At 38.2% G+C, this 144,179-nt stretch overlaps 1 protein-coding gene across 1 annotated transcript; it reads right to left on the reverse strand.

The window, feature by feature from the left end:
• Positions 1-42,967: 42,967 nt before the first annotated feature.
• SLC1A3 (solute carrier family 1 member 3) lies at positions 42,968-108,964 on the reverse strand. The gene is made up of 10 exons (XM_058823268.1): positions 108,867-108,964; positions 106,777-107,051; positions 89,910-90,047; positions 63,920-64,124; positions 61,133-61,175; positions 52,498-52,793; positions 50,218-50,451; positions 48,263-48,457; positions 46,738-46,872; positions 42,968-45,470 (listed from the first exon to the last, which is right to left on the reverse strand). The coding sequence occupies exons 2-10, from the start codon at positions 106,955-106,957 to the stop codon at positions 45,266-45,268; spliced, it is 1,632 nt and encodes a 543-aa protein (XP_058679251.1). The 5' UTR covers positions 106,958-107,051; positions 108,867-108,964; the 3' UTR covers positions 42,968-45,265.
• Between the last annotated feature and the right edge of the window lie 35,215 nt (positions 108,965-144,179).

Raw genomic sequence — 144,179 nt, forward strand, 5'->3', positions numbered from 1 at the left:
CTGTGAAAATAAGAGTGCTTTTTTGCCTTTGTCCACCTGAGAATTACAGAAACGATCTGATTATTGCACATGTTGAAATGACTTACAGCTATTATAGTGAATCATCCTTTCATGTGGGAGAAAGAAAATGAAAACTGAAATTATGCATGTGATGGGCACCTCTCATTTTTAAAATATTTACCATTTGTATTTGCTGTTTGCCAAATACAGCCACTTGGAACAGCAGTTGTTGCACAAAATTCAGGAGAGGCCTTTCATTTCATAGCTACTGGGAAGTTCCAAATAAGGCAAAATGTTTGAGCAGACCACAAAGTGCTGCTGAACACCTTCATGGCATGTGTAGTATCTTCTAACTTTTATATTGGTTGTCTGTTCACAATCCTCCTGGGAACATAATCCTGTTCCCAGACCTTACTTGGCATTACCTTTTCCTTTTCTCTGCCTTGTTTTTCCCTTCTCCTGCATCTACATGTTTGCCTACACTGGTGCATGATTTCTTACGACCCAGCTGAGCAGGGCTGAGGATTTATACACAACTGGTCAGGAATCAGGATGTGGTTTTTTAAAGTCATTATGTGTGTTTGTCTTTTCAGAGTGGTAAATCGGAGCTTGTGGTTTGCACTGGAAATCTGATAGGTGTATTCTGGTGTGATGAAATAGGGTTACATAGGAGAACAGTGTCTGCCAAACTTCTGTAGCTTGGGCTTTCACCATTTACTTTGCAGATTCAAGATCAATTTCTCTCACAAATGGTTGCCCACTGCTCTTCATTCTACAAATACATACATATAAGTTTCAATATGCATTGTACACATGCATTTAGTTTTCTGAGAGCTAAAGCTGGAGTTTTGCCAGGTCTCTTTACATCCACAAAAGATCTTGGAGACTGTCTTTAAGTCAGTTTGTAAGAAAGTTACTGACTTGCACAAGAATAAATGGATCCTTTAAAGGAGCCTCTCACAGACTCCCATATTGAGCTTCAAAAGAAATATTTTTGAAAAAAAAATGTTTATTAACTTTTTCAGTCATCACAGAACCACAGATACATCCAGGCTGGAGAAGATCTTCAAGAGCAAGTCCAACAGCACTACCATAATCACACCTAAACCACATCCCAAAGTTCCACATCCAGATGCCCTTTGAATGATTCCAAAACCAGTGCTGCCATCACTTCCCTGGGCAACTTATTTTAATGCCTAACTTCTCCTTCAGTTTTAAAAATATTTCTAAAATCTAATTATAACCTCCAAGTATTAACCTTGGAAAGTAGTATTTAACAACTTTCATAAAATGCACTTAAATCCAAAGATCAACAGAAATTGTGGCTAAATGCATACTTCACTTACCTGGGGTGATGAGGCATCCTGACCCACCGACCTGAATAAGAGAGTGCCTCTGCAATAAAATCTGTGGGAAACTCTGAGCAGAAGATGTAAATTGAAGCTGCAATATACATTAACATTGAATTCGAAATCAGACTTTTAAAAAGGGCATTGCTATTTCTTTGATGCTTGGCCCACAATACAGTTATTGTGGTGTCTATAAAGGTGTCACTTTCTGTAGGTGTCCCTGAGATGGACCCAGGCATATTCTGAGCTGAACCTTTACTCTTCTTGAACACTTACCGGGGTAAATTGGTAGAAATGAAAGGCTCCCACACACATATGAATCTCTGAGACTTGTACAAGTACAAAAGAAATTGCTTTCAAAGAATATATCACAATTGAAGACAAAAGCAGTTTAAAACTTGTTATATGAAAAATTTAAATAATTAATCAAACTATCCTTGAATTTCTGTGCAACAACTTAAAAAGATTCTGCCCTTGTCATGCATCCCAGGGAGAAACATTCTAGGGGTCCCCTGTTCTCCATTTGTCTGTCAAAATGAGAGTATCCTATTTTATTGATAATTACACTTTTTTGTTACATGGTAGTGAAGACATTTTTGCTTTTGTTTTAAGTGGTTTACTCTTCCTTATAATTAAGTGGTGATTAAAATACACTTTGTATTATGTCACTGTTTCTTTAAAGAGTGGCACTTACTTTAAGGGTAGGAGAAGCCCATAAAATAATGACAACCTGCTTTGATAGGATCATTTCTCTAGTCAATTCCTTTGGTATCAAAAGGTCATTAACTTTCCTTTGTTCAGAAGTCACACTGTAAAAAGGCAGTCCACATCTATATAGTGTACTGTAGGTTGAGAGCTTAAGGAAGACACACAAGAAGCAGACTTTGTTATTATTCTCTTAGAAAACACAGCTTACTGATACAATGTAGGAACCTTCTTGACATTCTCAGCTGGATAATGGGGATTTCCCATGAGTAACTAATTTTTCTTTAATAATTTTTTATAATTACTCAATAAGTGATAATTTACTCATTATCACTTTCTGTTACATTTATACATCTTCAACATTCTGCATGTGCTAGATACAAGATATTTAATTTCTCCGTCCCCTTCCCCTTTTGCTGTAAGGCACTGTTTTTAACTTCAGACAAGATACTATCCTATTGAAATCCTAATAAAGATACATGAATTTGGGTTGCAGACTAACCTTTCCAGACATTGATAAGCCTCTGATTCAGTTACACCATAGTGGAGACAATCTACAAAGATTTGTTGGCGCTGTACTAAAACTGCAGGAGCTGGCAGTGCAGAGGAAGGAGGTATGTCAGTTTTCCCACTCACCATTCTGACAGCTAGGCAGATCACAAAGAAAATGTGTATGGGTATTCAGGGAAAGAACTGATCCTGATGTGGTTGCTGTGCTTGTATCTGCCAATAATTTCCTACATGGGCTTGTCACTCAAGGATGACATTTGTAATACTTGTGAGAGTTTCTAATTAAGGTCCTAAATTCACCCTTCTGAGTGGGGTTAAATAAGTCCTTGGCTGCAGAAAGCTAAATGGAGACAAGAACCTAGTACGTGTTTGTCTTCTACAGCTCTTCTCATGATTCATATGGTCCTTAGCAAATTTGACTCCTTGCCTAATAAAGTCCTGTAAGAGTAATTCTGGGGCTCGTGTGGGCTGCTAGAGGTCCAATTCCTCGTGTTCTTACCACTTCTTCACACCCCTGGCCCATTTATGGGGCTGTGTAACAGCACATGCCTAGCTGTCCACAAAGCAGGTACTTGTAACCTGCGTCTCTGAGGAGCCGTAGTGCTGGCACAAAGTAGCACAGCCTCACCAGCCTGATGTGTGATTAATGCCTGTCTGGACTGTGCCTTGGTACAGGCCTCTCCTCTGTGGGAAAATTCCCAGGCTGTGGTATGGAGATACCAGCTTGAAGCTGGGCATCTTCACATCTGACAAATGTGAAGTTTCTTCATATCTGACAAATATCAAGTTCAGGAAACTCAAGGCCAGTAATATGTTTGCAAAGAATACAAGGATTCATCTTACCTCCCAATTATAAGCTGTGTGAGGTACTCATCAAGGAGCTGAACTTGAACTTCTGACTGTTTAAAACCATGTGAATATGGGAGCTGACACCAAGGAATCCAAGGATGTAGGTGGAGGGATCCTTATTGCCAAGCTACCACTATTCCCACTGTCATTGTTTTGGCTGTCAGAAAGATTGGAGGGGTTTAGAACTAGGCCCTGCTCTAACAAGAGTCTAGATTTCTTTAGTATCTATTATGGCATTCCAAGAGCAATCCTATTCAGGAAAGTAGATCCTGGCTAGAACATTTGCAGCAGGTAACTGCAGGCTAGACACGACAGCCTAAGGAACATTAGAGCATGCAACTCCAAGTCCCCAAGTCCAGTCCATGAATTTTTAGGAAATGTACGTCAGATTACCTGACATAATCTGCAGGATTCAAATATCAAATCTATTTCTCAGAATGAATCGAAAACTCCCTTTCTGAAATGCTGAAACCTGGCAAATACTTTTGAGTGAAGTTTCCCGTGAGACTTAGGTATTCATGTAAAATTATAATACAAAGGAAAGATGGACATGAATTTGTAAATAGGAACAACTTGCAAAGACAGTAAAAATTCTATTTCACAAAAAAAATTCTGAGAGTTTCAGTAAAGAAGGAATTTGCCTATTTAAAGCAGAACATGGAGTAAAAGTGGTTGGCTACAAGGACAAGTTCCTTTCATTAAAAGATCTCAACACATACAGAGGTGTTAGGCAAGAACATTGTTATGTCGTTTTTTAATAAAAAGAATGCATAAAACCACTAAATTTTCTTCAGAGTTTTCCAAGAACTGCAGAATTTTTACTAAGCAAAAGGACAAAATCCCACTAAGCAAGCAGCAACAAAGACTTGGCTGGTTTCTTGACAGACATAAGAAGTTTGACTGAAGAGAAGCTTGTGACTCCATAAATAAACTAAGTGAAACTGAGGTAGATGGTTTCAGTTGTCGTGATTTCAGTGGAGAGATTCTTCACTTTTGAGTGGAAAGGTTGGGGTAGGAAGATGAAGCGTAAAGTATTTACCATTCCAGTATTTACCATCACATTTAGAAGCTGCTTAATTACCTTGTACATGGTACAAAAAAAAACTTTAGTGACTGGGTGATTTATATAAATCAAGATCCATTACAGATGGTTTCTCCTACCCCCATGTATTGCAATAGAATATAAAAATAATTTTGAATATCTGGACTTTCACATAGCATCAAGAAGGTAATTATATTATATTAATAATAAATAATATATTATTTATTATTATATTCTAGGTGTCAGGAAGAAGTGGATATGCCTTTGTGTTTGCTGTAGTAGTCAGATTGTTATTAAAAATATGCTGCTGGATTGCTGCACAATAATTATGAGAAAGCCAGATGAGTTGAGGATTATTATAGACCTGAGTAAGGTCCTTAAATTTAAGCATTACACGATGAAAATTGTTCAGGGAGAGATTTTAAACTCTGTACGCCAACAAAAAGTTTTGATAGCATTGGTTATATGTTTAAAAAGGTTAAAATCACAGGAACACAACAGTTTTCTTTGCTGCTTTTCTATTTATGTCACTTTCCTTCAGTGTAGCCTTAGTAGTAAGGTGCACTGATATAGGTGTTTAAAAGAGAAAGTAATTATTAGTGTGTTCTTCATTCATTATGAACTTGGTGACAGTGGTGGCCCGTGTAATGCTGTGGTAGGTATGAAAGAAAAGAACTTGTCAATGAAGGGAAGCAAATGCCAGACAGAACTGAATGAGATTAATCTGAGACTCAGTTATTAAAAGAAGGCTCAAGAGAAAGGTGAGGGTGTACATGTGCCAACTGAGAGGAAGCTTGTGAAACCTTCCTGATACCTAATAGCATATTTCAGTTAATTAATCCTTTAATTGCTAAAGCTAAATGTTTCCCTTAAAATTTGCTAGAACTAAATGTTTCCCTCAAAATCCTTGGACTGACATTGCAAAACAAAGTGAAACAGATGAGGTAGAGAAAAGCTGGAAGAAATAATGTTTTAAAAATGGACAACAAGAATGTATTCTGAATTTACTTCTAAATGAATCCTACTATCTTAATCACATGCTATCTGGAACTCCTTTTTTAACATTGTCTACTTGTGTATGAAAAATGATGAATAAAATTTTAAAAAGGTTGAAACAGGAAAACTTTCAAGTGGCTGCTCGGGTCTGAGGTCATTGGGAGTTCCATATAGTCTTGTAAAGCAAAATCTACATTTTAGAGAATGATAACACAATTACAGAATTGATTGATAAATCTGAAAATCAAGCACAGACAGAAACTTGTGAGGCATATTTTTGACAAATGACAAATAATGAAAGCAAGGAACTGTTTTAACAGGATTGTGAAGGTAATACTACCCAAGACACCCAAGTTTTTAGAGCAAAATTTGAAAATCTCAGAAGAAAATCACATAATGATGCAATATGAAGGTCTTTAGAGAGAAATTGTAGATAGTTGCTTAACGGATGATTTTCCAAGCAGCTGGAGACAGGGAAGTATTCTGGGGTTAAAGAGATGGAATTGCTCACTAAAATGGCATTCTGTACAAAGTGACATTCACATTTCTTAATTCCCAGGAAATTGTTCTAAGCCTATGTTACACTCACAAACTACTTCAATTCCATCAGGTTTAGATAGTCAAGTCAGAAATTTTCTGTAGCGATGACTGATTCAGATTTTTTGGTCTGATTTCTCTAATGGATTCTTATCTCTTCTGACAATTAAACTGGGAAAACTGCTGGAGCACTGGAATAAAGGTGTGCTGAAAATTGTTCTTTAGAATTTATGTTTGCCCTCTTCTGAAAAGGATTCAGGAAATCAGTCAGACTTAAATGTTTCTGTGTTAGAAAGATGCTTTTAGTTTTACCACTAAGACACCTTTACATCAGTGAGCCACCTTCAAAATTGGAATAATTGTGATTTTCGGGGTCTTGTTTAGAAGACTTTCTGAACATCAGAGTCATCCTTTTAATGCCCAATTTTGCCTTTGTTTACAGTATCTACACTTATATCTGCACATAGCAGTATATCTGCACACGTCAATATAAATGTATATTATGGTATCTACAAATACATCTAGAGAGATATCTGATATTAGTGAGATAGGCAGTAGGCAGCGGGCAGCATGATCTATTGCCTCTTGCTTCTCTCTTTTTTTAAAAGTTGAAAATACCACTTTCCATTTATTTGAATGGAATCCACACAGTGGTAAGGAAAATTCAGGGGAAGAACAAAGATTTTATTCTGGGGTCTAAGGTACTCACTGCAAATACTCTAATCAGCTTTTCCCTCTACAGCAGTGTTTGGATGTGAAACCTCTTCCCTTTCTCAAGTTTGCACTTCAGAAGTGTCAATGTCATGTTCCTCCTTATTTTTTAGCTGTGTATTAGACAATGCAAGCGTTCTTGAGGAAGGTTGTTCTTTGCCTGATGCCCTCCCTCTCTGCACCACGATGTTATGGCAGCACGGTGGGGAAGCACTTCTGTGTTTGGATACATTAGGTGCATCCTAATGCAGATTTTCATGGTTAAACTGCTTAGGAAAATAGCACAATGCACAGGGAGCACCAACAGAAATAACATGTTTCTTCAACAGACAGGGTATCAGCTGCTGGTTTTTATTTTTCACAGCCATGTGCGCTATAGTACCACAGTATATGCGTGTCACACACTCTCCTGGCATTTTGTAAATTAAATGTTCATACATTTAAAACCAAAATTTAAAAGGTATGTCAACATTTATCTAAATGGTAAGCAGCCTACCACGTCCACACCAGTCCTCCACAAAGGCAGCACTTTAATATGCTGTATGCAGGAGAGTTTTACAGTGAAAATCCTGCTTTTGGATACTCCTGCCATCTCCAGACAATGGAATGCCATACCACTGACAAGCCTGGGTGTTTGCAAGTCATTTGTGCTGGGAGAGGAAGGCAGTTTTGTCACCTGAGTTAAATGAAAGAGTTAAAATATAGTCTTGATAGATAAACCTGTTACGAGAAAAATTGAAAAGTATTTCAAAACCCTGTTTTGTAATTATAAGCTATTCTATAGGATTATATCTAAGCTAAATACTCAGATTTTGTAGACAAAATTTCCTCTGTAGGTTCAAAAACTTCTCAGAGTCCTTTTGTTTTCAATTATATATATATATATTTTCCTTTCTATTATAAGAGCAAAATCTGATATGCTTTCAGGGAAAAAATAAGATTTTAAAGTGAAATACTGAAAAACATTTTATTATTTTTGCTATTTCATTTCAAATACATAGTTGATTTTCTTTCAAATTTTAAGCTTATTTATGACTTTCTTGAGAGTCAAAAAAATGACTGGAAGTTGTTTCTTTCTACCAATTGTAATGAAGGCAAAGCGCCTTTCTTAGGGAAGCAAATCTTCAGGTGCCTGCCTGAAGCTAGGTTGTTTTTTTACAAGGGACCAGAGGAAAGAAGGGCTCAGGAGCTTCCCCTGCCTCGGGCAGCTTGTGAAAATACCGAGAAGAATTGCAACCTTTTGAGGATGGGGCTGGAAGAGCCAGCTTTGCATTTCTGATCCTTTGGAATGATACAGAAACAATGTTTTAACAGATTAACTCTCAGTGTTACCTGAGAACCATATCAATACTTGATCTATGCTGATAAAGAATTAGTCAGTATGTAGAAATTACATTATTTTAAGTACAATTCTGCATTCCTTACTAGAATGATAAAGATTTCATTACTAAATTGAAATCTGAACAAGACAATATGGACTTTAAATACTTGAGGCAGATGTAGGGTGTGTAATAAAAGGTACATTTAAAAATAAATTCTTTTAAGATTAACAGGAAAAATCTGCTAGCTGTTTAAAACTCTTACTTTGTATGAGTCCTAATAAAAAAAATACTTTTGACATTTTAATGTGTCTCTTTTAAGTACCTTGGTGCAAAATTGAAAACTAGCAATTCATCAGAACAAAAATACCTGCAAGAAAGATACTAACAATAGAAGGTTTCATATTTTGTTGTGGAAATTTGATAATTGGAACTTTGAAATACGCACTTGAGATTGGGATCAGGTTTTCAGAAGAAGAGTCACATGCAATTTGGGCATTTGAAATTTGGAGAAGAAAAATTATCTATACCATAATGTGTTGAGTATTAACACAAAACTACAAGGTCTGGTTCAGTGGAAATTGATGTATGTGTTTGAGCCCATGCACTTTACATGGGCTCAAAAAAGCTTATTAATGATAAACTAGATTTATTTTACTTTGCTGGATTAAAGGCAGTACTAGAAACAGCAGTGAGAGTTTTTGCCAAGTCAGGTTCTTAGATAGGAAAGCAGGTGTTTCCTGCAGCACGATTGTGAAGAATAAAAGTGAGAGCTGGGGAAAAAAGAGGAAGGTTGTTCTGGGTTTAGGGACGCCATTCCTGTCATGTAAATATCCAGCATCCATAGGTATAAGCATTTGTAGTGGAAAATGTTAAGATACTGAAAATCAGAAAAAACTTTGGAACAAAAGATGACCACAATAAGTGAAACTACTTTGTAAGAGAAAAACCTGAATAGATGACAAATCAATAGAAAAATAATTTAATTATAGAACCTATAGTTTCTGTATTGCATTCATAAGAAGTATTTTCTCCTCCTCTTCCTCCTCTTTTCTTTTACATTTATGCTCCTTCCTGCTTTGCTTCTTTTTCTTCCTACCAAATAAATATTATGTTCTAATATGTGATTGTTTTGGCATAACATGCTCCATATATCATCTTTGTAATATATAAATGACTATACTTACTGAAGCTTTATAATTATTTTCTTTGTGAACAGGAGTAAAAAACATGTATTGAGAGATGGATAGGCATTTGGAAATTAATGTAAAATTTAGAAATTATTAAGCTCAGAAGAGACTAGATGGAAAGAATGCTGTCAGCCTGCTGGGGGATGGCTGGCTTCCCCCAGCAGGATAAAAGCTGTGGATCCTGAAACCAGAGAGCTGCTGCTATAGCCTTCCACTTCAAAATAAGAGAGACAATATAGAACGCTTTCATGAGGTTAAGTGCTATGTTTCCTGCAGACTTGAAGCACAGAGGTATACCTGGATACACCCAGGAACAGTGGCAAAAATTGCAGAGCTTCAAAGAGGCACCACAGCGTGTGCTTTTCTGTGATTGCAGCTACCCCATGCTTCCACAGCCCGTGCATAGAGGTTGACATGGAAATGGCAGTCCCTTCTCTCCTAAAAGCTAGCTGCAAATCAGAATAGAAAAGGCTCTATTCCTACCACTCTGCCTTCTCCATGACGAGTGAGATTTTTCCAAGCACTTCAGGCAATATGAGAGCAATCACAGAATTTCAAAGAGGACAAAGAAGGCATTGAAAAGGGGAGTGAGAAGAGCTTCAAGAACACTGAAAAATAAATGCAAATAAGCTACATTGACCTGTAGAATAAAATGAAGTGATTCAGCTGCTTCTACAATGTATTTTTCACTTCTGAATTGGGGTCTGAAGAGAGGGTCTTTTCAGAGATTTTTACTTCTATAATACAGAGCTTTGAGGACCAAAAGGAAGTGGCATGTGTAACATCACTGAAAACATTATGGTAAAAAAGATATGTAAACATTTTATTTCATTGTGAAATAACTCTTTCCAAGTACTTGACTTGGGATAACAACCTCCTCAGCAATGATTCCAGAAGCTGCTCTGCCTGCTAGATTTACAAGATTGTTTCAGTACTCAGAGTGGAGATTTTTGGTGCATAAGGGATCTGACTCTCAGGGGAAGCTGACACAGATGCAAAGGGTAGGAGTCAGCTCAAGTCCTGATAGTTTTTCACTGAAAGCCATGCTCTGAATTGTCCATGCTGAAGAGCTCATTCTGTATGAAGACAAAGTGGTGATTAGGAGCACCCACAAGGCTTTCATAGGTGGGAACTGTGAGCAGTTTCTAAAAATACAGACCTCTGGCACTCTACAGTGCAAACTAAACACTATCAAGCCTAGACTGGAAACAATATTTTATTGTTTGGTTTTCTGGCTGGAATTGTCTTTCATTGTAGCTAGAGTGAAATTATTTTTCCAAAATGCGAGGATTATGTCTCTGTTACAAACTTCTACAGATTGCTTGACAAAGCAGTTACAAAGAGAGCATGGAAAGAAATGTGTATTCCTTTCTTCCACAGGGAGCAGGGAAAATAATCTAGAACTGGTTGGAAAAGTAAAGTGGAAACTTTACTTTTTTTTTCTTTGATATCTTTATAAAAGTCATATAGACCAAAAGTCCAGTTAGAGCAGACTGCTTTAGTTCCACTGAAATCAAAGGCATAACACAAAAGCCTCTGCCTCTGTATATAGATATTGTCAAAGAGTCTGCTCTATTGCTTAGTTGTTTGATGCTGTTTGCCTTATATGAGTGATACACACAATTTACTCTCTTCCCCTGCCCCTTCGGGGGTGAACAATGAACCTACACAGCCCCTGAAGGCAAAGGCAGTGAGAGATCAGAACCTGACCAAGTGATTGTTTCAATCATTTGCAAATTGTTCCACAGTATTTATTGCTTTTTTTGGAGTTTCTTTGATCTTCTTTCACCAGTCTTAATTTGAGATAACTAACATTTAAGGAATAGATTATCAGATTTTGTTTATTTGTTTCAAAAGTTTTTCTTGTGGTTGGGTTTTTTTTTCTATTTAATAAGTTACTTTGTTTGTAATATTCTCTATAACAAATGTACATTGGTTTACTTAGGACAATCAGTGGTTAGCTGCTATTGTATTCTGCCTGAGTTCGCTATACCATTCTGTAACTTAGTATAGATCTACTAATTTTAAACAGCACAAGATAAAAAAGATAAAACTGTCACCTACAGTAGGGTATTAAAATATCCTAACAAAAAATTGAAAGCTTACCCTGATGCATTTCATCCTCTTGAACTGTTAGCTTGCCCATTATGTGTGGTGTGTCGTAGGAAGGGGACCAGACACCAGGTGGTTCATCACAGGTCCAGTTTATTGAAGAAAGTATCAAACACTTATACAGCAAGTAATAAGCTTATGAATATTCTGTAAGCCAAGCAATCTATTGGTTAAACTATACCATGAACTCTTCCTCATTCCTTAGGGGTTACATCTCTCTTTTCTCATGTCTCTTTCACTATTTGTTATTATACTACAGCTAGGCCCAAGGACACACTATCTTGCAGGTGCAGGACTTGGAATTAGCCACGGCTTTGTACTTTTCCATTCTCTAGTCACCTAAATTTCCCAACAGTGGTGCAAAAAACAGAGAGATACAAGACATACATAACTTTAAACTCAGTTTTTTCCCTCTTCCTTCTCTCCTGTCTCTGTCTTGCAGAAGACAAAAGATCAAAAAAACTTACTACAGAAATACAAGCATCTCAGTTAAAAACTTCTGAAGTTACAACACGAGCAGGAAAAGACTTTGAATGAACTTCCTGTTCTGCTAGTTTTCTCCCAAGCAGAGACAATTTTATTAGGATTTATCAAGATGAAGGATGGAAGAATCTGGGTCTTATCTAGTTTCAAACCAAAGACTTTACTGAATTAATTAACCTTGAAGATACTATAGTGAAAACCTAAACCATGTATTAAAACATGTCTACTCCAACATTTTATTCCAACATATCACGGTTTTTCAAGTGAGATAAATAAGGAGAAAATAAGCAGCAACTAACTTACTGAGATAATAGCTGGATGAAACATTTATTGCTGTGAAATGAGTCACACAGGAGAGTTTCAGAAGCAGAACATGGAAACAGGTCTGTCTCATACACAGGGTGAATCATTTGAACGTTCAACTGATCTTTAGACCTTCTGAAAGAAAAAGTGGACTGTTTTTTTCATTAAAGATATGACTGTATGAAGTTATAAAAAGAAACTTTTTTTAGTCATTTATACAAGATTGACAATATACGGAATATGTTCAAAAAGAAATTATTCAACTCAATTGGAAAACCTGATGGAATGGGATGGAAGTATTAAAAAATTACTATCTGCTGTTCAGTTTGTAATAGCTCTAATTATTATAAATTTTTAAAAAATATTTGTTGACCATAAACTTCATTCAGTATGCAATCCTGTATGCATCTATATTCAAAAAACCATTTAACTTTGGAGGAGTTCAAATTAAATCTTAGTGAGTTAAAAGAGATGACACAAGCAAGGCATTTCTATTCAGTTCTTCCTTTCTTAATTTAATAGTTTTTTCCTATAATTAAGATAGCTTTTACATATGTTTTTTCACCCATAGGTCTTAGAGGATGTAATAAAACAGTATTATTTATATACATATAAATATATTATGCAATTAATTACATGGAAGACATGCTTGGTCAATCACAAATGACTGGACTTAATATAATGGTCCCTTTGGCCTTAAAAATCTTGGTATATTTTTACTTAGTTTACAAATGAAGGTACAGAGGATGGAAATTAGTCACTGAGAGTGATGCAGAACAAAACAGAGCGGAGATGACACATCTCTTTTTTTGCATTGAACACCCTCAATCTCTTGCAGAATTTTGACAGAAATTGTGTGTTCTAGCAAAAGTTAACAGTGTGGCTAGGGTGCCTGGGTGTCATGGACAAAATCAGAGTAGGTGCTTCTGCTTACTGAATTAATAATTCTGGGGCAGGTTAGCGGCACTTGTTGCAGTGCCCAAGTCCCCCTTGGTGACATTTGGGTTGCAGATCAATAACTTGGAAGACCATGACTACTCAGCAGCCATTGCAGTGGATGAACAGAACATTATTTTCTGGCAGGAGAAATTTTCATCTGTTGTGCCAAAGGTGAATGCAGCAATGACTTTATAAAGTTACCTGAACTCTGTCAATCTATCCAGTCAGTGACACCCAGAGATGAATTTTGCTATTGTCCATATATATGTGCATATTATGGACTAAATATTGTGTATATTTAAAGATGAGTCCTGGTGCTACCCTGTGCTCCAGATAATCCTTTGCATGCAACTATTCTCCATTAGGGCTGTCCTTCCACTCTTTTGCACATTTTATCTACTCCTTCTACTACATTTCCCACTTTTTTAGGGAAAGCCATGCTGTTCCAAGGCAATTAGGCTTTTAGGATGCTTTGTGGCTAAAGAGGAGAGTTCAGGTTTCCTGGGTGCTCCTAGTATGAACATCAAGGTACAAAATTCAAATTGTCAGAAATGGTCTTTGTCAGAGGTGGGCTTATGCATGTAGATATTTTCCTTTTCCTCTTTGTCCTTCCGCTCAGTAGTAAAAATGCACAGAAATCCTTTTTATAGTTAATTATTATTGTTCTTTTAATTAAGCAGTAACTATTGTGAAGAGATACTAACAACATGGAAAAAATTGCCATGCAAAGTAACAAAAGCAACAAAAAGTCTGCTGGAATGCCGCACTCTGAAACTTAGTTGCTTAGTTTGTTGAGTAATTTCCTCTATAGTAAAACTCTAAATTGAAAACAACTTTCTTAATAATTTTATACAATTTTTTTACTTTTTTTAAAACTTTTTTTTTTTTGTTTTGGGAAAGGCCACAGAAATTTAAATAAATCACATATATTTTGCCCTTTTCTGAGGTAAAATTCTTGTCCAAGTATTTGCAAAACATAATCCCCTGAGGAGCAAAAGAGAAGTCTCTCACTGGGTTTAGAAATCAACAAAAGGTCTTAGTTAATTCAGAAGCTTATATAAATGGAAGTCTTTCGTGATGAATAAATGAATAAGAGTACCTTTTATGTCTGAATAGAAAATTAAGTACCTTAAAAAACTCTGGCTTCATTGTCATGTAGATTGGTAACTGAGAGATGATCCCTTTGGACTGTTTTTCAGGTTGTATAGACCAAACCTCCAGTGTGGAATCAAAAAGGAAATAATTGTAGAAGACAGCAATTGAAGAATCATTGTAGCTTCTACTCACTATAAAAACTCATCTGGTAAATATTCCATCATGTCTCTTGTGGACTTATTGGTTTAGTGTTTTAAATTGCATTTGATGCAGAATCACCCGAATGGAGTCAGTCCAGATACCAGAAGTAACTGAGGGAGGTCGGTAGTGGAAGGGGAAGCCTGCAAAAGATGACAAGACATGGAAATAATTTATGCCACTTGTTATTTGAGAAATAGCTTACATCTAAATTCATATTGCAGCTCAAAACAATCACGAATGGGAGCACAAAGCTGTGCCTGTCAAATGTAGAATGTTCTTCTGCAAACTTATGGCATTGCTATAGACCTGTTTGTCCTGTCCTTCATCCTTGTTGTGCCTTTTCATTCAGTCATCCTTAGCAAAAACTTTTTGACTGACTCATCACAGCCAGTCCCTATGCTTTCTCAGCAAAGCAAAAGGTCTGTGTTTTAGCTGGCTTGCAGCTTGGCTGCTGGGCTTTGTTCTGTTTGCAGAGTTCTTGCAGGCAGGGACAATCCAACCGTGAATTGGCTCTGTGGAGCTCCTGGCTGGCCCAAGAGCCATCCAGCTGACTCCGTGTGGAAGGCAGACTGTCCCAGAAGTGTCGTGGATGGACTGTCCCTAGGGTGATACTGATAGTATCTAAAATAAGCATTTTAGACACTCATACTCCCTAAAATATTTAAATGTTCATAAGGTCTTAGCTACTCTCCAGTGTACTAGAAATCAGGACTATGGAATTATTTCCATTAGTAACAGTTGAGCAGTGGCACAAACAAGTTCTGGTAAAACAGGGTGACATTGACAGGGAGGAATAATGTAAATATATATCTACTTGATATGTTTAACATCTAAAAATATTAATAAAATATTGCTGTTTGTAATGGATAGGTATGTCTGTTACCTGGGATCCATCTGTGCATTTCCATCGAGGAAAGACTGACCTCTCCTATACAACATCTCTCAGACTTATTTGTTGGCAAGAATAATGTAAAACTTGTGGAATATATCAACCTTTCCTTGCCTAGTAAGAATCTTTCCACATTCACAGCATGGCTACTTTCACCTTCAAGTGCAAATTAATGCTATTTGTTTTTTAGGTTGTTTCTGATCTCTGTTAACCTGTGTAATCCAGCACACACTTTTGTTGGTGCAGTGAATTTTGTCAAGATATCTGAGTGCTTTCAAGATGTATTCCACATCTAATTGTCAATTTTATTTTACTTAGCATCTCTAGAAATATTTAGATTCCTCTTCCATCATTTCCGCCTCACTGTGAGATTTAAGCAAGCCCAGGTGAAAATTAAGGCAGTCATTTACAAGTGAAAAAGGTGTGTGGCTCTTGTTGACACTAGAGAAGAGCACCCATTAAAATGTTCCTAAGTGCACAAAACAAAGCCTGTGAAAATACATGCTGGTTAGGCAGCTGGAACATTTGCAGCATCTTTGCAATAGCTTAAAAATTTCTTTACTCTGAATGAAAAACTACCTCTATGAAATCCAAACATTTAAATCAGCATATGCTGTAAGCAGGCTTGGCCATGTGGCTCAGCCTGTTTAAAGCTCAATATCTCTTTCTTCTGGGTTCTAAATCCAAAACCTGTTAAAAAAAGCTGTGGGCTACCAAACATCACACAAATATTTCAGCAGTACTGGTCTAAGATGTTCTGGGAGATCAGGCAAATCACTGCCATACTTTGTCCCTCATTCCCATCTATACTATATATATCCTTTTCCATTGCATTTTATAAAAATCTTTTTTTCCAGTAAGAGCTACATTTCCTATATGTTATAAAAAGGAAATACCTTGCAACCACAAAAAAATTGTCTTGTTACATGGAGAAAGGTCTTCATTCAGTGTTCCTGCAACATATTACCTTAGTGATAGGAGGTGTTGCTAGTTAGTTCTCCCAATGGTCCCTAGGATGTGGACCTGAATATTTAATCCTTAAAGGGAGGATTAGAGTCTGCATTTTCAGTGATAAAAAAAAAGAAATTAAATATTTCCTTGATTCTAACAGGCTCTTCCATGATACTCAACAGTAAAAGCAGTTTTGTAGCAATACCTCTTCAGTTTTCTAAGCGGTCATCCAGAGTTCTGCTCAGGTAGCCTGGAAGCTAATATAGCCCATGGACAGAATTCAGATATTCAGAATTCAATTGACAAATCAGAAATTTTTGCTGTAGCACTGAGGATTTTCTGTTACCCATCCATGACAGAAAGCTGGAAAGCCTTGTTCCCTCTGTAGAGAGGTAAACCAAAATGCTCATTACTGTGTTTACATCTGGGCCACAGCCTGAGGCCCTTATTCAAGGTGAGTTTGTCTAAGGACTAATTAAGGGCTAAGCTGAGAAAACACTAAAATAACAGGGAGAATGAAGCAAGTTTTCTTAGCCCCACATTTCCTTTCCATCTTATGCCAGACCAGCAAAAGGACTTGTTATGTTGGTCACATCTACTCTTGTAGCTTTCAGCTTTATTACCACTGACCAACTCTTTATGTTAGCCACAGAGGAAATTTTAAAACTGGCAGGTGCAAAACATTCCTTTAACTATGTTACTTAATAAACCCCAAACTGAAATGTTTTATGTCTAGTTGCTCTTGCTTTGGAAATAGCTTAACTGCTCAGAAACTCTGTACTTAAAAAATATCCAATGCATGGATTGCAAACAGTGCAGGGATTATTTTTCTTCTCTAGCACACTGTTATTCCATTTGAAATTAAAATATTTTTGAAACACACCGGTAGACCTTGTGTTATTGAGTTTTTTAAAACGCATAATCTGTAGTTCCATTTAGCCTAGCAGTTTCTCATTAAAAACATTATTTAATGAAATGTTTTCAAAATTCGGTTGGAGAGGGGAAATCTGATTGTTTGGACATTGTTATAGCCATGTAAATTTGCTGAAAACATATAAAAGAAAAGCTCCTGATCTTGCAGGCATTTAGAGAGAAATATTACTTGAGATAACAAATGTCAAGGCTTGCTGCTGTTGTATAAAAAGTAAGGAATAGATATGCTATTGCTCTGCAAATCTCAAAGCTAATTTGTAAGACAGATTCAGACAGAAAATGTGTAGTTTTGAAAGGAACAGAATGAGCTGGATCATTTTTTCACTCTTTCACTCTTTTGTTTATGTGAAGTTCTGACAGGAGAAGTCTACAGCACAGGCCTATGTGAGAGATTCCACAGGAAGATGTCTTAGCTTAGAGGTCACTGAGTATCATTGCTTTTCCCTTTTCAGTCACAAATGACAACACAACTCAGCAGCACTCTAAGGCTGGGACTAAAAGAGTGTTCTAAGAAGAAATAGGTAAAGTTGGGTTGTGGAAGTTTAATTAAGCTAGATTGATGCCATGGGAGAGCCTTAGAAGTGCATTTCTTAAGTGCTTACTCAAATATCCTTTAGGGTCTGTCCCTTGAGAGATGTGGTGATTCTGTCAAGACTGTGAGAATATATTGGGAGGGGTAAACAACATCAAGGGACTTAAACACCAGCTGGTACTTACAGCAAAGCAGTTAAAATCTGAGATAACTCATCATTTACAGCTGCAAGTAGAGGATTTTTGTAGATTTAAAAAATACTAGTTTTGAGCAGAAGAAGCTGGTAAGGTTTCCTAGTTCAAGACTGATTAATTTATTTGTTATAAAAACAGGATTTCAGAATGAAGGTAAGTCTTTCAAATAATTAAGTTCCTAAGTGAAAAAGCAGTTGAGATCCTGTGTATGCCTGGTCATACTATTTGTAGTCCTAGTGTATTTTTTGTAATTTTACACAATTGTCCTCTGAAGTGTAGTACAGAGAGTTACATAAACTCAAGCTTGAGCTACCAATTGTATTAGCTTTTGTGGGACATGTACATCTCCCCTCAAGTCAGCACAGTTTAGATGATGTTTGATTCACTGCCTGAGGGATTGCTAAACTAGGAGCTGTAAATACACGGTGTGTTTGTATGTGACTGTAAGTGTTGGCTAATTTTCCTTTCCTGCTAGCCCCACAATCTTTCTGTCACTGACACATAATCTGTCTTGGAGGCACTCTCCTCTCCTCATACTGTGCTGTGACTCGAGCTCTGACTGCTGCAAGGCTCACTTTGGGAAGAACTGTGCTTGAGTGTGACAGGATCACGGCCACATTCACAGATAGCTAGTCCTGGACCTTTCAAATTCTGGTGATGGGCTCTTTACAAGGAAAGAACAGGCAATGATGCAAGGTCTAGACCCCTTTCATGAATTAATGGTCTACAATGAGTGTCTTTATTTGGCCCTAGGTGACCAGGTTATGGGAGACCTAAGACATACTTCAGGAACATCAAGTGCTTCAAATTAGGAAACTGTAAACAGCGTTACAGATTATTCCTCCAAACAGACTTAAAATTAATAAAAAGCAGGTACTGTCAATCTAAATCTTACAAAATCAATAATGTGTGGAAGACGTAGCAGTTGTGCTCTGTTGAGTTGTGAGAGAATTCCCATTTACTTTAACTGTCCAATACTGCACCCCAGAGGTGAAAGAGCATTGCCGACATTCCAACATGAAAGAAACCAAAGCACAATGCTCCAGTGCACTTTTGGCCTTCAGTGCTTACTTTAAGCACCATTGAGGAAAATTCTGACCATTCAAAACCATTCTGTGTATTGCCATTAAATTCCTGATTTGCATTTGAGTATTGATAGTGTGCTTTGTTGGGGACAAAGGAATTTGCACCTGCAACTGCCACTGCATTGCTGGTGAAACCCTGACTGACTGGTGCTAGATGGTTAAAAGTGGGATGGATCAGTAGGTTCTCATCAAAGTGAGTCCTGAGGATGTATCTCAGCTCTGTTTTGACACCTGCCCCAGTACTCAAGCATCAATAAGCAGTGGAATTCCAGCTAGATCCGTGTTTGTAAATAACTTTCATCTTTATTCCCCTCCTCATCACATACTCTTTCAAGGCCTCTGAAGTTTGCTGAGTGGAACTGAAATGCAAGAGGAGTCTGGAGACCAGAATATAGGTCAGATTCACGTTTGAGTCTCAGCAAGTTTGTGATGTTTCCATTGTTTCTGATGCTGGACTTAGCTGCTCAGACACAGATGTGTTCTCCAGACATGGCACTTCAGACTGTTTGCAAGGCTTGTTGAACCTGGCAGTCTGTGAAAGCTCTGCCAAATCTGCTGGAGCTCAGACAGTGACCAATCTAGAAGCTAAATGTACCTGCACTACCCCCAGAATTAACTGGAACATATGTATCTTACTTATTAAACGTAATAATGAACGCACATTACAAATAAAGATGAAGCAGCAACTCCTGATGGATGTGATTATGGCTTGTGCAAAAGAGTTTCAGATTGCTCTTTGTGAAAGGACCCAGTGCCATGTGAAAACAATGCTTTTAGCAAGGTAAGTAGTAAACATTGTTTGGGGAGCAGACCAGGTGGTGGCAGAGGTAAAATTTTGTTCCTAGGTCTTTGATTCACAATGTGACCTTGGCAAAATTAGATAATGCCCCTTTATTTTCTCAGGCGTTTCCCCTCTTTTTGAGAAATAGTCTTCTTAAATGGAAGATATCTAAAAGAAAAGTATCAGCACTGCTGCAATTCTGTTGTCTTCTATTGTTCTTTTGATTCTCTCTGGTGAACGTACTTCCACTGCACAAAGCTTGCAGTAATTTTCATTGTCTGTCTTCCTTTTGACTGACAAGCCATTTTCTAGAAATGTCTGTCTCTACAAAATAATCACTTACTATATCTGATGTTCATAAAGTGTGGTCAATTTTACCAGGATTTGGGAGCCCTGCAAACCTTTGGGTGGGATGTGGCTTCCATCCTCACTGATAGCATCCTATTCCTGCACCTTGTGTTGCTCATTTTATACTGCATGCATGCAAGTAATCACTTCCTAAGTTTCAGGGAGGGATGCCAGCCAGGTCTTTCTGCCTTCTTAATTAGATAAGTATGAATGTTGCCATACTGAAACCAAGGAGAGTGTAATTTCTGTAATAGTTTTCATATGTGGGAAAGTAGTCGGTTCCTTTTGGAACTAAACAGTCTCAAATGTTGAAGAACTCCAAAGTGGGGCTTTTGTTCATAATCCTTGGTAACCCTATGGTTTCAATGTAAGAAGCTGAGAACTTGCTTCTGTCATGGATATTGGGGTAAATCTCTTCCATTCCTCATTTGGCCTAAATGATTTTAAGTGGATAGCAAGACTGTCTAGATATTGGTTGGATAGCAAGACTGTCTAGATATTGGTTTTGCATAAAATTCTATTTTCTGGATTAAGGAAATTCTGCCTTTGAAAGCATCCTCTTACAAATTAGCCTTCAAATGGTATTTCTTTATAACTCACCACTGAATTTTATTTAAAACCTAAAAAATAAGCAAATTACTTGGAAGGAAAATGACATGAAATGGAAAGTCCAGACATAATTTTTTAAGAATAAATATAATCTCTGAATTTGTCCACTCTTTTTTTTAGCTATTAAGTACCCTGTAGCTGTCTCTCCCTCCTTTTTGAACAGTTACACATCAGCCTTCTCCAGTTTAACTGAATTGTCAGCTCTTCAATACATACAGCTTCTGGTTTATTCTGTGAGGCAGTACTTATATACGCAATATAAAGAGATGCTGAATATAAAATTATTGCCAGCATAGTAAAGACGTTATGTGCTGTTATAGCTGATTGTAACATATCAACAGATGTTCAGAATCAACTGAGGTTTGCCCTTAGTTACAGTCAGTTAAACACTATCCCTTGCCTGAAAAGATACCAAAAGATCACAGTTCTTTCTCCTTCTAGATTCTCAACTTTACGCCTACCTTGGAGTAAAAATTCAGTGAGTTGGAACAACAAGAATGTTATTGATGCTCTGTGCTCTTTCTTGTAATTTGCTTCTGAAAAGAATGCCTTCTTTCACATGTTCTGGTTTTATCTTTGTATTTTTTCCTTTTGTGCACTGTTGCACAATACCGTTTCTTCCCTTTTTTGAAAATTCAAATGGTGAAAAAGTTGAATAAATGAGGTAAGGCATTTAAGTTTTGTTAAATGTATTAATACAGAAGACAGTTTTAGAGCTCAAAGTTTCTTCTTAATATAAATTGTAAAATCGAACGTATCATATTGCCCTCTGGTGGTGAAACTCCCACGAAATGGGAGTTTAAAATGCCTTTAATACCATGAGGGAAATACCATGTCAAGGAATTAAATTGACAAAACACAATTATTGCCACAATGATATTACAGTTCAATTTTAAACAGCATTTTCTGCTCTTGTTGAATACAACATCATTCAATTGATAGAGATTTGGTTGGAGCAATTGCAAATATAATTTTGAGATAAAGAGTAGTCATTTTACTATCTTAAAAACTCCCAGTATGATCATTTGTCCTTATAGCCTTGCAGTATAATCATTTACAAGAAAGAGTTTGATTTTAAAGAGAAGATAACAATATAGTCATCTTTCTGATGACACAAACAGCATGTTTGCAATAAAACACGAATAGATATAATGAGAATAGTTTTCTGCTGTATGTATAAAGGGCCATAAACTGTGGTAATCTGGTTTTTGCAGATAGTTTTCCATTCTCTAGCAGAACTCTCTACAGATTGCAACTAGAAAGTCAATATTTTAAATGTACTCATTTATACTTTCCTAGAATGCATAAACAGAAATAAATGATGAACAACCAACAATAAGGTGCCACATTTCACTACAACATGCATTTTTTACTCTGCTGTGAAGCTGCTGGAATGTGCTAGGCTCTGCACAATGTTAGGGAGCAGGCGCCTATCACTTAAGCAGATTACATACGTTGCTTTCAGTGAGAAAACAAAATAGAATTTCCTCCTTATTAGTCAATTTATAAATTTTTAATCTTGCAGTTGTGTATTTTGACTTATTTATTTGCTCCAGGCAGTGGAATTTTCTTTTTGTGAAAAGAAGAACCACAGACAATGGTTTAAACACATCTGAACATGGAAGAGTTTCAAAACATCTGGCTCCTAAAATCACTCCTGAATGTCCACCTCTGATTGAAAGTGAGACCATCGAGGCAGCCAAGCAAGGCTCTGATCAAAGAGATGCCGCCTCCATTTTGCACATAGTTGATAGGAAAAAAACTTCAGATAAACAGCAAGTTACTTTGGTATGCCTAAATATGAAAAGAAAACTAATGTGCCATCTAAATGAAATCTCATTTCATCTAAGTGAAGTCTTTAAAGTGGAAAATTGTGCTGGTTGTCAAAACAAAAAAAGTGTGCTGTGTGTCAAAATCTTTACTTTTGAGGTTTTTCTGGTGGGTTTTTTCATTTGTTTGCTTTTGGGGGTTTTTTGGTTGGTTGAGTTTTTCTTGGTTTTTTGGTTGGTTTTTGGGCTGGGTTTTTCTCCCCCTCTCCCACTGTTTTTTATAAACATGTATTTCCAATTTGACTTTAAAATTAGGAAAAATGAGATGAAACTCATGTGATGCTTGTGCCTGCAGTCAGGTTGGAGGTTTGGAGCGGAGTAGACTCCAGTGTATTTTTGGGTTTTGTCTCTTCTTGGGTCTCTCACCCATCCCGTCACCACAAACTCCGTGGTGGGGATACATCAGAGCAGCCCCACAGCAGGTGGAGGAATGGAATTCTTGCATGCCCTGGTGGAGGATGCGAGCACCAGCACACAGCTGCTGTTCCTCAGCTGTTCCTCAGCTCTCACACACAAAGTCAGCCTAGGATTTGTGCTTTCCAGGGTGCTTCCAGTTCAAAGGTTGAAAATCTAAAAGCAATGGAAATAATCTTGAAGTCGCCCGGCATTTTCGGGGGAAAGGAAGGTGTGTTGACATTCCTGGTAAAGCATCGGTGTTGCAATGCACCTTATTTCCATCTCCCAATGTTACACTTATTTGGGTAGTTACAGAGTACACCTGAGATGGGCTGAGGAACCCAGCAATGTTGCATCAGATGCAACTAGGAAAAAAAAAGTATCTGCCATAAAGACAAGCTTTTCAGAAACTGTGTTGAGATTGTTGCTTTAATCTGGAACATGTCAGAAGAGACATCTTTGCCAGTCCTACACCTTCCACACAGGAGGCACTTAGCTCCTAATGGAAAGAGCCCAGCAGCTGAGATGCACCATTACACAGAATGCTCAAGTAAAGTTGATTTAGTTGAAGTAGTGAGTGCAACAGTAGACCAAAATAAACAGCTAGCTCTAGCTCAGTGACAGTCATTCCTTTTTTTTAGCATTTGCGTCCTACTACCTCTGTTTTGTTTCCTCTCCTGAACACTAATCACCGTGGCTGCCATTGGGCTTAAAGCCAGCAGGAGATTTCCATTGTACAACAACTGGCTGTGTTCTCACCACTTGGCCTCTTGTCATTCCTCCCTCCTTCCTCACTCTTCCTTATTTCCAAAGAGCTTTTCTTGGCCTGCTGAATGCCCAAAGCTTTGCTGGCTGTAGAACAGGGGAGCCTGACCCAGCCCCAGCCTGAGACACAGCAGCTCCTGAAGGGCTGCAAATGCCAGCTGCCCTCCTTGTGGCCCCTGTAGCATGAACATACTGCCTTGTGTCTCATTTCAGCCCAAGTGGCCTAGGATTTACTGCAGCATGAGATTAATCTTGCCTCTGTGTAGAAAGGCTGGGGTCAGAGAGATCTGTGGTAACAGGACCCTTTGAAAAGACCAACAGAACAAGTAAAACCACGTTGTTGGTTTCCTGTTCTCCTGGGATTTTGTGTGGCACTTGCATTGGGTTTGGGTAAGGACAATCAGTCTGACTACCACGTTTTGACACTAGGAACTACATTTATTTTCTTCAGCAGCCATGTAAGGGAAGAACCTTGTGGGCTTTTCCACAAAAGATTTATTTGATGCAGTGAGCAGCATGCATTGGGAGTGATGCCTGCCCATTTCTCCTCTTTATGCTGTAAGAACCACACATGCTCAGTGCCCAAAGGTTCCTCACAGAAATTAAGTGGAGACCCAACCTCAGTGGACAACCTCCTGTACAGTGCTAGCAGCCACTACTCCGTGGGGCCAAAGATCCCAGAGCTGAGTTATAAGGGAATGATACAACAGCAGGAGGAATGAGACAAGACACATATGAATCCTTTCGTCTGGTCTGAAGCAGGCAAGCAGGCTCAGTCTAACTGCATTGTACAGAAGGTTATACAGCCAAGAATTTGGATTTTTGATTTTTCTGTGTGTGATACACACGTCTTTCCTCTAGGTGTCTTGCATGGGTCTTCTCCCTAGTGGAGAAGCTAAAACTTACAGTAGGAATCGGGAATGGATTGTGTTGGATTACACTCTGATCAAACTTTTCAAAAATAATTGTCCCTTCCCATTGGAAACCAGTCTCTCTGTAACATTCTTCTTACTTCCACGGACTTGTCTGTCGTGTATTTTTCCTGGGGAGGATATGAAGAGTTGGAAAGGAATCTGGAGAAAGCATGTATTGTACATCAAAGGGATTGCACCCTCTTTTTTTAGACTAGACTGGAATCATTCATTTGGAAGTGACATACAATGATCATCCAGTCCAGCTGCCAGACCACTTCAGGGATGACCAAAAGTTAAAGCCTGTTATTCAGGGCACTGGCCAATGCCTCTTGAACATTGACAGATTTGGGGCATTGACCACCTCTCAAGGATGCTGGTGTTTGACCACAGTCCCACTAGAGAAACACCTCCTGATGTCCAGTCTGAGCCTCCATAAGGCAGCTTTGAATCAGTATTGTCCTTGATTACCAGTATAGTCCTTGATGCCCTAAAAAGTCTTTGCTTTGAAAGAAACATTGTACAGTGACATATACACAGAAACTGGAAATTCTAAATTTTGCCAATTTATGTAAAATTTAACTTAATTTAAAATTTCTAGATGCTGCCTATCACCTTATTCTCTGATGTGTTGAGCAAGTTTGGCAGGAGGTGTCTTTTTCTCTCAGTCTCTTCAAAGAGCTGCAACTCTGTTGAGTAAAGTGATAAAACCAGATTTTAAAACTGCTCTTTGGCTCAATGAGTACATTTGTGTACTAGCATGGGCTTGTCAGGGCTCTTTTATGCTAATTTAGATTATTTGTGAATTTCATAAATCTTGTTTCCACAACATAAGAACTTTATAACTATGGTGACAGGTCAGCTACACTATGGTGTAGTGAAAAAAGGCAGATTCAGCTGTTTTACCTTACAAATGTTGTGCACTCAGAGCACTCAGACATGTTTCCTGTAGTTCACACAGTGTACAAAAGTCTGCTTGTCTTTGCCCACAAGAGTCATATAAATAAAATGTTGATATAGATGCAAAATGTGAATTATGTTTTCCTGCACAAAGCCTTGGTAAAGGCTTTCAGGGCAGTTAGACATGGAGTTGAAAAGCTAGGCATAGAGCTGCACTGCAAAAACTGCAGATTCACATTGGGTCCAGAATGAATTTTAGTTTCTCTGTTCAGGTTTTCTAATAAGGAAACCAAACCCCCAAGGTGATTTTCCGTGTAGCTTTCAATCCCACCATCTCTCTGATGTGAAGTAGCCACAAGATCAATCCTGTACAGAGGTTGACAAGTAGAGACAGAATAATGCTTAAACCATTATTTGAACAGAACAGCTGATTAAACACCTCTCAGGGCAGAATATATACTGTAATCCCAAGAAAATCAACAGAGGTTGAAACTGAGCTAGGCTCTAGGTAAACTTGGTGTTCTATGTTGGAACATTCTAATTTCTTAATTACATGAGAGGATCTTAGCTTTAAACTGGCACCTTTTTGTGATCTGCATGCCTCCATCTGTCTCTATATGGATAGATCACAAACCGAGTTCCTCTGATCCACCCTCCTTGCATACATTCATTTCTCTCCTTGCTCTCATGAAATTCATTGATCACATACTTCCACCCAAACCTCTTTATCTTTGTTTCCAAGACATTGCTGAACGTTTCCAGGCATTAGCATTGCCACTTCACTACTTTTTAACCTTTCACTGGGCCATAGAGGTAGGGGCTGGTATTGCTTTCAGGACTTGTTGTTTCTGGTTCTGAGCAAGGGATGTTCCACCCAGCTAATAACAACACTCAGAATTTGAATATCACCATGTTCTGTTCTGTGGTCATCCCTACTCTTTGCCACACCAGCCACTCCCTTGGCTCCAAATCCCCCAGCCCACTGTTATTTTCAATTTACATTTGTCCTAAAACCCCTCTTATGCTCTGCACCTTAGGTGATTTTAAAGGCACAGCAAAGTTTTATCAGGCTTTTTGCATAATGATGGGAGATTAATGGCATCTCCCATCATATGTGGGATGCAAAGTTGTTGGATGCTTGGGGTGAGGCTGATTAGCATGAGTTCATCATCTGTAGTTTCTTAACATTTAATTCTGAAGCCAGTAATAGGGTTTTTTATGCCCCTAGGCTGAGAGGAAATGCTGCTGGAAACACAGACCTGCTGACGTCTTCAGGGACATACAAAGCTGTATCTGCTCCCTTGGCTCCTGAGACCTATATATCCTGCCACCCTGAATGTATCAAGGTCAGAAATTGCCAGAGGGAATTTTTGTGGTGATGAGGAGGGTTGCACTGCAGCAACTCCCTGTCTCTGCTGTTTGTTTCAGTTTTCCTGCCTTGTTTGTATTTTGCTTCACACGTTTTCAGGAACAGAAGGGCTCAAATTAATCTCCAATGTTCAGAAAGCATTTCAAAGATGCCAGTAACATCTCTGTTGCTATTGTAAAAATGAGTTTTCCACCTCTGTCAAGCGCGGCATAATCAGCATTCCCAGGGCAGTCCCACCAGTGCTGGCCTCTCCCAGGTGTCAGAGCAGAGAGCTCTGCCCTGCTGGCCCTGCTCACTGAGCCACCCCGTGCTACATCTGACTCCTGCGTTTTTATGCTGGCTGAACAATTACTCTTTGAGATTAAAAGATTCCAACCTATGCATGGCACAGATTTCTTACTCCAAGCTGACAATAAATGTTTGATGCATGAATCCTGTATGGACTGGAAAGGGAGGGGTGGGGCTGCTTTGTGGCGCTCGGTTCCCACATCTGATGGTACAAAACTTATAAAGCAGTTGGTGCCAGAAGCTGGATTTTCACAGAACAGCCAAAGGTACCATGGAAGAACTTCTCTGTGGGGGAAATGTGGCTGTAAACATGATTTGGACACAGCAATCTATGAAGACAGAGGTATTTACTTGAGTGAGATTGAAAGGGTCAGATTTAGCCAGACTTGTTGTTTCTGGCAGAAATAGATTCCCCAGGTGAATCTAGTAATTTCAAGGCATCTGCTTGTAGATTTAGACAGCATAATTTAGCATATCCTTAGCCTAGAGAAATCTTCCCCATCTGATTTCTCCTGTTATAAATGCCACTTACTTCAGTCAGGAAAACAGAGGAGCTGTGAAATGTGCAAACAGCCTCTTCAAATAGCTAGTTACTTATTGCTCAAGAGGACAATAAAAGTTTCATGGAAAATGTCAGGATCCATGCAGAACAACAAGCTCACTGTGCTGGCTTAAGAAGGGATGCTGGCACATCTGGCGTGAGGGCTGTATCTGAGTTTGCTGATGTCTTTTATAGAGCAGTTGTGAGCAGTTGACTGGTTGCTGTGGCCTTTGGAAGCTCACAGGTAGATCCTGCACCTTTAGTCCTGTGCAGGTCACAGCACAATATCCTATTGTCTCCTCACCACTTTGCAGGAGTTACTCTGTGTCCGAACCAAGATGATTTATTTCCCTTATAAAATCACTCAGGTGTGAACTGAGAAGGTCATTGATCATGTGAGGGAAATTCAACATAGTCCACTTCTGGCACTGACTCTCTGACAGAAAATGAACATAATTACATTCCATATTCTTTCTTGTGTTGGAAGATGTCCTGCAAAATATTACTGCATTCTCTTTCTCACTTTCATATCCCCCCTCCCTTTTTTCCTCTTCCTCTGCCTGACACTAAAATGAGTTTTAATGAAGATATTGCTGCCAGTAAGATGGTGGGTATATTTGTTTCATGAGCCTGTTCCAATAAGTAATTTAACTGCTCTATTATTTCCTTTTTCAGCCTCTGGACAACAAAGTTATTGGTATTTGACTAATTTTTCATCCTTGGATTAAAATATAGCAGTAAATACAACGTCAGCTGCAAAGAGGAACTTTCCTAAGTACAGGGATTTAGAGACTTGGTTTGGTTTTTTTTTTCCCTTTCTCTGAGCAGTAATTACTGAGGTAAGTGAAACTTCTGGGAACTGTTATTTCAGATTGAATTTTAACTACTTGCTTTCTAAAAGGGAAGATATGAGGCATAAACAAGAATAAATATGGAATACTCAGTGGAGGACTGCCAGGGAAGGCAGAGAGTAAAGTGTTAATGCTAGGTTTTATGTCCCTTACATTTAGGTAACAAAACATTACATAACTCAAGTGATGGCTACTATTCTAATCTTTTTATCTGGGACAGGGCAATCTCCTTCCCTGAGGAGATATACTCAAAGGACATTTCAGGTCCAATTTTACTTTCCTTTTTGGAGAGAGAGAGGTGTTTACAGCCCTATCACTGGGAAAACAGAGCACAAGTCTTTAAGAGTAAAATATACTGCAATCCCTATGGTCATTGCTGTGAGACCATTGCCATTAGACCTGGCTCCTATGGTGTGACTGTGGGGGGCAGGAGGGGAGGAGAAAGGGAAGGGGAAGAGGAGGAAAATCTGATTGAATTCCACCCTGAGCTTTTCATTATACCTGAAATGACTACTTCTGTAAGCAGTTAAGTCCAGAGTGTGACCCACAGCAATCTCAAACTAAGCGTTGGACAGCGTTGGACTCAGAAACGAGTGGAAAAAAGCATATGAAAGGTCTCGTGGCTTTTTGCAAAAGATGCTTTCAAATAGGACAGATTCTGAATTCTCAAATGACAAAGAGAGAGAGTTTCTGTAGCCTTTTAAGCTGCAAAAAACAGAGGCTTTTCCTTCTGTGTTGCCAAGAGAGCGCAGGTTCCTAAAACCCTGTGGGACAACCTGTCACTGTTTAACGTGGAGCATCAGAAAGTGGGAAGCTTGAAAAGCTACCTGGGACTGGAACACACCCTCATTCTGACCTGTGATTGTTGCAGGACAACATCCTTTCTAGCTTGTTTCTTTTAAACACAGGGTAGCAGAAGGTGAGATGAGAGCAAGTTGCTGAAAGTCCTCCTGTCATTGAGCAGCACAGGAGAGTAGGGGTGGGGATTGCAGCATTTGCTGAGACAGATAAACAGAGGGGTTAATGTTAACAAGTGGCTAATAAGGTACAGCTGCCACATGGGCAGTGTCTCTTGCATCAGATTTTCATCGTGGCTGCTCAAACAAGACTGGAATTCAAGCCTGTAAACTGATGCAACAATGCTTCTGGAGCTGACAGCAAGGGATTAGTTACCTCTTTGATGGAAGGGAGTGAAAGAAAAACTCCAAAACATATAGTTTAGTATCTGAATTAGAATAGAAAGCAGAACCTCAAGAATAAATCAGTGCTGCAGAAAAATGTGTGAGATAGATGAAATTTGCTGTCAAAATGATAAACTGACCTTTTAAAAAAAAACCCTCCACAACTAGAAAGAGCTTGTATTTTACTAAGGATTCTGCTTGGGGAAAGGCTTAATGGGAAAAACATTAGGAATCCCTTCAGCACAGGGTGGGACATCTTGGAGCATGACAAGGCTTGGGTTTCTCAAGAAAAGTCCCTAAGTGTTTGTATTCTAATTTTTTTTTTATGTGAGCATTTTTTTATGCACAATCTCCTGAACATCTCTTTTGTATTGCAAATGGAACCCTGGGATCAAAGTATCTATCTTATCTTACATGGAATTATGAAAAATTTCTGGGCAGACACTGTTACACAACTGCTGAGCAGCAATTGACAGGGATCTCTCTCTTCCAGAAAAAACAGGGTACTCTGTGACCAAGCAGGCACTCATGGCTGGTTAGCCCTGTGATGGGCTCTTGAAGGAAGGCTGCAAGTGTGAAGTTGTGAATCAACTAAAATCTTATCTGAATATTCTTTGAATAGTTTTGACTGCCATAGAAACTGTTAGACATTTTGTGCTGTTCAGAAATGTAGCAAGTGTATTAGCTGCCTTATGAACGATTTACAAAATGCAAATTTTCCTGTGTTAATAATAATTCTTTTGAAGTAGTAACCATGAAGTAGTAATAATGAACTTTGTAGACTGATTGAATAGACTTACCTTTTCAAGTCTGTGGCATCAAGGCTTCAGATATGTAGAGGAGAGGAAAAAAATAAATACTTCACATGGACAGCAGGTCCATCTATTTGATCAGTACCCAGTTAAATATTTGCTTCATAATACAGCTCATTTTGTGTATATTTATTTGTATGAGCACATATGCCCCTGTGCACTTGTTGTACAACAAATATTCACTGTACAAGTTATCAAGTTTCATTCATGTTTGAAACAGGAACTACCTGATTTTAGGTAAAACATAATAAATAGATTGCTATTTAAAATTATTTTATTGAACAAATTAGAGAAAATCCCTGAAAGATATGAAATAAAATACACACATGTAAAACATGCTATTGAGATGGGCTGAGATAGTGGGGTTGTTTGAACATCAAGGAAGAAGACAGTGAAACAGCCACAGTCCATCCATGTAGAAAGACTATTATAAAATGTTGATCAATAATTTTCTCTCTTGTGAAAAAAAACAATATAAATCAGCACTTTTTGTTGCAGAGAGGGCTTGGAATGAACAGTAGGAGACACTTCTAACTGGAGTGTTACATTGGGTTAATTGTGAAGATTTTTACAGCCATGACAGTTTTTGAAAGCAGGTCAATCTGTCAAAGACAGTGTTGGTTGTGCTGATCTTGTCCAGACTGCACAGATCCCTCTGAAGCCCCATGGATGTGACACCAAGCCCAGGCTGTGCTTGGGAGAATGCAAGACTTGGCAAACCTCAGAAGGAAGTCGGAGGAGATGAGGTGAGATGAGGTGTGGGGGCTAAGTGAAGAAAGATAAAATGTAAACTCATGAGGTACAGATCAATCCAAACTTGAAAACTTGACACATCATTTTCTTCCTAAATACAAGTAATTTTCTTGGCAAGAATAATTTACTGGATCTCTCTTTTTTTTTTTTTTTTTTTTTTTTTTTAATATTCAACATAATATCTAGTCTTAAAGAAAACTGTTAACTGCATTGAAGAAGATTTGTTTGAACTGTGCACGAGTTTGAGACAGTTCTGAAGAGGAAAAGAGTGACATTGAAGGTGAGGGAGGTACTGGTAAAGTATCTCATTTGTAGCCAGTCTTAACAATTCTGTTACTGACTTTGAGATAAAAAGAATTCAAGTACTGATGCAATGCAATGAAATTCATTTAAGCAAAGTGCAAAGTCATTGCTCTTAGGGAGACATAACAAGGATTTCTGCTATATATTTGGAGATAATTAGTTGAAAATGTTTAAAGGATGACTTCATGTAGAGAGAATGAGATGCTAGTAAGACGGTAAATGAGATTTTGGGGTGTGTCAGTAAAGTATTTGGTAGCTATTAGAAAGAATAATGGTTAATTGTGCATCCCAAACTTCATCTGAAATACCATTTGCAGTTTTGGTCACCTATATGCAAGAAGGGTAAGGACTCAGAAGCACAATCAGGGGAGCAGAAATACATGGGAATAATCTGAAAAAGTTTGCTTAGTCCAGAAAAAGGCTGAAAGGAAAACCTGTAAGTCAACGAGGGAAATGAGAAGAGGTACTTATGTGCTAGAAAGCATACAGAACAGAAACAAATAATTATAAAAAATAGGATGTCAAAAAGGAAATTCCTAACCATTGGGTATTTTAATAAACAGCTTCCTGATTATAAAGGTGGAGGTAAAAAGTGAAATCCTAACTGCTTTTAAAACAGAGCTTGGCAAATTCATGACAGGAGATATATGGGTTGCTATCATGGTAGGAGGTCTGTCGCTTCCTTGACTTCCTGTCCTCCATTAATAAACAAAAATGTCTTTTGTTTTCCCATGCTGCTGTGGTAACTGGGATGAGGGCTGCCATCCCGGATCAGACCTCCAGGGTCCATCTCATTTGGTAATTTGATTTTCGCAAGATAAAGTTTCAGAGAAAGTACAAAACTTCTAAACACAACATGTAATCTAAAGTGCTCCTGGGGGATTTCTCTCCTACTCAGCAAAAGGAGAATGGTAGATGTCCTGAGAGAAAAGAATTTCTACCTCTTACAATAATTTACAAATGATTCTATCTGCTGTGAGTAAGAAAGTTCTTGATGTCTTTATACACTGGAATTTTATGAGCATGTATTCAGCAGAATCCATGGAAACTCCTGGATCCTGCTGAAATCTTCACCTCAATATAATCTGAAGTAACTAACTGCAATGTGTGAATTTTCAGCCTTTCATTCCATGGACTGCAACTTTGCTTCTTCATTAGAGGAGGACATAAATGACACACCTTTACACTTTATGGAGGTCTAGGCCTCTTCTTTAGCAGCACTCTAGTGAGGTCTACTTCTTCCTATCAGCTGGGAGACTTTCCATTCCTCCAGTACAATTTCTCTTCATAGAATCAAGGCATCACAGAATACCCTGAGTTAGAAGGGACCCATCAGGGTCACCAAGTCCAACTCCTGCCCCTGCACAGCACAGCCCAAGAGTCTCACCCTGTGCTGCGTGTCCTAGAACTCTGTCAGGCTGGTGCAGTGACCACTTCTCTGGGGAGCCTCTTCCAATGCCCAGGCACCCTCTGAAGAATGAACAGTAGGAGTTTCCTGATACCCAGCCTAAACCTCCCCTGACACAGCTTCAGGCCATTTCCTTGGGTTCTTCACTGGTCACCAAAAAGCAGAGATCAGTGCCTGCCCCTCCTCTTCCCTCGTGAGGGAGTTGTAGCTGCAGTGAGGTCTCCCCTCAGTCTCCTCCAGGCTGAACAGACCAAGAGACCTCAGCCACTCCTCACACCGCTTCTCCTCCAGACCCTTCACCACCCTCACTGCCCTCCTTTGGACACTCTCTAATGGTTTCACATCTTTCTTACTCTGTGGCACCCAAAGCTGCCCCAGCACCCGAGGTGAGGCCGCCCCAGCTCAGAGCAGAGCAGGACAATCCCCTCCCTTGCCCGGCTGGTGATGCTGTGCCTGATGGCCCCAGGGCAGGGCCGGCCCTCCTGGCTGCCAGGGCACTGCTGGCTCCTGTTCAGCTCCCCATTGACCAGGAGCCCCAGGTCCCTTTCCATGGCACTGCTCTCCAGCACCTCCTTCCCCAGTCTGTGTGTTCATGCAGGGCTGTCCTGGCCCAAGTGCAGAATCCAGAACTTGCTCTTGTTAAAATAAATGTGGTTGGTGATTGTCCATCTCTCTAATTTACCAGGTTTCTCTGCAGGGCCTCTCTGCCCTCAAGGGAGTTTTGTCTTTCTTGAAAGGCTTTTTTGCTCTTGCATAGTTTTTGAACTGATGTAGTGAAAGACAAACAGTGAGCAGTTTTTATTTAACCCTCTGGAGAAAACCTCCACAACTATTTTCTACTTTTATCCATCTTTTCAGAGTTTGGACTTTTTTGATGCTGCATTTCATACTGGTAGTTTTTTTTTTTTTTTTTGTTTTTTGTTTTTTTTTTTTTTAGAAAATTGTAGCTAAAAAAAGATATTAATTCCTTAAATCTGAATAATGAAAAGTGAAAATTAGGTTCATAAATTCTGAGCTGGATTTTCACACATCTCTTGTACTGAGTGCCATTTCCAAATGTAACACAATTAGTCAGGAAAATCTGTACTTTTACTACTTTTAAGAACAAGACAACTAGGTAGAAACCATTATTTTGCTGGTCATGTATCAGGGTTGTCCTTCCACAACACTCTTGTACACACGAGGAATGCCCATGTCAGGTAATTGTCTTAAAAATCAATTGACATCTCTACACTTCATTTAATTTTTTTGCTTCACTTGAAAAGTAAGCAGAATTCAGATTAAAAGACTGATACAATAATCTTCAGAGGAAAATGCTAGGAAAGGTCATAAGCCAGTAGATTTTTCTCATGACTGAGCACATACTATCCAAACAGGAAACTCGACGAAAAGCTGTCCGGAGCTGCTGACGATGTTTCAGTTTGGGACCACTAGGTGTCAGGCAGAAAGCAGGATTCACCCTGCCTGAACAGCGCTGATTTCATCCTGGCAAAGACTACAAATTCACCTAAGGAAGGGATGTGGAAACAAGCTCCCAGCTCTGGACTTGCTTTATCTGCAGGGCTCTGTGTCACATCTACTGCTCAAGCTTCCTTTGCACTTCTCAGTGTTGTGCAGCTTCTGGATAAAAGCACTCTGCTGAAAGCCGAGCCTCACTGGCTTAGTGAACTTAAAATCACAAAATCTCTAGCACGTGGGAGCCAACAAATTCTTGTTCTAGCTGCTTCTCACCTCGAATGATTTCATGACACAAGGATAGTTATCTACTGCCCAGTGTCTGAGAGGGACTTCCAGGAGCTCTCTTGCTTAACAGGCAATGTACCTGAATGTACAAAACCCATCAGTCTGAGCTCCAGAATAAGAGTCAGGAGAGAAAACTGAGTAAAGGAGGAGAGAGACAAAAAGGGAAAGAAATCAAATGAACTGAGCTTCTATCCTTTGTACTCTGCTATAAATCAGTGCTTTGTTCTGTGATATCAGCTGAAGGTATGTTTAATCTTGGCTTAAGTCAGGCCAAGGAATGATGTCTGCAAGACTGGATTATAACTATTTACAATCCCCACCTGCTCAGGGGAGGAAATCACAAGTCTCACATTCCCATACACTTGGCACATTGGTTATAACAGCAGCATCACATTATGTATGCCATTTCTACATATCTTAATGCTAGGTTTTCTAAGTAACCTGCTTTTAATCAAATGCTTTCAAAGACCTGCTAACCAAAGATGAAAATCCACAAAATGTTTGAACAAGAACATTAAAATTATAATTTCTGTTGGAAAGTAATAATAATAATTTAGTTTATTAAAAATAGTTTGTATTAATGACATTTTAAATAGAGCTTTTCAAGCAATTGGTTCTAACAGTACTTTCATTAAGAGATTAATTACTTCACCAGGTTTCTGTCTTTCTTTATCTATTTGCTTTCTCCAATCAAAGGAGTGGAATGAATCTGAAAAAACTCTGGCTTCTGGAGAGGTTTTTTTCCCATAGTCCCAGTAATTTCATGAGCTCTTTAAGAGAATTGCAAATTCTTTAAGAATATTGCATACAGTGGAGGAAGCATAAGAATAACAAAAGTAGTGCTTTGGGAAACTGCATGTAAATGAGCTGAAGTCCCCCTGCTCCAGACTTAGAACTCTGTCTGCATAAATGGACCACCTGGAAAACAGCAGAGTGTAAATTTACATCCTGCCTCACTGGATTTTCTGAAATTGATTAAGGAACTGCAAAGCAAGAGATGAGAAGATGTGACATTTTATTCAGCATCTCACCTGGTATTTCTTGCATAATGGTTCATACTGGCAGCTCTTGGGAATGGGTCTTGCTGCTCCAAGCCTAGAGGAGAGGTCTGTGCTTGGGGAAGTCATGTAAGTTCTGTAAAAGGTTTAACAAAGGAATTTTGGAACATGCTGCAAAGGAGGAGGATAGCAGATTTTACACACGAGCACACACAATATCACAAGTGGGAAGGCAGAAAATAGTTTTTCCTGAAACATATGAATCATCAATTTGCAGCTCCAGAATGACTACTTTATGCAAGATGCATAACTTTCAGGAATGTGTTGGTGAAGTGGAAAGTCACTGAAGGAATTACTGTGTCATAGAATACTTATTAGCAGATAACAGAATGAGCTGTGCTATGTTGCCCAAATTCTTGCTGTTGTTGGAGAGATGGAAAAAATGAACACATTAGAAATCTCCTGTAAGATCAGACCACTGTTGTGTTAAAACCAGAATTTTCTCACTGCATAGCAATGGAGACACTGTTTTGTGAAAGCATGTGAGCTGCCACTTCTCCGGGTGGCTTCACTACCTTTCAAAGTTGTTGTATTAAGGGTGCTGGGGCTTGTGTCCTTCCTTAGTACTACTCTTTTAGTACCTCTTTTAGGCCTGTTTCTGAGTGTATATAATCTCTTTTTGAACCTGTTGATGCTGTTGCCTCAGAGTTCCCTACCCACTTTGTAAAGCTGTACTCCTTAACCAGTTTAAATTCTACTTTAAAGTACTTGCCCAGTTCCCCCTATGACTGGTGTTGTTTGATATGGTGATTAACAGTTCTACCTTTACTTTATCTGTTTCCTTCTTGTTTTTGTTTTACTTCATCATACAGCTTCTGCAGTTAAAAACTTTTTTGTATCTCCCAGATTTTTGCATCATCTCTTGTGAATGTTTTACTTTGTATTCATGTCTGTGAAGCTCTCTTAATTTCTCTACATCCTCCTCAAAACATCCTAAGGGATTTGAGGTGTGTCTGCACCAAGGACCTTACCTAGAAGAAAAATTATGTCCTCTTTTCTCCTTGTTCTGAGTACCTTGGTTGGTGATTCCCAGCATTTTGCTGCTTTATTTTGGCTGTTCATTGATTCCAGCAAACAGCAGCAACTCTGAGATTCTAATTTTAATTTTGAGTTCAGCGTTGTGTAGTTGCCATTTAGAATTCTTTTTTTTCCCATAAGGGCACAATTTTGTATTTTTTCTTATGGGAAGATGACCTGAAAAACTTTCACCCATTCAGATTTGTGGGCCACTTCTGGAATTTGATGCCGTTTTCAAGGAACACAACTGCTTTAGGGAAGCAAGATGTTATTTTATCACTTACAGAGATTGGCACTGCAAATTTCTTGTCCAAGGAATTGACAAAACTGTTCAATAAAATTAGTCCCCAAACATTTTTTGTGTGGACTCACTTTAAATGCTTCTTACTGAGAAGTGTTAGTTAAATGCCACCACTTGTTTCTCATCTTATAACAGGGTTTAAATTAATAAAGGACCTATCTTTCAGTTCATGGCAACTTATTTTCTCTACTAGCCTTTGGTGTAGCACATTATCTGTAGCTTCCTGAAAATTGAGATACTTGCATCCACTGGTGCAGCTAGTTTCCCCCCTAGCGCACCCAAAGAAGTCCAGGAGGTCCCTGAGACAGATTTCCCTGACACAGATTTTCTCTCTGCTGGAATCCTATCAGTTGCTTAGCAATATTTTCCTGTTTGCTCATGTTCTGAGTGGGTTTGTGTTAATATCTTACCATGGCAGGGAGTCGGAGTTGGTGCTCTTGTTCCCAATATCTCCCCTGCACCCTTTTAACCTTTCAATTCTCCCTCTCTTGTGTTCACAGCTGAGCTTATATTTGGGGAATGCTTTACCCACCAGACTAAAGTACACTGTGGAAAGTAATGAATTGAAAGGAAAGAGGGAGCAAATGAAGCTTGACTGCAGTTTATTGGTGATGGCTCTGAAACAGAAGAGCTGCTTTGTGCTGGCAGTGAACAAAGTCCAGCCCATGTTCTTGGAATTATATTTGCAATTTTAAAATACTTATTTGTATTTTTAGCAGACAGTGCACTTTTTGATAATTGTTTCATAGTAGTTTGATAAATGCTGAACTGTGAAAGATCTGTTGCCTTTACTAAGATAGTAATTGCAAGGAAGATCAATATTTTATGGACTAACTTTGGAAGGATGTAACTTTAGTAGGATTCAGTATTACTGATACCTAATTTTCAAACTCATGACCTGAGTCCTTTTGAGTCTGTCTTAAAAATAGTGATTTTGAACTCTTTTTCTTTGTGCTCTGGTTCTTTGTGTCATGGGATGTTTTTAGATGGTGCTAAGTGCTGGAAATGAATCTGAAGACAGTGTAGGCTAAATTCTGCCAATTCTGTCTCCAGGAGTTTGCAATACACTGCTAGCACTGCAAGTATTGGCCATGCTGCTGGTTTGTAAGGGAACAGCTTAGGCCCCAGCCAGATGCCACATAGCATTTGCTTCACAGAATCACAGAAGGGTTGGAAACCTCTGTGGCCATCGAGTCTGACCCTTAAACCAGCACTGCCAAGTCCATGGCTAAACCATATCCCCAAGTGCCACATTCACACTGCTCTAAAATAACTCACGAATGGTGACTGCATCACTTTCCTGGAAGCCCATTCTAATGCTTTACCCTTTCCATGAATAAATTTTCCCTTATATCTGATCTAAACCTCCCCTAGTGCAACTCGAGGTCATTTAATCTCATTCTGTCCCTTGTTGCCCAGGAGAAGAGACCAACCCCTCCCCTTCCACAAGCTCCTTTCAGTTGTAGAGGATGATAAGAGCAGCCTGAGCCTCCTTTTCTCCAGGCTAAACACCCCCAGCTCCCTCAGCTGCTCCTCACCCTTTTGACATGAATTGTATCTAAGGACACTCAACACGCTTCAACAGGGACGTGATTTGGCAGGTACAGGTTCCAAGTGTGCAAATCTACCATTTTCATAAAACCTTGGAGTACATCAGATTACAAGAGAGAGCCCTTCAAAGAGAAACAGCTGAGACTGGAAGGCAGATTAGCACTCTGTGAAATCTGCTGTGCTGGCAGAATAGTCCATACACGCGAGGGAATGTTTTGGGAACTTCGGCACACATTTTCCCCAAGACACTTTCGTCTTGCCTGAGGGATGCTCAAAGAAAGCAGAGACAATGAACACAAAAACCAAAGAATCAGTGTGAGAATGACAGTGTTACACTAAACCTCTCAGAGGCTGTGTCAGAGGACAAGATGATCGAGTATATCCTTTATGTAAGTAAGCATAATAATAGTAGTAATAATAGCAACAATAACAAAATTCTGCAACTGAACAAATGTTGAATGCAGCACTCAATACATTAAGTGCTGCGCTCCAGTGTTCATCAGAGCATTTAGCTTAACTTTTTTACTTGGACGCAGAATGTGCCTGGTAAGAAACATTTGCCACACGATGGCAGCATAATCCAGCGAGACAGAAAATTTGGCTGTCCTTGCTGGGAAACTGCGGGTTTTGGGCTCTGATTGTTACAGAGCCACAGAACATCTCAAAATGAAGCGCTGGCAGGCGCTGAATAGCTCCTTTGCGCTGTGCAGCCTAAGTGGCACAGTGGGTTAGTACTGTCGGCTTTTTCTTCTGGAGACTCGGGCTTATATCCCGGCCGAGCCTGCGAATGAAGGCAAGCTGGGTGGTCCCATCCCAGTCCCCGTTTGTGCCTATCACAAAACCACCGAGCAATTTGGCATGGCCAGGGGCTGCTGCCTGGGAGAGGAGCGGGGTTGGAACAGGAGAGGGACTGCAGGTTACGAGCAAGGTGAACTGCAAGACCTGTGAGGGGAAGAATGACAGTCACCTTCTGCCAAAATTACTACTGTTATTCTGAATATATTTGCTTGAAATCCAACTCAGACCATTATTTTATCCTTCTCTCTTTGCTACTCATGGTCTTTTTGCCAGTGGAAGGAGCCAGGGAGCACTACATGATTTGGCCTGTTTTTAGGTATAATTATGAAGAACTAATTAATCTAATTTCTGTTTTGAAGAGAGGGTAGAGTTAATTCTTACATTCACCCAAGTAACTAGAGCACAGGAGATGGAAGTGCAGGGATACTACACAAACCTCCAGGGTCCGGATGATCCCTGAGATTTGGCCCAGGTGTCTGTGTCAGCCCCATTGCACAGGCTCTCCACAATCTCAGTTCCCTGAGAATCCCTGCTGCCAGGGCAATGCTGTTCCCATGTTTCATTGGTCAGGAACCAAAACTCAGAAAGGCTGAGTCATGTTGAAAACTGAGAATACTCCTGAGACCCGAATCTGGGTATGTGGGGACCTGTTGTGGGGGACCTCTTGATGGAGAAGCTGTGAAAACAATGAGTAAAGCCATGAGACCAAGTGGGACAGATGGAAAGAGGAATGTGGTACTGTAGAAAATGGGAAACTGATTCAGATTTTGAAAAAGAAATGATGCAGAAAATGAACACAAGTTTAGGAGCCAGAGAAATAGTAACAATAGTGGGCAAATATCAGTAGAGAGTTCATTTTTTATCATTTTAATCAAGTATCAAAGCTCTAAAAAAAGCTAATAGTACAATGAAGAATAAACTCTAAGTAATCGGGAATACCAGAAAAATGTGCAATGTCTGGAGAAAGGAAGTTGTAAAGAACAAAGAGAAAGCATGAATATAAAAATATACTGCTGAAAAATGCAGTTTTTGAGGCAAGTGCTTGTGAAGCTGTGCCAACTTCTATAAATAAAATTGGCTTTAAAGTGAGGAGATATTATAGAAAAGTTGGACCATTTCATTCTGACATTTTCCCAACAAAATGATTCAACATTCTATTTCCAAGTTCAGTTCATTTTACAGCTGAGTTTGTTTTAATTTGAAATAGAGTAAAAGCAATCTAAAAGTGAGATAGGTTTTTTTTTAAGCGACAAAAAGTTGTTTCAATGATTCCCTGGAAGAATTATTCTCCCCAGTTTTTCAGTTCAATCACTGAAGTGAAAAATCAATTATTTGTGCAGCCCTAGTTGTGTAATGAGGCATGTTCAAGAGAAACTTTGGTTGGAGATGCGGGTACTCCTGTCTTAACATTTTGGAATTTTAGACATGTCTGTCTGTGTGTCTCAGAGACACCTGAGGAGCTGGGTGGGGGAAGGGGGAAAGGAAAGGGCTCATCATGAAGGATTATATCCCCTGACTACTGCTCTCTGTTATCTGTAGAAATCTTGTTGCCTCGCTGATGCTGCAAGCCTGAGTTTCCAGTTTTGCATGGACATGTGGAAATCTTCTTCCACCTTATCCTTCCAGGATAAGCCAATCCCTTTAGAAAGAGGGAAATCCAGGCAGGTAGTGATCTCTCAGTCCACCTTAGAATTCTTGTCATGTCCTGGGGAATGGCTGATCACACCAGAACCAAGCTGGTCATGCACTGATATCCCAACCAGGACACTGTTGATCACATGAGAAGCAAGATACACTCTTCAGTACCACTTCTGTTGTAACTTTATTAAAACAAGCAAGGGTTAGCTGAAAAAAAAATGCCTTAAATTTCTGGTCTGTTGTGCCTGCACTGGAACACAAATGTCACTTGTGCGAGTTCAGTCCTTCAGAAGAAACACTCTCCTGTGCCAGGAGTTCATTTTCCACATGCATAATCACTTTGCTTTTCACTGGCCACACACCGTTACAGAGACACGAATTCTTGCCCGAGAATGGCAATGCTGGTTTGTCCCGCAACTTCTAAATGAAAATACTGCTGAAAAGTTATGGAACAGCAGAGATCTCGCTTCGGCAGGAGGGCACGGCAGAGTAAGCAAGGCCACCGTGCCACTAACATCTCCAAGTGAGAGGCTGGAGCACGGCCAGAGAAGGGCGGTGGAGCTGGGGAAGGGTCTGGAGGTCAGGTGGTGTGAAGGGTGTCTGAGGGAGCTGGGGGTGCTTATTCAGAGGACAGGAGGCTCAAGGGGAATCTTGTCACTCTCTGCAGCTCCCTGAAAGGTGAGTGCAGCCAGACAGGGTTTTGCTCTCCTCCCAAGTGGTAAGTGACAGAATGAGAGGAAATGGCTTCAAGCTGAGCCAGGGGAGGTTCAGGTTGGGCATCAGGAAATATTTATTTCTTCACAGAAGGGGTTGTCAGGTATTGGAACTCGCTGCCCGGGGAGATGTTGGAGTCATCATCCCTGGAGGTGCTCAGGAAAAGGATGGACATGGCACTCCATGGTCTAGTTGACAAAATATTGATCAAAGACTAGACTCAGTGGTCTTGGAGGTATTTTCCAACCTAAATGATTCTGTGATACACTAGCCCTCTTTCTTTACACTCTTTCCATCATGACAGTAGTTCCAGAGACACAAAGATACCTACCTGGATCCGGTGAATGAAAATGCATGTAACTAGAAATAAAATTGTTTAAAATTATGTTTCATGTGCCCTGTAACACCATGCCTTCTCTGAACCTTTTTCATCTCCAATTTTTTTCACAAAATTTGTTTACACTTAAAGCACCACAGATGTACTGGTAGAGGTCAGTTTGGTGTTTTGCTGAAGTATGCTCAGGAAGGCAGGACTTCTCCCTGCTGTCTCCATTTGCTCCAAGCAACACAACTTCCCAGATGCAAGTGGTTCAGCCTGTATCTTCTATACCTTTTCAGTGCCTCTCATGAGATATTCCCTTTCATTAGATGATAACTGCTAGCTGAAGGTTTTGCCAAATAAACCCAGTATCATAAACAACTTTCATGGGCATAATAGTGAATTGGCTATGAAGGCTGTAATGTTACAAAGCTGAATTTGGGGTTGGATCATCTAATTATGCTTTTTTTGTTGTTATTGTTGACTTTGTGTGTTTTTTAGTTTTCTGGGTTTTTTAGATTATTCAGACATTAATACACATTTATAAACTTGAATTTGAATGAACTTTGGCGGGGTAAACACTGGTTCCTTTAATTCTTAATGTTTCTGCCTCCCACCATTTACTTCTTTATTTTTGATCATGAAACTGAGTAAGTATTTGTAGCGAAGAAGCCCTGTTCAAAGCCCTGCTGTACAAAATGGCCTGTAATTCCTGAAATCCCATACTATGAGTTCCTCATCTCTGGGATTGTGCAAAGCTTGTGTTACAGAGCCTTTGAAAGAAGTCTAAATCACAATAAAAGCAGTAATGTAAAACTATTTTTATTGAAAATACATCTACAAAGTAATGTTTCTCAATCCACTCTGGGTGCATACCAATGCAGAACCAGTGAGGGATGGGGAAGGGAATCTTTCTATAATACCTGATTTCCATAAGAAACAAAGTTAGTATAAAAAAGATCACATTCTTTGTGACACAATTCATTTTTCTCAGCTGATGTCATAGAAAGACAGCCTTTTACATTGTCTTTGCAATGTATTTCCAAACAAAATCTTAACAAAAATTTAAAATGTTATGCCATAAATTCTACAGTTAATGTTTATACACACATTCTGAATACAGTATCTATATAAAAATATCTCTAATTATATATCAGAAAATGCCTGTCTGTATCCTAGATTTGCATTCTGTTAGCAAAAAAACCAAAACAAAACCAAAAATGAAAAAAACCCATATTTTCTTTCGGTCATTCATTTAGAGATTCATTTAGAGCTTTCTTGGTTTGATGCTCAGTAACCTATATTAAACCCTGCTCACTTCATTCACTTGAGAGTTCTTGCTCATATTTTCTGAATTACTCAGCTGGAGAAGATTGACAGGAATTTTCAGTCCCAAAAAACCAGTCTTGCCAGGGAAAAGGTTTGTCTTTGACCAGCATGCTAACATTTCCACTACAGTTACTTGTACACCTTTTTGATGGACTTTAAGTGACAAATGCAACATATTGAATGTTTTTTGAATGGGACAATGCAAAGGGATCCTTCATTTCTGTCATCAGAATTATTTTGGCAAGGGGGCAAATAAGGAAGAAAGCTGAATATTTCCACAAAACAGATAATTGAAAATTATTGTGCCTGTCCATTTATTATTTTTCTTGCTCTCAGCTGCATCTTCATTATAAAGCTTTCTGGTCTAACCTCTCTAATAACGCAAGGCAAAAGGGAAAAAGTACATCATTTGTATTTCTAGAAAAGGACTTCTTCAGGGAATAATCTTCAGCAAAAGAGCCACTGTATTACAAGTGCATTGTTTTCTTTTTTTCATTCTTTCCTTATCTATTCCCTGAAATTTACCTACAATATTTCATTTAAAAAATCCTTTCTCATTAAAATTTCAACATATATTATAGTATTTTTTATTATTTTTCAATTTGCATATATTTTCCTAATAAAATACGAAAACATCCATTAATTTTATTTTCTAAAGGCTTTTTTCTTCTTTTTCAGGTGCTACTGGTAAACTTTCTAGGAATTAAAAATTCACATTAAGACAGGGAGCCTTCTCCAGATGGCAAAATGTAAATCCAGTTCGTACTTCTATAATTTATTAGTGGATCATGAATTTGGGAGGTTTCCAACCAGAAAACCTCTGCTGGTCTCAGGGATTCAGATTCAGAATGCAGCCCATTTAGGAGCTGAACATCTCACCCTCTGCACCTTCTGTGGAAGGCTGGCATTGCCTTCTTATAATTGCTTATTAAGTAGCTCATTAGTGCATCCAGAGCGTGCAAATTTTTTCATCCAGAGATGAAGACACATTTTCTGTCCCAGACCAGGGCCTTGCTCCTACAAACACACACACAGATTGTTTAACTGGGTTGTGATGTTGAAATTAAGGGAGCAAATCCAGATTGGAAGCACATACATGCATATGTAAATGCTTGTGAGTCAGTGGGGGGCCAACTAGGCTATATTTTTATAAAGATAAGCTGAATCTAATTCAAAAAACTGTCTAGATAAAATAACTTCCTCAGAAATATTTCATCTCAGCTGGTAAAAGTGCTGATTTGGGGGTATTTTCTTTTCTTTATTTATATATCTTCCCCCTTTTTATCCCCTCAATTAATCTCCTGCTTTTTATTTTCCTGCTAGTATTTGAACAATAATATAACACTAGAGAAAAACAAAATCAGATAAAATAGCAAAAGTCCTGTTAATTTACTTAGCTGGATGCAGTTATCAAGTTAGAAGGGTTGATTGTGTGTTTATAGATGTTAGGAATTTTGCAACAGGTATTTAAAAAAATAAAACCATTTTCAGGTTCTGTTATCTTTTTTTACTTTCCAGTTCATAAAAAAAAAAGGAAAAAAAAAGATTCACAGGACTGAGTAACATATACACAATCTCTTTTTTTATCCCCAGTTAGCATATGTCTAGCAGGACCAGTGTTGTTGCCTGTTAATTTTTTTTTAAGTGGGAAGCCAACATGTACCATGATCGCTGCTAGTTTGGAATATATTTTCATTAATTCTTTCCAGTGCGAGCATAAAGGGAGAAATCAAGGAATAGATGAAGTTGGTGAATTCAAGATATAAATCGCCGGAAAAAGTGTGTGTTTTCCCACACTTGCAGTGTTGAACTCACGCTTTCTCTAGCCTACATCTTGGTTTCACTATCTATTGGCTTCTCGTTCTCGTTTTCTTGCGAGATCAGTTGGTATGGTTTCTTCATCTCATTCTCCTCTATCACGGAATTGCCCATCTCAGCATCCCTGCTCTTCAGCTCATGCCGTGATAAATGCTCAACAATTCCTGCTCCAATGGAGTCTCCCAAGACGTTGGTGGTGGTACGAAGGCGATCCCTAGGGAAAAGGCAGTGAGTGACTCCATCCCTTGCTCAGGGAAGCAAGCAGACTAGGTGCCAAAATGGCCCTCAAATAGGTACCAGGTGAGTCACCTGTTTTGTATACACTCACTTATCTGAACTCTTAATGCCATGATTTCTTCTACAGACATTAACAAATACAGCAGGATGTGGAGTCACAAAATGTGCTAATGCTCTTAGTAACCTCACAGCAAGAAATGGTCGTGTGATGAGGATGGCAAAGGGAGCATATGGCTTCTTGGAGCCAGCATTTTGATACTCTTGGGTATCAAGAGTTTGGCTTTATATCCTCTAAACGTGTAAGCTAGCAAGAATTTACCTTGTTAATCTTTACCTTGTTTTGCCTTTACCTTGTTTTACCTTTACATTGATTGTCTCCTGACCATAAAATATGATATGTAATTTAGGGTGGAACTGTGCAGGAATGACTCAAATTAAACCACAAAAACTCATCCCTCTCAGAGGGCTCTGCCCAGCAGTTGCAGAGGGCAGCTTGACAAGGAGTGACTGGCAGTGTCAGTAGGAAAGCACCCACCTACCTACATCAGGTGGTTGGATAACCACTTGAAGGCATTATGTTCTGATAACAACACAAGGCAACCTATTTCAGAGATCACTTGAGAAGATTGAAGGGTAAAAGCCCCCAGAAAGGCTAAATAACACATGTTAGATGAAATAGAGGTTGGAAAAAGACTTTCTTTCATTTATTTCCTGGACCTAGGTATATATTTTTAAAGGTGCCTGTCATCTTCTACAGATAGACGAATGGAAAAACTGAGGGGCAATACTTTGTGCTGTTAGTTACACAATTATTTTTAATTTCTGCTTTCATGGGGTAGACAGATGAACCTTTCCTAGATTAGATAGTCAGCAAGGCTGCAATGAATTGGTTGGATCTGATTCAGATCTGGGTCTGATTTAGTGAAAAGTTTTCATTGTCATTCTACAAAAAAGAAAAGAATAAAGCAATTCTTTGCTTTTTTAATAACAGTGTGTCTGAAAGTTTTCTTAGTATCTGAACAATACAGGTTTCTATGTAAAATTTGCATGCAAAAGGAACCATAATTAAGCAAAACCCCTCACCATCTGCTCTAAGAAAATAACTTACTAGCAAGAAATAGTGATTCTTTTTAACACTTGTTTCCAACTGCCTTCCAGAGCAAAACAGTGCAGTATAGCCTCAATGTGCCTGGCTATTTCACTTCTGAATGTGGTCTAAGCCTCTAACAATAAAAAATACTTACAAGAACCAGTCCACTGCGATGATAAGAGTGATATCATCTGTAGGCAAACCCACTGATGTGAGAACAATGACCATGGTGACCAGTCCAGCTTGAGGAATGCCTGCAGCCCCAATACTGGCAGCTGTAGCAGTGATGCTGTGCAAAGAGATGGCAAGAACAGTTAACTGATTTCTGCAATTAAACTGTAATAAAAGCTCTCCTTATCATCTGTCAAACTTTAAAATCAGACATAAAGCAAGAAGGCATTTACTCAGTATTAAAAAAAAAGATGATCCTAGACCCTTATCTGAACACCCTGTAGCTGCAGGGGACTATAACCCTTGATCCAAAGTGTTTCACTAAACCTCTATCCAGAAACCTTGAAACATAATTTTGTTAGTGATAAATTCCCAACTAGATGCCAAGGGCCACAAAAACCATTATAGTTACATGTCCCCACCCACTGAAAAAAACTCTCTCTCAAACATGTTAAAAGAAAAGCTGAGGAGGTATTTTGTCTTGGCAGATCTAACACACAAACTTTTGCTCTCTGTCCATCTCAGTATAACTTCATGCCAGGTGAAGTCTCTGTCCTCCAGCAGCTGCTGTTCTGGCATCAGAAAACAGAAAGCTGCCAGAAAGTCAGTCAGTCATACAGTCCAGTGACTTCACAGAAATATCCTTGTTCACACCTAGTATAGGGGGAATTTGTTTCCTCAGGTGGTTTGCCAAGGAGCAGCTCCAGTATTAATGAAAGTGAAACAATTTCCTTGGAGGGTGAAGGCAGATTTTGCCTTAGGTTAATGAATATTGAAATAAACTGGTGGGTTTTATGGAGCACTATATCTGAACTTTCAGTGCTCCTATGTGATAGATATGTGTCTTTTCCCCGCAGTGCCCTTTGCTGACATTCCCTTCTTCCACACAAATACACATCACCCCTTTTCCCTGAATTGTGATAAACAAAATGAAATTAAGCAGATCGGTTATTATTGAATGCTATTAGTAATGGGTTGTTTGCTGCTATATTTCCAACAAGAGGGGTTGTGTGCTTGAAAACATAACCTGTGTTCACCATTTCCATCAGCCAATGTAATAAAATTGTGTAACTGTTCCTTACACAGGAACGTGATGGTCTTCTGAAACCAGGGAAGCACTTCCTCCTCTAGCAATAACACTGTGATGGCTTTATGCTTCAGCTTTGTACATGCATTATAAACTACCTGGTACTCATTATAAGTCTGTAGGTCCCAAGAGCGGCATGAGTTCTTAAGAAAGAAAAATTTGAAACTAATTAAATTTTGTACTTGTTTGTCTTTATTAAAGTAGTAAGGGGTGCATCATGTTATAGTTTTGCTAAAAGTTTATCTAAATGAGAGTATATGGTGGGAGTCCTTCTGTGTGAAGAAGATGTAAATTACTGATAATATGATACTGCAGCAGTCCTTGATTTTATTTCTAATGCTTTTGTTTAATCCCACTTAAACCAGGAAGGGGTCGTCACAAAGGTGCTTTTTTTAAATGTAGGTAACAGTGATTTCCATACCTGATTGTGATAATCTGCCCAAAGTTCAGATCAAAGTTGTTGACCTGTGCAATGAAAATTGCAGCCAAAGCCTCATATAAAGCAGTTCCATCCATATTAATTGTAGCACCAACCGGGAGTACAAATCTTGTAACTCGTTTGTCCACTCCATTTATTTCTTCTAGACACTTAAATGTAACAGGTAGTGTTGCAGAACTGAAACAAAAAAAAAAAAGATAATATATATTATAAATTCTGCAAAGACGGAAAGAGAAGAATGTCACATTATAATCATGAGACGATTCTGTTGTAATTCTTATGTGAGCCACCAGAATAGGGTTTGTTTTTTTAAGCAAATACTGAATTTAAACATTTCTAATGGTGAAGGTTCTCCTAATGCTCTTGGAAACTTTTCCCAGCTGTTAATTACTGCTACTTTCTATGTAATCCCTAATCTAAATGTGTCTAAGTTTAGTGTTTCGTCACAAGGTTCTTCTGCCAGGCACAGGGATCTATCTAAAATTCCTGCTTTTCAGTTTTAAGTCATGGAGCTGTGATTGAATCATCCCTAAGCATTATTTTCTTGAAGGTATACCAGTTGGACTATTCAAATCTCCAGGAACAAGCTTGTTTTCTCTTCTTTTTTGTGGGCTCTCCTGCAAAGGGCATTTTGATTGATGGTTACATTATTTTCCCATCTATGGGCTAACACCAGTAGGCAGCTAAGCACTGCACAGCCACTCATTTGCCTCCACACCTTGATAGGACAGGCAAAACAGAAAGGAGCAGTAAGAACAAGAAAATGGAGGCATTGAGAATAAAAATGTTTAGTAAGTGTGGGTGAAGTTTGAAAGAAGAGCAGAAGAAAATAAAACAATATAAGTGATACTTAGAACCACTCCCACAGATGGACCAGCGGCCAGCAAGTTCTGGAGTAATGTGTGGCCAGCCTTCCTAAAATCATTTTTCCCCTTTCATTGCTGACTATGATGTATGTACATGGAATATCTATTTACTTACTTTGGTTCATCTGTCTGGCCATGTGCCCTCCCAACCCACTGTGAACGCCTCAACTCAACTGTGGGGGCAGAATGAGACTGTGCAAATACTTAGCAACACCTAAAATGTCAACATGTGATCATTGTTGTTTTGGCTAAAAATACAAAACATGGCAATATATGAGTAGCTATGAAGAAAGTTAACTGCATGTCTTGCATGTCTTCATCTGACCACGCCAAAGTAAAGAGGTTTTCCAAGACACAGCAATTCAGCTTACTTGATCCTAGTGAAACCTTCATTGCTAAATACTTAGCAGACTTTCAAGTCTTTGAAAACTCTATCAATATTGACAAAATACTGACAAAAAATAAAGAGGGGTTGTGGAAAATTGTGTTAAAAATATTTTTGCTTACAGTCATCTTACAGTTGAATTCTAAATGGTTTTTTAATCCACTTGCAGTATAGTATGCTGTCTTGCATCAGCCTAGGTTTTTACTTCAAAACAATCTCAAACACCAAGGACTTAAATTTAGCATCACAGAATATCTGACTGAAACCCCCTGCCTTTAAGGCACATTTTTAAAATCTAACAAAATTGCTGATGTTTTATGAAAGGTCAAATGGTATCAAAATGTACACTTTATTGTAATGTTCCTTTCTGCCATAGATGCAAACAGTTTTTAAAATTCACATGACATAACTCTGACCACCTGCAAGAACAAAAGTGGCATTTCTGTTGTAGGTTCTGTATCCACAATTGGCTATCAGGATTTTGGGCACAAAATGTCAGCTGCCAATAGGAATCCCCTCAGGACTTTTCTGCTTGCTGCTCCATTTTGCCATACATATTCTTTGCCAGCTCTGTCCTTAATTATCAAGCCATTACAAACTACTTAGAATATCAAACATTAAACAAAATTGTTTCTTAAACCAGTAATACTAAAATAAAGATATGGCTTTAAAACATTTTGTTATACCTGGAAGATGTTCCCAAAGCTGTGACTAATGCCTGGATCAAGCCTCCAATAAATACCCACGGGTTCTTCCGAGTGATCACGAAGTAGAGAAGAGGTAGGACAATGACAGCATGAATTAGCAAGCCAATGATAACTGTTACAGTGTACATGGCAAGCTGACCACCAATCACACCCATATCTTCCATCTCAACAATTTTCCCAGCAATCAAGAAGAGAATTCCAAGTGGAGCATACCTGCAAAAATCAAATCAAAACAGCATTACAAAACAAAGTAGAAATTCAGTAGAAACCAACCTGTCCTGTTTGGATTTATATGCAAAAATGCAGAATTTCACTGTTAGGATGCTCCTATTCAGGAGCAGTTAAAAAATTTAACTCTTCAACTCTTAACAATTCAACCTGGATTGAACCACAGCAGTGAGTGTTTTTGGTGGGGTTCAGTGGATTCAACATCTGGTGAGGATTTCAATGGATTCAACATCTGGTGAGCCTTTTGGACAGGTAGGGAAATGAATTCTCCTTGGAATTCAAGTGTAACATAAAAGCTAGTTTAGCCAATCCTGTTGTAATTCTGCCTGTGTGAATGAAGGCTCAACTGATATATGTGTGTACTGTATCAAACACCCAGCTCTATTCCAGTGTTGTTTCTCACAGGGAAAGGTAGTTTCCATGGGGAAGGAACCCATACAGAAGTCTGATAACTTCTGAAGATTTCAAGTTGCTTCTGATGCCTAAGATTTTTACCCTTTTGTATTTTTCACATAATTGCAGCTTTGTAGCTTTGGCTATAGCTTCTAACTTTTTTCCTACCTTTCTTCCCTACACTTAGGAACAATAAGCTAACCTTATAAATGCATTCCTAAATACTGTTTAGTTTTATTCCAAGAGAAGCACATGGGTGTTTGGTTTTCCAACCAGAATCTGGACCAGATCAAAAGTGGGGCAAAAGAAACCTCTAGACTGTTTCCAGTGAGGCAGGACCCCAGGAATAATTACCTAACCAAATAATCTTTTAATTGGACAGTGTATGATAAGTATAATAACAGACTGACCATTCTAAAATGGTAGAATTAATATACCATGTGCAACTTTTGACATATGGTGTACCTGAAAGGTTTCAACTAAAGATTTGCATTTATATTCACTCTAATGTTTTTGTGACGGTCTGTTCTATTTTCCAGGCATCAATTCTGGCTATGTTACATTTCATCCAATGGGATGATGTATTCATCACCATGAAGAAATCCGTATGTCAAAGGTTGGCTGCACAGGTGGGATGAACTGCTTTAGCCTGCCAGGAAGCACAGCTAGAGGTGCAGAAAGAGCTGGTGCTGAGCATTAAACTCAAACATAATTCTGTTGCAGCAGTAATTTAGGTACAGCCCTACTCCTAAATGTCCCCTTGCCTTCTCACAGTAAGATACCATGGAATAGAATTTATCCATGTATCTCAACTGCCCTTTATGTGATCAAGTGCCTGTGGAAACTTATCTGAAGCCACTGCTTTAACATTTTAAATGTGCTTGTGAGGAGAAAAGATTTTAGTTAATGAAGCAAATATACTTATTTTTGGTTTCATATCTAGTATGGCAGTATATATGTGTGCTCCTCAACAGGCTCTTGCAGTTGATTTGGTTTTTACCTGTAGTAAAGAAGGCAACAAGACATAATTTCTTTTCAAAGTTAAGCTTCTACCTGGAGAATAATGAATCTTAATTTTTGAGAAGATTTCATACCTTGAGGGAAAAGGTATTTATTTACCTACTGAACACAATAAAGAAAGCAGGAAAATTATGTGCATGTGTGAGCAGTGCAGCTGCAATGCAAGGATGTGCAATGTAAACCCCACAACTGCAGGAACCAGTTGTTTTGAAAAATTATGATAACAAGGTCTTGCTGTGTAGAAATAAGGTTATGGGAGAGGTTTGTCAGTTTCCTTTAATGAATTCAGAATAGTATGTAAGGAAACTTCAACAGCTTACTGCTGTAAGTGCTGCCTTTATGAAGACATAGAATAGGTCTGATAAGGGTAGCAACTTCTGCCATGGACCCTGATTTTTCTCATGCCAAAAGTGAAACCCACTGAAAGAGTTGGTATGTTTGGGCAGATTATGGTCACAGAGAGTTACAGCTCATGAGTCCACTCATGAATAACTTCCAAGGTAGATACAATCTTATTGTCTGACTTTCTGCCAAATGGATTCTTGCTACCCAGTGCCTGACTGTGATGAAAAAATATTGTTAGTAGATGAAAAAGGAATTTATCGAAGAGGCACTTACCACATGATTAGAGCTACCAATCTCATGATAGCCTCATTAAGGCTATCAAAGAAGTCTTTCAACGCCTGACCTTGCTCCCTCATGCTCCCAATCACCAGGCCAAAGCTTATTGAGAACACCACCAAGCCAAGGGCATTCACTCCATTCACAGAGCCTGGAACAGGAACTATCTCCTCTTTCATTCGGGTGAGAGCTTCCATTGCTTCTGACACGTTGCTTATTATGGAAGTCACTGTGGATGTGTCGTTGGGTGGAATAGCTACTTTAAACTTTCTCTTTTCGTAGTTGGTTTTGAACTGTTAAAAGAAAAGAAAGATAGAAGTTCAGTGAATCATATCAAACAAAGGTTAAAATCACAAATTAAATTATTATCTAAGTAAAATGTATTATGATGAATACTTGGTTTTCCTGAAAACAACAAAAGTCCTTTTAACTTCAAAAACTAAATCTTCAGCTTTAGCTTCTGGAAATAATTTTCTCCTAAATAGACTGAAGTCAAAGATGCAAATTTGTCCTGCTCCTATATTCTGTAACAAAACTATTGACTCTTAATTTGCATTTTATATAAATTGCCATTTTTCCTAACAACAAAATTCCAAATGTTTATAGTCCTTTTTTGGCTAGTGAGAATATTTTCTTGTGCTCTGGACTTTCTTTATTTCTTCATCTTTTTGTATAAAAAAAAATGAGACTGAAGTTAGATTAAATATAACATACCTCTTTTTTCCTTTGTTATGGCAAGCCATTAGTTTATTTTGCAGAAAAAGTCACCACATTTCTTAATTAGAGAATATACTTTAAATGGTCTATACTTTAAATGGGCTATACTTTAAATGGTTCCTTTATGGAACAGACAATTCACTTTCTAAATCTTGATATGGTCCTAAATGTCTGCTTTGAAAACCAGCCTTTCACCCCGAAATGTTTTTTCGAAGAGAAATTTACAGCCTCAATATTTCTATCTGGGCTAAAAAAGCCCTGCAGCTCTGTCCTGGCTAAATTTTGTTGAACACAAAGCATACTGAATATCACTAGGATGTTCCTCATGTGTCTCAAGATGCTTAGTCCATTAAAGAATGTTGCTGTTGAGGTTATTCCACAACTTTGATTTTTTTTTTCCTTTTTTATTCTTTTTTTTTTTTTTTGAGCTACCAGGAAAGCTCCAATTATCCTTACTGATATCTGGAGACCTGTTGAACGCTTCAGAAGTACTTGAGTGAAATGAAGCAATTATGACCAAGATGGGAAACCTGAGTATCATCATCTTTCAACACCAGCCTGATTTAATGTTACTTTCATCACCTGAAAAGTTTTATGCACTCCTTCCCCATATTTGAGGTACCCCCTAAAGGCCCTAAGTCTCTCAGAATGTCAAATAAAATCTGGACATTTATAGAGGTTTTCTGAATAATATGTAGCAGACCCAAAATTCATGAGGGTCAGATGCTCTTGAGTTTTGAATAAAATTTGTTAAAATCTTTCAGGATTTGGGCTGTACAGAAGTCAGCAAAGAGCTGTGTGAGCAGTTGGCTGACAAGGAAAAGCCCAGTTCCGCTGCCTCACCCACTCACATCCAGCCTGTGATAATTCTGGTTTGATCCCTTAGTGAGACAATTCTACTTTTTAAAAAGTGTCAGGAAGCTCACCAAGCAAAAAATGTCACGATTTTTTGGGTAAAGCCTGGGGATGTGAATCAGCTCAATGGCTGTTGAAGTGTCAGAGAGGGAAGAGCACAGAGACTGGAATTACACAACCAGGGAAGAAGGGATGGGGATGTCTCTTTAAGTAACATAGGGGTATTAAAGTGTAAATGGAAAAGTAATATAAGTACTCAATAAAGTGTTTTTTATTCTGTCTTGTCAGGAATGTCAAAATACTGCCTAACAACTTACATCAAACATTGTGGGTTTTGTTTTGTTTTTTTGGGGGGTTTTTGTTTGTTTTCTTTTTTCTTTTTTCTTTTTTCTTTTTTTTTTTTTTTCTTTTTTCTTTTTTCTTTTTTCTTTTTTCTTTTTTCTTTTTTTCTTTTTTCTTTTTTCTTTTTTCTTTTTTCCCTTTCCATTTCTCTTTCTCTTTCCCTATCTTATTCTCTTTCCTGGTCTCCAGGTGTGGTAATTTTGTTACATTTCTATTTTTATTGCTGTTTTTCAATAGGAAAAAAAAACCTTAGGTGCAAATTCATTAATGCAAATGTCTGTAACTATTTTGCATTTGCAGGCACACAGATTAGATGAAAGTAGGAAAGCCAGCTGTTTAATGAGTTCTGGAACAATAAGGTCTGGAATTAAAGCATAATTTCTTATGAAATTTCCTATTAATTTCCCACTTTCCCTAGCACATAATAATTTACTTGGTTCTGAATCCCCTCCATTATGCTCAAGTTCTTCTCTCATTCCTACCTGGAAGGTCAAATCTGCGTGGAATCCACGTGGCTACAAAATTGTGGTAGGGGGGACTGAGGAGGTGTTGGGAGCTATATGGGGAAAAAGTATAATCATGCAAAGGTTTTACCTTCAAAAACCCGTGTTAGAAAAAATTTTAGGTGGTAATAAGAATATGGTTTCATTTTATGGTCATTCTGCAATTCTGTTACAGCAGGAGCATGCCTTTAATTCATTACTTAAGTCTCTTTTGGGGTATAATATGGATTTTAAGAACTCACTCAGCTAAGTCCTTTTCCATTTCAGCCACAAGAGTGGCCCACAGACATGTAGGTCTTTTCTGTTTGCTCACTTATTCATCAGATTTAAGTATTCAGAAATATTGCTACAGAAAATAATAGTTTTTCTGGAACCCCTTCCAGAGGAGGGGAGAAACAGTTTATTCAGAGTGAGATTCAAAGTGTTATTCAGAGTGAGATTCAGAGTGAGATTCAAAATCTAAGCAACAGAAACCAGAGCAACTTTATTTCCACTGGAATATTTACTAGAGCCGCTCTTTCTTCCATTATAGCTGACTGAGCACCAGGAGATCCCTGTGGATTTTCCTGCTGTGGATCTCTCTTACGCACAAAGTTTTCTATCAAAAGCCACGAGAAGTTTCGTGGTGAAGCAAAAGAAATCAAGACACAGGGAACACAAGAGAAGTATCTACTGAGGGAAAAAGTGTGAGGTGTTGGTTGAGTTTTATCCTTATTATTGCTTTTTCAAAGGACATGAAAGGCAAAACATAAGATTGCTTGGCCACCTCAAAACGTATTTTGTGTGTGTGAAATGGTGGAAAAGCCAACTGATCATAGGGAGTGACTGGATGAAGGACCACCTTCAGGATGTTAGAAATTGCTTTGAAATAGCTGAGTTAATAGCAGGGTTGATTATTACTGCTCTGCAGAGTAACTGGTGGCAAGAGTTAATTTTTTGAGCTTTTATGATATTCCTATTTTCAGCAGATCTCTATCTCAGTGGCAATCAGAGTTATCAGCTTTTAATGTACCTGAAACTGACAGTTTAATTTCACATTGTGATTCTGCTGATTCTTGTTCCTTTGCAACTTTCAGAAATAGAAGAAATTAGGCAAAATAAACCACTCATTGTAGCCTTAAGGGTCTCAGAAGAGAGAACAGAGGTCCATACACTGACAATATGTGATGGGCTAGGCAGTATCACTGAAGTCCTATAATTTTGGGAGGATATAATTTCATTAAATCTCCAGGAAGAGGTATTTTTGCCTGGTAAAATTTTAGATGCAAAATACTCATAATTTTTCCTTAAATTAATGTACTGAGAACAACTGAGGAGTAAGACAAATGCTATTTGAATGTGTTAATTTGAACTGCCTTCTATGAACAATCATATCTGCAAGTAAAATGCAAAAGTAATGAATTTCTGGACTTTTTTTACAAGACATGGTGATAATGACCAACTGGAAAATTAATTTTAATTAACTAAGCTTACTATGAAATAGACCATATAGATTTTGTATTGAATAATATGATGAATCAGTTGTTTACACTTTGGTTATTTTTCTGATTTTATTAGTGATACAAGATACCCCATCATTTGACTTGGATATATGGAAGGACTTTTGGAGAAGCAATATTATAACCTGGCACCAGCATATTCCATTGGTTTAACTTGCATAAAAGGTAATTGCAATGGTAGCTATTCTGAAAGTTCATAATTCACTGTCATAATTTACTCTGTCATTAGTACTGTCTGCGCTAAGTCTGTATGATGATGCAGCATTTGGTGAATAATGATTTTAAAAGTAACCAGTTTGCTTGAATGCAGCCCTGAAAAATTAAAAAAAGATAGAGATATTCCATCTTCTTCATTGTTTTTTTTTTTTTCCTTTGCTCTCCATATGGACATGTGTGAATGCATTCCAAATTTTCTGCATAAGAGTTGATGACACAAGTCATAATATATCTTAATCACCCCAAATTATCATGAGGAATAGACACCATATATTAGTTAGTATTCATTTCTGGATGTGTGATTAACACTTACAATTCCCTTGATAATGACAAGTTCAGGAAAGAGTATATAATTAAAAATATCTCAGAAGAAATGCAGTTATTAGATGCAGTTCTTTAGGCTTCAGCTGGCATCAAATTCTACCCATTCACACCAGAGTGACCCTCACCAAATTTTTAGGTTGATTCTGTTTCTCTTGATTTTGCAAGTTTGCTTGTGTTTCTTCTGCCCTTTGATAGACCTCCAGAGCACAGCATGAAGAACAAGATACTTAAAGCAGTATCTGCTTAACAAGCAGACTGCTCACCACTGCTCAGCCCCAGGCAAGACAGCATTTTTTAATTTAGTGAAGAAAGAGAAATGAAGAGATAGATAGTGGCCAGAGCTGAAGTATAAACCCAAAGATTTCTTTAGATCTCCCCAAATTGGGGTGAATGCAGGGGCATCGAGAAAAATTTGAACAAAGTAATCTAATTTTAGGTAAGTGCAGAATATTCACCTGCAGTCAATCTATTCAGATTCTCTTGTTACTCATAAAAATCACAAAAGCCTCATGAGAACTGTGCATAGTGAATGTCGTGACAGGTCATATGAAAACTTCCATCATCAGAAAACATGTTATTTAGATTAACAATCTGCTGTTCAACAATCAGCCTGAGAAGGCTGAGGTACCCAATGAGGTCTTTGTCTCCATCTTCATTGTCTGGCATATCTCCCCATATCTCTCAAGTCCCTGAATCTCCAGGTGGAATTTGGAAGGGCCACGTCCCTCCCACTCTAAGCAAAGGTTTGGAATCACCTAATGAAAGTGGATGGATGTGTACAGAACATGAAAAAATGCATCCCAGGATCTTGAGAGAACAAAACCACTCTCCATCATATTGAAAATTCATGTCAGTCAAGTGGAAAATGGAAATACCTGGGAAAGAAAAGGTGCAAAGAAGGAAGAAGAGGAGAAGTAAATGAAAGGGGAGGCAGCTTTGCCTCGCAGTCTTGTTGGGAAGAAACAGGAAAGGGAATTCAAAGGACCAAACAAATGAAAGAAGAACAGTAGAAAATTTAGGAAGACATTTCCTAGATGAGTTCTAATGTTCCAGTCTCCCTCCAGGACTTTGTGTCCCTGCAGCAACCTTATAAAAGCATTGCCACACTCCACTTAAAATCTCTCCCACTCTGATTATGCTCTCCATTTAATTTCACACCTCCAGCGGCTTCCAGCACAAACTAGGAAAGAAACCTGCCTAAGGATGCTGCAATACATAATGTGCACATCTGATCTACCCAAATATGAGATTTAAATGTGCAGTGCATATTCCAGTGATGATTTCCAGGTGTGTGAAGCTGTGGCATGGTGTTACACCGTTGAGTGAGGACAGCTATGAGAAGTACTGTGTTCTGACCATCAGACACGGTGTTACACAAACAGATTTGTGCCAGATGGCTCATTCCTCTTCATAAATCTTCTGAGAAACATATGAAATAATGTATGGAAACTTTTGGAAAGAAAATTGTGGGGTCAGATGTACAAAATCATCTGGATACCTAAGAATGTTACGCATACTTGTAAGCTAAGATCTTTTTTTAACAAATCTGCTACAACAAAATAACTTCTATGTAAAAATCTAGGGTTTGGTACCAAGTCCAAAAAGTAATGGTATGACAAATTTAAAATGCTGGTACTTCAGTAAATCTTGGTACTGCTGCTGAAAGTCAGTAAAAACTTTCACTGAATATGTCTGGTTTTTCTAGATTGTTTTTTCAAAACTCCCTTAGGCTTTAAAGCACAAGAGAAATACAAGGTACTTAAATGTTAACATAATCTACAGGATATCTTTAATTAAGAACATGGGTTTAGTACTGCTAGTTACTGAATCAAGTTTTCTGCTACAGTAGAATACTATAAAAATAATTTTTAAACAGTATTTCAAAACTGCTGAAGTGTTCCTATAACTCCTAAATGAAGATGTTTTCAGGAATTCAACTTTAAGTTGTATAGGGTTAAAAACAGCACTAATTTCCAGTTTAAATTTGGTAATAGTGATTTCCATTTCTTTTTGTATGTTTTTATCTTATTTAGCTCTGTTCCCACTTTTTTTTTTGTACTTGAATAGTTTCTCAGTAATTTTTTTGCTCTATATGTTGTACTCTTGATAATTCCAGCAACTCCTCCCTTCACTATGTTCATTTTGCATGAATCTATGAATGAAGAAAACTGAATATACTCGTTATCCCAAATGATCACATTCCTCTGGCCTTAGTTTGTGTCTTGGTGTTCTGTCACTTAATGTATATCCTAGAGCTGAACTGAACATTTTTGGTGTTTTTGATGATAATTTGCTATGTCAAAGAAGAAATTACTGTAACTTCTAAAGGTTTACTTCACATGTGTTGAAGAGCCACTAGGAGGTAACCAAACATGCCAACATGTGCAAGAGCTGAGTCATTTGTTGCTGTGACTTTATAATATTGTGTTGTGCCAGGGTCTTATCACCTTCTTTGGCATTTTTTGATATCCCAACACAAAGTGCTTGGACTTTCTTGTCATCTGTAAATTTAACTGTGTGGATCTTTTGGCAATGTCATTCATAAAAATATCAACTGATGTACTCCCGGCCCTTCAGCAACTTCCATTGCTATCTCCACAAATTTTAAAATTCTTGCAGTGCCCTGTGCAACGATTGTACTTTTGTCATCTTAAAAACACTACTGTTTCTCAGAAGTCAAAAAACCCCCCAAAAAAACCAAAATAAAAAACTTCAACCAAAACAAACAATAACAAAACCAACAATAAAATAGAAAAAAAAAAAAAGAAAGAGGAAATGAACAATATTATGGAAGAAAGATGGTAAAATTTATGTTTCAGAAACTTTGTGGTTTTGGTAGTAGGTTTGTTTTGTGTATTTTTCTTTTTTGTTTATTATAAGTCTCTGCTTTTCCCTTTAAGGCATTTATATCCTGCACTACAACCAAGATCAAACTAATGGCCTGTTATCTGCTTCAATAATTTCCCAAATCTTTTTGGAACTGCAGTTTGGAAGACACTTTGATTGCTTTCAAGAGCTCTAGATAATAACTTCCAAACTTGAGAGATTTATGAAAAATATTTGCTGCTACATCCATAACTTTAAGCCCTAATTATTTCATTGTTTTGAGATAAAGATCGTATCATTCCTGTACTTTATTACATTACATTCTTTGAATTTATTTCTAGTTTAGATAGAGACTTTTGCATTTCTATACTGCTCTTCTGCTTCTCTGTACTGAGTTCATCAACATCCTTGCTGAAGACAGAGGCATGGCATTTGGACCTGGGTCTAGTTTGCTTCTTAATCTTTAATCTAGAAATCTTTAATGCAGAAAGTGACTCCTTTTTACTGGTTTCTGTTTGTACAGCTAAAGATAATGCTACAATTTCTTTTCAATTCTTCTGCAAGATGTAAGTCAGCTGGATTTTGGAAAGTTTATACTTTATGCTCTTCTTGACCTCCACATTTGGGCTTTTTTATTGCTACAACAGCAACTGGTAAATAATATTGGTTCAAGATTATCTGTGAGCTCAATATGAAGCAATTAGATTATGGAAAGACACATTCTAGGTTTCATTGAATCACTAATGTCCTCATTTTAAAAAAACAATGGGACTGTTATTTTCTCCATAGTACAGCTAAGAATAAGACGAGACTAATGATAGAGGACTTTGAAAAGCAATGTAAAAAAAGCACTCCTAAGGACTTCTGCTGTAGGTGACAGGAAGATCTTCATTTGCTTTTTTTGTTAATGCCCATAAATTTTTTTCCCCTGTTTCCAACCTATGCATATTTGTCATGTGGCATCCTTGGAAATCTTCCAGTCTTTGCACAGATGGTGAATATCTCAGTATCTCCCAGTTTAACACAACACTGTTTTAGAAAAGCAGATCCTGAATTCACTCTAATGGACCTTGCTGCCAACTGATGAATTTGACATTTTGAAAAAAGTAATTTTTTGATTTGCCAAACTGTGTGGGTTTTCTTCACTTCTCCTAACAAACACTGTTGTCTCAATATGATTGAAAACAGCATAGATTTAGGTGGTTTAGTTCAGGGAATTTTTTTTTTGACATCTGGCAGTAAATGTAAGTTATGTTCCTGCTGTAAGTAGATATTCTTAAGGCAAGCATGGTTACATTTAATTTTTTACTTCTTCATGTTTTATTTGGAATTAAAAAAATTAAAAATTACCTGCTTAAAGCAAGCTTCCACCAGATTTGGAGGGAACATATTTCTGTGAAAGAGAAAAAAAAGAACATGAGAATAATATGGTAATAATTCCTTTAGTAAGGACATAGCTAATAAAAGAATTGGAGAGCTAATTTTTGAGGAATCCTAAGAATAATATGTGATTACATATTCAGTGAGTAGAGCTTTGCATGTAGCATTGGCCTGGTTAGCTTTACCAGGATAAAATGTAGGATTGGATAGGTTCTGGCAATTAGAATCTCTGTATTCATAGTTGTATAACAGGTCTGGTTATGGAGAAGTATATTAGCTAAATTACTAAATGTACAAAGCTCTATGGGCTCACTTTTAATTTTGTACTTATTAATGCATTATGAATCCAGATTAATAAATACTTTAATAATATTTAATGTATTTTGAGTTCTCAAACAATTTTTGCATTTATGTTGTCTATTTAATGATATTTATTACTTGATTTAGTCTCGTTGTGGTTATACCCAAATCTTTCTGAAGTTTGAGTATTCTGTAATAATAATAATACATACACGTGTCTGTACATTTGTTGCAGATAGGGGTTTGTTTGTTTGTTTTCCTTTGTGTTGTGAAATTCTGAGGGATTTAGAAACAGTCTAACTGAATAAATCTTGAGGAATCTGAGTGCAAACCTCTTCATGGAGGTTTCTGTAGTCCCCCTTTCTGGCAGTGTGATCCTTTCTCCATGTCTCTGTATTCTCCAAATGGGTTAGTGGAACACAAAATTTTGGTGGTTTTACCTGTGGAAAAGCTCCTGAGTTCAAAACCTCGGCTTCCCTACTCCCTGGAATGTATCTGTGACATATTAGCTCTGTAAAAGAGGAACTGCAGATTCTCTGAGCAAGGACAAAACATGATTCTACATCTGTGCCCTCTATCTCAAGCATTTTACTTGCCTGCTCCTGAAAGTCATTTCCCATTCATATAAATGGAATAAATTGAGTAGATGCAACCCGATTGGTGGCTACGATTCAAAATTAAAATAAATAAGTAAATAGGGAGTCAGGTGAAGTGAGAAAACTGTTGCAAGTTGGAAGAAATGGGGAGGAATTTGGTAATAAGGTCTGTGCTATGGAAGGAGGAAAAAATACTGATGCATATGGGTATGTGCAGATAGCAGAACAAAGGTCTTTCTTTTGAGAGAGAGAGAGGAAAAAAGAAAGAAGGAAGGAAGGGGCGGAAGGGGCGGAAGGAAGGAAGGAAGGAAGGGGTGGAAGGGGCGGAAGGAAGGGGCGGAAGGAAGGGGCGGAAGGGGCGGAAGGGGCGGAAGGAAGGAAGGAAGGAAGGAAGGAAGGAAGGAAGGAAGGAAGGAAGGAAGGAAGGAAGGAAGGAAGGAAGGAAGGAAGTGTCGGAAGGAAGGAAGTGTCGGAAGGAAGTGTCGGAAGGAAGTGTCGGAAGGAAGTGTCGGAAGGAAGTGTCGGAAGGAAGTGTCGGAAGGAAGGAAGGAAGGAAGGAAGGAAGGAAGGAAGGAAGGAAGGAAGGAAGGAAGGAAGGAAGGAAGGAAGGAAGGAAGGAAGGAAGGAAGTGTCGGAAGGAAGGAAGGAAGGAAGGAAGGAAGGAAGGAAGGAAGGAAGGAAGGAAGGAAGGAAGGAAGGAAGGAAGGAAGGAAGTGTCGGAAGGAAGGAAGGAAGGAAGGAAGTGTCGGAAGGAAGGAAGGAAGGAAGGAAGGAAGGAAGGAAGGAAGGAAGTGTCGGAAGGAAGTGTCGGAAGGAAGGAAGTGTCGGAAGGAAGGAAGTGTCGGAAGGAAGTGTCGGAAGGAAGTGTCGGAAGGAAGGAAGTGTCGGAAGGAAGGAAGTGTCGGAAGGAAGGAAGGAAGGAAGGAAGGAAGGAAGGAAGGAAGGAAGGAAGGAAGGAAGGAAGGAAGGAAGGAAGGAAGTGTCGGAAGTGTCGGAAGGAAGTGTCGGAAGGAAGTGTCGGAAGGAAGGAAGGAAGTGTCGGAAGGAAGGAAGGAAGTGTCGGAAGGAAGGAAGTGTCGGAAGGAAGGAAGTGTCGGAAGGAAGTGTTGGAAGGAAGTGTCGGAAGGAAGTGTCGGAAGGAAGTGTTGGAAGGAAGTGTCGGAAGGAAGGAAGTGTTGGAAGGAAGGAAGGAAGTGTCGGAAGGAAGGAAGTGTCGGAAGGAAGGAAGGAAGGAAGGAAGGAAGGAAGGAAGGAAGGAAGGAAGGAAGGAAGTGTCGGAAGGAAGGAAGGAAGGAAGGAAGGAAGGAAGGAAGGAAGGAAGGAAGGAAGTGTCGGAAGGAAGGAAGGAAGGAAGTGTCGGAAGGAAGGAAGTGTCGGAAGGAAGGAAGTGTCGGAAGGAAGGAAGGAAGTGTCGGAAGGAAGGAAGTGTCGGAAGGAAGGAAGTGTCGGAAGGAAGTGTCGGAAGGAAGTGTCGGAAGGAAGTGTCGGAAGGAAGTGTCGGAAGGAAGGAAGGAAGGAAGGAAGGAAGGAAGGAAGGAAGGAAGGAAGGAAGGAAGGAAGGAAGGAAGGAAGTGTCGGAAGGAAGAAAGAAAGAAAGAAAGAAAGAAAGAAAGAAAGAAAGAAAGAAAGAAAGAAAGAAAGAAAGAAAGAAAGAATTTCTTCCCTTGCAACTGCTTGATTTGGAAATAAATCCACACATCCTTTTTTAGCATTGTATGGGTTAGAGATATTGATATCACACAGTTGAAAGGAATTTGGCAACTTTATGCAATCACTGTTTAAAATTCTCTACTTTTGTTCTCTGTGAGTCTAATGTTACAATAGCTGTTGGTACAGAAAATGTGCAATATCATAGCCATACCTGATTAAATCAAGAAAGGCATCTGCTGCTGTCACTTGCACAATTTTGCCTTCTCTGTGCATGTTTTCCTTTGTACCTTTCCCGGGGTGGATGATGACCACAATGATTATGCCAATCAGCACAGCAATGATTGTAGTGCTCATGTAGTAGACTACTGCTCGGACTCCCATCTTCCCTGAGGCTTTACTATCCAGGGCAGCAATTCCTAGTGGATTTAAGCACAATGACATTCACCTGATACAGTTGAGAGTAGAGTATGAGCTAAGCATGATGAAAATAGTTCTGTGGGAAGAGTTTTGATGATCACACTTAAAGCTGCCCAAGGCAAGATATCCTTCATTTGCAGCTCATACAGTCACTGTCATAATCTTAAAGATTATTGGTCTGATGCAGTGTGACACTCCCTATATTCCAGTGAGACAATTCATGGTTTCTGCTCAATGTAGTTACCATAGTCTGAAAAATGTGCTGCACATAATTTATAATTGTAAGATAGAAAAGTGAGTACTCTTAAGTCATGTTGATAATGTTTGCAACAATTAACATGTATGAAGAGTTTTCTTTAATCCTCAATGGGCAACCTCAGAATACCTCAATACCAAATCACGGGAGTTTAATACAGATTAAATGCTGCTAGCCTGTTTCAGAAATTCCTTACCATTGCATGAATAAGCCTTTATAGCCTTTCATAAACTTTGCAGAACTTGCAACATTAATGGTAATTCTTGGCTCTATTTTGATCTTCTGTGAATATTAGGGTTCTCCCTAGGGCATCTTCTATCGTGTTTGCTCATCAGATTGCACTGATGAATGGCTGCGATGTGTTTTCTAATAGAAGGTGTAGCTCTGCCAGGGAAAGAGCTCTGAGTCTCTGAGAGGGAATGTCTCATGAGGGCTGTCAGAAATGGAAATGCTCTTTCTGTTTCCAGCAGATGCAGCTAAGTCTCATAGTTCTTCTCCTCAAAATGTCCCACTCTTCCTTCTCCTCACTAATTGCCCAATCTCCATCAGGAGGGCTGTGCCATCTGCCTCAAAGCAGATGCCTCGTGCTTCTTGTTGCAATCAAGCTTTCAAAGTGCAGAATGAAAAATGGGGTTAGAAAAGGATTTTTAGCTTTATTATCTCCTCCTATGTGGAATTGCCTAGTCCATACTTCCTTAGATTCCCTACACATTTATAGGGATGCTACCTTTGAACATATAAAATATAAAAAAAGCTGACCAACTTCTGCTTTGGGTGCCTGTCTCAGAGGAGAAAGCATTTAAAATAAGGCAAGAGGACCACAGGAATAGTATGGAAACTTGAATCATGGCCTGGCAAAACTAGAAGTTTTAAAAATTATTGTAGATATACAATACTTGGAGCTCCAGTAAAAGCACTCTAGTCCCTGATGTGGCTGAGATCAAGGATGTGTCCCAGGCTCTGATCAAATATCCAAAGTATGAAACCAATCACGTGCTTTATACTTACCCTTTCAGTTCAGCTTTTTTCATTTTCTGCCCTTTTGGCAGAGACCATTAGAGTCAGTAAGATTTGTACCCACAAAAGGAGTTGCAAACAGACATCACTAGATTCACACACTGAATTGTTTGGTTTATGTGTGTGCCATTGTAATGAAAGAACAAAGTGTCCAGCAAGAAACTGAGCATGGAAATCCAGCATTTGAAGCATTTGATCCTTCATTTCTCTACTCAGCTTTTCAATCTGCAAAACTGGATTATTATGTTCATCGTATGTTTACATTTATGATTTGAAATGCTGTGAGGAAAACGGTAAATACTAGCAAGTTACAAATAGCTTTTCAAGTTTTACAAACAGGAAGTCCTGTAACCCTCTTATTTGTGGATAGAAGATTGATTTTCTTTTAGAGTCCTCAAGTAAAGTAAATATGAAATAATGCAAATGCTGTTAGCCAAAAAAAGAAATAAAGTTAATAATTTTTGGGAAATTTAGATCTGCTATCAAACTGCACAGCACATATCTCAGACAGCATTTGTTACAAATTGTATTTTTAAAGTATTAATATGGCACTTAAAATAAAACATATGTTACAAAGTGAAAGATTGAATGTTTACATACTAGTCCAGTCAATTTAATTTTTGTAGATTTAATCAGTTTCTTTCTTTTCTTTTTCTTTCCAAAATAGCAACAATGGTCTATTTATTTTTTCATTTTGGATAAGACCATTTTTAAATTTGTTTCACAACCTGAGCACAAACAGTTAAACTGTACAGTTTAGTTGGAATGTTTGGACATGCAGAGATTTTGAATCAGTCAGCTCCCAATATGCTGCCCTTTTCAGATAATAGGACCAGAGGCTGAGCACTGTCGTTCTTAGAGGATTTGCAGGCACACCTGCCTGCGCTTTAACCAAGCCTGATTTTTTTTTGTACTTCATCCCTTATGAAGGTTGAGCCTCCTACATGCCAAAAGGCACAGGGAGTCAGTGTGGGGCAGAAAGGATTGCTGTTTTGAAGGATTAGATATTTTGATCCTGATTTTTTCTCGGGCTGATTCTGGGACTGAGTGGTGAACCATGCGTGAGCAGAATGTCAAGGAGCAGGAGTGATCTCTCATCTTTGCAAGCTGCTTTCCAGCCTGGCTTCCCAGGCTGCCCTCTGCCTGGGACTGCATTGCTCCTTGTTCTAGGCTGCTCAGTCTCATTCCAGCTCTTGCTATCGGATAATTTATTTCTCAGCTTGGACATAGGGAAGAGCAATTCCTCTCTTCTTGAGTTGTAACTGCGTGTGGTATGTATAGCAGAAAGCATTCAAAGCAGAGGGATGACAGGCCTAAGTATGAACAAAAGCTGTTTGAGGGGGAAACAAGTGCTCACCTCTGCGAGCCCTTGCTGGGGACCTGCTGGGCAGTCCCCCCTCTCACTGCAATTAATGGGAACTGGGCAAGCTGCAAAAGCTTCCAGCATACCAGCAACAACAATTGTCTAAAATAATATTTAAAATCCGTTTTTAAAACACGGGAAAACGAGAGGGGTTGTTTCCTTTGCATTTTAAGATGTTGACAAGACTCCTTAGAACTGAATGTGGCTCTGGAAAGGTCCCCAGAGCTTTCATGTGCCACAAAGCATTGTATCCTCAGCGTGTCTTTTCACAGTCAGCCAGCAAAGCCCGCATTGTCCCATTGCGGGAGATGTATGTGCCCCTTTCATCCTGCTCGCTGCTCTCTGCTCCTCACTGCTGGCTCCAGCGCCTCTGCCTCCCCTCTGCTCTGCCTCCCCTTCCCCAGGGGGCCTGGGAAACTGCGCCGTGCCACCAGTCCCCACGCACAGGGATGCTCCAGGTTGCCAAGGGGATCTGGAGCAGAGCCCCTGCAATTTCTCCCAGCGTGTGCGCTCACACAACATGAATGGGAATGATTTTTTAAGTGCTGATGGGGAGGAGGGAGGGAAGGAGGCTGGGGAGAAGGAAGGGGAGAAAAGAAAGAAGGGGGTAGGCATAAATGTGCAGAAGTGCAAAACCCCCCCAGGCTTTTTACCCTGTCTTCTTCCTTCACCTACCCCTTCCCTCTCTTGGGAAGTAACACTGTGCATGAAATAAGGACATGAGAAGGAGCTCTCCAGAGTGTCACAAAGCAAAGCTCTATTTTGTTGCTTAACAAAGATATTAGTGAAAAAATGAAAATATTTCAGAATATAGGAAAGGCAAGGAGAAGGTAAATATATAATTAAAAGAAGAGAAAGAGAGAGAAAAGACGCAGGGAAAAGGAGAAAAAAGATCTAGTTAGGAGGACTTTCTGAATTGTTAATCTGGTAGTTTTGATTGCTCACCTGACTTGATCACTGTTGTGTAAATTGGCATGAGCTATTGATTCTATGACTCATCATGAACAACTACTATATTATGAATAGTCACAATATTATGACTACTTTTATGTCAATTATATTTTATTTATGATTTTCTATTATATAAAATTCTAGGATTTACCAAATCCATATCAAAAGCATGCTGCACATAATCTATGTGTAATATTGGATTTTAACAGGGCACACTAATGCAGAGTGGCACACTAATGGTACTGTACTCCTGGAAGATCAAGCATAAAATACACTGAGCATGTTTTCTTTAGATAATGTTTAAGACAAACAGCTTTGAATCTGTTTGTTCAAGACCAAATTCCAAGGAATTGTTTTAAAAACTGGAATGTAGAACCTATGCTAGAAGTCCTACAGCTTCAAAATACCAGAATACTTTCTCCCTTTAATTAGCACAATAGAATCAATGGAATAAACTGATTTGTGCAGAACAGTCCAATGTCCTCAACAAACTATTTCAGTCTGAGATTGGAGTTTATGCCTAGTTTTCCCTATTACACTACTTGAAAGTTTCTGCCTGTAGTATTTTCCCTTTTTTTTTTTTTTTTTAAGAAGAATTAAACATATTACATAATTAAATGCAAACTGCTTTTTTCCCACAACAGTAACTGGTCAGCAGCTGGTATGCCTGAAGCTCTGTTTCTGTGTGTAAACTCCCAGTCAGCAAAGCATCCTTGGGTTTATATTTGGCTCCAAAATTAATCACTAACAAATGACAGCCCATAAATAGTAGCTTTTAAATAGGATCTCTTTTCTTACACTCCAAAGTAAATAGCAACCCTCTGAGGAAAAACAGTCATTATGTAGGATTGATTCTAGTACTTTGGGTGATTTTTTCTTTCCTCGGGGCAAGCAAGACTGACACTGGGTGTAGAGGGTGTGCATGTGAGCATATACATTTATGCATGCCTATAATTTTAGTTTGAAAATGGTTAAAATGCTCAGCCACTGCTTATCATATTAAAAGTCCCTGTTTCTGAATATTTTTGGTGCCTTTTAAAAACTTCTGACAAAACTAAGCAGTTCATGTATTTCCTTTCCTACACTAAAATTGTTGTGGTTTTAAGTGTTTTCCCCCAGCGCTTTTAGATTTTTGTTTCTTTAAAATGCATAATGCCTTTTGATGCATAACGATAAGCACTTTAAATATTTTCAGCTGGGGCTGAAATGCCCATCTAGGCCAACTAGACCTCAGGGCTGACCAAAAATAAGAGTTGTTAATGGCATTGACCTCCTCAGCACTGACAGGCAGGGGTTATTGGCCCCCTCTCTGGGAAGCTTGCTCCACAGTGCTGCCTCCTGCTCTGCGAGGTCAGCCCCTCAGCCTCCTTTTCCCCAAACCCAAAGGGCTCAGTCGCTGCTCACAGGACATTGGTAACTCCTCTCAGAAGGGGAGACGGTGTGCTCAGAGCCCAGGCGCAGGCTCTTGGCTGAGCTGTCACTGACATGGGGTTCCCATCTGTGGGCACAGCACCCAACACCTCCGGGTCAGGATTCTAACAAGATATAGCAACCTGTTGATGAAAATGCATAAAATAATGAAGCAGTTCTGAATGAGGATGTAGAAAAATCTGTCCATTCTGGTCCTTATACATGCTGACTTCTTGAAACAAAAAAAAAAGAGGATTCCTATGACCATGATGAACTCTTTCCCTATTCAGCATATCAGAATTGAATTGATGGCACTTCCTTGCCAATGGAGATTTTTATATAAATTGCCTTTAGATGTTTTGAGCTAAGTTTTTATACACAAAACATTATGAACAGAGCATCTTTTTATTCCTAATTATTTTCCTGTTTACTTTTTTATGGTCTCTTCATTAGGAAATTGCAGTTGCTTGTTAAGGTCTCCTATGGTGGAACAGCAATAATGGCAACTGTTGACTCAGGAGTGTTGCCCTAATTTTGTTCCTTTAAGGTTGTCTTTCACTCTCCTAATGAAGCAGTCTCAAATGGGCTACTCCCACCCCCTACATCCACTAAGCACTGTGTGATGAGTAAACTCTCAGTGTGAGACCATGAGAACAATCCCTTTTGTGTATGTTGATGAGGATTTGTGGAAATTAAGAACATTGTGCAAGGTCACGGTAAACTATGCTGACAGAAAATTTGTAAGGAAAACAATTAGTTAGGTAAAGGCAGTGGAGGTATTGCCCAAGTTTAATTAACATGATTAAGCACTAGAGTTTTATTCTAATAGCAGCTGAATATGTCCTTTGTGGTGCTGATCATTCAGAGAAAACAAAAGTTAAATTTAGGCCTTGACATTTGGGCCCTTCACAAGATTAGGTACAAATTTTACCCAAACTCTAGATTAGAGTTTTTTAATAATGGTAACAGTAAAATAATAAAATTGCAAAGAAAAAAGACATGAACATTTTCAAAGAACTATATGGATATAGATGAAGTTCAGCAATATTAAATCAATATGGCTAATGACTTCCTGAAGCCACTTAAAATATATGTCTGAAATACAGCCTTTTTGTATAAACTGATAAGTTGCTCCCAAATATCAATTTAACTAATCTTTGTTTAGATATTAATTTTTAGATAATGCAATTAGATATTACATTAATTTTTTCCAGTTCTGTTAAGAACAGTGGGCAAATAGAGGAAAATTAGCAGTTGTATTTGATCCAAAATTATGTGACCGTGATTAAGCTAAGCTGACTAATGAAACCCATGGCTGGGATATAGTAATGCAATTCAAAGAGCCAATTAAATGCCTAAGAATGGCTCCTAAATGAGTAGCCTTGCCCCACAGCAGCAGTCCTGCCCCATCCTTGCCCGAAAAGGATCAGCTTTGGATTTTGTAGGGTTAGTTTTTTCTGATAATTTGTCATTTTGAATTACCCCAGAACTGTGTCATGTGAACACCAGAACTTTTACAAGGGTAACAGAAGGAAAGTGGGGCAGAAAACTAGCAAACACCTGCTTTTTTAGCTACAGTTTATTCCTTAGAAGGAGAAGGTTTGTGAAACCCTGGCACAATAATGTCTGAACATCATTGAATGTTATAAATGGAAGAGGTCCAAATAATCTTTAGTGGCTTTACAGTGAGTTTTACCTTTCAGTTAACCATGAATAATAAAAGACTCTCTTGTTGTGGTTCATCACTGAGTAATGCTCTTTCAGTAAAACAGCTTCACTTTATGAAACCTAATCTTTTGTGTGTGCCTGAAAGTATTTCTTGGGCCATCAAGTTTAGCCTTCTAATACAGCAGAGAAATACATTCTAGAGTATTGGTTAAAATCTTACTGAGCTTGAGGTTCAAACCAATAGCAACTTTTATCCCAACAATTTCCATGTTTGGATATTCCACAGCCTTACTCTCTTTTTAGTTTGCTTATTTCAGTGCAAAAATAATTTGATTGGTCAATGTCCGGATGGAGACCCATGATGGATGGTGTCCCTCAGGTGTCTGTATCAGCCCTGTTTGACATTCTCATCAATGACACAGACATTGGATTGAGTGCAACCTCAGTAGGTTTGCAGATGACACCAAGGAGAGAGGTGTTGGACATGCCTGAGGAACAAGATGTCATCCAGAGGGACCTGGATAAGCTCGAGGAGTGGGCCCAGGTGAACATCATGAGGTTTAAACAAGACCATGTGCAAAGTGCTGCATCTGGTCAGGGCAGCCCTGGGTATCAGCACAGGCTGGGCATGAACAGCCCCAGAGCCCTGCCCAGAAGGACCCGGTGGGTGAGAGGCTGGACATGAGCCAGCAAAAGAAGCATAACCAGCAGGTCAAGAGAGGGGATTTTCCACCTCTACTCTGCCCTCATGAGAATCCACCTGCATGGGAGTGGAGCACTGCATCCACCTCTTGGGTCCTCAGCACAGGAGAGACCTGGATCTGTTAGAGCAGGTCCAGGGGCCACAAGGGCGTCAGAGGGACAGGGCACATCTTGTTTGAGGACAAGCCGAGAGAGTTGGGGCTGATCAGTCTGGAGAGCAGAAGGCTCTGGGGAGACCTTTCAGCACATTCTAGTACATAAAGGAGGCCTGTAAGAGACATGGGGAGAGACTTTTCAGTAAAGTCTGTTATTACAAGAAAGGGGGTAATGGTTTTAAAGAGGGCAGGTTGAGGTTGGACATGAAAAAGAACTTTTTTACAATGAGGCAGCTGAAACACTCACTGCCAGAGAGATGGTGTCTCTCCCATCCATGGAAACTGTCAAGGTCAGGATGGAGAGGGCTCTGAGTACCCTGATCTAGCTGAAGCTGTCCCACCTGATTGCATGGGGTAGGACAAGATGACCTTAAAGGCCCCTTCCAACAAAAACTGTTCTACATTTCTTCCTTTAAAATTCTTCTCTCTGTTAGTGTGAGTCACTGAGGGCAGGGAAGAATTTCATAAACCTCCCCTTTACTCTGCTTGTTCTTGCTAAAGTATTTATAAACAATGAAGTATAACACCTGGTAAAATGAAACATGTCAATATAAAGCAGTGCATCTACTGAGTGTTAATGATGCTTATATTACTAAATGAAAGCTCCTACAGGATTATGCTTTTCTGTTCTGAAAAGTGTAGTTGGCTTGCTTTTCAGGTTTGCAGTATAACAGGATACATTTGAAGAACCAGTAGGAAAGCACATTTCCTGAAACACATCTGCCTGAGAAGGACCCTGCTGCAGGGCTGTTGAGATACTCATTTAACTCTTCGCATTATTCTGTCTTTTGCTCACAGTATTGGAATGTGACAAACAATATGCTTTTTGAAGGGAAACTAGGGAGTAATTTATCTTCTTTATGTGTGCTAAGCAGAGCAGGAGGGAGATGCAAGCAGGGATTCACAGCAAGCCATGGAGCAGTGATTAGTAACAGCTGACAGTCTCAAACCAAGACTCTCTTTCTTTGGTTACTTCATTGTAATAACAGAGTACAAAGAACTGACTGTCTTCAAGCCAAGAATCAGAGACCCAGGAACACAGAAAATAGCAGCTCAAAATTTTTTTTGGTAACAAAACACTATTGCTACCTGCACAGTGCAATTCTAAAAAGACATCCTTTTATGCCCAGACACTTGAACTAAGCTTTCCTGGAAGTGAGATTTTTATGTTGGACATAAAGCTGATTATTTTCTGTGTAAGGAGTGAAAAAAATAAGTATATTTGTTTATGAAAAGGCGTAATGTAACATGGTAAATTAGTTCAGTTTAATCAGGAAACAAGTTTATTTTAGTAGCTGATAAGCCAAAGCACATTCAATTAGTTTAAATCCTAAAGTGCATGTTGTTGCAAGACTGAAATAAATATGGTAGTAACTGTGCGACTTTTATCCTATTTCCTGAGGATGAAATATTAGTTTTCATTTATTTTGAATGTATTGCCAAAAATACCTGCCTTAAGCATGAAATGCACAGCATCCTACGAAGTGATACAAGCGATAAAATTACCTTTGCTTTCTGGATGGTGCTGAGCACATTACTCAGTGCTCCATAAAAATCCCTAATGCAATTTCTCAAAATATATGTGCAAACTTTTAATTTGCTAAAATGCTGGTCTCAGTTTTGGCAGACTGTGTCAGGAGCTCTTCACAGACATGTTTTTGTATGTGCAGCACTTATTAAACAACATTCCACAAATGTACAGTGCTTCTTTTATCTGACTGGCTCTATACAGTGTAGTGAAGCTGCAAACTATTTATTCTACTAAATCACTCCTGATTTACATTAGTTGCTGCTGAAAAAATAGTGAGAAATTAGAGGTATCCATAAGTAGCTGGTAGTGCAGTCTAGTGTAAAAAATAAATCGCTTTTACATCTTGGGTATGTTAGAAGTGCCTGAAGAGACACTTAGATGAACTGCTAGAAAAATGGACACAGTTCTAGTCAGAGTGGTGCAAGATTTAAAGAATGGGAAATGAAGCTTCTCCCCTAAAAAAAGAGAGATAGACGTCTCTGTTTGTGTACAAAACTACATGGGTTTTGGGGCATGGGATTGTTCTGATCATTAACTGGTCAGAGCTCTATGCTGGAGACATCGCCTTCTCACTTAAAATGTGATTCAGAATTGCTGGCAAACCTGTTCTTCACTGAAACTTCCAATAATAGACTCTATTGCAATGGTATTATCTTATTTGGATGTTTGTCCACTAGGATCTGACACGAGTTAATTTTATAGAGTCCATGCAGCAACCATTGTTAGAAAGGAAGCTTTGCCCAGTTGGATGTGAATCGATAAAGAGTTGAATCAATGGTAGTGTGCGACTAATGCATCTGGCAACATCATAGCCTTTGGTTTTCTGCTTGGATTTTTAATTTTAGCACAATTTTTAAAACATTGAGACCACTGTTTGTTAATTCATCTATACTAAGATAATTTGGAAACAAACGGTGCGACGTTGCCTTTAGGTGGGTATGAGACTTGGCTTTATTGAGTAATCTGAAGTTCCACTTGTAAATGTTCACTCACTAAAGAACTCTTCATGGCTTTTGTTGTTGCAGTAGCTACAATCTACTCTTGCAACAGTTTATTAATAATAAAAATCACCCTGCTTTGTTGTTTTGTTCATTTTAATAAATCTTGTCAGTGATACTATGCTGATTTGTGCACCTGTGCCCGACCTAAAAGTTTTAAGTGTTCGTTTTGCTTTCATCTAGCAGTTGATTCATCTGCTGCTGTTTTACCCATTGGTCTCCCATGAGCTGCTCATAGAGCTAGTGGTTTTTTTTGGTGTGTCTTGCACACACTCTGCTGGTGTTTACATCTCCTCATGAACCTTTTAGTTTATTACATTCCTCCCCATGTGCCCTGCATTTTTTCATCCTGTACTGTTTTAAAGCACCTCGTATGCTTCCGTGGAGCATCTTTGCTGACTTTTCTTCTTTCACACTTCAAGTATAATTTTAACTCCCTCCAAGTTCAGTTGTTATTTGCACTGTAGCAACAAAAATCACTTTCAGTGAAACTCTGTGGTACCACTGCTATCCTGCTCCCCACAGTGATAAGAGTTAGCTCAGTTATCTCTCTATGACAGCGATCTTGGTGTAACAGCTTCGCAGTCTGCAGAGGTTTGTCCTGAAACACATTATACCGAAGCCTGTGCTGATATTTGTGCAGGACCTAATGTAGTGATGCCTCAGTTCCTCTGAGAGCTCAGGCACAAATAAGGTGCACCACTACACAGCATCTATTCATGTCAAAAGGAAATACACAGAGCTCTTTCATGTGTCTAAGTCATTTTTTGAACTAGAAACTACAGAGCAGTAACTAATTACACAATACAGACTACTTTAGGATCCTTTTTTAAAGAATCACAAGAACTTGCATTTGGCAAAAGAAACTGCGCATAAACTTGTTTATAAAAAAAAAATCCTGTGTTGATAAAGAATGTAGAAACAATTTGATACTTCCTTTATCATATATAATTGTCTATTTAAAGAGAATGGTATCTGATACAGAAATTGTTAGAAAAAATTTTGTATAGATATGACTAAATTTCTGAACTTGTAGCCTTTTAAAATGCCACTTATAATCTGTTAGTTAATATGTTAATAATAAATGAGAATATCCTAATGCATAACATGATAGCATTTTTCCTTTTTTTCATAGGAGTAAATCAGAACCTAACTAAACTCTAAATTCACCCCCAAAAATTTAATTAGTAACAATCAAATCAAGTTTAAGAAAAAAATAGCTTCTATTTGTGAATTTAAGGTCCTCTGGTAATATGCCATATGAATACTAAGGAGTCATTACTTTAGCTGCAATTAGTCTATTATGTTTTCAATTGTCATTATAATTTGGAGGGTTTTTTTCACAATTCAGTAATGATGTTAAGGCTCTTCTGAGAACTCATTAAGAAAGTGTGGAATTGGAGTTTCATGAGAACAGGCTTTTGTTTTCCTTCTTTTCTTTCTTTTGTTTCAATGACCTCTTGAACTTTGGGTCACTGATTCAGTTACAGCCTTGCAAGATCAAAGACATACATATTTTTCTTTGTATTTCTTCATCTTACAGACTTGTAGGAGGGAATGGAAAGAAGTTAATACTTACCCTGGAATGCCTGACAGTAGCAATCAGTACTTTTTAATAATATTATTACACTCTTTTCAGGAAGTTACAGTGCTAAGTACAGATGAAAAAGAGGGTTTGGTATCCACAATTCAAGTGCTATACAGTTGCCATCTGGACACTATCTGCTTGTTGGCAGGATTCAGAATATGAATCTCTATGACAGGTCAGCAGTATCAAGAAAATATCAGCTGATTTCGAACTAAACACATGGAAGAGAAGAGAGGGGTTTTTTAGTTTTTTTAGTCCCTTATTGCTGGACTGTGGTGTTTTGCAGAACGGAAAACTAACCTTTTTTTTTTAACAAACAAGTAATCCTATATCAAATTTGAAAGGTTTATTTTCTAATGGATGATGGTCCTTTGCACAGGTTCATTGGCCATGAGACAGATGTTAACCAGGCTTAGTAAGAACACATTCTATAACTTGGTTTTCAGAGTCTGGGGAATTTAAACATAATGGAATTGTAAAATCTGGACAAAGCTGATTTTCAGTGCAAGAATGAATTAGTGCATTAATGAAATAGCCATTCTTTAGGTGAACTCTTGACCAAAACCTACTTTCTCTCTAGCTCTGAAAAGAAACTATATTCACTGGAGAAGCTCTGATTTTATCTAAGTATTCAGAAATAAGTTAGAAGTGGGTGGTGAAACATCAGAAGTAAGTATTCAGCTTTGCATGTGAGTAAAGAGAATATGAGAGAGCTGTTTATGGTGGGAAGAATCAGACTCATTATGTTAGCTGCAGTGCAAATAGTGTATTTCTAGTGTTATGCTGTACTTTTGTTTTTCTTATCTACCACCAGTAAGGAGCTACTTGTACTGTTGTCTAAGGATGAAAAAATGCATTTATCTGAAAAAGAGTTGAACCTGTTTAAGTATACAATTACAACAAACAAAGGTCTCATTCTGAAAATGCGATGAATTGAGGCATATAAATAAATACTATTGTTAAAGTACTTAGTCTGAAAACCTCTTCACAACTTGTGATACACTTGAAGCCCTTCAAGATCTTCAGTGAAGTAGAGAAGATGAATATTGCTGGAAGATTTATACCAGATCTGGTAAATCAGGAACTAGAAGTCATGTTCTCCAAATACTGGAATACTGGTTTTGGGTAAATCCCAAAATTTTTCAAACAAGTGCTCTCTGTATTGTGACTCTTGAGTTTTTGGAATACAGTTGGGATCTATTTGTGAGCTTCATTTTACAACCAGAGGCCCAGAATTTAGTTTGCTTTGATTTTTTTCTTCCAGAGATGATGTTTCTTTAAGAATAACATTAAGACCTGAAAGCTTCTGTTGGCACAAACGTTGAGTTTTCTTTATTTGCATATTAATTCCTCAGTATTAGAATTGAATTGCTATTCAACTGTGTGAAGCTGTAAAGAACTTTATCTTTTCCTTTCTACAAGACAGTAGTTTTATCTCTCTTTTTTGTCCCCATAAGTCTCCCTCTATTCCAGTAGTTTTTACTTGTCTTTGTAGATCATCATTTGTATATCTTCCCTTGATAGACTCCTGTAGAGAATAGGGTCTTTTCAAGATGCTATTGATAGAAGGAATGCACAGAACTTCTGTGTCTGATAATCCAATGAACCAAAATTTCAGAGCTTGTCATCCCAGGTGCCTTTCTTGCTAGTTTGCTGGACATAAGTGTGCCCACACTAGCAGGAGCTGAAAGTGTGGGGAGTATTAAACTGCCTTTTTTTTTTACAGAGCATGCAAACCTCTGAGGAATTAATGTTTGTATTGATTGGACGTGTCGTCCCTCTTTCCTTTGGAAATACTGCGCTTTGCAACAATGCACACTTGTTCAAAATCAAAACCACTAAAAAAACAAACACTGTTTGTAGTGGGATACAGTATGGGTAAATGAGGATAGTATAGAATGTAATCTTATCCCCTAAAGAGTTGCAGCTGAACCAATTACTAAAGATTAGGGGCAGGCCTGATGACAACAGGCCACACCTGTGCCAAATTAGAACAGTGTTATAAAAGAGTGGATTGGTGGGAACTGGAGTTAGATGATTACTGCAAGGAAGAGTTAGTGCTAAGAGGAGCTGCCTGTGGGAGACATTGAGGAGGTATGAGGCTCTGGCAACATGGAGTCCTTGCACTATAATGATAATAGAACTCTTGATATGTAAGACAACATCTGTTGACCTGAGGAACAGTCAGACAGACAACTCAAGGAAAGACTGCCTTGAGGACAGGTAGAGGTCTGTAAATTTATTTTTAAACATTTCTGGAATCCAAATGGCACTTGCTACCTTGCAGAGATTAATAAATGTGATTTTAGGTATGCTAGTGTAGCTTTGCTGTGGTGTGCATCAGTGGCATCATTCTGTCAAACCTGGGAAGACCAAGTCCTAGAGAGAATCAAAGGAAAAAGGCTATGTGGAATGGAGAAATGTGGCACCAGAGAGGTGCAAGTGAACTATCTGATGCAGTGCATGGAAGTGGCAGATTATGCCCAGACTTAGCTTAAACTGATGCTTTCTGGGGTAAGCCACCATCACAAAACCCCTGTCATTTCTGGGGTCACCAGAGCTTCTCACCAAACTTCAGCAGGGCGAAAGCTGAACCCCAGGCTCACCTGTGTGAAGAGAAACAGATCTGACTCTGTGAGTCTGGAAAAGTTTGCACCAAGAGACTTTGTACCAAATTAAGGAAGACTGGCAACTCAGTGAGGAGATTCTAGGCTGCAGCAAATACTTTGCAATGTTCGTGACTGTCTCAGACATTCCTCTGGAGACAACATTGTAAAACAGGAATAAGGAAAAGGTATTCTACCATTCTGTCAGCCATGTCTCTGCAAAATGTTAAGAACTAGGGAAAGGAACTATGATACAACTGGAAAGCAATTCCTATCAGTGAGGCCAGCTCTTATATACTTGCAATGATTATCTTTTGAGATATTCTCCACACCATCAGCAGCATCATTTATATTTTGGTGCATTTGTTTCTCAAGATCTGGACAGGATGATATAGAATGTACTCAGAAACAACCTATGAGTAAAGGAAAAATTATGCACTACCTGGAATGTCTGGATGAAAAGAATTCTAGCACATGCTGGAAGTGCTTTGTCACTCCCTGACATATAACACAAATCCCACATACTGCTGGTCCTCAGTTGTATATCTAGTCTCAATAAATTTTTAGAGATTTTTGTTCTGAGAGTTTTTCTCCTTCTTATTCTCCACCAGTGAGAGCTGTGACCTGTGGCTGGAATGCTAGGATGAACAATTATCTGGGAAGCCTTCCTCCTCATCCGGACAATCCAACATGTTACTGGAATCCAGACCCAAAACTTGAGTCCTGTAAGCCTTGTAGTCCACAGTGGCTCTCCTCATTTTCCATTGCTCAGAATTCAGGAATTCTGAGCAATGGAATTTCCACCAATGCTTTCAGTACCTCTGCCTCCAGTGATGGTGACAATGATGGATCTAACTTACAGATGTTTATAATCCAGATACATGTTTGAAGGACAGTATGTAGTAGATCCAACAATTACCTTTGAGAATTAAATGGAAACAATATGTTATTGGTCAACAACTGTCAGTTAACAAAAAGCAAAAAAAAGAGTGAAAACAAGGCTAGAAGAACTAATAATACTATATGTTTTTGAAAGTGACAATGTTCTGCAAGTTTTCAAACGATCTGTATAGTTGATGCAATTCTTCAGAAAAGAGTTTGTGCCTTATCACATTTCACAGTGCTGATGAAACAATTATATGTGTTGCTTCTCTGGTGTGCAAGTACTTCCAGTAATATCCCTGGTGTTCCCAAAATTCAGCCTCAGGAATTTTCTTCCTTGGATTCTTTCAGTTTTCACAAGCAGTTACAGCAAAGACAGACTGGCAAGGAAGAAAATATTATGAAATTGTGCTATATTTGAATGTAGGAAAGGAGGACGTGGATCACAATGTTCAAGGGAGAGTTGAGGAGGTGAAAGGAGTAGGAAAGGGAAAGCTGATAAACCCTGAAAGAAGCCTGCATGTAGGTAACTATGCCCACATTTTCTGGCTGTTTGTTGTTATATTTTGATAATGTGATAATGGCTCTTACACTGTTGCTATTTCTAAGTTACCCAGAAGTGGAATAATAAAGAGCTACCAGTTCTGTAGTGCATGGTGGCTTGCTCTGGCTGTTTTATTTTGAAGTCCAATTTCATGCCAGTGGAGTGAGTTAATGTCTGGGTAAGGTGAGATGATTCTTAAGTCCTGCAATTGTTTGTTTCCTTGGTTTTGAACTGGTTCTTGAAGAGCTATCTGTGCCATAAAGCTGAAACTCTATACAGCAGTCAATGCCTTGGAGTAATTGGGAGGTGAAATCTTAGCAAGTGAGACATACTTTCAATCTGTAAAGAAAGGAGTGCAAAACCAACACAAAACTATGGGATAAAAATTAGTCCAGAGGTTGTCCAACCCATTTGTCTTCACATTTATCTGACAACAGGTTCTTACTGAAGGACTAAGAGGAAAAGAAAAAGATAGAGTAAATTGCCCTTGTTTGCCCTCCCTGCAACAAGGGAGCAGTGGGATCTAGGGCCTTGCTAAATTGCTAGTTTCCAAATTTATTAGCCAGTGATGACTGTATCTGCAAACTCTTTTAATTTAATTTTAATTTAAATTATTTACTTAATTTGATTTTAATTTGAAGCTATTAACATAATTGAACTGAATTGTGTCAGGTTAAAAAGTACTTCCTTGTCTTTAATAGAAATGCATGCTCTTGTTATTTCTTAGGACACCCTATTTTTCCTTTATTGTGAAATACAGTTAGGAGATATAGTAATAATTAGCCACTGCATTATAGCTTCTGCAAGGAATTAATGATTTCTGTGGACTTTTACAGCAACTTCTGTGCCTGTTTTTTTTCAAGTCAAAGAAATGAAGTCTGTTTAATTCCTCCTTGTCTTTCACTGGAACTTCATTCTAGCCCTGTCCCCCTCTCTGGACTGCCCACAGTGAGTCTGAGAACTCTTGCCTGTCCTATTGCCCATTTGAGAACTCCTGATTAGGTGTAGCACATTTCCCTTTCCCAGGTGTATTACTTTGCACTTGCCACCATTCTAGTTCATCTGCCAGGTTGTCACAGGCTCATTCATTATTGAAGACATCATTCTTTACAGTTTCAGTATTCAATATCCTGAACAAAATGCTTGCTCAGTGTCCTAATTCTCAAAATGCTGAGAGGTGGTTTTGCAGTTTGGACATTTTGCTGTACAAAATTTCTGTTTACAAACTAATGTAACTGACTTTACAGCTGATTTTTAATATTTTTGAGGGTTTTTTGTGTTTCAGGTCTGGTGTTTTTCTGTAACCAAGAGAAAATAGTTTGTATTAAACTCAAAAAAAGTGCTTTAAGTTTTCCCTAATACATTTTCAGTCCTTCTGCCTTGACTGAAATGTTAAGAAAAAGACAGTATGGTTTTACAATGGTCCACCAGTGCTCAGGCAAGATGCTTTAATTTTTATGTGTTCTTTCAAATAGTTTTTGCTTTGTCAGCAAGCAAAGTATTGATGTTATGCGTTTGAACTAAGACATAAAAGCAAAACTAAATCTTTGTGGGTGGGAGGTTATCCCTATTGTTAATTCAGCTGGAATCTCGTGCAGAATGCAAACTAAATAAAAGTATAACAACCTGTTATTCAATACTTTGGGCAGCAACTAAACTTATATTTTGCAATGAAGTTTAAATCAGCCTTCAATTAAGGACCACTAGCTAAACTGAATTATTTTAGTGGAGCTTTTGAGTTTAACTATCTTTAGTTATTGTAGACTTTGTTCTTGATCACCCCTGCTGTTTCTGCTGCTCTCACAGACTCAGACTTCAAAAACCATGCTGCTCTGTACTTTCTGCTTTTGAATGCTCTGTGTCCTGCTTAGGTTTTCTCTTTTATGGTATAATCAAATATTATCTTATACAGACTCTTATTTTGTGTGGGAATTTAATCTCTGCTGTTATTGCATTTTAATTCTTGGTCAAATTTGACTAAGAATTCACTAAGAATTGTTCCCATAGGCTCTTGTGAGGATAGATTTTTGTGTATTCCGTATTGCCAAATTGTTTCAGAAATTAGTTAATATTTCTTTTTATGAGCTTTTCTGGAGTCCTTGCTTTTAGCATTTGCATAGGTTGAGATGTATGGCAGTTTTTGAGGAAGATGTTCTACCCAAAGATATATTTATTGTACAAATACTTATGACATTTCATTATGATTTTCTGGCTTCCATGCCTTGTAAAATGCTAGGTGTAGTTTATTTCCTAACTGATTGCTAGCACACTCAGAATCTGAATATGATTTCTTTAGAATTTTTACATGAAAGTTGATGTTTCTAGATGCTGAATACTTCCTAAGCTGCCTTTTTTCCTTCTGATTTTAAGTGCAACTGCCTGTTATTTAAACTCAGAATTTAAATTTAAAAATATTTTTCCAAAATATTTAAGATTATTTTAAGTACCTTAAAACTGCAGAGTGTAACAATTTAAGAAGGTTCAAATCTTGTCACCTGTGGGTACCTATATAAGTAATGATTATTAAAGACTATATGCCAGACTTGATAGACATCTGTTTTATACAGAAATACATCTACTGAAGGGAAGGTCTTTAAAATAGTTTTATTATAGAGGAGTGCTTGTATATTTTTAGCTTCTGTTGGCCTAAATCTAGTATAAAGATGCTATTTTCAGATGAAACTGTTTCTGAACTTGGATCAATATTTGTGATGTTTCTTCAACTGATTTTTTAACCTGACAGGATATTCTGTTTACAAGATGACTGGATCTCTACTAACTTTGTAGTTTATATGCCCACACTTTAAGACAGTCTCTATTTTGGACACACAAAAATCAAAGCATGGCTTTTCCTTTATTTTCTCTAAGTATGTAAATGTTCAAATTAAATAACTGTCATTCAGTTATGTGAATTGCATATGCAAATATCCATATGAATGCATGAATTCATTTGTGCGTGAAATGTACAAGTGCATAAAACTAAAGCTGCCATGTAGTTCAGCTTTTACAATATTGATGTGCTTATAAAGCTTTGGGTGGCAGAGAAAGAGGAAAGAGTTGCCTAGAAAGAAGGTAAATTACTTTTAAAATAATATTTTATGCCTTAAAAGAAAGCCATAAATGAAAAAGCAATACACCCTTCGGATGTCCATGAATTTGTTACTCATAGTAGGCTTCATACTACAGGACATGTCTATGGAATTCCTCTATAGAGATATCCCTATACAAATACATAGGCAGCTCAAATTCACTGACAATCCAAGAAGTGCTTTACTCAGAGAGAATTTATTAATTCTTTTCCCTATAACTGGAGTCAGCTGAAATGGATGTAAAACTTTTTATTGATTTGGTGGGTATTAATTATTCTGACTTCTAAAATTCTTTCTATGGACCATCAAAAGTTAGAATTTTTGAAAAATCAGAAAATATGCCAAATTTTGGAATTTGGAAAATGGGTTCATTGCTCTGGTGGCTGGCTAAAGTGACCAAATACTGCATAACTGCTTCTTGGTTTTTGTGTATGAACTGCATTAACTGAATCAGGAATGCTCTATTTCTTAAACTTTTCTTAAACACAGAAGTGTAAGACTGACTTTTATTAATGTTTTTTCCTTCCAGCTTAACTATGAGTGCTAAGATGTTTCTCAGGTACTGGCTATGTGTCTGTTCTGCCAGAATGAATTACAGGGAATTACTGCCAGGTCTCTCATTTTTTTTCCTTTGGGAGAGAATTAACTGGCTCCACAGGTCTGTTCTGCCTGAATGAGAGACCTTCCATCTGTTGAAATTACCATAAATATTGTAGCTGATATGAGACAGCACCTGCGGCCTTGTAGTGGGTGACAGACTTTTTTCCACAGGGCACTTGTCAGCCAGCAGATAGGACAACACAGGAATTTCTTAGAGGCTTCAAGCAGTGTGGGTCCTGCTTCAACAAACCTAGACATGCGCTGCTTTCACAGCCCCTTTTTTGAAGGGATGATGCACAGGTCCCTCCCTGTTGTGTGCTCTGATGTGAAAGGTTGAGATGAGCAAATTAAAAATTCTGGTCCTTTATGTTTACTGCTATTAATTTATTATAATAATAAAGGAGATTGCTGTTGTCAAAGAAAATATTAATGATTAGTAGAGGTTAGGGGTTTGATATGATTGATAGCATTTGCATCTAGTTACTCTTCAAGGGTCATTTACTTTCTCATTCCAACATTAAAAAGGCAAATATAAAACCTAATTTCTTAAGTTTAATAACATTGGACTATTTTCTAGAATTATCCCTTTACAGAAGGTAGTGTACATCAGTGTACATCTGCTGTCTGGATGTGGGAGGCTGAGTCACTGCGTCATAGTCCCCTGTCATACACCCTAATTTAAGTCCATCATTGTAACTAAAATAGTTATATGGATCTGCTGAGCTATCCTTCATTTACTAAAATGTCCTTTACTAAAATTTCCTTCGCATACATACAATCGTCTTCTTTTCTGCCTAATATCTATAAAAAAACCTAAGAACACTTCACCAGCAGTCCATCTGAAAGGAGAAAGAAAGCAGAGATGCAGAAGGGAAACATGATTTTCCTAAGGTTGTACCAAATGTCACAGCACTGACTTTCTACATTTTACATCCACAAGTAGCAACTGGAAAAAAATAGCTTTTCTGCAGTAGAATATGCTCATGTCCAGATGCTGCATTTTTCCTGATTTAGGTAAGGGAGTGACTTGGAGGCTATGTCAAGTTCAGTTGTTTGAACATTACCCTTGTTCATTGTAGGCAATTTTAAGCAACTGCAGCTACCACTTGTCGGTTAGTTGTGAATTCTGAGAGTGCTTTGTTTTATTACTTAAGTAATTTTGTGTGTCTTATTTTATCTCACTGAGGATAAACACCTTATTCCTTACTGGATGTTTTTAACAGGCACCATCCATTGCACTCCTTTGATAGCAAAACTCAAAAGCATTGTATGCACTTCAGAGTTTGCTTAAGAAGATTCCATCCATGGAAATCCCAGCTTTCTTCTCTTTGGCAACACTTTCCATAGTTTGTGTAGCAGTAACTACTATGAACATTTTCATAAATTTTCAGGAAAAATTCCTGTGTCTCTGAGTCTGCCCCCAAAAAAATCACTCGTGTCTCCTGCAGTACTCAGTGTTGTTGACTGTCATTGAAATCCTACAGAGGCAGGGAAGTTCGTTTCTTCCAGAACCCACTAACAATAGCTGCATTATTTGAGTTACAAAGTTAAAAAATTTAAACTAAGATATTATACAAAGTACATATTAAAATGTTCTTCTACGTTCAAGTAAATTTTCCATGCTCGTTCTTTTAAACTGTTTTTCCACACAGCCTTCTATTTTTGGCAGGGGATCCATGGTCTGTGTTTTTACCGAACCTTTCACACAAAATCCTTGTAAGTGGTTAAGACTTATTTCCTCCGTATTAGTGTTACCCCATAAGCAGTTTGGACAATCGGTATTGTCTAGTGTGTTGTACTGGTGCTCACAAATGGGCTTTTTGCTTGGTTCTGTAATTGCTGTACAATCCTTGGTGAGCCAGCAGACCTCGGTTTTACTGTTTCTATACTCCTATTCTCCTTCCCTATCGTGATGTATGTTAGTAAACAAACTGTAGACTTAGTGTTGTGCAGCGGGCAGCAAAAATTAGTGTCAGGTCTAGAATGGGCTTCTTATGCTTTGCTACGATTTACCAGACAAAGATATCTGAAATAATTGCACGGAATTTAATACCAGTTCACTTGCACTTAAAAGCAGTTGTCCCTGTAAAAGTAAATTCCAAGCTCTTAAAATTTTGTGGAAGGAGAAGAAGTCTATTAAACTGAACCCTGTCTAGAACTGTGCAAAATATCCCTCACAAAATTTCTCTAGCTTTAATATTTCTCACTAATATTATGTTAAAACTATGCTCTTCATAAAGACTAGTTGTGAATCATTTTCATGGAAGGGATTTCAGGAAAGAAATGGTTTTTTAAAGAAAAGATACCTCATTCTGATTGCATTATATTCAGTCAATAACTGAAACATGCAGAAAAAATTTGTGGGACAGTTTTAAGGACTGGACTTTCAATTTCATGATCATCTTGGTGTAACAGTTTAAAAATGTTAATGCATAGTGCTCTTATTGCTGGTGCAATTTTCTCTGGATTTGGCTATTTCATGATGATAACTGCTATCATATTCATATATATTTGTTTTATGTACCTTTTAGGGACAATGTATATTTTAAAATAATTGTGTAAAGCAATTTTCATGTCATATGGTTTAAGCTGTAATGAAACAAGAAAACATAAAATAGTTTTTCTCTTACAGCTGCTGCAAATTCAAAACAGAAACAGAGCAAAATTGTCAGCTTTGTGTTGGCATAGGAATTCATATTTAAATTCATATTTAAGACCTGGCCATAATACAATCCAAACTGGAATTTATTTATTTGGTTATTTACATTTCCTCTCATATACCATGTTATAATCTTGCCTTTGACTTTATATGAGATCCCCATTGGGAATGATGACATAGGAGTTTTTTCATTTTAAAGACTGTACACAATAAACCCAACATAGAGTATGGAGCTGAATTTGTGTCTAGACCACAAAAATAAATAATATAGACATGCATATAATAATATTTTCCTACAAACATGAAAAGATGGTGAATGGTATGCAAATAACCTCCATTTTCTCCCAAGCAGATGTTAGTACATGCCTGGTAAAACACTCGTCAGAAGATAGAATCTCATGGAGAAAGCTGCACACCTGCTTGAACCACAGGCAATGGGGTAAGTCTTAAGGCAAATGTGACTAAAAACCTCTGAAAGTGATCCTGCATTGCTTCTTTCATGAAATACAGAAACCAGGGTTAAAGAAATGTGACTGGATTGACTTCATCTTGCATAGTTTATTTTCCTGAGGTCTGTGAATAACCATCAGAACTGTTTACCTGAATGGCGCAAGTCCTCGGTTTCTCAATTTATCTTTTATTTCTATAACAGTGCATTAACTATTAGCTGGATTTTATTGTTCTAACTTTGACAATCCCAAAGTTGGCAAGGGAATGTAACCATCCCCAGCCTGTTTCTAATACCACAGAGTCCATAGTTTATGGTTTTGCCACAGTTACATCCATCACACTTGCATAAATACAAAAGGAAACCCAGGATATAATTTCTAGGAGACACTTTTGCTCCTGCAAACAGCAAAATATTTATTCAAATAATTAACAACTGAAAGAAACAAGTATGTTATCAGGATGAAGGCCTGGAGGAGTCACTTTGAGATTAGTTAAGAGGCATCCACTTTGTTTGCCACAAAAAATACAGGAAATAAGAGATTTGCCTTCAATATATTGAGTAGTCTGAAGACTAACTTGAGAAGTATAAGACTTTAATCCACTGAATTATCCTATGTAAAAAAAGAATTTAAGCATGCATAAAATTGCACAGTAGTACACCTGCAAAAGTTATATTTAATTATTATTTTTATATTAACTAATGCCTATGTGTCCATTTTAGTATGAGAGTTCTGCAGCAAATATGTAAAAACATCCTTCTTACAAAAACAATTTGTATGCTAAATGAGGCATTGTTCAGTGTAGAAAGGAGTTTTTTTCCACAAGTTTTAGAATAATATGGAAAAGTATTTTATTCCCATGAGAAAGAGTATAGTCTTGCAGTACTGAATGATTCTTGGAACAAAATTAAATATGCCATTTGTGAATTGCATTGAGTTTTCTCTGACTGCTGCCTACCCAACTAAAGAATTTTAAAATGTTGTTATTCACCTTAAAAATTACTGTCTCTACTTCAAAGGGATCTCTAAGTATAATCCACTTAATATCACAAGGCACGTGGATGATAGGAAGGCACATCTTCCCAGTAGAGAAGATTTCTCTTTGCCAAAGAGAATTTGGCAATTCTCTTTGCTTTTCTATAATAAAGAAAAATTGTTATAAAAAAAAAAGAAAAAAAGGATAAAGGGCTTTAGAGGGAAAGAAAAACACATAAAAGAAGGGTTTTGTTAGATTCCAGAGAATGAAGATTCTTTTTGGAATAGGATTACTTGGAAACTAATTTTTCTGATATTTCACAAAATCTCTCCTGAGAGCTGGTGACACAGCAAATGAGATGGTTTCATCAAAAGTCCAGCTCCTTGTGATGCTTGTGACCATCTAAGATGAGTTTGCTGATCTTTACCTGAGCAAAGTTTTTCTACTTAGATTATTGAAAATCATTCAAATCCCTGTATAGGATGATCTGCTTAGTTTCCTGATTTACTTTGAGCTCTCTCAGAGAACCAGTGTGATTGCAGAGTTATAAGGAATTGAGAACTGATCAGATATATTTTCCTGAAATAATTCATCCTGCAAAATTGAGCAGCAGTGCCAGCTGACATTGAAAAGGGATAAATATCTCCCTTTTTCTACTTCTAATGGTTCTTCTATCTGAAGTGTCCTGCCAACCCACGGAGTTCTGCAGGTGAAAGGGACAAGAAGATGGGAGAATCTATGACATGAAACAAAACTATATAGTGGTTGGGAATAAAACCTACCCTTATTTCTCCTACAAAACTTATACTCCCTAGTTGCAGTGTTCATTTAAGTTTCAGTATCCATATAATGTGTGTGCATAGAAACAAACTTCACTTTTTTTTCTTTAATATAAGAATTTTGTAATTGTGAATACCCATGTTTTCTGCTGTTGAATGAACAGCTTATACTTGTACACACCTTTGATTTCTCTGAACATGCGAGTCTCTGCTCATTTGCATTTTTAAGAGACCTTTACATTAACATATTTGACAATCAATTAAATAGAGAACAACTTATTATCTGGATTCTCAGTCAATGGAGGCAGTGTATTTTTGTTTTAGATACTAGGACTGAGCAGTGGGTGATTTTAATTAAGTTCTCCAAGCTGTCTATAGACTAAAATCCATACCTTCTTCTCTTCAGATAATTGAAAGAATAAATACATCACAGGTGTATCCTAAACATTCATAACAAATCTGAGAGGTCCGCCACAAAACTTGCATGGAATGCCAAGGCATACATCACCATAAGGAACTAAATATTACATCACTAGTTAAAGGAACAACTTGGTAAAGAGCATTCAAAGCTTGTTAGAGCTTCTGACCAGAAGACAACAAAACAGAACTGATGGAATTAAGTTTCTTCCAGACTTTCCATCTATCCCCTATGGACACAGGCACATTGGAGTGGGTCCAGAGGAAGTAATGAAAACGATCAGAGGACTGAAATATCTCTCTTATGAGGACAGGCTGAGAGCATTGGGGTTGCTCTCAGAGGGTTCCAGGGACACCTTAGAGCTCCTTCCAGTACCTGAAGGGCCTAAAGAGCACTTGTAGTGATAGGAGAGCAAATGGATTAAACTAAAAGAAGGTAGTTTAGATTAGATATCAGGAATAAAATCTTTTACTATAGGTGTGATGGAGCAGTGGCACAGGTTGCCCAGAGACCTTGTGGATGACCCATGGCTGGTAGTGTCAGAGAACAATTGGATGGGGCTCTGAGCAATCTGCTCTAGTGGGAGGTGTCCCTGCCCATGGCAGGAGGACTGAACCAGATTTTTAAGGTACCTTCCAACCTAAACAATTCTATTACAGGATTCCATTTTTTCTAATCTATTGCTGGAAAACTAGGAGGCAGACAGATGTTTTGCATATCTGTGGTTACAGGCGTGTGTTATTCCCCACAATCAACAGTTTCAACTTTCTTGGGTTTTGGCACTGTGTCTTTGAGATATGTTATCTTTGATAATAATAGGACACTGTGGAGGAAATATCTGCTCAGATAGTAAAAGAAGAGAGTGGAGTACAGAGTCAGCTTCATAGCAGCTGCATATAGTAGCTTGTGCTGTTAGTCTGTCTATGAATTTAGAAAACCAACTTTCATTTTCTCTGTATATTAATTCAAACCTCCTCTTACATTGTCTCTAAAGCAGCAATAGCAATGCCATGGCTTTCTGCAGATTATAACAGTTCTAGGACATAGAATGTTCACTTTTTTGATTTTGGTGTGTGCATCTTTGTAAAATTATTCAAGAGAGGGTGTGTGGGGGTGTATTTTGTTTTGTTTTTCTTTGTTTACCTGTGACTAAACTGGATACAATTAGAGGCAGGACCAGCATCTGCAGCATCCTCATGAGTAGTTCTCCAGGAAACGAAAAGTATTTCACTTCCCGATAGCTCATCTTATATGATCGAAGAGAAAATCCCAGGATTACACCTGAAGGGAGGGAAAAGAGATATCATTACTCAGTCTTTTAAAGAAGCAGTAGCATCTGAACATGAACATCTGTAAAGCATCTGAAAAAACATCTGTGCTGGACATATCTAATTGTAACCTGCACTATTTACTATGCTGATTTACTTTCTCTGGTATCATCTACGAGTAGCTCTCCTGAAAATGTTAAGTTATTGCCATTTAGGAATGGTGTTCCCAATTTAGTGTTCCCAGTGAAACACTGCAAACCACATCCCACTTGCTCAGCCCCCTGCTCCCTCCCCCTGTGGTGGGATAGAGAGGAGAGCTGGAGGCACAAAATGTAGACACCATGTATTGAGGCAATAATATTTTACTGAAGACAGCAATGAACTAAGAAAAAGAACAGTAATAATTTTAATAACGAAGTATGGAAGAGGTGAATGATTCACAGACAAGTGCTCACCATGCAGAAATCCCAAACATGCACCAAGAACCAGAAGGGGCCCCTTCCCCTGACCCCAAAAATTACATCAGGCTTTATAGAATAACCCCTGGGTCCTGGCTGTGCCCCCTCCTGGCTGCTGCAACAATTAACCCTCTCTTGGCCAGAATCAGCACAGTCATTTAGAATGATTTTTGTGCTGCTGTTTTTTTAAATCTGGACTACTGAACACCTGGTCAGGTACACCTTGGTAAATCTGGTCAAAGGTACACCTTGAGTGCTAATGAAAAGAAGCAATCCCTGCTGCTACAGCCAAGTGTCTTGAATTCTGAGATTTTGAGTGTAATCCTATATGCAATGCATATACATACTAGCTACCAGTAGTCAGAAGTCTTGTCCATGCCTGTCTACTCTGTGGGCCTGATCCTACAGATGTGCTTCAGATTGAAGGAGATAACCAGGACAGACATATTTGAGAATCCCCTTGTGGTTTAGTCTTTTCGAAGTCAAAAAAGAAGCAGGAGGTAAGCATCTCCACCCATGCCTACCTTCAGGAATACTTGCAAAGAAGCAGATAATCAGGGCTGAAAGGCCTTACTGGATGATTAAGTGGTGGGTTTCAATGCCTGAGGGACAGCAGCAGGGGAGTGCCTGGAGCCATTTATCTTGCTGGGAACAGATAAATGGTGCTTGAGATACATTTACAAATGGAAGTCATAGGTGGGCTCATGTGTGGAAAGCTAAACTTCCCAGCTACAACTTTGAAGATTTTTGTCCTGTATTTGCCACCAACTGCTTTGTTTGCATATTTATTTAGTTATTTGGTCAGCTGACATGGCCAGTTACAATTTGCAATTGTTAAATGGCAGTGGTGCCTATCTGATGTAGGACTGCTATACCCAGCCAAATAACACCGGGCTTTATCTGGAACACATTAACCATACACACCGTGAAACTCAACTATCTCTCCTCTCCATTCAAGACTCCATGTTCTTCACCACTGTCTGGTACTGGCATTTGGGTAAACTGTGTAGAAAGCTGGATCAGACAACTGATCCTGCTGCAAATCACAGTGGGTTTGCAGCAAACGAATTTATTTTACTGGGTTAATTTTCAGCCAAGTCAATTCCCTGATGCAATTATTTTGTGTGGCCACACAGGGGTTGGTGCCTTCCCTGGTACATATGTGCCTCAGAGAAGAGTGGGACTGCTCTTTTTGAAAAGTAGACAGACTCAGGTTTCGTAAAATGTTCTATGATGCTGCTCCTCAGTGATATTAGGCAGCAGAGCATTCCAGATCCATTCTAGGTCATGCTAGAACTTGAGTACATCCTGAAAATGCTGTAACATTGAACAATTTTGACAACTGCTAGTTCCAATTCTTAGTCTTTGTGGTTTTACTTTTATTTAAAGACTGATTTTTGATTGGTATTTCCATAGAGCAGAGAATATCTCCATGCCAAATTTTGCTAGCTAAAATATGCTGTCATGCCTCCTGCACCAGATTATTGACATCTGCTGGTGAAAGGAAACATTTGTAACTCTCAATTTAGTGACCACTGTTTGATCATGACTTAGGGACTTTACCAGGTTGGTTAAGCAAGAGGAGTCCAGAAATGTCTTGCATAGAACAGAAAATAGAACTGTGTTCTAGAGCATAGCGTTACAGGATGGAGAGAAAAGTAACTAGAGTGCAAATGACACCGAGCATGGAGTTGGTGTTATGGAAAAGAATGGCAGGACTAGAAGGCATTTGTTTAGTCTCATTCATGTTCTGTGGTCTCAGGTAGCTAAAGAGCACTTTGCATAAATTTTTTTTTTGGGGGGGGGGTAAAATGACATAATTAAATGCATAGAAGAAGGGCCCCTGAATAATTCTTGCTTAAAAGACCTGCCTGAGAGTTTCTCTTCTTTTCGAAAAAGTTTTAAATTCTGCTGCTGAGTTACTCATTATTTTCTTTTTTTATGAGAAACGCATTTCTCAGATATAAAGAATCCATCTGGACTTTTGTTTCTGCACTTAATGAGCACTACATTTTGACAACTGGGTAACAAGCAAACAGAGCTAGACTGGTTTCTTACTTAGGCCACAGTTCTGCAATTAGTTCCACATGAATTAATCCCTGCACTAGTACAAAGCCTCACTGAGGTTGGTAAGGGTTTCTGAGGCTGCTATAAGAACTAGTCCTTATGCTATGCTATAAGGGCTTGATTATCTATTCCACTACCATCCAAGCAGCACAAAGTGGCCTGAGATGGCTGTGTGAATGAATATTATTGGTAGCGAGAGTGAGTTTCTAAAGTTCCACGTAAACCTGTTGAGCCAAAAATTATTGGCTGTTTTTTGTCCTAACGTGCTCTGTGCATAATTACAGGGTTTCCCAGCACTGCAGTTTACAGAAAGAATTTCTGCAATGTGAAAAGAAATGTGCCCTGGTAGTGTATTATGTTGAAATGGGTCAACACACAACAACTACTAATTCTTCAGCCTTAACCTTAGCACTGCTATTGATCTCTATGCAGTCATGCCCAAGACATGAGAACCTTTCTCTGACTCAGTTTCCCTGCTTGAAATATAGATACAGCAGTAGCTGTTTCACAGATATTTCTGAAAATTGATTGTGTTCACACAGAACAAGAAGAAATTTAGACAAATTATTTCCTCCTTGTAGGGTTTGATAATGAATGCAGGACAGCATGATTTTACCAGTCCCTCTTGATTTTGGAATAAATTAAGATTGAACTTTATTTTCTGTTCCAAGTCTGAATAACTAAACAGTGGGTATAATATCCCATCTGACAAAGTTTAATTAACAAAATTCTTGAGACAGAAAACTCAAATTTGGCAAAGTAACTTTGTCTTTGAATTAGCTTCTTAGAACCAGCATTCACAGGCTTCAAATGGTGAGATAGCAGCATACAATGATGATGTAAAAATAGGCACAATGGCAAAGCATCAAAATAAAGTCCTGAACCAAGACCTGGTGGGAGGTACTAAACCTTTGGAAGAGGTGCAGTATTCCAACAACCATCCACTATTTTGTGTGTGGCAGGAGTTTTAGTTCTTCACGACCAAGACTGGGAAGATTACATACTGGAACTGGCCTTTCTCAGCAGAAGTTTCAAGTTTCAGGTTAATTCTGAAAATTGTAATGAGACAAAGCCTTGTGTGAAACAGGCTCCCACAACCTGTTGTGCAGGTTTCTGTGCACCCTTTGTAACAGAAAAGATCAACTAATCAACACTATCAGAGCCTGACTTCTCAAATGGTTAATAGTGTACCATTTCTGCACTGCAGCAAAGAGACCATATTGTTAAATAATTTATACAGTTTATAATTAAAAGGTAAATTAGCTTAGAGTTATAAACGGATTTTTGAGGTGTTTTTGATGTAGCGATAGTTAAGTATATGGAAAAATTTATTTTTCCACTATAGTGATAAAGTTAAGTTTATGGAAAAATTTATTTGTAGATGATCCTGATGTAAATCAGAACAATCTAAAAAGCTAAAATTATTGCATTGATTTTATACCAATGTTTTTTTGTGAATCAAAATGAAATTCAAGATGTATGAATACAGTGAAACTTGCAAGAAGTAGAAGGTGGAAATAGTTCTGGCAGTTAGGATAATGGGATGGAAATGGCGAAATGGTAGTTAGGATTTGGAATTCTTTATTCCAAAAATAGGACTATATTGATGAATGGCCAATAATCTTCACTTCTAGTCGCTGGGTACCAGAAAGAAAACAAATCTTCATGTTGGACTTTAACAACTATGGGTATGCTTCTACGGCTAAAAAAAACCTACACAACCTTCTATACAAAACGTCTTTAACACATTAACATCAAAGTGTGATGAAGTAAGCAATAAAGTTAGGGTCTAAGTTATTGAAATGAGTTCTTATGAGAATTCATTTCAATAACTGGTCTCAATCTTATTTCAAGTTACACAGGAAATAAGACTATACAGTTATCTCAGACTTGAACTTTTTTACAATGCCCATGCTGTCTACTGCATGTTCAAGCAAGAAGTGCAGAATTCTGACAGTTGTACTTCTCAATTGACCAAACATCACTTAAACATATTTCAGGAGAAAATTACTATTTGTTTTATCAATAATGGAACAAGAGCTGCTTTGTCCTTATCAGCACTTGCCAGTTAAGCCAGAACATACCACTAAGAGTTATATACACTTCTGCTCTTTACTGTAAATCTCAGAACACTGTTAAAGGAGGTCCATTTCAGTATCCTTTCCCTTAATATATGTGGTACAGAATTACTTCTTCTTTTCCAGTAGGAAATAGAAAACTTCAAAACTAACTGGGAAAAAAACCCACTTTATACTGAGTAGAATGCTGTTCTAAACTAACAGCTGTTAATAGTTCAGTTCCAGAAAACCTTGTAACCACCAAGCAAATAACATTTTGTCCTATAACAGCAATTGGGCAAGAGCCATGAAGGGAATCAGGCTTCTACCAGTTTAATGGGACATTGTATATTTTTGTTAGCTCCACAGCCATTTCATTCCTTCATTCCTGCAGAGCTCCGGAATGACTGCTTTTGTTCTTTGGGTCGTTTGTTATTGCTTAATTTACCATTTTGTTCTGACACCTTTTCTTCTAACAGCCAGCTTCTGATAAGTCCACAACTGTATTTACTTGAGACAAACAGGTAAATTACTTTTCCAGCGATAAGAAATACTTCAAGTTGCCGGCAAAATCTCTTTCTTAATTTCTTTCATTGCTTGCCACAAGAATCACTCAATTTGCTCAGCATGACTTTGATTTTAATAATTCTTGTTTCAGAATTTTATATTGAATTTTCACCCCCTAGTAGACCTGGTGTATCACACCTGCCCTTTCCTTGCTTTCTGGTTCTCCCTATGTAGGTAGGAATGTGTGTTCCCTTTGAAACCATTTTATTGAACATAATGCCAGGTTATAACTGCATGATGACACTGCAGCAGAGAGGTTAAGGACCTGGGCTCCAAGTTGCCACATTAGATTCTATATTAAAGTGGAATATGTGTTGATTTGGACACAAGCAGCTACCTTTCTTTTGTCTTAGACATACTGTGAGTGCAGTCATGGGAGAAACAATGTGGAAGAGCTAGATATCCTAGACATGACAATCCCAGAAAAGATCTGGGATCTGCAAAAAGGGACATGTCCGAGAAAAGCAGGTTAATAGCAAAGTAAGAGTCATGGTGATGTCAGAGAGTTGTCCACTGCATCAGAAGAGAAGTCAGTGTGCAACCTTTGCTCAGGGGCCACAGGAGCTCACAGCTGTGCAGGGGAGACACAGCCTCAGGAACACCCGACCCTGACACTGAAGGTTTGCTTTATCCTGTAAGAGAGATTGTTTTCCCCCAAAAACCCACACCACCCTTCTAACAGCAGTATTCAGTTTTACAGTTTGCAAAGATGCAGAGGCGTTTTATCATAAAAGTGTATAGTGGACATTTAGAGCTAGATTAACAGAGACACATGGGCACTCAATTCCCAGCTCAGAGTCAAACACTCTGCCCAGCTCCGGAGGAGCCTGAATTTCTGACACATCTTTATATCTACAGCTATAAAGCACTTGCATGTTGCCTTTACTTGCAGACACAGCATCTCCTCCTTGGAATTTGTGGACAGAAAACATGCAAGTGGAGAGGGGAATCTGAAGCTGTAAGAACTGATGTAACAAAGCAATGAGCAAAAGCACCATTTGACCAGAGGCTGCCTAAACTGGATACAAAATCTGAGGACAGCTTCTGAGTGCTGCTAAAAAGGCTTTTTAGAAACTATTGAAATTTGTCCTTTGCTATTTCTTTGCTCTAGTGTTAGACTCATACACTTTTTCCCTTTTGTCTCTAGTTGTTTGGCTCATTTGCCTGTCTTCCCCAATTAGGAGGTAATTTTGTTCCTTTGAGAACATGTCCAAAAAATTGTTCTCATTTTATTAACTTCTCTGCTTGCCTTTAACTGTTTTTAAAATTTTTTCACTTGTTTTCCTTGAACTGTTTTTGTGTTTACCTCTTGTTCGTAATTGATTTCTCACTTCTTCTTTTTAATTTTTTTAAAATTTTTATTTCCAGACAAGCAATTGCAGGGCATTAGCACCAGATTTGGAATGAAGAGTTTTCACTGCTGGCACTGAAGCAGACTGTTCTTAATGGAATAGGGACATTATTCATGATTTCATCCTCAGACAAGAGATTTCATTGAAAGACAAACTATGCCTAGTTTATGTACTCTTGCTAGTCTCTGAGCTATATTAAAAAAATACTTTTAATGCAAAAAATAACAAGTAATTCCATGAACAGGAATAATATCTTACTATGCATATATAAACACTCAGACATTCACAGTATATATTAGATTATATTTTATGTATTATTGCTTAGAATGAAGGTACTACTCTGTGCTTTACAAAGTTACTATAATAGCTGTTCCTTTCATGCCTGGCTTTACTTTGCTGCTTCATGTTCATGACTAAAGTTAATGTATTTATAAAATACAGATAAAAACAGATAAGAAAGCTGCTCTCTCATAGTTTATAGGGTATCTTTCCTGCTTTACATTTCTTTCTTTACTCTTTTTCCTTGGCTGCAAGTTGACATATTCCTTACCAGCACTGAATTCTACTTTTCCCTACTGTGGTTTCAGCTGCTCATCCATATTATTTTGTCTTTTTGACAGTATAGCTGCACAAAGGAATTGCAGACTGTGAGACTGAGACCACTCAGGTCCAAGAACTTTATGCAAACATTCACAGACAACAGAGCTCTATTCTGAGGAACTTCTGGCATAGTTTGACAGATATCTTGAAGGTGGATATGGACAGTTGCCTTTGGTTTTTTTTTAATTCCAGCTTAGACACACACTACAAAGAGTTCATTTTAGGCTGGACTATCTTGATATCAGTTAAGCACCATCATTAGGAGGACATTCAAACTATGCATATGTATCCCTGTGGAGCTAGTCCACCTTTTAATTCCTACAAAACCACCTGTTAATTTAGCTTAGCGCTGATAGTCTAAATCTATAAATGACTTGTTTGACACTGAGGTTTAAGTATTTTGTTGAATCAAGATATGGCCATGCCAGGACTATCTGGATTATGGAACATATGGCAGACTTAGTTAAAAAATTTCTTTTTTGTCCAGTATTTTGCTGAGACATGCAAACAACCAGGATAGACTGAGAGGCAGCATTTCACCTTGTAGAATATAAGATTTTTGCCAAATCAGGTGTAAGCTTCACCATAACACTTTTTTAATGTTTGATTTTTTCGGTGAGTTCTTTCCATAAGAAAATCAGGCTCATGGCTGAAGTTCATGGAATCATGTCACCATTTTCTTAAAAATATATCTGGGATGCTTTCAGTTCCTCGCTGTTTGATTATGAGCCACTTCATCCCTGAAATCCTCAGTATGGCTGTGAAACTATTCACAAATAGAACCCTCCATCTATTTCTTTTACTTGCCAACAGCCCTTTCCAAAACATTAATTTCCAGAAGTGTTTAATTTCAGTTGATTAAAAGGATGAATCATGCCTTACTTCTTGAGAATTAACTCATCTTGAAGATACATTGTAGCATATTTATTAATTTAGACCCAGCCTCCATACAGGTAATGACACCTCTTTTCCAACTGTTAGGTGTTATTTTGAATGGTAGAATTTTCCTATCTTAAAGGTCACAAAAATGGCACAGGGAAACTTGCACCTGGAATAATGCTTAGTTACACAGTAGGTGCCTGAGTCCAGACTATGACCTTTCAAGTCCCTCCAGATAAAAAAAAGCTTTGCTCTGAAAATCTATGAAGTTAATGGGCACTACTCCATTTGCACTGGAAGATTCCTCAGTTCTCACCCTTCTGCTTGTGTTTTTCTCAGATCTGCCATGACCTAAACATCTATTTGCCTAATTCCAGGCTAAATCCTGAGGGACTAGCAACTGAACACAACTGTCACACAGAATGCACAGGATCATCTGGACACACTCCGTGTCCCTGTTCTTGCTCCAAGCGCTGCTTCACAGCCTGGGGCTCCCTGTTATAGGTGAGCCTTTTAGTCATTGGGTTAAACACAATGCTGCCTTTTGCTCTCTTGGCATTTGCATTCGTCCTTAGAAGCCTTACATTTCCCTCTACCTAAAACCACAGCTTAGAAAGGAATGGTGGAGTTGCCTTCTCCGGTAACTTGCCTTTTGAGAGGAAAAGCATGACCTAGCTCCTCAAGTGCAGCTAACAGCACTCCCACCTGGGCTTCTGCACCTCCACTGGGTGAAAATGTCTGGCATGGTCGTGACTCAGAAAGGAGTGGCAGTAGGAATGCAAACCTGTTTGTTTGTTTGTTTGACTGCCTGTGTTCCTCCTGGAAGTTTTGGGCAGCTACATGCTTAGGTCATGGGCTTGTGCGGCTACCCAGCTAAGTCTCCTTGCTCTAGCCCATGTGCTAAAAAGAGCTCTGAGATTTAGGTTCCGTGGGCAGCTTCCTTTGCTTGCATTTTGGACTTTGAAGAACGTGATTGCACATCCGTATCTGTTTAATATATGGATTCCCAAGTAAAAAAAAATTTAAAAGACATCAAAATGCATGTAGTAGACTTACTTGTCAACTGTCTTTGGTTAGTACTCCCACAAATTCCCTGATTATTGGTCCTGTATTACAAAGGCAATTCTACTCTTTTACTTTCATTTAGCCCTTGTGCATGGTAAAATCTAAGCATTTACTAGAGCCAGTTTGAGGGGCCAGATTATGTTGCAGTGTAAATGATGCTTAAAATTGGAGCCCCATCTTTTATAAATTTTGTTTTGAATAAATCAATTTACAGTTATACCAAGTTACAGTAAAAGGTGAAAAACAAGCACACACTTTGTAACTCTCAAGCTCATTTCTATTTATGGTCTTCTATCCATGCCAATAGAATATATGTACACATGCTAAATTTCAAGCAAGATATTGCATTTTTTTAACGCAGAGAAGAGAAAGAGAATTCAAAAGGCGAATAAAACTCATGCTAAAAGAAAGAATATGGGAGAATAACCAGGAAATATGAGTAACAGTAACATTTTGTTACTATCCTGATTCTCCTCTGATCCTTCTGGCTTTCTTGGCCTCTTTTCTAGCATTTAATTATTTTCCTTTTCACTGTTGTGCAGCTCATCACACGTATTATTTTACTCTTTTATTTTAAAAAGTCCCATGAAACCTAGAATGAAAATAAGTTTCTCTTGTATGGGTTCTATAGGGTTACACACCATGTGGTTTCATTGTGTTGATTGAAAGTGTAGATCCTGGCTATACAACTTCAAGTCTGGTGGGTTGACATAATAAATGCAATAATCCAGCTTTTACTAAAATTTCTCTGAAATAATTTCCATTTATTCTTTTACTATTTTCCATAGTTTATTCCCTACTCTATACCATATACATATTTTGTATCCATTAATAATTTAAGACTTCTTGGTGAGGAGCTTAGGTGTTGTTTAATATATGTTGTAGACTCCACAGAATATTCTGTGAACAACAGAGATGGAGAAATTTATATGGGAGACAGCAATTTCTTATTGCTCCTCACTAAGCACTTTTTTTAACACCAGTTGCACTGCCTTATTGCTCCGAAGCTCCAGTTAAACTGAATTGCATTATGCTGTGGAAAAAAAAAATATTATCTATGCTAAATCCCATTGAATCATAGAACCAGAGGCTGGAACAGACCTCTAAGATCACCAAGCTCAAGTCTTAACCCAGCACTGCCAAGCCCACCACTAAACCATGACCCAAAGTGCCACATCTACACAGATTTTCAGTGTCTGCAGGGATGGTGGCTCCATCAGGTGCCCTGCTTCCCAGGGCAGACTTGTTTCAGTGTTTGACAACCCATTCGGTGAAAGAATTTTTCCCAAAATCCAAACTAGACACCCTCTGACACATCTCCAGACCTTTTCCTCTGGTCTTGTGAGAAGAGGCCGATCCCCACCTGGCTAAGGCCTCCTTTCAGGGAGTTGCAGAGAGCGAGAAGGTCCCCCGAGACTCCTTTCCTCCAGGAGAAAAGCTGCTAAAACATCACAGGTCCCTTTAGCTTTTCCTCACAGGACTTGAGCTCCAGACCCTTCCCCAGCTTTATTGTCTGTCTCTGGACTTGCTGCAGCACCTCAGTGTCCGCCTTGCTGTAAGTTTGCTTATCATAAGATTACTGGGTTGTAATTAAAAATGAAATTAAATATAAAATTTTAAAGGAATGCACAGCGAACAGAAGGACTTTAGAGGATTGTCAGAGGATATGCACACCTACTGTGACTACAAGGATTATTTAATGAAGCTGGTGGTTGCAAAAGACCTGATTTTCCTTTAACAAGGCATGAAAAATAAAAAAAAATTAGTGTGTCTCAGCTATGGATCTAGATGTCTATGCTACACTACAGCACAAATTCTCCCAATGCCTGCATTTTTATCTTACTTTTTTTTTAGCAGCCTTTTCAACATCTAGAATATCTAGCCCCTTTGTTTATTTCTTTTTAATATTGGATTTATTAGTAAAGTTTTTTAAATGCACTTAAAGATAAGAATTTTATAAAAGCATTTTTTCTATGATATCATATAATCCCTTGAAACTTTCAGATGCCTGGCTATTTCAAGGAATTTTGTCAGAATTTTAAGCTAAATGAATATTTTCAGGAATTAATGAACAACTGAACATACTATCTTTAGCCACACCTTCACTGTGGCCAGCTCAAAAGCATTTCATCTCCAATGACATCTTGTTCTAGCTTTACAAGTACCAGTAAGGATCTAACAATGTTAAATATTTATTCAGCATACAAATCACTGGCATCTTGCTTATGATTTTGTGCTGCCTTCCAGTCACCACAGCAATTATAGTCCCTGTCTACTGAAAAGATGGAAAGGGCTGGCAAGCCCTAATACCGATTTATTCCATGTTCATGTGTCTTTTCTGACTCCTTTCAGGATCAACACAAAATTTTTCTTGAGAATCCTTGAGATAACTGGTGGTTCAGTTGACCATACTCTAATGGCATTCAGAGAATTTTCTTGTAAAATCTCTGAGAAACCACATCCTAAATGCCCCACACTGTTACTGCCATGCATTTCACCTAGGAGAGCTTTTTATTTTGATTTTTAAGAAGCATTATTATGTACATACATTTATTTTTAACTTCTAGAGAGAATTTTGAGGATCTCAACAGCCTTTTTTCAATCTGTATGAAGAGTGGAATGAATGAATGTTTCTCTGCACTGTTTTATAACCATTGACACATTCTGCTTTTGAGCACCACTTTGCAAGTCCACTGATTCGACAGTTTAGAGTGTTAGGATAGAAATAAGCTGATACTTAGCTTGTAAAGATTTTGCATCTTTACTGAGCATTTATGCACAACTGTTCTCTCCAGAATGCTTAATTGTTATTCATGAGGTAGCCAAGTTTATTGTTACTCTGTGCCATGTGTGGCAGTTCAACAGTCATTGCTGTTTCATTTCAGTAACAACAAAATGAATTGTGGTAAGAAATGGGGATTGTGATAATATATTAACATTCTTTTATTTTGCTGTTAAACTAGAGTACTGTTTGTATTTCACAGTCTGACTTTTACTGGTGTCTTCTTAATGGCAGAATTAAGGTTCTTTGCATTTCTATACTTTTTCTTGCTTTTGAAAAGAATAATCTCTTTTGGAGCTTTAAGTGTCACTCTGAGTTTTATGATGCATGTTCATGCTTCTTTTTCTTCCAAAATTATAGCTATTTTATACTTAAAAAAAAAAAAAAAGGTTTTGAGTAGCAAATTTTTCAGACTGTTACTTAGGAAGGTTTTGTCACTCAGTGAGAAATCAGTTGCATTGGTCGGGTTCTTTAGGAGAGCCCTGAGACAGAGTCAGCCTCTGAGTTCAGCATAAAAATAATTAATTTCTCTTTAACTGTAGTCAACTGTCTTGATTTTCTTGCATATATTCTTATCTCTTTTTTTTTTGTATAATCTCTCTCTTTATGCTTCAACTTATTCTTTTACCTAAAACTCAGGTCCCACAGCTGTTTCTCCTTCAGTGATGGATCTTCATTTTGTTCTCATGCAAATTTAACCAATCCTGCACTAGGATTTGTCACAGTGTTCAATGTCAATATATAGTGAACTCAAATACTCTTCTCTGGGTATGTCAGCCTCACCCTTAAGTGGATACAGAAATCGGTCAATAGCAGAAAAGATGGTGCTTCAACACACAAGGCTGCTGTTTTTGTGGGAATTATCCTGAGTTTTGTCTACCTGCCTATCACAGACTTGTACTTCACAGGTCTTTAAGCTGTTGTTCAGACAGGGAGTCTCTGGAGATAGGAGAATCTCATTCCCTGTCCTCCTTTGCACAACTTTTCACTGTTTAGATATTTTAAGGGCTCTGTGGGTGTTTTGCCTTCCGTGTCACGAGAGATCCTTTCAAGGCTTTATTTATCTCTGCTTTTTCTCTTCAGGGAAAAGGGGCAAGGCAAGACCTGTTCTTTTAGCTAGTTCTTTTAGCTAGTTTTTTTTAGCTAGTTTTTTTTGGTAAACACTGGAAAGCTTTGGAATCTCCCACATGGTGTGTGCTGTAGCAGAACAGAGGTTGCCTGGGTTTATCTATATTTCACACCTATTGTGAGATTGCTGGCAATTACAGAAGCCTGGCTTCAATGACACAGCCAGACCTGCATTCCCTCTTCCCTTTGAGGAAACAGAGAGTCAGAAAACATGGATCCATCCCCCTCCTCCTTGAATGTCCCAGCAGACAACTGCAACATTATATACCCCTGGCAAAAGGATTTTAGCTAGTGAATTGGAGCTCAATAACTAAGCAGAAACTCCTTTTCATAGTATTTGCTTCACAGCCTCCTCTGTTTCAATTAAAACAGCATTTCACTGCAGGCAGCTTCCGAGGATCTCTGCTCAGCAGTGCTCTGTATCTCAGTCCTGTCCTTCAGTACAAGTTCAGAACTCACAGGAAGATTCTTTGGCATTTAGAATCCCTCCAGAGTCTGGGTTCCTGTGCCATTTTTGAGAAAATAGGATGTGAGAATGAAGGCTGGCTGATAAAGGAAGTGTATCTGAAAGGAAGGAGTTTTTGGGGACAGGATGATGGTTCTGAGTAGCGTGGGAGAGCCTTAGATTTTGCCAGTAATTTGGCTAGCACTTCAAAGTTTGTGAGACTTCCTGCAGATTTTCCATGAGCCACCATGTTCCCTACACTACCCTCAAGTGCTCCTGGTCATTGTGATATTCTCAATTTACCAGTGGTCAGCCTCAAAAATTTATCTCACAGGATTGCTCTCATCTACTAAGTCTTGGCAAGATTGACTACAGAAATCATAATATCTTTATGTGAACATGAAAAATGTGAAAAAATGGCGTCATAATTTGCTTTTTGACTATGCTTTTCTCCGAGTTTCTTGAAGGGCTTGAGAAAACTTTATATTTCACTAAAAATATTAACAATTTTTATGACAATGTGCTAGACAGACCCCACCTATGCAGAAGGTGTAGTCTGAAGGACATTCCATGCATTTTTATGGGAATAGGGAATAGTTCTAAGTATTTTTCACATTGAATTATAGCTTCTTGGATCTTCATCACTATGTTTTTAATGAGTAATTGGCTTAGTATGGTAACAGCTAGTGAATTTAGTTCAGAATTTAGTTTAGAATCAGAGTAACAACAGATGGCTATATAAATGTCTGTATTTCTCCTTGTCATGTGAATACCAGAAAAATCTCAACCTATTTGCAAAATATCTGTATAAAACAGAGAGAATTGCAAGTTGTAGTTTCCCACTTCATAACAAAGGGCAAGTTCCCACTTCAACACAAGCTCAGGCCCCCACTATAAACTACAGTACTGAACTAAGATAAGATCCTATGCACTTAACCTCTACTGAAATCAATCCTGCTCAGCAAAGAAATAGGAAACGCTCTATTAAAAAAGGTTTTTTCATGTTTATCCCTTGACTAAAGAGATGTGAAAAAAATGTCTCTGAAGAAATGTTGCTCCCTCTAAATCAAATGTTTTCTTGAGCATGGTGTCTATGTCTTGAGCTGTCTTCTGGACTCACAGCTCTAAGAACTGTCATCCGTCTGTTAGATCACAGACATTAAACATTATTTCTCATAAATGATTCAAACCTGGCTTGAGTATAGCTTGGTTTCCACCTAGACTCACATCCAAGCACCGCAAATGGGAGAGCCACTAGTGCTAATTGGTGGGCTAATTCTGCAACACTGATTATTGTCTCCTAGGGAGGGGATCAAGCCCACCATCTAATTTTCCACAGACCACCAAACGACTGAATGATGAGAACAACTTAGTCCTTGCCAAACTAGACAGATGGAGTTCCACCACTGAGTGTTTCCCAACCTTCAGCCATCTGTTCCCTACTTCTGAGTACTTCCACAACAGCAAAAAACTCTCAAAAGCCCCAAATATTACCTTTTTATAATCGATTAACCATGAAATTACTGCTCTAATCATATATAGGTACTGCAAAATTACACCAAAAATAACAGATGTAAGAAAAATTTTGAGTATTTTGTGATAATAACAAGATGACTTTTTCTTCTACATGTTATGTAGATATGTCTACAGGTTCATGAGCAGAACTGGAGCAGCCAGCTCATCTTAGACTGCACATTTTCATCAGTTCTCCAACTTGTGTCCCAGTGCGAATTGATCCTCTGCTGTAGGTGGTAGTGGAGTAGTGGGCAGAGTGACAGTAGTTACCTAAAATTATTTGGACCCAGCAATAACAGCAAAACCACTTGTCCAGTCCACATTTCATTTCCACATCAACAAATCTGTGGGAGCCCTACTGGATGTAGATGACAGAGAAAAAATTGCAAAAAGAAATTTTTTTTCACATGCTGTCTAGAAAAGTAACAATCAAAGAATTGTGTTCTTTGTGGTTGGACAGTGTTTCAAAACTAGTTTGACTTGCTCTGCCTTTTCTGACCATTGTAGATAAAACACCTAATTTTTTCACCCTGATATTAATGGGGATTTTACATCTATAAAATTCTTAGTTAGGAATTAAAACACTTACTATAAAATGCTATTTTTAAGTATCTGAAACCGAAGTTACTGCTTTAGCAAAGAAGTACTTTATTTTACCAATAGGCAAATTAATATAAATGTATCCCAAGAAAAGACTATCAAACCTGAAATTAATTTGAAATAACAATGCTGGTGTGGTATCAAGCAACAATAATGGTAGAGCCCTAAAATTTCAATTCCTCTAAGAGTTGCAGAAACACAGCAAGCAGACCTACATAGAACAGCACTAGTAAGGACATTAGGGCCTACAAAGGAAAAGGATATAGACCATTATCTTTAGGTGATTACATATGGTTTTGCATCACCATCATGATCAGATTCACAATTTTATATTTTAAATGGGTGGAGAAAGTGAAACCCATACAGTAAAGCCATTAAGTTCTTGCTTACCCTGTAAAGAGTGGTTATTTCATGAAATATGGTGTCACTCTGACAATCTCTAGTTAAAGAAAAATTATCTTAAGAATGATGTAATAATTTAAAGAAAAATTAGTTTTAAAAATTGCATGTTTTTCTCAGCAGATTCTCTTTCTAATGCTAATTCAAAGTATGTAGCAATATTTTGGTGCATTCCAAACCTAAAGGCTGTTTGATGTACTGGATTCCTCTCAGTATACTCTTAAAAGGCATTTAATCAGGTGCTTTCAGGCCTTTGAATAAGTAACACTGCCATTGTTGCCCGAATTGCATCTGAAAGATGCATGTGTAAGATTGTGAGTGGCTGAGGGAGAATAAGCTTAGGTTTGCCTTTATCAGGGGAAAACTGAAAAGACTGAGACTGTATCTATTTCATGCCTTTGCTTAGAAACGTCTCCTCATTCCGTTCACTGAGAGTTTCTGTTCATCATTGCAAAGTGTTAATTTTTTGGTAGTTTAGGTGAATAAAAGTTGCTTCCTGAGCGTTTTGTGGCAACTGGCTCTGGTAGGAAAAGATACAATTGAAAGCATTAAATTTTGTTATTGTATCTGATTCTTTAAGGGAAGAATTCATAAAACAGCTATTCCGGTTGGTTTTTCTCAGCAAAATTCTTCTTAGGAATTACTAGAATAATTTAATGGCTCTTCCTTAAGCTACATGAAGCTGTCAAAGCCAAAACTCTCCAAGCCAGAACATTCTTATCAGTGCAGAAGAATTTGGAAACTCATTTGTAATGCAAATCACCCAGTCACATCGTCATTGTCAAATGCACTGGAGAACAAAATATTCCTATTGAACAAATTACTCACCAAGAATCACAGCAACAACGGTGAAGAGCACAAAGGCATTCCTCATTAAATAACTTTTAACATCGTCCTTTGTTATGCTCTGCACTTTTTTTTTGGCCAAAAGAGTACGTTTCCGGACTCCTTGTTGAATTCGCTCCATCCTACTTCCAGGTTTTGGGTCTTCTCCGTTACCTTTAGTCATTTATCTTGCTGAAAGCTTTCTTTTATAATTAATTTCTGTCAGTATCCCTTCAGAAAAGTGGAGGACTCTTTTCAGTGGGAGTTACTGGAGAGACCTGCAAGACAAGAAATATCAAACACTGCAGTAAGATTTTAGGGGAATGATTAGCTACGTATTTACATAGAAGCAAATATTCTTCATGTTTCAGTAAAACTTGTATTGTTCTTAATATCTAAGCAGTTTTTGATGCAGAACCTCAATGACTTTGAAAGAAGGATTACATGGACTGATCAGATAAGTGTCCCATGTCTTCAGACATGAACTGCTGTCATGCTGTAAAACCCAGGAGTAACTTTTTTTAATATTTGCTATTGATACATAAATGTAAAATCAGTACAAATCATAGCAACTTGAGGAATAATGTTTAAAACTCCCTGTCATGCTTGCTCTTGTACTTTTTATCAGGCCATTATTATTTGAAAAAAAAATCTAGCTCACCTTCACATTAACGATTGAAGAGAAATATTTTGCTCAAAATGGTGCATTTAAATTGTTCTACATTTCAAATGTTTTTAAATGATTGAATGCATTGTCTCAATTCTTTCTTTTCACATGGAAAAAGGCAGCAGCAATAGTTTATTTATCCCTCAAGCACTATTTAGAAGATATGCCTTTGACAGCTTTATGTTGATAACATTCATCTTTTAGCTGTATAAACTACTCCGAGCCCATCTGTAAAACATCAGAAGTAATATCCCACTTAACTTGTTGCTTCAGACAGCAATACCAGCTCACATTGCAGAGTAATGCTTAGCTTGTCCTGATAGCAATTATGAGCATATTTCACAGAATCACAGACTGTCCTGAGTTGGAAGGGACACATCAGGATCATGGAGTCCAAATCCTGGACCTGTGCAGGAAAACCCAAGAACCACACCACGTCTGACTTTAAGAAATCATGCTCTGAATCAACCTTAAAATGTTTTAATATCAAACGTTTTTAATTAAGATATTACTTTTTATTTTAGATGGTGTGGGTTTGTTTTGATGACTGCTGGGTATGAGTTTGTTTAGTAATGGAGACTCCTCAAAGGTATCTTCCAGACTGAGAATACAATTTTCTGAAGTCTTGGTCAATATACACTGGCAGGCTTTTAAAAAAGTAATTACTAATGAATAAATGGATAGACCTATGTGCTTCTGCTGCAATCTGTCTCTGTTTATAGACAGACCAACTCTAACACCTCATTTTAAATAAATTTAGTGCCAAAACACTTTTTTTTCCCCGGAAGCATTTAAAATATAAATACACTGTGGTTTCAGCCAGCACGTTTTATGCAAAATCGCATGTTGTAACAAGTTTATTTTGGTGGATTTTGATCCCTGCTTTTACCATATGTTTCAAGACGTTTCACTTTAGCACTTCAGCGCAATATCCTCCCTGAATTTTAACAGAACGCTGTAAACTGTGCTGCTTTAAGGAGTGGAAACAAAAATTGTGAGACCTAGCTAAATATTAAAATTTAGTAAGGGTTCTACCGCGGACAGGACTGCTGTATGGAAGCGGGATTTTTTTTTTTTTTGCCCCCCCCCCCCCGACCGAATAATGTACGCATTAAAAAAAAAAAAAAAAAAAAAAAAAAGAGAGAGAGAGAAGAGAAGAAGGGGGAAAAAAAAAAGGGAGAGAGGGAGATCGTTCACAGTGCCTTTTCTTTCTTTCCAGGACGTTCAGCAGCTAATCTGTCCTGCACAATTTACATCAAGATCGAGGAGGAACATGGGCGCAGCCAGAAGATTAATCAATCAAAAGAGGAATCGATTAATTAGGACACAAAGGCGCAGAGTGAAGGATGAAGGATGCCTCCCCCCCGCTCGGACCCTCTCTGCAGGGCAGGACAGGAGGGGACAGGAGGGGACAGGGCGCTCTCACCTGGTCGCGGCTCCGCGTCCTGGGCGGCGCGGACGGGGCAGGGGCGGGCGGCGAGTGCGGACGGAGCTGCGGAGCCGGGCGGGCGGCAGGGGGAAAACTGACATCTGCATGTGCTCCCGAGCACGGCAACTTACTATCCCTGCAACTTAAGGAAAGGGGAGGAGACTGCCGGCCCAGCGCCGGGGAAAAAAAAAAAAAAAAAAAAAAAAAAAAAAAAAAAAAAAAAAAAGGGACAAAACCAACCCACCGCGAACCGCGCATCAGCAGAGAGAGAGAGAGAGGGGAGGAAAGCGGGGCTTCTGGAATATTGATTAGTCTTGACACAGTGAAAGCAGGGTCACTTTCTTTGTTTTTTCCTTTTAGACCACTTTCACGCTTTGTCAGTTCAGCTTCGTTAGAAATGCAAAATCAGGATCCGGGAAGAATTGAAGGATCGCACACACGCACAGGGCAGGGGAGGCTGGAGCGCTTCTTCCTCAGACATTCCAGGCTGGACATCTGAAAATCCTAAACATAATTATATAACACCAGCCCTGTGCTTTTCAAAACAAGCAATAAAATATCTGAGCATGCCACTTTGTTCTAAAAACAGGCATGGTGTGAAAGCTATCACGTGTTTTCTAATTCTTAAAGACAGCTATTCAAGATCTACTCTTCCCAGGGTGGGGAACCGGACATATCTTTCAGAAGCAACTGGAGTATTATCAAGGAAAGAGAAAAACACGATCAGTTGTAATCCTTTGTATGTTTCTTGTAGATATTCAAAATACATAGTAAGACTTGCCGCTTGCTTGGCACTTTAAACTCACAGACAGCAAGCCCCATTCAGCCTGTTTCAATAACAGAGAAAGAATGAATGAAAAGTATAAAATATCCACTTTTGAGAAATAAGTGGCATTCAGTTTTTCTAGCATTTCAAAGTATGCGTTGTTGAAAAGGTATTTGTTGATGGGAATCGGGGGAATTTCCAAAGAACTTTCCTTTTTAGAAAAACACTTTCATTTTAAGCATTGGTAATGTCAGGTTAAAACATTCCATAATTACATTTTAGTGCATCTTTAAAAGGATTGAAAGTATTTTCTTAAAGACAAATATTGTAAATCAAAATGTATATGATTTTATGTTGAATATATAATTAATCTCTATATATTAATCTTTTAAGGTTTGTTTATAAATGATGTTGATATTCAAATTATTTTCCTAAGAAGTCATTTTAAGTCGACAGGAAAAAGATCTATGTACAATACTCAAAAAGTATAGATAGGTGCAAAATAAAATTAAGAGAAAATTTACTTCCACATAGTCAGAGTAATGGTTTTGCTATAGTGTTTTCCAATTTGAATGTGATTCAAATAATGATGTATAATGTAGAGAAAAAAAAAATCTAAAATCTAATAATTTCAAATTTTTTTATGATTAATGTAGGTTTGAGATTCATTTGTGTACCATGGAATCTTGCTCTTTGGTGTCTAACTTAAGAAAGAAAACATCTAAGTCAACTTATTAATTGACTTTTAAAATGAAGAAAAAACATTGACAGCTTGGGTTGCAAAGACAGAAACACATGTTGTATTTTCTTGCACCTGGCATCTTAAATGTTTATCTCATTTTTATTTTTGATGGTGCAGTTTTTAAATACTTTCACTATTTTTTCTGTAGATGTGGACTGACCTTTTAATGAACCTTTGCCCTCTAGCAATCTGCTTGTTTGATCTTTCTTTTCTGAGCATGGCTTGCTTTCTGCAAAACCTCCCATATAGTTCTGCCCTCTGCTCATATGAACAGCAATGATACACTTGACTTAATGGGACAGAGCCAGGCCCCTATGAAGTGATCCAAAAGTATGTAATGATTTAATGCTTTCATTAATACTGACTCCATGAGAAAGGAGGATAATCCTGTGAGAGAACTAACTATTCAGTGAGACAAAATTAAAATAAACAATAATCAGTAGGAGAGCTCAGCTTAACTTCAACCGTGATACTTCCATTATCTCTCTGAGAACAACAGATATTATTACACACTTCTTAGCTAAACAGAATATGAAGAGCTTTTATGGCAATGTGTTCAGAATTTTCTGTCTTTTTCCCTTTCTCCTTCATCTTCTGACACTCATTTGTTTTATTGATTTTAACTTTCAAAAGTATTATCCTTTACATTATAAAACTCCATGTATTTTAGATATCTCTGGATAGCAAAAAAAAGAGTCAAGTAAGTTCATAGCATGGTGTCACTCTGCAACACAGGTAATTAAAATGGAATTTCCCTTTATGGATACAGTAGATTTAACAGATTTAGTATGCAGTATTTAATACTAGGGCTAGGACAAATTTAAAATGTTATTGGTAATGTTCTTTTACTTGTAGCATTTCCAGCAGTGCTAGTTTCTAGGAAGACCAATTTGGAAGTTAGACTCATGATAGATTTTAGACTGGATCAGCCAAGGCAAACAATACAGAACAACTTTATGTTTTGTAGAGTGACACAGAGGGGTAGCCATCAGTGGAAACTGCAAATTTCACATAGATGAAATAACCTCTACATGCTTCAGGTGGTAGGTTTTCCTCATAAAAACTGACAAGGAATGACCTAAGGCCTGGATGAGCCTGTCTGTGTTGACATACTAGCTCAGCACTCTAATCTGTGCTTTGGGTTCCAGTTTCAGCCCTTCTTTGACAATGCCCCAGGTAGCCTGCAAAGCAGTGAAGTGCAAGTGCAGGGCAAGGACTGGCTCTGACCTGGACCTGAATCCCAAGCAGTGTGGATCCAGCCAGCTGAAATCGCGCTGTGGCAAACCCAAGCGCTGTGCGGTTGTGGCTGACAAAGTCTGTCACTAAATGCACTTTGCACAGTATCTCAGTGCCTTTGTATAATAAGTAAAGGTATTAGAGGGGAAGCTGCTGTTCCAACACAAAGTATTGTTATTTTCAGCTGACAAGAGCTATCAAACAAAAATCCAGGGAAGCCAGTGGTAGCAAATTCAAAAAGTGGAAATGAAGCAACCAATCGTACAATCCTTTAATTTCCCAGATAGCAATAAATGTGGCATGAGACTGCATGGATCCCAGCTGAAATAAACTTCAAGATTCAAAGTAACACAGATTTCACATTAATAAGACAGCACTATTAATTAATGCTGGCTGAATATCTGAAGTGTTTGAGTTCTACTTAGAAGCTCAGTGAAATACTGTTGATAGCATAATGGTAAAATGGGAGTAAAATTGTGAAAGAATATGTTTATTCATGGTAAATGGCATGCCAGGATGTCTCAGACTTCAATTAAGCTGGACAAAATAAGAAAATATATTACTCCCTTTCAAGCTGCAATCCAGCTTAGAATTGTTTATTACCGTTATACACTGTTGTATCAGTGAAGAAGCTGAGTCTCTAAGAGGTCGAATTTAATCCATGCTAGTTAGCAAATATTTGGCAGAGCTAAGCCTTAGGCTCCTGAATATTTCCACAGGATGATGGCATGGTTTTCTTTCTGAGATATTTGGTTGGCTCTTGCTCCTTTGAGCATGCTAAGATGAGTAGGATAAATTGAGGTTTATTGTTTGTTTCTTTTCAAATATCAAAGGGGAATTTGATGAATACCTCCATTTTGGCCAGCCAAATGTGAGGCAGCCAAATTTTGTCAACATGTGTATTACAATCATCAAAAAAACCCATGGGCTCTGTTCTGTTAGCAAGTATGAAGGGCTGTAGGAAAAGATCTGCAGATCCATAGCTGGTTCTGAGTACAAAGTTTGCAGAATCTGCACATTGTAACATTGAATTTCTTCTAACATCATTTTGAGCTCCAAATAGCTTTTAGTGCTTAGACTGTATGATCTGGTTTTGTTTCTCCTACAGGAATCCAGTCCACACCTTCTAGGACCACTCCATGAAATGAATCAAGCATGGCTTGGTCACTTCTAGAGGAAACTGCTTCTACTGATTACACTGAATTTCAGTTTATCTATGAGATGTTGTAAACCATTGGTCAAGTTCACTTTTCAAAAAAAACACCCCAAGTCACTGTTAAAATGTTCTGTTGATGGTAAGGATCAAATTATTTTAGAAAATGCTACTATTCTGTCAAAAAACATTTGAAAAGTTAGGGTTTTTGCCTAACATAGGATGAACGACTTGCTGTACAGGCCAATCGAATCAGCAGGACTTTGATTTTTCAGTGATCTGTTTCTGTGTTTCTATTTAGTGTCCCATTACAGTCTTAACACTGCTCACTCAAGCCAGCCAACAAATCCTCCTGCATTTCGAGGTCTTGTGCCGTGAGAATAAATGTGATTTTATGCTTTTGAGCTCTGTCAGTAGGCAGTCGGAAGTCACGCACAAAAAAGGCGGCATTCCTTTTCTGCTCTGTGAAAATTCCCAGCAGAGAAACACGAACCTTTGGTATCTCCACTCAGCATCATGGGCTGTCTGAGCCTTAACACACACTGTATGTCTGACTGCAGCTGAATAGACAACCTTGTTTCCTTTCAACACAGGGCGTCAGATCAGCGCTCACTCCTGGGAGAAGGGGGGAGGGAAACGAAGCTACACCAGCAGAGGATGTGGCTCGTGAACTTTTCCCCTAACTGTCTTATCAAGGATGTGAATGTCTGTACGTACAATGGGGCGATTCTCACCGAAGACTAAGCAAGGTTGTCTAAGAAGGATTGGGGATAGGATGGGGCTGTGTCATTGTAAGAAATCGAATGGGATCTGGTCGGTAGCTGATTGCATTTCAGATGCAAACGCCTGTACACTATGGCTTCACTGGCTTTCCCACAGCCAGCGGCAACCACTTAAATGGGTGCCGGGGGAGAGGCAGGTTCATTTGAAAAGTTAATGCTGCATTGTGGCTAGTTACAAAAGAGCATGGCATTGGAGCCAGAAATTTGCTACCCCATGTCGCTCAGGTCCCTCTTGGTTTCCTCTTCCCGATTTCCTTTTTTTTGAAAAGCCTTTTCTCTGATCAGCTGCTGAACTTCGGTAGCTTGTGAACCGGCAGAGCTTCTGAGAGTGCCCTGGGGATGCTCCAGCCGAGAGCACTCCCTGCCATGGGCACTTTACATCCTGACCTCCAACCCCTGCCTGTCACAGCGGTGACAGAGCAATGGTCCCACACGGGTCCTGATTTGGGATAATGGCATCATTTTTGGGTGTCCCACTGGCTGAACTGTTTTCTGTCTTAATTCCCAAACTTGCTGTTGAAGAAGCCCCTTTCTTGGATCCTGTGTTGTTTATATTGGATATTCTTTAAACAAGACACAGGCTTATCATTAGCACATGTGCTAGCTTGTACAACAGATTGGTCTCCGATTATTTTTTCCTTTTCCTCTGCCTTCTTTTTTCTTGACATGTCTTCCTTGCAAAGCAAAGGCAGAAAGGTGAGAAACAAGACTAAAGAGACATGGGCATTTCTGAATTAGAATATGGTATTATCTGCATGAAGCACTTTTCATAAAAAACATTGCTTTTCAACTGACATTTTTGTCCATAGTTATTTTTATAATGAAACAATAATTTATCAGCTGTTTAATACATCCTAGTTTGTTATTAGTATAGCAAGTAAGATAAATACAGAAAAAACCACTCATTTGTATGAAGTTCATTTAAGGAAACTAATTTATCTGGAGCAGTAAGCTAACATGACTTTTTAAATAGACATTTACTACTATGGAATCATAATTACTGCAATCAAGACACACAAAAATCTTTTGTAAAAATAATTATAATTTAAAAGCATGCAGCTCAAAGTTGCTGCTATAATAATGACTATAATAGCAACTGTTTAGCATTTGGACATTTTTTTGGCAGGAGGGCTTTGCATTGTTTATTGTGAGAAAGAAACAGGCTCTGAGAAAACATGCAAATTTTCAGCAAAGGAAAAAGCAGTATCAGGTTTGCAAAACAGAGTGGCAGAAAGTCTGTTTTGCTTCTATATCTTTAGTTCACATAGGCTAGGACAATTTAAAGTAATTGGGTTCTTTTAGAGGATGTCTGTTAAATATACCATGGAAGATCTCAAAATATATCTGTTTCATAGTATCCCTGGCATCCAGACACTCAGGTTGTGTGGTGATCAGCATTTATTTTCTTGCTGTGTTTTTCATTCTGAAATTCCATTCTCTGTTGGGATCCAGAGTTCACAGAACTCATTGGTAATCAGCAATTAGCTTAAAACAGGAACCGTCCCATAATATTTATTACTTATTGTTCTTCTTGAATTATGATCAAATGCCTGTCATCAAATATATAGAAAAATTAAGTATTATAGTGTGAACAAGTATGTTTCAAAGGAAAGATGGCATGTCACTAGTATGATATATTACTTCAGTTTTTTCTGTCAGCACTCATTTCTTTACTCAGCTTCTGGGAGGATACAAATATTGTTGTTGTACAAAGAAGTTCAGATCATTGTAATTAAATATTAATTACAATCACAAAAAAGATACATTGAATCCACATTGTAATGCTGTCTTTCTGTAACCAGACAAAGGATTGATACACTGCACATTGCTTTTATTTAGATTTCTGTGACATACAATGAAAGCTTTTCAGACATATATTATAAATGGATCTATAGAAAGAAAACAAACAGTAGTCTTTTCATTCAGACCAGAAATCGTTAAAAGAAAGATATAAATCAAATCTCTCTCCCATAATATAGCATCCTATTCCTCATTTACAGATTTAGTAGTTGCTGCATATCAGATTTGTTTTCATGCTGTCAATTACTCCATCCATTCTGCTTCATTCTAAACTTCTACCCCAAGACAACTTAATGTCTTTGTCCCCCCTTGCCCTCTTTTCCTTGGTTAAACAACTACTCCCTGCGTTTTTGCAGGTTCACTGCTTTCCTTCTCCATTTACTTCCATTTATTCTATCTCCAGTTTTAGCCCTTGCCCACCATTAGTTTCCTTTGAGTCAGAGAAAAATTACTCAGAACAAGTCTTGTTCTAATTTTAATCAACGAATCCAAGTTTTGAGGGAAAGTTAGACCTTGGCCCTATTTGATTCTTAGATGCCTATTCCAAACCATTCCTTATTTTATGAGCCTTATTTGGGTAGTTTGTAATACTCCTTTTTCCTCTGTTCACTCATGCTATTTGCTCCTTCTTCTTTTCCTGTCATTTGTTCTTTTTCTTTAGTTCATTGTATCTTCTTTTTCACCTCTAGCTTTCACCTGTGTTCCACCTATACCAGCTCTCAGTGGTTTGGGAGGCAGCTTGAAGGGGTCACCCATCCTGGTGGATCCGTGGAGGAGTTGGTACCATAAACATGTAGACTGGGGTGTCTCCAGAGACAGTGGATATGCCCTTGCACACCTGCATGCTGAAAACTGGCTAGTCAGAAATCTCTCCCGCCTCCAACTAAACAACGATAGAGGGTATGGACAGCGGAACAGATTTCCCTCCTAAACTGCAAGGATGTCAGCTCCTCCCTTCCAAACAGAGGTGCCTCTTCTGCCTACAGACTGCGTGCAGAAAGGAAATTATTTTAATTAATTTGTTAAACCAAAGGGAATGTCAGAGCGAACAGCCAGATGCCTTTCAAAACAAAAATATTTAGGCCAAAATAAGGGGAAATAAGAGACAATGCATTTGAAAATGCTGCTTTATACAAGCCTTTCACATGGCTCCAAAAATGTCTGTATTTCTTCCAGTTATGTCTACCACCTAGTGTTAACTTCAGAATGGTGATGTGTTGGGTGCTTTGCTTAGCCATGCTCTGAATGGTTCCCATTCACCACGACTCTCAGCTCACTCCATATGCAGGCAAAACTCCCAGTGAAGACAATGCGAGTCCAGGTCCCCTGACTCACATTTTGCTCAGGCAAAACCCCCATTGTCCAGTGATTGCTTTGCTCAATGAGCAGTGATTCAGAAGTGCTGAATAGGAACCCAGTCAGCTGTGCTTTGATATTATTTTCCTGATGATTCATTAATTCTGTAAAATCATTATGAGTGTCTTTGTAGAGTTACCCAGTTATTTTTGTTTAGACTAAACGTTAAAAACACATCACCTGTGAGAAGAGGGCATTTTGGGAGAAGTATCATTAAAACAGTATTTTTTCTGAGATCTGAATACTTATAAAGTATTTGTTACTCCTGACTTCCTCTAGGCCAAGGAATATGAGAGCATTTAATTCTTTGATCAGGTTCCTGATAAATTATTAAAAGAGTGAGATCCAGTGATTCAATAACACAAAACAGGAGAATAAAATGAGAGATGAGTGAAATGAGACGATCACATTCAGTTGCTTTTGTCATGCTGTATTCAAACAGTTTAAAACAAGTTATGAGAACTTTTTAAAATCACAAGCTATTAAAGTCTACAGTGGTTCAGTAACAAATGAGACTCAGAACTCCTGTTTGCACAAACATAAACAGCTGAAATCCTGTTTGACTGTAGGAATAACATTTTACTTTGATGGATCTATGTGAATACCATGAAAATAAAATATGCTTTGTCTCAGTTTAAAATTTTTAATATTCTATTTCCCCAGTTTTATCAGGGATATGACAGGAGCCTCAGTCCTTTCTTTTCTGATACCTAAGGGCTTTCTTAATGTGGTGCAAAATAAGTGTAAATGCTTCTAATTTCCCTTCCCACTAATTTCACTGAATGAATTGTACAACAATGTACTACAGAATTATGCTTTATATAGATATGTGGCATAACCTTTAATATATTTGATTTTCATTACCAGAAACTCCAGGAACCCTATCTAAGAGTGAGTCCCATGTTCCACAGAGAAGTTCCTGCTCTGTAAGGTGTGGGACCAGTGATCCAGAAAGGGCAGCTTTCTGCCTATCACAGAACTTTTCTTTGTTCACATTAAAAATATTTAGCAGATATTTAGTAAAAGCCCCTCAAAGCCTCAAAATTTACAACATAGTGCAGGGGTCATGAGTCACTTTTTTTTGTGTTTCAGATGGATGCATTAATGGAGACTGTATTAAGCAGAAATATCTAGATAATTTGGAAATCCATTTTTTCCAGTAATCAAGGATGGATGTCATCTAGGTACTTGATTTCCATCCCCAATAGTTTTGCTTTCATTTGGATTCTTGTGTCTAAAGAATACTTTAGACATAGTAGAATGTAGAATATTTCAACACTCACCATCCTGCTTCATTAGCTGTCTGCTGATTACTCTTTTCATTGAAGGGTTTTTACTTACCTTTAACAGCATTTTGAGATGCTTTTTTTACACCAGATGTAGTCTTTCCCTACTGCACTCTTGTAGTTGATGCAAGTTAAGGACTACAGGCCTTCTTCCCATCCCAAATATTGATTTCCTCAAATTTCTTCAAGGAAACACAAACTAAGATCACAAATTTCCATACAAGTTGAAAAGTAAAAATAAATACAGGCTTTTTTCTACTGTGTCAGACTTTTTTCTGAACTTTTTCCTCTGAAGACACATTGGTACATGTAAAAGGACCTATCCCACCTCTTTTCATAAGTTATCTTATGTGTGTTGCAGCCCTTAAATTACTATCTTTTGCTACTGTGACTATGTAGATTACAGTAAAAAACTGTTTGAAGAGGAGCACAAGAAATCTTCTAGGTTCCTCTTGAATTTTAAATTTTTAAAAACTTTACTACTAAACTGCCTTTCATAGGGCGGTTTCAGGTCTGGATTGCTAAGTACTGTTAGAGGATTTACAGTCCTATTCATTTTCTGAGAGCTTCCCCTATGGGTCCTGAAGAAGGAACATATCCAGTTTTTACTGAAGGGCATCAGGTCATGATAATACCCCCTCCCAGACTCACCACTTCAGAACTTTTCTGTTCATTCTGGTACTTTTAACACAGTACAGTATAATATGGTACTCACACATAACTTCTAGATGAGGTCTTAGCTGCCAGAATAAATAGCAATCTTCACGCAGCAAGATAATTTCTGCCTCTCTTTTTTCTTTGGCTTTTCTCTCTCTCTTCTTTTAATAGCAAAATAAACAAAATCTTTCAGTTATTTTCAAGTATTAATTGTGAATTCCACTACCTGCCAAATCAATTCTGAGTTAGAAGGTTCTGAGGTAATATTTAATAATCATAAAAAGATAATAGAAGTTGTCCATTCTTCTAGTAGAGATGAATCAACATTTTTCTACACTCTAATGTTAAGATCACTGGCAGACAAAAGTTTATGATTTTACTTGGTATTAGTATAAGTCAGCATCTGTGACGTGTTGAAAGCTAGATGTTTTGAGAAGCTATCACTGTGGAGGATCCTGTGAAAATTTTGCCAAGAAGATGATTTCAGTCTTGTTCTGAAGATATTCTTTAATCTGACAAAAAGTATTAATGTATCCACTGATTGCTTTGGGCATTTCTTAAGAAAAGATCTTTCAAACATACTTTTACCCTCATGAATATTCTGTAGGTGGCCATTTGATTACATTACTTGCCAGAAAAGCCCACAGAAGACAAAACTGTCCTGACATCTGTATTTGCCCTTTATGAGCCTGCAAAATTTGAAATTTGGTTTCAAGACCTATGTGTGGCTTTTGAATGAATCTTTGACCAACTAGTGAGACTACTGGAATATAACCTGGGCTGCAAGGTCATCTATAAATTGTTAGGAACATTCCTATTCCTTTGTTGCTTTGTAACTTGGACCAAATCACAAAAGCATCAGAGACAGGTGGCAATCAAAGACAGGAAGGTGCAGCTGGTGGTAGAAATGTGCTCAGAGCTGAGAGATGACCCTTTAAATCTGTCTCTGCCTGTCTCAACCAGCACCTCAGCTTAATTGGCACAGGACACAGAAATATTTCCAGAGAAGGAAAGGATGGCTCTGCCTGTTTAGTTGCCCCTTCCTCCTGCTATCAACCGACCAAAAAGATCCTGAATGAAACATCAGTGAAATGTGGATGCTGCCATAGAATGAGCGCAATGCTGTGATTCTAAACCCTGTCTTCAATAATCAAAGAACCTCATATGTGCTAATCTTAAAACTATTCTTCTCATGCTCACGTCTTTGAAACCTTTCACTCTCTGGACAGGAATGTTAGTTCTACCACAGGGCAGAGAAAGCAGACACAGTTTTACTTGGAATTAATGAGAGCAGCCAGACCTGAGGAGGTTATGTCCTGCCAGCATTGCAATACTAATAATATCCTTCTATTCCTGAATTTGTTCCAAAACAAACAATCAAAAAAGAGCCTTGCCCCTACTAACACTGCTTTTTCCTTTTCTAACAATATATGTAAGATCATTCCTTGACTTTTTTTCTACACTCAAGTGTGTGGAAGTCAGTACTTGCCCTCATTTCTGAATCACAGGAGTGCTATGTAAACCACAAAACTGGTCAGTGATTACACAAGTAGAAAAGTTCTGAACTGATGGATTTGTAAGAAAAATCTTAAAAGGGATCATCAAAGAATAAATGCACTAGTACCACATTTATATTCTATTTCTCTGGTTTTACTGACACTGGTTTATTTACTTAAATTGACTTGATCATGACATTTGAAAAATGGTTTTTACATATTTTGAGGCTCTCAGTATACCATTCTGTAGTATATTTGAACAAGAGTCTTGCAGACAGGGAAACACTAATTTCTCCCTGTCGGCACTCCTGCATTTTAACACTGTAAATTCGAAGAAGAGTGAAAGAAATTTATTATTAGGAAAGTTTAATATTGCAATACTTTTGCCACAGATACTCCAATAACATTTTTGGAGAAACTACTCAGAATAGCTACAACACCACTTTTAAACTAGACATTCTCCACAGTACAGAAAATCTTCCAAACCTCTCACTTCCAGCATGTCAATCCATCACTTATTATATTACACACATGTAAAACTTGAGAGAGAAATCTCTCAGCTGCATTTTTGCAACCTCATTAATGTCATTCTGCCTTTCTTTTTTATACTTGCCTCTCACTTTTGCTCACAAATGTGGTACTGAGTGAAATCTTCTTGGTATGAATCTACAATGACTTTGCATAGTTAAAGTGGTTTTGTTTTCCTATTCTTCATTGTTTTCTTCATAAATCTGCACTTTGATCTTGAAGCTGCCTTACCCCTGGCACAGCTCTCATTCCGGTGGTGCCTGTGGATTCTTTGTGAATGAAGAGTAGAAAGCTGAGTTCCTAAGCACATGAAAATTTGAGAGTTGCAATTCAGATGAAGTCAAGAAAGTTGTTGTTTGGTTTTCAGAAAAATATGTATCCTCTGAGCAAACTCAGAGAAAAAAATCATTACATTTCAGACATCTTGCAGCAAGAGCTATGAATGTCTTCCCAGATCTGTTGTGAAGAAATTTAGTATAAAATTTAGGTGCAAGTTAGCTAAAAGAGTGAAACTGGATTGAAACAGCTATCCTGGTATTTCTCATCATTATGATATCTTCTATCAAAATTTAAAAACAGGGCAATTAAAATGACTTTAGAAAAATATCTGTTTTCTTCAGATCAGTTTCAAATTGAAGTTCTAATTACATTACAACAGTGAAAACAGACAATTCAAATTATTTGCATTTCATTTGCCTCACAGGTTTTATGTGAAATGCTATTCCTACAGAATGCAGCCTGCTCAGTGGCAGGGAGCTGGTGACTGAGGGGTCAAGGAGAGCTGTTTTCCTGGAACACTGCATTATGAGGGTAATTTTAGATACACTTTGATAACTGGCATACACCATAGTGTATGGAAATAAAAACTGAAAAAGCAATAAGAAAAAAAATAGATATTTTAAAACTAGATTTCTCCTTCTGGGATCTCTTATCAAGTTGAGAAAACATATTCCCATCAGCTGTTGTGGGTTTAGAAATGCTTTAATTTTGAGGGAAAAGGCAATGGGACCCCCACAAAAATCTTTTTATTCAGAGCATTTGCATTAGAATAATAAATACAGCACTTATCTATGGCATTATATGGTTGTGCTGCTTCTTATTTTTCATTCCATATTTGTGTTTACAAAGGTTGATATGTTGGCACAGCAGGAATCTTATGTTTGCCTTCTAGCCATATACACTCCTGGGTCATACAGGCAACCACACTGGGAGCTCCCTGGTAGCCTGCCAAAAACCTCAATCCTGCAATCAAAAGCAATATTTTCTTCATGGACGAGAGGTAATTCAGTCTCTACGTGTGTTTGGTTTGGTGCTAGTGTGATGAGCAGTTTAGAAAACACTCTGTATTTGCATGGTGATTTCATAACTCCATATGGGCAGTGGAGCCAGAACGCTCCCAGGGATTTGTGTTCCAGGTACTTATTGCCATGAACATGGCATCTGCAGATTCTGCATGTTCAAAAATCCACATTTGATTGTGTATATTGGGAGGTTTGGTTTCTGACTACGAGGCCAGCTTATACTGGGCTGCAAACAACTACAGCATCCTGCTTGTTCTAAATTGCACCTGAATTTGGCGATGGCTTCCTTGTGCTGAGATTGACGTCCTGGGAGATGAAGAACAAGGAGGTCTTTTAGAAGAAATAGAAGGAATGTACCTCATTTTTATATGGATTTAACATCTGATGACAAATGCTGAAGAGCCTCACCAGACTAAGCCTGATGATATCTTGTTGGGATGGCCTGATAATGAAGTGAGATAAAGCAATTCAGAGAATCCAGATAGCACCCAGGTCCCCAGGGCGGGTTGGGCCTTTTGTGTCATTTAACCACAAAAGAGACAGACTGTGCCCTGAAGGGCTTTCTGTCTAAAGACATGGAATAGAGTAGGTTGTACCAAACAAATCAATTTGTGGAGGAACTGGCTCTGTTGTAACATTTGCATGGCATGCACTCTCTGTCTCTTCTCCTGAGTCTGGAGACTGGGGAGGAAGTACCTTTAAAATGAATAAAGGGATGGGAAACAGCAACAAAATCTTTATAGCTGGAAATTTGCCAGGAGGCTGAGGCCTTACAGGGGGATTTGGTGGAAGATAAAATATGTCTGGTTATTTATTGCAATTTTATGAGGCAGGCTTTTCAAACCACAACTATCATGGTAGAGAAAGTTTTAATTGTGTTTAGAATTTTGGTGATAAAAGGAAAAAATAAGAGATATAAGGTTCTCATAGCAACAGGTATTATTTATGGTGTCATTACTTTATCAACTTCAATTACTGTAAATTAGCCTGGACTTCTGCTTTGAATTGTTGGGATTTATTATTTGAGTTGGACACGTGTGCAAGTTTCCCACTGAATCCTGTGAATTTGTCTCAATTTGCCTGAAATGTTTTAAAAGGTGCTTGCAGGAAAGCTCTGCTGGCAAGAGAGAAAGTGTGGCAAACCCCTGGGAGGGGTGTACCAGTGAGCAGCCAAGGACAAATAGGAGCTGTAGCAATGTGAGCTGGCACAGCTGCAGCCAGAAAGGACACACAGCTCCTGTGTGCCCTAAAATATATCTGAGTACAAGCAGGTACAGGAACGTGGAAAAAGCAACAGCAGAGGAGCAGAACAATCTCACTGCCTGCCCAGTGGTGCAGATGACACAGTTTGGCTCCGATGTAAACTTCGTATTTTCCAGACAGGGCTCAACATCTTCATATAGTCACACTGAGTAAAAAGCTGGGGAGAACTGGCTGGCGTTTCTACTGTGCAGGAATTTAATATCATATAGCTGTATTGCTAGAGTTCAAAATTTTTCTGTTTTCTGCTGTGTTAAACAAATAGAACAGAGAACACTGTTTGGAGTGTTTGGAGAGATATATTTCAACTGCAATTTACTAATATTTCTATAAGAGACTCAGGGTGGAAGATGGAGTGCTAATTTTTTTCCTGTTTTTGGAATTTTGATGCCTTTGTTGTACCATGGAAAAAAAGTACTTTTCTTCAGTACTTGTGATATTGTCTTTCCTTTTTAGTAGTAAAGATAATTTAATTTCCTTTTGGTTGGTTTCTGCTATGCAAACACAGTAACTTTTACATAACTCTTTATGATGGTGACTCTAGCAAGTGAATGCAATGTGTCCTCATCTTTGTTAAGCTGTTATAGTTGACTGTCATAATTCATTTCTTTTTCACACTGCTGTGACTTTGGGACAGCTGCTGAGCATTTTTTGGTTCCATTGATAGGTTTGCACACCCTCTCTACCTGCATTAGCCTCCAGGGTTCACTGTAAAATGCTCATAAAAGGCAATTAAGCAGACTGGGCATGTGAAAGCTTCAATAATAAACTCTGCTGACCTTTCTGGTTGGTGCATCTTTGATCATTTTATCTTGATTTTCTCAACAGCTCTTTTTCTCAGAGTTGTTTTTTCTTGGCTCTTCTCTTGGCAAGAACAGCTGCTTCTCTCTGGCCACTGGGTATGGCCTTATTTTATTTATTCTTGCCTTTAACTTTTGTAGGGCAGCCAGATACATGGGGATGGGTGTTATATAACAAATACAATAAATAAATAAAGCCCAATTTGCAACGTTTTTGCTGTCCAGAGTGAAAGCTGTGGTCATGGAGAAAGGAGTTCATTACACAAAAATGCCCTGTTTGATCCTGTTGGGGCAAATGGCTAAAAAACGGGAGGATAGTTTGAATACAAAGCTTGAAAGCTGAAAAGCAAAATTAGGAGAAACTCAAATGGTTTAGGAACAGCTACTAGACTTGTTGAGTGATTTTGTTAAAAACTAAATTTGAAGCATAGAATATCTCTTTAGACTGAACAAGTCACTGGATTTAGATTTAAATTCTTAATCCTTCCAAATTTTAAATGGTTGAAACTCAGGTTGCTGCTGGCAGTGGCCACTGAGAAGCAATGCCAGAGTCTCAGTGTACTGTGGAAAGTTGATTATGCAGAGCCAAAAGACTGATCAAGGATTCACGCACTGCAAGCAGTCACTGAGTTTATTTGAAACACTAGGATAGATTTTATAGTGTTTAGAACTTTAAAAGGGTTTGAAAGAGGAGGTCAGCAGGGTCTGTTTTTGCAGTAGGCTCTGGGGCTTGAGAAGAGGCCTTTGCTAGTGTTGCCAGACTTTCCAGATGCTTTTAAAGACTAAAGACTTTCTTCCCAGCTTTCACCTCTACAATAATTCTCTTGCCCTTTCCCCTACCATTTCCCATTTTGCCCTTTCATTAGTCCCTCTTTCTTTCTTCCCATGTCATTACTTCTCCCTGCTGCTTCTCATTTCGTCTCTTCTCTTCCCATTCTTATTACACTCTTTACTCTTTGGGATCAAATACTATTTGTATTATTTTTCCCCTAGGGAGTAAGAGCTAAGTTGCCATCTTGAGTGGAGAGTGTCTCCTAAAGTGGATGCTAAAGTATAAGAGATCCATAATTGTTTTACTTAAAATCAGAGCGAGAGAGGCCCGATGACAAAATTTAAGTGTACTGTCCAAACAGAAGCTTTGCTGTTGCTGGCCTTGTAACTCAGTGTCATAGGTAGCTTTATCTCTGTTAGAAGCAGCATATTTTCACAAGATATGTTAGCGTGCCCTTGCAGAAGGCCAACCACATTAACAAGATGACTTTTAGAGTGTAACCAGAATGTCAAAGGAGCCCATTATTCCCCTTTATTTGGCACTAACTATATCTCAGTTGGACTGCACTGTCAAACCCTGTACTCCCAGGTGTGAGAAAGACATTGACACGCTGGAGAAGTCCAGCAGAGAGCTGTGAAGCTGATCATGGGCATGGAACACATGTCACATATGAGGAAAGAACTGGGGCAGTTCTGCCTTCAAAAGAGGGAAAAAAAGAGGCAGATTCCTACTGCTCTCTTGAAATATTTCACCTCTGGGGGGGTGTAGAGAAGACAGATGCATTCTCTTCCCAGAGGTGCCCAGTGGAAAGACAGAGGGCAATGAGCACAAATTGGAACAAGGGACTTAATGAGATTTTTTTTAATGAGGTGGTGATAGACTTTGAAATAGGGACCAGAGAAGTTGTGGAGTCCCTGTCAGTGGAGATATTCTAAATTTCACTGGACAAGGCCTTGCTGCACAAGGCCTTCAATCACACCAATTTGTCATTGTGATGACACACGCTTGTGTTGATGGCATTCCCTTAAAAGTTATAATAGGATGTAATTTGGGCAGCAGCATACTTCAGATAAAAACCACAAGCCAGCTAACAAACAATAAGGGGGACTAAAATTATCTTCAGATACCAAATTTATATTTTGCTGAATGTAATGTTCTTTAAAGATGGCCTGAGATGTGCATCATTGCAGAGTAGACTCAAGGCTTCTTTCAATCCCTGCCTTGAAATCCACCAGGACAGACTCAGGCACTAGGCTGTAGACCACAGGGTATGTATTCATGCTGGAAGTGAATTTCTCACACAGGCACACAGTGGCTTTTCTTTTGAAAAGTGTAAAATGTGACATATAAAGAACACCAAAGCGAAGATGTTGCTGATACAGGGAGAAAAAACACTCAGATCTTGCAGGGCAGTGGTGCATTACTTCTTGCACTCCAGATATCAATATTACCATAGTTCAATCACTATTAAAAGCATCTCTGCACCCCGTTAGTAAACGTAAAGCAACACAAGTATTTGATGAAGGAAAACAATTAATCCATTTGGATCTGAAGTCACAGAAGAACAAACTTGGAGTAGTACATGCAATTCCTAAACATCAGAATTGGGCTTGCATAATGAAAAATTTTTAGAAACAGATCTTTAGTATATACAAAAATGATGCTCTGAACACAACCAGTTTCAACAGGATTTAATTTGAAGACCTTTGCCACTTTATTTCCTTATGGTTCCTGTTGAGAATTTAGCTTTAGGAGATAGAATTAGAGAGTGTTCTGCTCTGTTTTTGTAACTGTGTAAACTTAAACTTTATAAGGGAACAACCTGGGAGAAGTCTGATCTCGTGAATAAAAATGGTTAGGAAACTAGTCATGCCAGCTACAGGAATAATTTGGTATTAAGATATCCCAATTCAGTGGTCTAGAAGGAATTCAAATTACTGGGCAAATTTGGAGAAGATAAGAATGAGATCATTTACACCCACTTCTGTGCTGCATAAACCCTCAGGACAAATTCTTTTCTTCACTCAGAATTTCAATCTCTGAATAAATATTAACTTCACGTTCTCTAATTTTTTTCTCCCCCTTTTTCTCCCCTTTTTTATTTCTTTTTTTTTCTTCTAAGGACTTAGGCACAGGGATGTCTTGCTGTGGGTTCCAAGTGGCCTCAGGTGAGAGCTGCATAGCTTAAAGTGCATCTGGAATGCAGAGCATGTCAAGTTTGGACAGGTAAATAATTTTGGTTTAAAACATTTGATACTGCAGATGTTGCTTAAAACAAATGTAAACATTCAAATTCTGCAAAAATTACACTTCCTCTTTTGATTTTCCTAAAGATGGGGACTAAAAACAAAAGAGGCATCAATAAAGTTTTTAGGCTTCCCAAACATTGGAAGGGGAATGATTCTTGTCTTGCAACCACACTTAGAGACATGAGAGATGCAAAAAATATTATTTATTAATGCTTGAAATTTATTTCCATTCTGTCTCATCTTCTTCTGAAGGGGTAAAATAAGAAATTGTAGAATCTGTGACTTCAGTATCTGCATAACATGATTAAAGCATTAGCGATGACTACACACAGTCATTTTATTCACACACAAATTGTTTCAGCTGAGGGTTGTGTGTGAAAATGCAGGAAATGCCATTACTAGAACTCAATTACTAGAAATCACATCCTCAGTGACATTTAGAGAATCTTGGACAAATATTTCTTTTCAGGCTTTTCCTTTGGTCTGAAGTTTTCCTTTGGTAACATGAAAAACAGGTTCTTTTATTTTGCATTTGTTAGCACTTGGATGTCTATAAAGACTGCTAACAATAAGTAGGCAATGGACTGAATGCCTTAAAACCTGGAGAAACTTTTTAGGACTAACTAAGGCTGCATGCTAAGTTCTGAAACTGAGGAAAAATAAAGAAAGAGATACTATTTAGTACTCACTACTCAGAGATTTGTGTATACAGACTAAAGTAAGAGTCCAAAGAAGAAGAAGAAGATAAGGTCATAGCTATACTCCACTGAGTGGACAGAGTAAAAAAAAAAAATAAATCCATTTGAATGTATCTGCTCTTGTGTTGGGACAGATTGTATTTCTAGGCAGAACAAGCATTAAAACATTGCAGACAGCAATACAAAGTGAAATAATTTTATAGGAAGAGGGTATATATTGACAGAATTAACTGCATGTATGTTTTAAAAAAATCTCATTTCTCTTTCCCACATGATTTTTTAATTATCTCATTTACCTGATGAAAACCAGGATGCTTTCTATAGACCTTTTTATTGACTCTATAAAAAAAAAACAAAGTACTTCAAACAGGCTTCACAATTATCTTTCTTCTGTGATGTAACACCAAAATAGCTCCCTCCCTGAAAATAGAGCACAACCAGCATTTTCCAATGACAAGGAAATTGTTTAAATCACTAGATTGCTGTGCTAAAGATAAAACTAGCAGTCTTTACTTACAGTATTTTACACTTTTAGGAGAAAACAATGATCTGCGTGTCAGTGTTGAAATTCACAACTTTAGTTGTTATTGTTAACAGCTGGTGTGATTTAAGCTATACCTCAAACAGTTCTGACATTCCAGCAGCAAGTCCAGCCCATCTCCTCTTTGCTCCCTGTATTGTCCTGCCCTTGTCTCACTTCTCTGACTCCCCTGCCCTCCTCAGTGGTTTGCACATTATGTGGGTGGGCGCAGAGACAGTGGGATGATCTGATGGGAATGCAGTTTTCCTCCCCCTGTAATGTTGGTTTAAGTCAGTTCAGCTTCCTGATAGGGGCGACTGCAGTGCCAAGAAAGAACCATTGCTCATGCAAGGGAAGGAGCAAACACCCACAGGCCAAGAGGAGAGCTGTTCTGCCTGTTAGCAGCACCCAGCTTTAGCTGCCCTTAGCTGTACCATTATATATCCTTAATCTGCAGTGCCTTGATTTCTGTAAGCCTTTGCTCAGCTTGCTGTCCAAAGTCTTTTTTTTGCCAGAATGAATTCTAGCCAAGCTAAAGAGTTGGCCAGTTTGAGGGACTGATCTGGCTGAGAATTAACTTGTGGCATCAATAACAAAACTGCAAATTTTCAGCTCACCTCCATGACTAGGAAGTGTCTCCCCAGGTAAATGTGTCAGCACCTCATGTGTCCTAGGGCTCTGAGTTCTGAAGTTTCATAACTGCAGGTTTCAGGCAGGCAAGGCACAGGATATCTTTTTCCTTAGCATTTCCTGCCCCCTGGATGTATTGCCTTATTCTTGGACTGGCTGCTACTTACAATTGTCTAATTCCTTCTCAGTCACTGTATAGGGAATTCATCAGCACCTTGGATTCTTACTTTTAGGCACTGAAGCATTAAGCATTGCAACGCCAAACTAATTTTTTGGATCTCACCTGATGAATGAGATTAGCAAAAAGCTTAGGAAAGATTGTGGAAAGTATTTCAATGCTTTAATAGCTTATTTTATTGCAGTGACGGGGTGTTTTAGTGTTTAAACTCCTTTTTACAAAGGTACTGATGTAAAAATTATCTGTGATACTCCTGGGCCACTTATCCTGCAGTTCACATAGAGACTTCCTGAAAATGAAGAAAGAAGTTATGAGAAGAAAAAAAGTTGCCATTTTTTGGTTTTTGTTTTGGCAGATCTTGGTTGTTAGTTTGGCAGATTAAAAATCCCACTCTATTTGTATCCAAGAGAGATCATACATTGCTAACTCTCTAGGGGAGGGTTTCAGAGTTTATATACTTTCCCTTCTGTCAACCTCTACTCTACTCACCTAAAGATCTACCTTTCATGTCTTACAGCCTGTCTTTTAAGCATTACAAAAGACTTGCCCATGCTGGCAGCTGAAGCATCCCATTACTTCATGGACAGCCTTAAGATGTTCGTAGAGATAGTGTGTGCTCTCAGAAGGGTCACACCTTCCAGTGCTCTGTCCTCAAACAGTTTTCTTACTCAGGCTCAATCTGTATCCTTTCTTCTCAAGTTAGGATTTCTGCTAACATAACCTAATAAGGATGGTGACACATTCAGGGAAGGTTTATCACTTCTACATAATTTATAAAAACATAAAGACAGAAATGCCCGGGTTGAAAAGTCTTCAGTCCACGAAACAGACGAAACCTGCTAAGAGCTATCAATTTTTTTAATGAGTAGAATACAGTTTTCTACCCTGTGACTTGGAATTTAATTTGAAACTTAAAGGCTAAATTGAAACTTAGAATATTTATAAATACAACCTTGCTGGTAGGTGTTTATTATACTAACAAAACCAACATGTTTGGGTTATTTAGAGCCTTCTGAGACTGAACACATTAGCGATGAAATATTCCTGTAATAGATTTGGGTTACATGTCTTTTAACTGAAGATTTAAGATAACTTGGTGTCTCTCATAAAACATTTCTGAACCATGAGGCAATGATTTTTTTTTCACATTTGCCATGGTTAGGAACAAGTGTAAAGTGGTACCATGCCTATGCTATCAACTGCACTTCATGACACTGTGTACTGTGTTTGCATCTCTAAGTGAGTTTTCTGTGTCTCAGTCTTCCCTCTGTTTGCTCAGCTCATTTGACTGTCTGTACAGAAGTTTTTTTGAAACTAAATACACTAAGAATTATTGTACTTATAACTTGAATGATTTTTACGTAGCTTGTAAAAACAGTGATGGTACCAGATTTTAAATTAAGGTCTATTTAAATGAAGGACTTTTTTGTCAGCAGTATAGTGAGAATTGAAAAGAGATACGCAGAAGTGGGAAACTTAACCTCATGGGGTAAATTAAGATAGTCTGATTAATTTTGTTAGCTTTTTCTCCTTAATCAGGCCTGAGCCTTAACTCACTGAGTGAGAAAGGGGAATGGAATCTGGTCCTGCAACAAGTGAGCCGGAGTAAAAATGTTTTATCTTCCTGCAATTTAGTGCAAGATGTGTTTCCTTTTATTTTTTTTCTCTTTTCTTTTCTTTTAACGTTTCTTTTCTAGTGTCAGTTTACTAAGTGTTGCCATAGCAGTCAGCGTTGCCATAGTAATTGTAAACAAGTGATTATATGACCAAAAGTTGGAAGAGGTAGAGCACATAAACAGCAGCCCTGTGGGCAGTTCCTGTCACTACCAGAGAGTGAAGGGAGCATTTAAAAAACCCAAAAACCATGAGTACTCACCAACCATAAGTGGCACATAAAAATAAATAGAGGTTTCTGTTGACCAGGATTCAGTTAGAGGTGATGGGTCTCACTTTATTGCAGTCAAAGCTGCAGCCATTTCACAAACCTGCCACACTTTCTGCTGTTGCCTTTCTCTGGAATTACATTCAGGCCTGTTTGTAATGCACCAGTACTCAGAGGAAAATAATAGTTATTAGAACCTGCTTAATGATCTTGCTCTTCATTTCTGCTGTGTGACAGGGTAAATTTGTATGCTTCCACGAATAATTTTTCCTTTTTTTTCCTTTCCCTGAGAATTCTGAAGACCACAATCAGAAGCTGCAATTTTTATCCAGACAAAAAGCAGCTAATAAGATCCAGCATTTTCTTGGTAATTTAGCTGGACTTCATGGCCAGGGTTTTATAACATCAAAGATGTAACAAGGTATAATAACACTCAGTATGAAAAAAAAGGTTTCAGCTGAATAAAAAAAAGAAAAACAAAAAGAAAAGAAAATCAGACACAATGCATCCTCCCTCAGCTTTCTGACTTGCTGAGGCTGGAAGGGAGCTGTGGAACTGCTTGGATGGCCTCTGTGGAATGGAAGAGATGTGTTAACCAGGCACCTTAATTCCTCTTTGTGGATTCTTGTGCTTGCTTTACCAGCAAAAATGCAAAGTATGTCTGCATGGAAGTGCGTTTTAAAAGAAAACCACAAATCATTGTAGTATGCCAGGAACAAGAGCTACAACTCTCAGAAGTAAATACCATTGATAAAAGGAAAAGCGATCCTATCTTTTCCACTTGTCTGAATATTATTTCAGACATATATGCTACATATGGAGATTGCTCCAGTGTCAGTTTTTACTCCCGCTATTGAAATTAAAATGCTCATGGAAATTTGAAGAATACTGCAATGAAGTTACAGTCAAAAAAGTCAAGTAATAAATGGGAGGCATGCTCTGACTTGCCAGTACTAATACTTTTATAAAGAGAAATTTGGAGAATTTGAATGCAGGCAAAACTTTCCACAGCTAGTTCTACCTGAGAGACTTTTGCAACCTCAATGAATTTAATTTTGAAACTAAGACCTCACAAAAAGCCCAGATATTTAAAAAGGAAACTACAAGGAGAAAATAATCAAATATAGTAGGCTGAAACAGATATAGTTATATAAAAATTATTTCAAAATAAATTAATGCAAGGATAACACTTGCCTGTTTTTTCCAACTTTATTAGCTGGTCTAATGAAGACCAGTTTCCCCTTTCTGTAGACCTTACTTGCCCATTACTTTATCCATTTGTATCCAAGGTATCAAGGCCTGCTATAGTAATATAAAATTCTGTAAAATTTCTCCTTCAGTTAGGTGCCAAAAACTGACATGTGTGACTTACACTTAATATGACACATTTAATATAACCATTGAGTACTTAGATGACTAACAGGCAGTAGGTGTAAATTATTGATTTTGTACTGCTGGAGGACACAAATTCTGCTAACACTTGTCACTGTGTTCATTTACTAAAATGTTGGTGCCGCAAAATTTACTGGAGGACATTCCCACCCTTCTGTTGGTATTTGTTGTACTTCAGAGCATAAAAGGAAGGTGCATACCTTTCTCATTTTCCTCTTTAATTCTGCCTGCCTTTTATGGTTTTTCAGTTGTGTTTAGAAGCTGCAGGCAATCCAGCTCCATTGGCTGAATTCCTGCAGTAATTTTATATAATAGGTGTTGGTCTACCATAGGGCAGCTTTGGACAGCATGTTGCTGTTCTCTGTTTAGGTTTGTTCCCAAACTTTACTAGCACAATGCAGTAGTAAAATAGATAGCAGGGAAATGCTGTATTTCTAACCAGGCTTGCATAAAACAAATACCACCAAATACACAGCAGGTAATACATGAAAGGTAGTTTTTATATTTGTCATGAAGTACTGGGTGCTTGGACACGAACATGAAATATATTTTTCCTTTGTTCATCAGAAAAATTTGAAAAAACCCCAGTGAAAAGAAGATTCATCTTGGTCTAATTTTTTCCCATTATATATGTTCCAGAACATTCACAAAGCTTCCTAAAATCATTTTTGTAGAAGAGATATCCGTCTAGAAATGTGTCAGAAAGCAGTAATAGAAATTATTCTAGTGAAGAAATATTAGAAAGATATAGAATAACAGTGAAATCTGTAATTTTATAAACAACCTAGAAGTCAATATCAGAAACCATAAAGAAGTCTGTAACTATCTTCTCATTCATAGGTAATCCTTGAAGGAAATGCTTGAGCTTCATTGTTTTTTTGGGTTTTTTTTCCTGTTGGTTCTTCACCTATATAATCAGATATACTGCCTTCTCAATGGAAAAAAGTCTTGATTTTTCAGAAAGAAAAGAGCATGAATCATGTTAATCAAAAGTATTTCATTAAACATATCTATATTAATGTAATCTGAATCTGCAATTGAATCTGAATCTCAGATGAGGTTTAATGTTATATATAGTTTCTAATTTGATTTAGAAAAAGTAGTTTATGCACATTCAGACAAAAGTATGTTCAGTTAATTTATAGAATAGCAAAAAAAGGGCAAGGATAGTGGTTTTGACATCTTTAAAGAGATGGAATAGATGAGACCTCTTTAACAAATTTAAATGTTTTGATTTAAATTTCGGTATCAGATGTGATCCTGAGGGAGCATACCTGCACAGTAGTCAACTACTTGAAACCTGCAACAAACCCACAGCTGAGTCTTCATGGCATTTACAGCTTCCAGTCCCAGTAATGGGTATGGATTTTTCTGGTTTATTCACTGATTTTGTAGGCCACACTTTCTTGCAGCACTATCCATGGAATAGTGTCAATCTGGAGGAAAGAATTAGGCAAAAGAATGGACCATGAATTACCCATAACCCAAATGATGCTTAATTTCTTTTCTCCAAATAGGTAAAATCAAGATACCAAAGAAAAATACCAAAGAAAAATACCTATCCCTCTAAGAAAATCTGTTATTCATGATGTTCACAACCTGAGGAACGATTATACGTAAAAATTAATAAATATTCATAAATTAGCATTCATACAAAAAGATGCTACAACACTGTTTTATACTCTGCTGTAGAGGTTAATATTACTCACTTCATTACCATAACAAAGCATTATTTTATTCTCTAGGTCAGACATGAAAACAGAGATTACTTTTAATAAATAAAAGATAGGCTGAACTAAGTAAAGAGTTTTGATATTAGAACAAAGGAAAAGACGTAATGTTTTGGGTTGATGCCGGCCAGATGCCAGGCCCTCACCCAGGCTGCTCACTGACTCCTCTCCACAGCTGGACAGGGGAGAGAAAATGTAAGGAAGGTTCCATGGGTTGGGATAAGGACCAGGACAGATCACTCACCAAATACCATCACAGACAAAACAGGCTCAACTTGGAGATGTAAATTTTTACTAACAAAATCAGAGCAGGATAATGAGAAGTAAAACCTTTAGAAACACCTTTCCCACCCCATTCCGTCCTTCCATCTACCTCCTACCCCAGCAGTGCAAGGACAGAGGGAATGGGGGCTGTGGTCAGTTCATCACCCAGGGCTTCTCTCACTGCTGAGGGAGAGGAGTCACTCACTCCCGCTGCACCGTGGGGTCCCTCCTGTGGGATTCAGTTCTCCATGAACTTCTCCAGCATGGCTCCATCTCATGGACAGCAGCTCCCTGCAGATTACTGCAGTGTGAGTGCATCCCATGGGCAGCAGCACCCCTCAAACACTGGGTCACTCTTCAGTGGGGTGCAGTCCTTCAGGGACAGGCTGCTCCAGCCTGGGAGCAGGGCCCTCTTCCCACAGGTCTCCCTCAGGCTCCTCTCAGGCACCCAGCAGCTCTGCTGTGGCTCCTCCAGGGGCTGCGGGGGCATCTCTGCATTCCTGTGCACCTCCCTGTGCTGCAGGGGCACAGCTGCCTCACCAGGGCTGCACCAGGGGCTGCAGGGGAATCTCTGCTCCCCCCTGGGCCTGCAGGGCCTGCAGGGGCACAGCTGCCTCACCAGGGGCTGCAGGGGAATCTCTGCTCTGGGCCTGGAGCAGCTCCTGCCCCTCCTCCTTCACTGACCTGTGTCTGTAGAGCTGCTCCTCTCACATGCTCTTGCTCCACTCTTCTCTGCTCAGTATTACAACTGCACCAGAATTTTGGTTTGATTTCTTCTTAGATATGTTACCAGAGAGACACTACCACCATTTCAAATTGGCCCAGCCTTGGCCAGCAGCACCTCCATCTTTGGAGCCGCCAGGAATTGGCCCTGCTGGACATGGAAGAAGCTTCTGGCAGCTTCTCACAGAAGCCACCCCTGCAGGTCCCTCCCGCTACCAAAACCAGGCCATGCAAAACCAATACACATAAAAAGAATTTTCCTGGAATGTTTTAGGTACAGTTAAACCCATGTCTATTGGAAGGCAACATTATCTATGGAAATCTGGAAACTTTTATTAAGCCCTCATTTTCAGTTCTAAAGGCCAAGAGTGATGTCAGAGAACATGTGTAGAGTGAAAAAGTATATGCTGGTTGCATGCATTATCCAGATTATCATGAACATTTTCCTAAGGTTTCAAATTTTCAGGCATGCCTTTTCAGACTGTCTAATGCTGATCATCACACATCTAGAATCCTGTCTCCTATTATGGTCTAGAAGGAAAATACGGTAACATGGGTTTCTCAAATGCTGTACAGCTGCTTGGACAGACTATGAAGAGAAGTACCAATGTATATTTACATTTAATCTGCATCTCTTTAAGGATGTATAAATTTGTATAAAAGTTTTGTGCATAAGCTGGTTTCCCAAAACATAGATTTTACTCAATATTGCTAACTTTAGTTAAAATAAAAAATACCTGGTTCCCATGATATTCCCATCTGCAGATTTGAAAATATTTCACAGAGTAACTTACTATATTTCTTTATTTTACAGATAGAGAAACCATAATGAGAAGAAAAACCAGGACTTTGGGTTGATTGTTTCTTAATATTTTTGTATGTTCTTTAACATAGATGGCTTCAGTTATTTTATGTCACAAATATTGCTTTTCCTGTGTAGGGGGAAGAGCAAGTTTCAAGTTATCAAATAACATATCAAAAATAGTATTTATACTGAGGGAAGAATTATGGAAGAAAGGCATTCATCTTCTAAACTGACTTCAGTAAACAGAGAATAAGAGGGTGTGTATGCTTATAGTGATGGGTTTTCTTAACGTGAATTTTTTTTGAAAAATGAATCATTCACAGCCATTTGGGAATGTTTCAACAACACAGTCTCTCTGTGCCTTGTTATTTAACAAAATAGAAATGAAATTTCTTCTTCACCTTTGCTCCTAATTCTTTGAACAGTTTTTAGTTCTCCTTCAATGAGAAGTAACAGATAAATCTGTATCATTTTAGAATAAAAAGACAGAAATGTCTTTCACATGACTTAGATCCTTGAACTATTAGCAAGTAACCCAAACACACCCATTTGAGTTACCTCAAAGTTTTTCAGACTGAAGCTAAGGAACACTGAACAGGAAAATTGACAACACCATGAAAATATAAATACTTACGTGTAAAGCTGCCAGAGTCATAATCCAACCTTTTTTTTTTTCTCAAATCTGTCAAACAGGCTGACAGTTGGCAAAATTCTTGGCATATGATGTTCAGACATGATACATAAAAATTACTTTTAAAATTAAGCTCTCACAATCTTTTAGTCTTTCAGCTCACTTTATTTCAATCAGGTTGAATAACTCTATCCATGTTCCAGGATTTTTTCCTCATTTTCAGTTACACATGATATACATTAAACATATTGGAAAGAATCATAGGTCAATTATTTATGAATCAAATCAACCCTAGATACATGCACAAAGTGGAGCTCTGCCAAGCCTCTGTCACATATCAGTATCACATTTCTAACAATAAATAATCAAGAATCTTGAAAACTTAAAAGTCCAGTAAAATTTCAGTACTCTTTATACATTGCTCAGAATTTATAAATAATGATGTTTTAATTGTTTGTGCTTTGAAAGCAGAGTAGCAGAAAGTAAGATTAATAACTTTTTTCAAGCCTAACACTGATTTTCCAGTAATACAGTTTAAAGTGTCATCTTTCAGCTGCTCAGACCTTTCTAATCAGAGAAAATGCTTTAGGTGTTGACAGACTAACCACATCCTATGTTGGCCTGCAATCTAAACAGGTCCCTCAAATTATTCTGACAGGTTCAGCAGTTGCATGTCATAGCCTGGAAAAAGTGTTTGCTGCAGCCACGTTAGCATTTCAGCTCATAGTAGTTTGAGCTAATCTCACACACAATCTCAGTGATGCTGCTTGCATGAAATATGATGTCAAACCCTTGCCTCATCTGAATAGTGATAATATTTACAGCCCTATTCTTAAAGTAGAGTTATTACCTCTGTGTCTTTGCCAAGGTTAAAAGGAAAAAGAATTAAAAGACCATACAGCTGGGTTGCCATCTTTGCACTCTCCACCAAGTTGTTGCACATCATAAAATGACTGTGCCCTCTTCACAGGCCGCGGGGCTGAGGGTCATTCAAGAAAATGACAAAGATTTCACTCATCTTCCATGAAATTTTAATCTACTGCTTAGCTTATATTAAAACCCATCAAATGTTTGCAGATTTCAAGCCAGGCTTCACGTTTTTTAAGAATTTCATTAAAATGTCCTTCTAAAATATTTTGTAAATATTTTTTTTAATTTAGAAGTGGCACTTGCAACCAGGATTTTACTTTTATAATCTGAATTTGATAAAAAAATCTGGTTTTAGTTTGGGGATTTTGTGGGTTTTGTTTTGGTTTGGTTTTTTTCTGAGCATTATACTTTATGTCTTTATTTTTATTTTGTGCATTCATTCAGTCCAAGCACTTTAAACTACTTCACTGCTGTTGGAAGCATCACAGAGTATTCCACAGCCGACAACAAGAGGACTGTATTCCGTGGGATGGAAACACAGTTGTTTCATGTTCTGACAGCAGAAGGGCTTAAGTTTGTTTGGCAATATTGAATACAGAGCAGACCAAATAACTTTTCACACATAACCTCAAGATTACTATATAGCTGCCATAGGTATCACTATATTTTTTTGACCTCACAGTCCCATAACATTAGAAATTTTACTTTTATTATGGGCAGCTGCACATCTGGTAAACATTGAAACAGAAGTATTCCATCTACTCTGCCGATATAGTCTTTTAAAGTGGGAAAATGAAGCCAGGTTCTGGAAGAGTAGGCATGAAGTATTGTGGTCTGTAGAGTGGATCTTGTTTCTGAGTTATGTGAGAATTCCTGTATTTTGTGTAGATCAAGATGACCCTCAATTTTTACTAAAAAAATGATTATTTTGTTATTGCACCATGGAGTAGAAGTGACAGCTACAGTGTCTGCTACCAACTTTGCAAGGCGGGCTTGGTGTGACCTAAATCCTTTCAACTTAAGGGTCTCTTTATCTACAAATACGGTATAAGCAGAGAGATCTTTTCTAGATCTGAAAAATGCTCTGAGAACCAGGAACAGAAGCTAGCTATTGTTATTTCACAGTGCATTTCAGCATGACAGGTCCCAAAATAATTAGCAGGCCATGTTGTTTAAATTAGTTTTCTCCAAGAGCAAATTACTCATAAGATAAGGGCTAAGCTGTACCAGAGGAACATCCACATCTGCAGTCAGGCAAGGTGAACTCCATATTCTCTGCCAGCCCTTAGCTCTGTTCCACAGACATCATAACAAGATGTACTTCAGAATACAAACTGAAGCCATGTGGTGACTTTTGGTAAATAAGACAGATTTTCCAAAATTAAATTTGTCAGAATACCGAGTCATTTTTTTTCAAAAAATGCTAAATGGGGATATTCTCAAATGCTGAGGGCAATGACAGAGATATATCTGTGATTAAATTCTGGCAACTTTTGAAGATGCTTTCTTACACCATCATCCCATTTACAGTACATACTATAAAGCTATCAAAAAAAAAAAAAAACAAACCAAACTCAAACCAGCTTAAGCCATTAACATAATTAAAATACCAAAAGGCAATTTTCTGTGAGAAAGCCTTACTTCTCTGAGCATAAATCTAATTCTTTGATAAAATAAACTGTTTTAAAAAATAACCGTACTTCATGAAAGTGCGTGTTTAGAGTCCCAAGTACTGTTTGATTTTGTACAAGCAATTTAAAGTACAATTAGCAGTAAAATAGCCAGTTGTTAAGGCCACCAATAAATTAAAGCCAGAATACAATGGTGACTTGTGCTTAGTATGCAGATCATACAAACCCCAACTGCAGAGGCCAGCATTAGGATTCTGGACACCTGGTCTGCTCTTGTGGTGAATAAAGAGCAGCGCTGAATGTTGGGCTTCAGTCGTGCACTTCTGGTGGTTAATCCTCTTTGTAACGGTCGATTTACATGTTAGAAGATCTAAAAGAGAGGAAGTACAGTGTCTGGCTTTGAGTCTTGGTTCAAAAGATTTCTGTTCATCTTCCTATGGCAGGAATTGCAATTTATTGCCCGCTACTTCGTAGCTTGCTTTGAAAAATTTCCATATGTTATACAGTGATTTAGCAATCCACAACCATGAGTGCAGTGCAGATTGTTTGTATGCTGTGTTTTTTATGGCTGAAAATAAGGCTGTTCATAATATATATTAGAAAATGAATATTGTGCAGGTAGTGTAACAGCAATATTGATTATAACTCGAATATGGAAAAAAAATGTTCAGGTGAGTGTCAAACAACTACATTCATAATGCATAATATATTCATGCCTGAATGAAATAATTCTGCTTATCAATTTAAAAAAAAAATTACTAAGCCAGTTATAAAAATGCTTGTTCAACAGTCAGTCACATCGGATCACACAATAGGCAAAAATTTGTTAGGGTAACCCAGAAACATGAAGGGTAACCCAAAAACATGAAGGTACCATCCATATCTTAGAGGGTCCACACTCTAAATTAAGCCTGTGAGCAGAAGTACAAATCTCAGTGCCCCATGATCACCAAACTGCCCCCCTGGGACATCTGTGCTCGTCTGACTGGCAGAGGGTTGGAAATAGATAATCCTTAAGGTCCCTTTCAACACAAACCATTCTATGATCTCTGACTCTGTGACTTTTCTTCTGAATCAAACAGTGCCCTGAATCAAACAGGGAAGTCACACGAGAAACCATCATGCTGGCTAGCCCAGCTTCTCTCCTGGGCTTTGCCATGGCTCCTGCACAAGGAGCACTTGTTAGCATTCAGCAACATGTGCGTGGCTGAACGTGCTGTGGTTTCATTTAGTCTCCATCAAGTCACTTCAGTCTCAAACATCACTTTGGTCTCAGACTGACTCAGACTGTGCTTCTTTTTTGATGGTCACTGATTTTGTCCCCAGGTGTTTTGTGTTCCTCTGGGTCTCTCTTTCTAACAGTAAGTTCTTTTGGCCAGCACTTTAATTACTGACATCAGCTCGAGTCTGCACTTCTGTCAGGTATTTCCTGTGCCTCTTACCTTTTCCAGAGCAGCCAAGCACACAGATGAGATTTTGTTTGTAGCTCATTAGTGGCAAAATATGGCATGTTATGCTAGATGCTGAATGACTGCTAGTGAATGCATTTTTGATCTAAGAAGTCTTCAGACTGCACTCAAGCTGATAGGTATGTCAGCTGCTGCCCACTCATTCAAAATGTGGAAACAAGTGCACTTATTGTTCTTTGACTGATGGCTGAAACAGTGACACATCATCCAAACACAAAACCTGGAGAATGATTTGGATTCATCCGTAAACAAGGCCACTCTGGTTTCCCCAATTAGGAAAGAAATGTTTGCCAGAAATTTTTGAAGCACAAATGCTGCTAACATACGATACTGACTCCAGCTTCCCTCGCTGTTTCTGAGTGAACTCAAGCTTTGCACTGTGAGCAGATGAAGGATGATGACAGACTGCCTTTTCAGTATCTAAAGACTCATCTGTTTGTAGATCACTGACTGAGATTTTGGGTTCTTGCTGTGTCTTGTAGAATATCTATAAAAGGCAAGATGAGAACATAGGTGTGTGTATGTAATAAAAATATCTAAAGAGCAGAGGGACGGTGTGCCATATACTGTGACACAAGCAAATAGAGAGGGTAAGAGACTCTTTTTCTGTGTGCTGTCTGGAAAGATAACTTAGGGCTTGTGAGCAAGGAATTCCTTGAACTAGTCCAATCTTAATGCAGTCAATGGAAAAGAAGTTCTTATCAATTCTGTGTTAAAAAAGAAATTACTTAAAAAGGAAACAAACCAGCAATATTCCATCTTTTTGGTTTTTTTTAATTGGAATTCAAGAGAATCTGGTCTATGTTTATATTCTGGGGGCCACAATGGATAATGGTATTTTTCTCTGTTAATGAAGTGTAGTGCCCATGAATACGTCAGTAATTTTCAGAGGAAAAGGGTTGGACTAGCTTATAAATGCTTGTTTTCTGGTCAAATTCTTGACCAACACTATTAAATAAAATACAGTTTTGGTTTTATCACAAGTATTTTAGTTCAACCATAGAGTGCTGGCTACTTTTCAGAATGAATGCCTATTACTATTGATCTTTGATAGCTTTCTTCATTCATAATTTTTTTGAGAGAGATATGCAGATCTCTGGTGATCAATATAATAAAAGTTTTATGGTAGTTTGGAATCTTTGGGAAATTTCTTGTTTTCTTTTGTTGTTTTGGACTGCATCTGCTACTTTTATCAGAGGTGAACAAAATTCATAAAATTACAAAAGAATTTACTTTTAGCATTTCCCCAAATATTGTTAATTTAATTAATTTCAAATAATTACAATCAATTGTTTAATCAAACTGAAAAAGATGTGAACAAATCGATAGAGGTGGGAAAAATTTGAAAATGAAATGTCAAGTGAAAAATTAATCTCAGTGGAAACTTGTCCAACTCAATAAATAATTTCAGAGGTTTTGAAAACAAAATAGAGGTTTCTGTAAGTGCATTTCATATTTGTTATTATTTTTAAATCACTTTTCTATATTTAATAGAAAAGAAGCAAAACACATGAAAGCAAGGGATAACATCTTGTTTCAAGTAAAATATTATCTAGCTCTTTATTAGGTGAACTGAAGGATGAGTTATTCACTTCATGGCATAGACTGACTTCATGCCATGCTTATGTACAGCTCTGCCACAGTGGCAAGAAAAAAACCCATCAGGAATCAAAACAATTTGGCAAAGATTTCTGAAGTTAGTTTATATTGGCCTTACCTTATTTTGTTTTCAATTGCGCTGTCCAACCTTTAGAGATCTATCAGTGGGATTCTCCTTTCACTTAGGTCTATCCAAAAATATTGTCATTGGTATTAGGTTTCCATTAACTCAATCTTTAAGGATAAACAAACTTACATTAATAAGAGGTTCAAAATGAGGCAACACATCTATTAAAAAATAAGTAAAGATTAAAAATTGGAGGAAGACCTGATTTTAAGGAAGTCTAAACATATGCTATACATTTAGCTCTAATGTATGTTACAATGTAAACTATAAACTGCTTTAAAGTAGATTAATTTAGCAGAAAATGAGACTTGAGTAGATACACTATAGTGTCTTACAGTTTCCAAAGCAATTAATCAAATATTTCTACCATCTGACTGCATTGCTTACCTTGTGGAATCACATCACAAACTAACTTCTTCCCTGATCTACAGTTCTTATCCTGGCATTTTAAGGCTTTGATAATTTAATAATCTCAAAAACTTCCTGTTTGTTCACACACTTACATTAAAATTGCAGATAATTTGACTTCCACAGTGAATTTGACAATTTTAAAAAACATCATGGTGGCTGTTGGAGGTTTTTAGTGGTTTTTGTTCATTTCTGCATTGGTTTTGTTGCTGCTGCTTTTTTCTAATTTGTCTGAATATACTGCCTAAACTAACTCCTATCAGATAATTCCACAAGACCCACTTCCTTGAACTTGCAAGAAATAAGCTGTAACTTGTATAAACTAGGAGGAGAACACATAGATCTGTAGCTGTAATGTATACAACAGTAATTATAGGTTGGGCTGGTAGTAATCTTTTATGAAAGCTAACTGACATTTTTTGTTAAGAATCTATCATTGGTTGCTTATAAGTTTTTCAGGCTTTTACTCACATTTCAGACTGAATGTGTGCCTCAGCTGAGCATTTGGTGGCATGTTTTTGTATGTAATTCTTCCATTCAGACAGAAGAAAACTTCTCTCTTTCAAATTAAGAAAGATATTCATCAACCTCCACTTTGAATAGCCCTGCCACCTCTTTACTATGGTATTTGCAGCTTGGCAGAGCGCTTATAGCTATTCCCATGGAGTTCCACCCACACATAGCCAAGTTACACTTTGAGTTACTTCACTTGGAATTTGCTGCAAGACTTCAGAAGAGTCCAGCACCTTAATCTCGAGTCTGGTGGAGATGGCCTCGTGCTGGCCAGCGTGTACACGTCACTCTGAAAACACAGCTGCGCACGCTGTGCAGTAGCCGAGGCACAAAACCCCTCTCAGCAGAGTCAGTCCCAGCTGCTCCTGGGCCAGCTCTGCTCCAGTCTGTCCTGCACCCCAGCTGTGCAGACGGGGCTGGGGCAGGAGGAACCTGGCAGGAATGCAGTGGAGACAAGCACTGACCCAGGGAAAGGACTGGGGGCTGGAGTGTTGACTCGCGGGGGGCAGATGGGCAGGGGGAATGGAGCACTGAACAGGGAGTGGGGCTTGGGATATGTACACGCACAGCACAACATCATGGACAGGGAACTGACAGGAAATGGAGATGGAAAGTGCCTAGCAAGACAGAAAAAGAGAAGATTTAGACTGCAGTTCCTTATGAAAGTTAGGAAACCAAGGTGTGCTGTGTCCTTAAATCCACATGTCCTTCCCATTCTTGCCTCCCTTCCCCTTCTTGCATTTGGTATGTTGTCCAATTTCTTGCTGTGGTAAGTGACACTAAGCTGCCTCAGTACACCATACCCAGCAGAAATTATGCAGCCTTTTCCACTTAGTTTGTCTTAAGCAACATTAGGAGACTAAAGTGACCATTCAAGGGCTCCAGCAAGTGCCAATTCTAACATAAAGTGCATTGGAGGGGGACGCAGCCCACAGCACAGAAAGGAGAAGGATAAAGCGCCATCACTGAGAGAGTCTCCCTTTTTGAGGCACTTTAATTTGATTTGTGCTGAAAGTCAAGGAAGAGAAATGTGACAAGATTCACTATGGAAGCAAG

This window comes from Ammospiza caudacuta, chromosome Z, assembly GCF_027887145.1.
Source record: "Ammospiza caudacuta isolate bAmmCau1 chromosome Z, bAmmCau1.pri, whole genome shotgun sequence".
In the NCBI taxonomy this organism is placed as follows: domain Eukaryota; kingdom Metazoa; phylum Chordata; class Aves; order Passeriformes; family Passerellidae; genus Ammospiza; species Ammospiza caudacuta.

What these genes read in the sequence shown, in the direction of transcription:
- SLC1A3 (XM_058823268.1), bottom strand. Translation starts at nt 106,957, where the DNA reads ATGACTAAAGGTAACGGAGAAGACCCAAAACCTGGAAGTAGGATGGAG. An exon ending in TGTATCCAGTTTAGTCACAG is followed by an intron (nt 64,125 to 89,909) that starts GTAAACAAAGAA and finishes TAAATCCACTAG; the next exon opens with GAATTGCTGCCCTGGATAGT. An exon ending in TTGGTAGCTCTAATCATGTG is followed by an intron (nt 50,452 to 52,497) that starts GTAAGTGCCTCT and finishes TGATTTTTGCAG; the next exon opens with GTATGCTCCACTTGGAATTC.